This window comes from Aspergillus vadensis (assembly GCF_003184925.1).
Source record: "Aspergillus vadensis CBS 113365 unplaced genomic scaffold BO88scaffold_11, whole genome shotgun sequence".
Taxonomy (NCBI): Eukaryota; Fungi; Ascomycota; class Eurotiomycetes; order Eurotiales; family Aspergillaceae; genus Aspergillus; species Aspergillus vadensis.
The window spans coordinates 1-131,212 of record NW_020292049.1 but is presented as its reverse complement, the minus strand read 5'-3'; the positions used below and the strand labels follow the sequence as shown (position 1 = coordinate 131,212).

The 131,212-nt window shown below is 49.2% G+C and overlaps 41 protein-coding genes and 1 non-coding gene across 42 annotated transcripts in view; 25 read left to right on the top strand and 17 right to left on the bottom strand.

Annotated features, from left to right (window-relative positions):
• Positions 1 to 362, bottom strand: part of BO88DRAFT_388201 (uncharacterized protein) — a 1,421-nt gene extending 1,059 nt beyond the window's left edge. The window contains exon 1 of the mRNA XM_025704849.1: positions 1 to 362. This exon is cut by the window's left edge and continues 1,059 nt beyond it. Within this exon, the coding sequence (XP_025562855.1) occupies positions 1 to 255 (255 nt within the window). The 5' untranslated portion in view covers positions 256 to 362.
• Positions 363 to 1,174: 812 nt separating this feature from the next.
• On the top strand, positions 1,175 to 3,375 carry BO88DRAFT_443738 (Hsp70 family protein). The gene is made up of 7 exons (XM_025710046.1): positions 1,175 to 1,258; positions 1,350 to 1,882; positions 1,948 to 1,992; positions 2,093 to 2,628; positions 2,681 to 2,843; positions 2,905 to 3,010; positions 3,067 to 3,375. The coding sequence occupies exons 1-7, from the start codon at positions 1,204 to 1,206 to the stop codon at positions 3,297 to 3,299; spliced, it is 1,671 nt and encodes a 556-aa protein (XP_025562854.1). The 5' UTR covers positions 1,175 to 1,203; the 3' UTR covers positions 3,300 to 3,375.
• A 1,287-nt stretch (positions 3,376 to 4,662) lies between these two features.
• Positions 4,663 to 5,394, bottom strand: BO88DRAFT_414990 (uncharacterized protein; the record flags this gene model as incomplete). Its single annotated transcript, XM_025708193.1, has 1 exon — positions 4,663 to 5,394. The coding sequence occupies one exon, from the start codon at positions 5,392 to 5,394 to the stop codon at positions 4,663 to 4,665; it is 732 nt and encodes a 243-aa protein (XP_025562853.1).
• Positions 5,395 to 10,105: 4,711 nt separating this feature from the next.
• BO88DRAFT_388194 (fungal specific transcription factor domain-containing protein) lies at positions 10,106 to 12,942 on the top strand (the record flags this gene model as incomplete). The annotated part of the gene is made up of 7 exons (XM_025704848.1): positions 10,106 to 10,180; positions 10,242 to 10,350; positions 10,420 to 10,479; positions 10,546 to 10,673; positions 10,790 to 11,334; positions 11,401 to 11,511; positions 11,577 to 12,942. The coding sequence occupies 7 exons, from the start codon at positions 10,106 to 10,108 to the stop codon at positions 12,940 to 12,942; spliced, it is 2,394 nt and encodes a 797-aa protein (XP_025562852.1).
• Positions 12,943 to 13,147: 205 nt separating this feature from the next.
• BO88DRAFT_462371 (terpenoid synthase) lies at positions 13,148 to 14,177 on the bottom strand (the record flags this gene model as incomplete). The annotated part of the gene is made up of 1 exon (XM_025711211.1): positions 13,148 to 14,177. One exon carries the CDS (start codon positions 14,175 to 14,177, stop codon positions 13,221 to 13,223), a length of 957 nt encoding a protein of 318 aa, XP_025562851.1. The 3' UTR covers positions 13,148 to 13,220.
• Positions 14,178 to 15,330: 1,153 nt separating this feature from the next.
• On the top strand, positions 15,331 to 16,949 carry BO88DRAFT_340654 (cytochrome P450; the record flags this gene model as incomplete). Its single annotated transcript, XM_025703066.1, has 3 exons — positions 15,331 to 15,381; positions 15,458 to 16,725; positions 16,778 to 16,949. 3 exons carry the CDS (start codon positions 15,331 to 15,333, stop codon positions 16,947 to 16,949), a joined length of 1,491 nt encoding a protein of 496 aa, XP_025562850.1.
• Positions 16,950 to 18,545: 1,596 nt separating this feature from the next.
• On the top strand, positions 18,546 to 19,172 carry BO88DRAFT_453508 (uncharacterized protein; the record flags this gene model as incomplete). Its single annotated transcript, XM_025710750.1, has 3 exons — positions 18,546 to 18,810; positions 18,870 to 18,990; positions 19,073 to 19,172. 3 exons carry the CDS (start codon positions 18,546 to 18,548, stop codon positions 19,170 to 19,172), a joined length of 486 nt encoding a protein of 161 aa, XP_025562849.1.
• Positions 19,173 to 20,915: 1,743 nt separating this feature from the next.
• On the top strand, positions 20,916 to 29,020 carry BO88DRAFT_487858 (nonribosomal peptide synthase; the record flags this gene model as incomplete). The annotated part of the gene is made up of 2 exons (XM_025712575.1): positions 20,916 to 28,715; positions 28,763 to 29,020. The coding sequence occupies 2 exons, from the start codon at positions 20,916 to 20,918 to the stop codon at positions 29,018 to 29,020; spliced, it is 8,058 nt and encodes a 2,685-aa protein (XP_025562848.1).
• A 2,577-nt stretch (positions 29,021 to 31,597) lies between these two features.
• On the top strand, positions 31,598 to 32,353 carry BO88DRAFT_487857 (uncharacterized protein; the record flags this gene model as incomplete). The annotated part of the gene is made up of 2 exons (XM_025712574.1): positions 31,598 to 31,689; positions 32,017 to 32,353. The coding sequence occupies 2 exons, from the start codon at positions 31,598 to 31,600 to the stop codon at positions 32,351 to 32,353; spliced, it is 429 nt and encodes a 142-aa protein (XP_025562847.1).
• Positions 32,354 to 33,450: 1,097 nt separating this feature from the next.
• On the top strand, positions 33,451 to 35,058 carry BO88DRAFT_388191 (cytochrome P450). Its single transcript, XM_025704847.1, has 5 exons — positions 33,451 to 33,589; positions 33,640 to 33,724; positions 33,795 to 33,872; positions 33,931 to 34,569; positions 34,630 to 35,058. The coding sequence occupies exons 2-5, from the start codon at positions 33,646 to 33,648 to the stop codon at positions 35,046 to 35,048; spliced, it is 1,215 nt and encodes a 404-aa protein (XP_025562846.1). The 5' UTR covers positions 33,451 to 33,589; positions 33,640 to 33,645; the 3' UTR covers positions 35,049 to 35,058.
• Positions 35,059 to 37,601: 2,543 nt separating this feature from the next.
• On the bottom strand, positions 37,602 to 37,673 carry BO88DRAFT_t147. The gene has a single exon. It is a non-coding gene; the product is annotated as a tRNA-Arg (tRNA).
• Positions 37,674 to 37,827: 154 nt separating this feature from the next.
• Positions 37,828 to 40,190, bottom strand: BO88DRAFT_388189 (putative flavin containing polyamine oxidase; the record flags this gene model as incomplete). Its single annotated transcript, XM_025704846.1, has 5 exons — positions 39,628 to 40,190; positions 39,538 to 39,568; positions 39,338 to 39,475; positions 38,984 to 39,284; positions 37,828 to 38,870 (listed from the first exon to the last, which is right to left on the bottom strand). Exons 1-5 carry the CDS (start codon positions 39,756 to 39,758, stop codon positions 37,828 to 37,830), a joined length of 1,644 nt encoding a protein of 547 aa, XP_025562845.1. The 5' UTR covers positions 39,759 to 40,190.
• Positions 40,191 to 40,256: 66 nt separating this feature from the next.
• On the top strand, positions 40,257 to 43,316 carry BO88DRAFT_404767 (amino acid permease). The gene is made up of 20 exons (XM_025706708.1): positions 40,257 to 40,741; positions 40,808 to 40,841; positions 40,906 to 40,975; positions 41,031 to 41,103; positions 41,165 to 41,193; positions 41,217 to 41,219; positions 41,298 to 41,362; positions 41,406 to 41,477; positions 41,533 to 41,647; positions 41,698 to 41,776; positions 41,832 to 41,866; positions 41,925 to 41,953; positions 42,002 to 42,034; positions 42,082 to 42,106; positions 42,160 to 42,361; positions 42,414 to 42,491; positions 42,561 to 42,689; positions 42,756 to 42,903; positions 42,958 to 43,036; positions 43,115 to 43,316. Exons 1-20 carry the CDS (start codon positions 40,644 to 40,646, stop codon positions 43,216 to 43,218), a joined length of 1,500 nt encoding a protein of 499 aa, XP_025562844.1. The 5' UTR covers positions 40,257 to 40,643; the 3' UTR covers positions 43,219 to 43,316.
• Positions 43,317 to 43,773: 457 nt separating this feature from the next.
• BO88DRAFT_340363 (LCCL domain-containing protein) lies at positions 43,774 to 45,819 on the bottom strand (the record flags this gene model as incomplete). The annotated part of the gene is made up of 1 exon (XM_025703055.1): positions 43,774 to 45,819. One exon carries the CDS (start codon positions 45,817 to 45,819, stop codon positions 43,774 to 43,776), a length of 2,046 nt encoding a protein of 681 aa, XP_025562843.1.
• Positions 45,820 to 46,687: 868 nt separating this feature from the next.
• On the top strand, positions 46,688 to 48,398 carry BO88DRAFT_404765 (uncharacterized protein). Its single transcript, XM_025706707.1, has 2 exons — positions 46,688 to 46,807; positions 46,872 to 48,398. Exons 1-2 carry the CDS (start codon positions 46,777 to 46,779, stop codon positions 48,224 to 48,226), a joined length of 1,386 nt encoding a protein of 461 aa, XP_025562842.1. The 5' UTR covers positions 46,688 to 46,776; the 3' UTR covers positions 48,227 to 48,398.
• Positions 48,399 to 50,379: 1,981 nt separating this feature from the next.
• Positions 50,380 to 51,182, top strand: BO88DRAFT_462348 (uncharacterized protein; the record flags this gene model as incomplete). Its single annotated transcript, XM_025711210.1, has 1 exon — positions 50,380 to 51,182. The coding sequence occupies exon 1, from the start codon at positions 50,409 to 50,411 to the stop codon at positions 51,180 to 51,182; it is 774 nt and encodes a 257-aa protein (XP_025562841.1). The 5' UTR covers positions 50,380 to 50,408.
• Positions 51,183 to 51,348: 166 nt separating this feature from the next.
• On the bottom strand, positions 51,349 to 52,346 carry BO88DRAFT_404764 (Mpv17/PMP22 family protein). Its single transcript, XM_025706706.1, has 5 exons — positions 52,274 to 52,346; positions 52,144 to 52,198; positions 51,971 to 52,076; positions 51,597 to 51,902; positions 51,349 to 51,526 (listed from the first exon to the last, which is right to left on the bottom strand). Exons 1-5 carry the CDS (start codon positions 52,282 to 52,284, stop codon positions 51,459 to 51,461), a joined length of 546 nt encoding a protein of 181 aa, XP_025562840.1. The 5' UTR covers positions 52,285 to 52,346; the 3' UTR covers positions 51,349 to 51,458.
• A 2,204-nt stretch (positions 52,347 to 54,550) lies between these two features.
• BO88DRAFT_388179 (putative MFS multidrug transporter) lies at positions 54,551 to 56,062 on the top strand (the record flags this gene model as incomplete). The annotated part of the gene is made up of 1 exon (XM_025704845.1): positions 54,551 to 56,062. The coding sequence occupies one exon, from the start codon at positions 54,551 to 54,553 to the stop codon at positions 56,060 to 56,062; it is 1,512 nt and encodes a 503-aa protein (XP_025562839.1).
• A 2,320-nt stretch (positions 56,063 to 58,382) lies between these two features.
• On the top strand, positions 58,383 to 59,818 carry BO88DRAFT_388174 (RraA family protein). Its single transcript, XM_025704844.1, has one exon. It carries the CDS (start codon positions 58,435 to 58,437, stop codon positions 59,809 to 59,811), a length of 1,377 nt encoding a protein of 458 aa, XP_025562838.1. The 5' UTR covers positions 58,383 to 58,434; the 3' UTR covers positions 59,812 to 59,818.
• A 1,735-nt stretch (positions 59,819 to 61,553) lies between these two features.
• BO88DRAFT_453495 (HpcH/HpaI aldolase family protein) lies at positions 61,554 to 62,507 on the bottom strand (the record flags this gene model as incomplete). Its single annotated transcript, XM_025710749.1, has 4 exons — positions 61,554 to 61,816; positions 61,874 to 62,109; positions 62,172 to 62,323; positions 62,376 to 62,507. The coding sequence occupies 4 exons, from the start codon at positions 62,505 to 62,507 to the stop codon at positions 61,554 to 61,556; spliced, it is 783 nt and encodes a 260-aa protein (XP_025562837.1).
• Positions 62,508 to 63,030: 523 nt separating this feature from the next.
• BO88DRAFT_404762 (alpha/beta hydrolase) lies at positions 63,031 to 63,900 on the top strand. The gene has a single exon (XM_025706705.1). It carries the CDS (start codon positions 63,058 to 63,060, stop codon positions 63,862 to 63,864), a length of 807 nt encoding a protein of 268 aa, XP_025562836.1. The 5' UTR covers positions 63,031 to 63,057; the 3' UTR covers positions 63,865 to 63,900.
• A 648-nt stretch (positions 63,901 to 64,548) lies between these two features.
• BO88DRAFT_435271 (uncharacterized protein) lies at positions 64,549 to 65,338 on the bottom strand. The gene is made up of 3 exons (XM_025709513.1): positions 65,019 to 65,338; positions 64,849 to 64,946; positions 64,549 to 64,793 (listed from the first exon to the last, which is right to left on the bottom strand). The coding sequence occupies exons 1-3, from the start codon at positions 65,227 to 65,229 to the stop codon at positions 64,737 to 64,739; spliced, it is 366 nt and encodes a 121-aa protein (XP_025562835.1). The 5' UTR covers positions 65,230 to 65,338; the 3' UTR covers positions 64,549 to 64,736.
• Positions 65,339 to 67,146: 1,808 nt separating this feature from the next.
• Positions 67,147 to 69,180, bottom strand: BO88DRAFT_41003 (acyltransferase family protein). Its single transcript, XM_025707986.1, has one exon. The coding sequence runs from the start codon at positions 68,921 to 68,923 to the stop codon at positions 67,292 to 67,294; it is 1,632 nt and encodes a 543-aa protein (XP_025562834.1). The 5' UTR covers positions 68,924 to 69,180; the 3' UTR covers positions 67,147 to 67,291.
• Positions 69,181 to 70,424: 1,244 nt separating this feature from the next.
• Positions 70,425 to 71,728, top strand: BO88DRAFT_462341 (aspartate aminotransferase; the record flags this gene model as incomplete). The annotated part of the gene is made up of 2 exons (XM_025711209.1): positions 70,425 to 70,586; positions 70,649 to 71,728. 2 exons carry the CDS (start codon positions 70,425 to 70,427, stop codon positions 71,726 to 71,728), a joined length of 1,242 nt encoding a protein of 413 aa, XP_025562833.1.
• A 457-nt stretch (positions 71,729 to 72,185) lies between these two features.
• On the top strand, positions 72,186 to 73,250 carry BO88DRAFT_40992 (2OG-Fe(II) oxygenase family oxidoreductase). Its single transcript, XM_025707981.1, has one exon. It carries the CDS (start codon positions 72,230 to 72,232, stop codon positions 72,914 to 72,916), a length of 687 nt encoding a protein of 228 aa, XP_025562832.1. The 5' UTR covers positions 72,186 to 72,229; the 3' UTR covers positions 72,917 to 73,250.
• A 2,178-nt stretch (positions 73,251 to 75,428) lies between these two features.
• On the bottom strand, positions 75,429 to 76,088 carry BO88DRAFT_414969 (uncharacterized protein; the record flags this gene model as incomplete). Its single annotated transcript, XM_025708192.1, has 1 exon — positions 75,429 to 76,088. The coding sequence occupies one exon, from the start codon at positions 76,086 to 76,088 to the stop codon at positions 75,429 to 75,431; it is 660 nt and encodes a 219-aa protein (XP_025562831.1).
• A 776-nt stretch (positions 76,089 to 76,864) lies between these two features.
• BO88DRAFT_414968 (oxidase ustYa family protein) lies at positions 76,865 to 77,873 on the bottom strand (the record flags this gene model as incomplete). The annotated part of the gene is made up of 3 exons (XM_025708191.1): positions 76,865 to 76,953; positions 77,007 to 77,468; positions 77,582 to 77,873. The coding sequence occupies 3 exons, from the start codon at positions 77,871 to 77,873 to the stop codon at positions 76,865 to 76,867; spliced, it is 843 nt and encodes a 280-aa protein (XP_025562830.1).
• A 511-nt stretch (positions 77,874 to 78,384) lies between these two features.
• BO88DRAFT_414967 (uncharacterized protein) lies at positions 78,385 to 78,781 on the top strand (the record flags this gene model as incomplete). The annotated part of the gene is made up of 2 exons (XM_025708190.1): positions 78,385 to 78,624; positions 78,677 to 78,781. 2 exons carry the CDS (start codon positions 78,385 to 78,387, stop codon positions 78,779 to 78,781), a joined length of 345 nt encoding a protein of 114 aa, XP_025562829.1.
• A 567-nt stretch (positions 78,782 to 79,348) lies between these two features.
• BO88DRAFT_453487 (uncharacterized protein) lies at positions 79,349 to 80,174 on the top strand (the record flags this gene model as incomplete). The annotated part of the gene is made up of 3 exons (XM_025710748.1): positions 79,349 to 79,598; positions 79,688 to 79,947; positions 80,013 to 80,174. The coding sequence occupies 3 exons, from the start codon at positions 79,349 to 79,351 to the stop codon at positions 80,172 to 80,174; spliced, it is 672 nt and encodes a 223-aa protein (XP_025562828.1).
• Positions 80,175 to 83,430: 3,256 nt separating this feature from the next.
• On the bottom strand, positions 83,431 to 85,346 carry BO88DRAFT_435267 (alpha/beta-hydrolase; the record flags this gene model as incomplete). The annotated part of the gene is made up of 5 exons (XM_025709512.1): positions 83,431 to 83,569; positions 83,625 to 84,531; positions 84,582 to 84,926; positions 84,973 to 85,113; positions 85,169 to 85,346. The coding sequence occupies 5 exons, from the start codon at positions 85,344 to 85,346 to the stop codon at positions 83,431 to 83,433; spliced, it is 1,710 nt and encodes a 569-aa protein (XP_025562827.1).
• A 1,570-nt stretch (positions 85,347 to 86,916) lies between these two features.
• Positions 86,917 to 87,273, top strand: BO88DRAFT_453485 (uncharacterized protein; the record flags this gene model as incomplete). Its single annotated transcript, XM_025710747.1, has 1 exon — positions 86,917 to 87,273. The coding sequence occupies one exon, from the start codon at positions 86,917 to 86,919 to the stop codon at positions 87,271 to 87,273; it is 357 nt and encodes a 118-aa protein (XP_025562826.1).
• Positions 87,274 to 90,697: 3,424 nt separating this feature from the next.
• On the top strand, positions 90,698 to 94,504 carry chsF (chitin synthase CHS3; the record flags this gene model as incomplete). The annotated part of the gene is made up of 2 exons (XM_025711208.1): positions 90,698 to 93,411; positions 93,458 to 94,504. The coding sequence occupies 2 exons, from the start codon at positions 90,698 to 90,700 to the stop codon at positions 94,311 to 94,313; spliced, it is 3,570 nt and encodes a 1,189-aa protein (XP_025562825.1). The 3' UTR covers positions 94,314 to 94,504.
• Positions 94,505 to 94,791: 287 nt separating this feature from the next.
• On the bottom strand, positions 94,792 to 96,810 carry BO88DRAFT_388158 (putative extracellular lipase; the record flags this gene model as incomplete). The annotated part of the gene is made up of 5 exons (XM_025704843.1): positions 94,792 to 95,856; positions 95,925 to 96,096; positions 96,152 to 96,224; positions 96,276 to 96,421; positions 96,473 to 96,810. The coding sequence occupies 5 exons, from the start codon at positions 96,808 to 96,810 to the stop codon at positions 94,792 to 94,794; spliced, it is 1,794 nt and encodes a 597-aa protein (XP_025562824.1).
• Positions 96,811 to 97,738: 928 nt separating this feature from the next.
• Positions 97,739 to 99,617, top strand: BO88DRAFT_404756 (WD repeat protein). Its single transcript, XM_025706704.1, has 7 exons — positions 97,739 to 97,867; positions 97,932 to 98,290; positions 98,377 to 98,476; positions 98,584 to 98,650; positions 98,748 to 99,085; positions 99,161 to 99,287; positions 99,356 to 99,617. The coding sequence occupies exons 2-7, from the start codon at positions 97,984 to 97,986 to the stop codon at positions 99,500 to 99,502; spliced, it is 1,086 nt and encodes a 361-aa protein (XP_025562823.1). The 5' UTR covers positions 97,739 to 97,867; positions 97,932 to 97,983; the 3' UTR covers positions 99,503 to 99,617.
• Positions 99,618 to 99,640: 23 nt separating this feature from the next.
• On the bottom strand, positions 99,641 to 102,153 carry BO88DRAFT_388151 (flavin-containing monooxygenase; the record flags this gene model as incomplete). Its single annotated transcript, XM_025704842.1, has 9 exons — positions 101,314 to 102,153; positions 101,124 to 101,248; positions 100,893 to 101,075; positions 100,749 to 100,845; positions 100,632 to 100,703; positions 100,530 to 100,580; positions 100,241 to 100,470; positions 99,940 to 100,168; positions 99,641 to 99,777 (listed from the first exon to the last, which is right to left on the bottom strand). The coding sequence occupies exons 1-9, from the start codon at positions 101,972 to 101,974 to the stop codon at positions 99,641 to 99,643; spliced, it is 1,785 nt and encodes a 594-aa protein (XP_025562822.1). The 5' UTR covers positions 101,975 to 102,153.
• A 190-nt stretch (positions 102,154 to 102,343) lies between these two features.
• On the bottom strand, positions 102,344 to 106,505 carry BO88DRAFT_365245 (DEAD/DEAH box helicase). The gene has a single exon (XM_025704005.1). It carries the CDS (start codon positions 106,352 to 106,354, stop codon positions 102,713 to 102,715), a length of 3,642 nt encoding a protein of 1,213 aa, XP_025562821.1. The 5' UTR covers positions 106,355 to 106,505; the 3' UTR covers positions 102,344 to 102,712.
• A 612-nt stretch (positions 106,506 to 107,117) lies between these two features.
• Positions 107,118 to 109,387, top strand: BO88DRAFT_40814 (beta-N-acetylhexosaminidase). The gene has a single exon (XM_025707631.1). The coding sequence runs from the start codon at positions 107,414 to 107,416 to the stop codon at positions 109,220 to 109,222; it is 1,809 nt and encodes a 602-aa protein (XP_025562820.1). The 5' UTR covers positions 107,118 to 107,413; the 3' UTR covers positions 109,223 to 109,387.
• A 164-nt stretch (positions 109,388 to 109,551) lies between these two features.
• On the top strand, positions 109,552 to 113,052 carry BO88DRAFT_340325 (putative DNA damage repair protein Mus42; the record flags this gene model as incomplete). The annotated part of the gene is made up of 1 exon (XM_025703053.1): positions 109,552 to 113,052. One exon carries the CDS (start codon positions 109,552 to 109,554, stop codon positions 113,050 to 113,052), a length of 3,501 nt encoding a protein of 1,166 aa, XP_025562819.1.
• Positions 113,053 to 115,446: 2,394 nt separating this feature from the next.
• BO88DRAFT_425405 (Aldo/keto reductase) lies at positions 115,447 to 116,647 on the bottom strand (the record flags this gene model as incomplete). Its single annotated transcript, XM_025708830.1, has 4 exons — positions 115,447 to 115,887; positions 115,927 to 115,974; positions 116,050 to 116,265; positions 116,618 to 116,647. 4 exons carry the CDS (start codon positions 116,645 to 116,647, stop codon positions 115,447 to 115,449), a joined length of 735 nt encoding a protein of 244 aa, XP_025562818.1.
• Positions 116,648 to 117,265: 618 nt separating this feature from the next.
• BO88DRAFT_425404 (uncharacterized protein) lies at positions 117,266 to 118,491 on the top strand (the record flags this gene model as incomplete). Its single annotated transcript, XM_025708829.1, has 5 exons — positions 117,266 to 117,681; positions 117,762 to 117,820; positions 117,851 to 118,005; positions 118,073 to 118,273; positions 118,336 to 118,491. The coding sequence occupies 5 exons, from the start codon at positions 117,266 to 117,268 to the stop codon at positions 118,489 to 118,491; spliced, it is 987 nt and encodes a 328-aa protein (XP_025562817.1).
• Positions 118,492 to 119,207: 716 nt separating this feature from the next.
• BO88DRAFT_414953 (uncharacterized protein) lies at positions 119,208 to 120,368 on the top strand (the record flags this gene model as incomplete). Its single annotated transcript, XM_025708189.1, has 3 exons — positions 119,208 to 119,406; positions 119,493 to 120,063; positions 120,125 to 120,368. 3 exons carry the CDS (start codon positions 119,208 to 119,210, stop codon positions 120,366 to 120,368), a joined length of 1,014 nt encoding a protein of 337 aa, XP_025562816.1.
• A 3,688-nt stretch (positions 120,369 to 124,056) lies between these two features.
• Positions 124,057 to 125,370, top strand: BO88DRAFT_404750 (uncharacterized protein). Its single transcript, XM_025706703.1, has 3 exons — positions 124,057 to 124,888; positions 124,943 to 125,017; positions 125,070 to 125,370. The coding sequence occupies exons 1-3, from the start codon at positions 124,208 to 124,210 to the stop codon at positions 125,271 to 125,273; spliced, it is 960 nt and encodes a 319-aa protein (XP_025562815.1). The 5' UTR covers positions 124,057 to 124,207; the 3' UTR covers positions 125,274 to 125,370.
• Positions 125,371 to 131,212: the final 5,842 nt, after the last annotated feature.

Genomic DNA, 131,212 nt, shown 5'->3' with positions numbered 1-131,212 from the left:
TGCGTGAGTCCATGTGCGAATGGTGCAGTCCAGATGGTTGAACCGTGCACTGACGAGATCGAGGATGCATCGCTGGGAGCATGCATTCTCCTCCATCAAATTGCATTGTGCCAGCACATCGTAGTATTCTTCCCGTGATAAGAAGTAGTTACCGGGGCCGTAGACACGATTTTGGGTTTCAGACTTGTCATCCTGAAAGGGCGTTCGCTCTTCACTCTTTCGCTCAGGCTGTCGGGCCTGTTTCGTCCTGCCCATGTTTGCTAGGTAGATGACCGGTGAAGGAGAACAATTATGAGACAGGAAATCAAGTTGTAGGGGTAAGTAGAGAAGAATATTGGCTTGACTTGCACGTAACAGACAAGGTGATAGGGAGAGAGGATTGAAGTAAAGAGAGGTCAAAAGACAGATCAGGAACGCCTGCCTTCCGCTCAGTTAAGGTTTCGTATATTGAGCATTCTTTATTGGGAGGTTATTTCTTTCTTCAATTTCTTACCCACTTCTGCGTTCTTTGTGAGGCCAGTTATTTCAAATTTACCGTTTTTTATCCCCCCCCCCCCCCCTTTTTTTTCTTTTCTTTTTTTTGGTCTGGCGTTTTCCTTTTCTCGTGTTACCTCTTACATCTCCTTTCAGCAACATATTGTCTTATTATCGTTTGAGTCGTTATGATCATCAACCACTCGTGATTTTAATATCACCGTATTTCCCTTTTTGGTTTTCCATTTATTTTTCATTTTATTTTTTCCTTTGAAGTTTCTTTGCATTCTATCTATTCTGTGCTTTCAACATCCTCCTAGTCATACCTGAAAAACCTTCTCTGTACGGGGAGTACTCCTCCAGGAAGTTTGTGGGTCACAGGACACGAGGTAGAGTTCTACACACCGAGACAAGTACAGACGCACACGACCACACAGAGGAGATCGAGGGGCGGGGCGGGCAAAAGCGGGAGATTCAGAGACACGATAGACGATCTAGATCAGGCTTATAGTAAATAATAGGTAGTCTGCTGGCATAGGAGAACCTGAAGAGACCAAGGTTATAAAAAGGGCAGAGCCTACTCTTTGCAGTCACTGGCTCCAGACAATCCATGTCAGATCATAGCAATTATCACTTCCAATCTTGCCCTAATTCTTTCCTCCTTTATTTCTCCATGCAGTCTATCATCTTTGTCCCTACTGTTTCTGAACTTGTGATTCCTTGCGCACAATGGCTGATCAGCGACGCCTTGTTGCAGGAGTTGATTTTGGCGTGACGAAGTGTGGTGAGTGATTTAAAAGTTTTTTCCCCTTTGTCCCTCTGCCGCCGCGCGCTGGCCTTATCCACCCCGGTGCTGGACTGAAGGCTCTTCTTAGTCGTGACATATCATTACGGGAACAACCGGAGTATCAAGGAGTGGCGTCCAAATGGCCGCGACTCTATCATCCCGACTTGGGTCTCTTATTATCCTGGAACCAATAATCTGCGTGCGTGGGGTTGCGAAGTAGGTCGACAAGATAGCCATCTGGTCCTGCTAAAGTTACAAGTTGCTGGGGTCCCTTCAGCGGAGTCAATGGACTTGGACATATTTGGAAATGCCAAGGTGCCCGGAATCGGCAGAAACCCCATTCAACCCCAGGATGCTATTAAGGACTTTCTGGAAGCCCTGCGTAAGGCATTCATCGCCGATATAACTGTCACTCAAGAAATTGGGCTCGACCGACTCCCCCCAATTGACTGGTACTTTGCAATGCCTGACTGCTGGACGGTAGAGGGCGAGATAATGATGCAAAGTGCGATTCGGGAGGCTGGTTTCGAGAATGGCGACGACCAGGTTTCTTATACTTCAGAAGCGAAAGCAGCCGCTATACGGGTGGCTAACCAACTCGAGGAGGAAGGCCTTGCTCAGGTAAGCAGTAGCATCATGACCGCATAAATGGCCACCGAAATACTGGCTGATCTTCCTTGTGCCAGGTTGGAGACCGTGTGTTGGTATGTGATTTAGGTGGTGTGACCTGCGTAAGTGCACCATTGTCTTTTATCAACCCACCCTCCCTCTTTTTAGCCCTTTCTCTCGGCGAGACTTTAACTATCAATGACCTGAACTGACCAAGATCAGGATTACACTGCATTTCGCGTATCCGCAACGGCAAACGAGGCGCACCACTTACTCTTTCATCCGCTAAGTGAGCAAAGTACGATGAAGCATGGCAGTCATTTGGTAGAGACATCGCTCATGGGTCACATCCGCGAGGAACTTGGTCTGCCATGCGCAAAGGGCCAGGTGGCTTCCATGGCTTGGAAGGCGGCCATTGACGCCAAGCATGGCTTCTCTGGCAACGAGGATATGATTGTTTACCTCCCACTTTCCCAGCAGTACAAGACCAGATGGAAGTACAATCCATCAGAGCAATTTGACGAGCAAACCAATCAGTTCACTCTCACCAGGGCTTCACTCGTCAAAGCATTCGATCCTATTGTGAGACCAATCCTGAAAGCCATTTTGCGCCACATATCTGTGTGGAATGTGACCAACGTCGTCCTCGTGGGTGGTTTCAGTCAGTCAGTCTACCTGAGGAACGAAATCGAACGCCGCCTGCAGGATATTGATGAGGACGAACGACCGTCTCTGCGCCATCTACAGGGCAGCGATGCGTAGGTTTTTTCCTCTTTGCCGGATTTCGCGGTGCTAACCTATTCATGGCAGTGTCACTGCCGTATCCTACGGGTTGACGCTCCGTGGCAGTACAGTCTCTGAATACGTGCAGTACCAGAGCATCTGGGGTTACGAATTGGCTGCACCCGTCATCGAAATGCTTGCAACAGGGCTTGAACCCCCAAGGAAACATGCTTTTCGTGTGATTGACTCGGTACGCATCGTTCGGATCCCATGTCAGGGTCTGCTCTTTCTGATTGTCTCTCTTCCTGCAGGGCCGCGCATTAAGTAATGAGGGGGGCGTGCACTTGTGGCTCGCTGTGGAGGCTGGGCAAAGTGTACAATCAGTCCTTATCCGTCGTTTCACGCAAATGCCGAACCGTCAGTCGCACCTCTCTGGCCCCAGATACATGGATCTTCGAACTAATGCCATTCAGGTGTCCAGGTAATAGGTGAGCTCAAGCTCAATCCTCCCGGTGAAGCCCGTCGCGGCGTGTATTACCCCCCAGGTGCCGAAAAAATCTTTTGGTATGAGTGCTTGGCATCGTGGACGGTTTACAAAGATGTCCGTGAGCGTATGAGGTGGAAGTTGAGCATCCGAACGGACAAAGAGTGGGTGGAGGTAGGCACCGCGGACCATATGGTAACGGATATGTCGCCATGGCATTGAAAGGGTCTAGAACATACTCTTGACAAAACTGTTTTCCTTGCTTATATCGGTTCATACACCAAGATGCGCTCTTTTTCTGTCGTTATATCTGTATTCTCCTTCCCCCCCCCCTCATTTTTCTTTTATTTTTATTTTTTTATTTTTCCTTTTTCCTTTTTTTACTTTTTTTCTTTATTTTTTTTATTTTTTCAATCTCTATTTCTAATGTATAATGTATACTTTCCCCTTTCAGGAGCGTTTTCATTATCATCTATGTATCCAGAATGAAGTAATTTCCTATAACTAGAAGCAATAGCATGCACTGTATGATCTTGGACTACCATGAAGCACCCACTATTTGTGTAATTCTCTTCTGTCGCCCCATACGCCCTTCTTTTGCAGCATGGACCTTAACTTAATCCCAGTGCCGGTAAATCCATGGTAAACCCCGAACCATTCTGGAGTTATTCTAAAGTCACCTCTCTCACGCAGTTGTTTCATATCTGTGCACAGCTGACCAAGCCCGGGCCTTCAACAAATAGAGACCATCAACCATTTTTAAGCATCTTCAGCTACGCCGGCTCACTCAAAACACCACGACAACACCCAAGGCTTGGCCGAACCCTATGATTCTTCTTTGTATCATACCACGTTCATTCTTCTTGTAGCATGTCAGCTTGATATGGCTGTTATCATTGCTAGTGCAGCTGCTGAAGATTGATAGTGACCGGGAAATGGCGTACTCGTCTTTTATCAAGTGCCTTTGGTATAAGGAGGTAGTTACCCAGGGGCGGACTGTACTCTGTAGGTTTGTTACAAGACATCTCAGCAATCGATGTGTCAACATAAATAACTACATGGGTATCACGCAACAGGATAGGTAATTGAACAAATTCAACTTGAAACGGGAGAGTATAAGGAAAGAAGAAAAGAAAGGTACAAGAATTTCCCACCACCCACCCTGAGAAAGCCAGCATGTGGCTCTTCCAACTGAGGTAGTAATATAAAAATGAGAGAAATTGGAGAAAGAGGAATATGGTACAAAAGTTCCCACCACCCGCCCTGAGAGAGTCCATATTTGGCTCTCCCAACTGAGGTAGTAACAAAATGAAGAAGGAAAGGAGGAGAAAAGAAATGAAAGGAAGGAAAGAAAAGGACAAATGAAGACAGAGACAGGTAATAAGAAGGTTCTTACCACCCGCCCTGAGATAGCCAGTATTTGGCTCGCTCAACTGCGGTAGTAATAGAAAGAATAAGAGAGGAAGAGATAAATAAAGGAGGAAGGGTTGGGTCTTAAGATGCATAGAAAGAGAGAGTGGCTCCGTTGGAAGGTAGAGGTATAGCGGGAAAAGCAGTAGAGGAAGAGAAGTTGGGAATGAAGGATTTAGTAGTTCACGTAATTAACTTCTCTCAACTTGCCAGCCCATCTGATTTCTTTCAGAGACTTTTCAAGCCTTATAACTTCTCTCCTTACCCCTACCCAGCCAGTCTGGCGAGGGAATATCCAATCTGCACGTTCAATCATCTCTATATCAACTAGTTGATTTAGACGGTTTATTAGCGTCTTGCATGTCTCGTAGTTTGAGACATAGGCAGATTCCAGCTGGAGAATGATGTTGTGTCGGTGTTCGGAAGTTGGGCTCGTGGAGGCAGTAAAGATAATCTCTGCATCTGTGAGAAGGATCTCATGATCCCAAATGAGATAGCCGATATAGTTGTCAAGATGACGCAAGAGGGAGGTATAGATTGGAATAGTGTTGACTTTGTGGTTCTGGGTGTAGGTCGATAGAGTGTCGAGGGCAGAAGCAAGAAGTGGAAGAAGAGTAGAGCTGTCGGACGTGCTGGTAGTTCTGGTAGAGGAGAGTGTGTGGAGAAGGGTATCGAGGGCTGGATCTTGGTCTTCGACCAGAATTTGAGAAGTAGGCTCCGTGATGTGAGAGATAGGCAATTCTTCATTTTCATCCTCTTCAGTGTTGGCGAATAGTCGTGTTAGGGCTGATGATAAGTCGTGCTGGGCTCTGGTTTTGCCCTTATCTTTGCCCTTGCGAGGGTGGATGATGCGAGCCAAGGACTTGAATGGGTGGCGGAAATTGTTGTATAAAAGGATAGGAGCCATCTTGTTGTTTAATCTAAGATGGATACTGATGTTTAGTTGAGTAGGTGGAGGGAGGGTAGAGTTTCCTGTACAAAGGAGCTATTTAGGGAATTCAGCGTCTGAGATGTTTCGGGCGGGAATTTAGTAGTGTTGTATAGTCTCCAGTGGAGTATCTGATGATATGGATGGTTGTGTGGTTGTAGTATGAAGCAATAAACTTGCTAGTATAGTAGATAAATAGGTCGAAGCGTTCAGATGATGAATATTGAATAGAATGTTGAAACTTGTAGGAGGTATACTCGGCAATCAGAACAATAGAAACTTAGAACAGACGTTATGATTTTTCAACTCACAGATTTTGCCTTCCATCCAGGGGTCATTATGATTCACAGGCTTAAGATAGATTTTGACGACATACTGACTCGGCAACTAGTTTGGCCACTTCGGTTTCTGCGAGGGACTATAAGCGTAGTGATATCGTCACCGGCAGCAGTAGGAGTCATTTGGCTAGATATGCCACATAGAGGAATAGCAACAGTGGCTGTACAAAGCCGGTATACTTCTCCTGAGATCGCTCACTCCGTCCTTATGTTGCCGGAAGCTACCAGTATGGAGAATGCATCTTTTCCGGTGCTCTTCTATGAAAGGAGCTTCATAAGAGCATTGAGATCATGGCCATTAGGACTTGCGACTGGCTAGACATTTCAAGCTGGCTCCTGTGGTGCCTTGTCTGAATGAAAGCTATATCAGCTTTTCCTATGGTCGTCGAAGAAGGGAGGAAGCTGTAAGCATTTTGACATGATACATCCTCATTTGCTCTCGTCCCCATACCAAAGTCCCGTATCAGGATCTATAGCCATCTGTAGCAGTACAAGGGATTTCACGATGCGCTGTCAGACTTTTCCTTGATCTTGAGAGATCTCTAACCTGGGGATCACAGTATTGATGTAACCTGCATTCTTATAGCCACATCATGTTAGATCAAACTATCTCTTTTCCACACAATACCCCATATGGGTGCTTCTGATCTTTAGTGGCTCTAATTACTGCGACACGTGTGCGTATTTTCTAGATACTCTTGGGTTTTCCGCCCATTCAATCTGTGTCATTATGCAGATAGGTGATGGCGATGACCGGTATAGCAGACACAGGAGTCAACCAGTAACAGTTTGTCCAGTCCAAATCTATCACGGCAAACACAACACTCTGGAAGGATTTGTCAACTGTAGAAAGTCAACTTTGAATGTCCACAATGCAGGATGCTAGTCTGATGGCATTGCGTTGATAATGCAGCCTTCGGTGTTGAGCATACAAATATTCTCATATGGCTAAAATCCACATCAGATTATCAATCCCTAGTGCTAAGAATTGTTAATGCGGTAAAGGTTCAAAGATGAAGGAATGGTCTGAATAATGCCCATTCCATTTCATTGTCTTATAGCTGGTAAGATCCATTACTCCGGTAATAACCATGCAGGCCCTTGGACATCTTAAGAAGCCGAACGCCGTTTATCTTCATAAACTCGCCAAAGAAATCATACAGGATGATGCTAAGCCATGCTTATGGGATTAAACCGGTCGCTCGGACAAGTCGTAGATTTCCCCTCCGTGGCAGCGAGGTAAAATGTCTTCTGTGTCTATCTATTTTATCTCAGCGAGGCTGCTGGTAACAAAGTTTGTCCAACCAATTTCAAGTATGGCGTGTCAATTCACATGTCGATACTATGTGATGACGCGTGAGGAATCTTCAAGGAAGACTCAGCTGAGATTGCCCCGCAACGAGATATATGGAACTGTTCTTGCCAAAGGGAAACGTGTTCGGAGCCATTGTTGTGGGCGTGAGCGAAGACTCCATAGCACAAGCAGCTCTTGCCTGGCGCAATCCATTCAGAGAAGACGTACTTGGAACGTCAGTCATGAACGTTCGCTATCATTCTACTTTGCAATGATCTTCTGAAAACGAGGATCCATTTTATCGTCAGTGACAGTGCTTTATTTCTTGGCGTGCAACTGGAAAAAACAATCACCCAAGCTTATCGCGCTGCAACGCACGCGCAGTGACAGCAGCCCGGGTCTGATTTCAGGCTTTCACTGTTCAGACTTGTGCCATCTCTGACGGCATGCCAAAAAATATTCACCACTGTAGTCCAAATTGAGTTGAGATGTATCGTCCCAGAGTGGATGAGGATCACGAGTATTCAGCGGCCCACGCACGCATTTCAAGGCCGGAGGTGCTTGGAAAGGAACTGATGAAGCCCCTGCTCAAGCCCTGAAGTTAAGGCACGCCTGGGGAATTCTTTAGGCGCACTCTTGATAATCTCAGGGACCTTTTATACCATCATGAGTGCATAGCTTGCTCCTAGAACCCCCTTCGTCAGACAGGAAATAAGATCTTGTTAAGGTGGCATCAAGCAAGGAATTTGCGATGTTTGGATGCCGCTGAATTTGGGCAGCTTGGATGCGAACTTTTTCTTTACGTACAGTATTATATTTGTCTCACCCTCCTACAATGACGTACTATGTTCTGGATGAGTAAATCGATATATTATGTTAACAGGATGGTCTATATCATGCACGTTGTTTGTTGGGTTGTGATGATACAATGTACCTGTCCACGAATTTGGTATATAGAATAATGCTTGTCTGGTTCAACTTTTTTCATCAGTATCACCTCAGATGACGCATTATGTACTTGTAAGTGTGTTCGGCGACATCGCCCAGGTATTGATCAAACAAATCATGTAAGAGTGGGCTTATAAATTGATGATAAGCCATGAATAAGACTCCAGAACAGGAGCCTTGAAACCAGCCCTTGTACCGTGGACCAGACATATTGCACTAGGTAACATACTTTCCATGGAAAGTGGCATGATAATGTAGCATCTGACTAGGTAAATGTGGAGGGTGACAATCAACAAAGAAATACTTTAATTTTAAGGTGGGAGTGTAACGTAAAGTCAGAAGATTTCATACTATAGAGCATTTTACTCAAGACTGTGCACAGTCGATGAAGTTTCCTTATGGCTGACAGGCCACGATGATGGACTAACAGGCTGTTCCGTGAAGCGATCGAGATGCTATGGCAATATCACAGGTCACGATTTGACGGATAGTGTATCTCCCGCCTGATTTTCACTGTAATACTGCTCATTATATGTAGCTGCCTGGAAAGCGAGTATAGGGGTGGGTGCGCATTGTATGAGTGTCTGTCTGTTGTTCCGGCCCGTTTCCGCATACAATGGTACAATTCTCAAGATCATTTCTTCTTTTCTCTACTACTCCCACACAGTCATTAGCCGCTGAATATGTATTTCAAATTATGATCTATGTGCTCGGGTATTAGTTATCACCTAATATACATCTCGTGATAGATATGGAGGGCTACAGGTCATGAACGATAGGTGATGACAAAGCTTACCTCATTTCGAGGGGTATTCCTTCTGTGGAAACATCTAAAATATCTGTTTTTCTGATATTGATGCATTGACTATGATCTTATTTTTCGAATGGAGTCGCCACTTTTCATCCATAGTTAAGAGATATCTTCGTGGTGTGTACGCGGGTATTCTTGGACCATTTTACTACCATCCTACGCCGCTGCATGTAACTGGCCTAGGAGAGAATGAACCGGATACAGGAGTATTTTCGGCAGATCGGGTCCGAATAAGAACCTTGATAGACTAGGGATTGTAGTATGTTACACATCCGTGGAGTGGAAGATACATTTTGTATGCGTATTAGTTGCGCAGGGGAAAGTAAAATCCTCTGGGACACTGAGTTTGGCCAAACCGGCTAGCACACAACGGAGAAACTCTGAGAACGTTACATGCTGTACAGACCCTAATGATGTCGACCGTGGTTCTCTGAAGGAGCTGATCAAGGTGAGCACATTGTTCTATTGTTTATTGGTCCAATGAAGATGGCGAAACCATCCTCGTTGGCCCATCTCCCACTCCCAACGCGACTGTTGACAGCCTGATTACAACGATGAACTGTTCCCTATTCGATCTTGGCTCAACCCGTCAAGTTCTACTACATATCACTACCATCTCGCCAGTTGAATAGCGTTTTGCGGTTACAACTGAAGCAAGCAATACCCATTGAGAAACTAGCTATTAATGGAGAATACGCTGTCTGCATCTGCCGGTTTTCGAGGCTGGCAGGGCTCTACCCTTCACTTGATTATAACGAACAGATACTGATTTATGTTCTTCCAAATACGCATCATTGCGTGTTGCGGGACTATTAGAGTTCCCGCTTGTCCGGTCAATATTTGGCACCAAACATCTAGACCATACGGGTCGATCCTCGGCTGGTGGATAAAAGCAAGAGACGAGAAAGGTAGCCACGACTGCGGGTTCCTACCTGCGCTCCCTGTTAGTGAAATTCTGTTGAGAGAGAAACTGATTGAGGGTTTGGTTTTTCTTGAACCATTAGACATTACCCCTCCGACAACTAGCTTCACTATCTTTCAGACTAAGTTACATCTCTATACTTTGGTTGAAGAACTCAGTCTTAAACTATATATTCACCCTCAGCTCAGCTACTCTTTTCCGTGAACATTATCTACTTCACTTGAATTCTTCTGGCGTACCATCCTTCGATTGTTTAGCCCTCTAAGGTATCAGCAATGGGTGACATCAAGATGAGCTCCTTAGGGTTCTACTACAGAATAGCTACTAATGATTGCCTGGACAGGATTGTGACTTCATTCCTAAACCTCCACCACACAATGCAGTATCCACCTTGGCCAGAACAAGCAACTTTCAGGATATCCTCGACCGATTCACACAACTACAGCGATGTGGTGAGGACCATCCGACTACCCTCTTTATCTTCAATTCCGGAATTTAACCGAGGATCTCAAGGGCAATGCTTCTCATGCGGTGTCCGCCCACCGAGCGGAGCATATTTCGACTAGCAGGAAAATGGCAATTCCTAGGCTAGCAGAAGGCTTGGAAACATTCTCAACCCCTGGTAGATTCCATCGTCGCCACGTGAGCCGAGCATGCGAATCCTGCAGACAGAGAAAGACAAAGTGCACAGGGGATAAGTCCGGTTGTCGCAACTGCCGTGAGGCTGGCATCATCTGCTGCTACACAGATGGTAAAAGGGAGAAATCCAAGAGGTGTGTTTTCATCTGACTAGCGAGATCCTCAACTGATTCTAGAGAAATTGGTACACCAAGGCAATTGGCTAGTTTGGAGGCCAAAATACGGACCTACGAAGACGCTTTGAGGAATCTGAGCAACAGATTTGGGCTTACGAATGAGCAGCTGATGAACCTGGCATTGACAGTGGTATAGACACAAACTCCTCGCATCTCTTTAGTCTTAGCCATATCTCTTGTTCCGATCGAGCCCGCTATGTCCACTTCGCTCTGTCTGCTCCAAGCTTTTATACTGACTGGAAGTAGGAGGACTCCTCCAGTCCTACCTTGTCCGCTGATGGGCAAACACCCTTCCTCGGAAATCAAAGACCTCTTTCAACGCCCAACTCCCAGTTGCAACCATTCGTTGACTCCAGCCACTGCGTTGATTGTATCAGTGAAGACTTTAATAAGGACGAAGTTTCCCAGGCCACGGGTTACATTGGCCAAAGCTCCGAAATTGCATGGATACATTCATTAGGCCGAGATATCAACGGTGGGACTGGATATGAGACTCCCAAAGAACCTATATCACTGCAATACGCTGATGGTAGTCTTATATCCGCTTCGAATTACCATATTGATGATCAAGAGCTACCAAGTATCGAGCGACAAGAGCCTTATGCACTGCCGTCAAAGGATATAGCTTCAAAGCTCTACAACTGCTATTTGGACTGGGTGCATCCCTCTTTTCCAATTATTGGGACCACACCATTCGGAGCACAGTTCCGTGCATTCTTCAACAATGCCAATCTACGCCCAGGAAACAAGTGGCTCGCAGTCTTGAACGTAGTCTTTGCAATCGCTGCTAGGTATGCTTATATCTCTGAAGCAGAATGGCAATTGAACAAGAATAATCACTGGTTGTATTTCTCAAGAGCAACGGTCTTGAGTATGGATAACGGGAGTTTTCACCATCCTGACCTACAGCAATTACAAGTGGAAGGGCTAACAGCGTTGTATATGCTTTCTTTGGGGCATATTAACCGGTACGTACATCTATGTCCGTATGTACAAGTTACCTATGCATGTCAGTGCTTACAAATGATTCAAGTGCTTGGAGGATTTGTGGGGGTGCTGTTCGTGGAGCCCTTGGTCTTGGGTTGCATCTGCGCAACATGAGCAAGTCGGCTTCGGATACTTCTAGGGAGATCCGATATCGCGTATGGTGGTCCCTTTACATGCTTGATCACCGACTTAGCATGGTCACCGGACGGCCGTCTTTCATAGATGATACTATACATACGATACCCCTGCCTGTTCCAGTTGACGAAGAGAACTTCGAAAGGGATGAAGTGATAAACTGCCTCCGTCTGTCACACGGGACTGAAGGCAACGGTTTAACTTTTGATCTGAAGGCCAAACACTCGATAGCTACCCCAAAGGCTACAGGCGCAACTGCCAGTCCTCCTTGTGGATCATTGCATTTCCTCCATGTCATTCTGCTCACGCTGATATCAAAGAAAATGACAATCAAGCTCTACAGTCCCGGAGCAGCGCGCACATCTTGGATAGGGACGGAGTTTGCCATACAAGGTCTCACCTCTGACATCGAATCTTGGCTTTTGAGTCTTCCTAAAGATTATGATTTTACATCAACACAGTCCTCACAGGTCACTCATTCAATATCTACCCACCGGATGAGCCTGGCATTTTTATTCTATAGCACCAAAATTGGCATAACACGGCCATGCCTTCGCCGTCCTAATCCTGCGGAGCAGGAAGGCAAGGTTTCAGATGAGAAAATGCAGGATTTCTGTCACAGAACAGCAGCTGAGTGCGTTGAATCGGCTTGCCATATGCTGAGGCTATTTCCCGAAGGACTAGATGCTGTTGCACTGTACAGAATGTCACCGTGGTGGTGTATACTGCATTTCCTTGTTCAAGCAACCACAGTCCTTCTAATAGAGCTGTCTTTTGGTGTTTGTCACGTTCCAGAGAAAGCTTCAATGGTTTCTAAGGCGACTGAAAGAGCCCTTGAATGGCTTGCTATACTAGCAAAGACCAACGCAGCCTCAGAGAAAGCTCGCTTACTATGCCAATGCCTTCTCCGCCGTATCGAGCAATATGCAGGAGTGAATTTGCCTTTTCACCCTATCCCAAGTGATGTCGGCATTTCTGTTCAGTCTGGACCTAGACCGACCGGACCTTCGTCTACACCAGACCCGCCGTCCAGTGAATTTGGAAGCGGTCCTTCACCGTTTTTGAATCCGTCAAACTCTCTGGAAGCCCATGTAAAGTGCCAACCTTCTCCAGAAATTCCTGGTCTGATGCAAACGGACAAGGATACCAACGCTCAGGATACTTATGATGAGGGCCTTCCTTATGATCCAAGCACAGGGCAGATTATAGGGTCATTCTTCCCACCTAATCTAAATCTCGGCTTGGAAATAAGTGAATATTTCTTGGAGGAAGTGTGACACTTGCCTACACCTCGTGATCAGGAATGGAATCAAAGGGCTGCCATCTATCAGGCCTCTTAGACGGTATCCTAGTCTTGCTGTGAAAGTATGAGTATCGCGGCCCTGTCCCTCTCACGCTGCCTTAGTATACAGAGTCGTGTGTGCACCCAGATTGCAATGAATATCTCTCCTCATGGTGCTGACATAAGTGTACTATTATTAGGATTGAAGTCTTTGAATTAGTTCCACCACCATCACATTCGATAGATCCTAGATGCTCTGGTCTATCGAGTGCTCTAATTTCCACCAACGGCTTTCTCATTCAGCCAGCCGTCATAACTGCCAAACTGATCCAGCTTATACCTCCCCGCGTTAAGATGGAATAGAGGATACCCATTGATAAACTCATTGGCTGTCTTTAACAGTCTCCGATTTCCCTCACATGCAGCACGCAGTCTCCGGATACTACCCAAGCACTGATCCACCCTCTCCTGGAAAGCCTCATACTCAGAAATCCCCCTGCAAACAGAAGTCTGCTTAATCCACGTCCCGGGTTCGTTTCCCAAAACAGACTCCTTATAAAACGACAACACATCATTCAACTGCTCAATAATTCCCGCTATATCAGGGATCAACGTAAAATAATCCCCCAACTTCCAGTCACTCTCAGGGAAGTAGAAAAACGCATAAGCTTCCCCAATACCACTTTTCCCTCGCAAGAAGTCCGGAAACAACTTGGTAGAAGGAGAGACCACAAAATCACCCGTCCGCTCTGCCTCTACGATATTGATGCTCACAAAGTCCATGGTTGATTTGATGATCATGTCGCCAGCATACCATTCATAGTGACTAACTATATCGTGAAGGGTGTTGTATAGGCCCTTGATGTATTGGAGGTTGGTGATGGATTGGCCAAGAAAGACGGAGCGGTAGGGTTTAAGCTGCTCGCAGAATTCGGGGTCTGCGCATTGGTCGTCGATCGAGAAGACGTATGTTGTTAGGACACCTATCGATATCTGTAAATCTCGGGGGAGGCTGGGGTAGAAGCATCGTGTTAGGACTTCTCCTGTGTCGACGAAGTGGGGGATGGTGTCCTCCGGGAGGCCGGAGGCAGCTGCGAATTTGTTGAAGACTTCTTTTTTGAAGGCTTCGTCGGGCGCGAAGGGTGGGAGGTTGGGGCAGATTTCGTTCAAGAAGGGTGTGATGATTTTAAGAAATTCATCTGGTGATACTGGGGGTTGGGCTTTTGTCATTGTTGCGGTGCTGTGCTGATAACCATGGAGTTGTGGGATGTACTAATAGGTGTTGGGAAGCTATCTAAATGTAGTCCAGTATGTCTGCCTTTCCTAAGTCGGTACTAATGGAGTCTTTCGCAAGGAGGATTTCCCTACGTCATGAGGTTGTCATATCGGATTGATTGCGCATTCTGTGAGACCATAATGGTGTCTGTCGCTTCGAAGAAATTCAATATTGCCATGTTCTTTGATGCAATTAGCATTGGGGTGAGCCCAGGGATATGTACGCAGCTGTGTTACACTGACGTGGTGCGAGTAATACTGTCATAGAATGTAGACATGCAGAAAAGGCTATGCTGTGTAAGATGATGTAGAGGAAACGATTGGGCTATTATATAGAGTTCATGCGATGGTTGTAAGATATAGTAAATGCATAGCATACAGAGAACAGAGAAAGATCAGCAAGTGTTGGGTCATGGCTATCTATAGATATGCATTCTCTCAACATGGTAATCTTTGCGGTCGATGGAGGCTCTTTCTTAAAGTCTCCGAGCCACAAAGATTTTCCCTGATATAATGTGCTTCCTATCTACAATGATTCCCAACTTCCCACGCTTGATTATGAATATCGAGAGAATCATGTATTAGATATGATTCTCTTGATAACGACGATTATTGTGGTTCGACCAGCATGGCTCTTGAGGTCGGATTAAGCAAGGGGGGTTGCGATTGACCTCACTGGTATACAGAGCCTTGTATGACAGAGCTGCATCCATACTATTTGAGCACTGTGATTAAATGGTCGGCATACAGCCCTGGACTGTGGTATGGTCCGGGTATCTCTTGTGGTCACAGCGGTAGTAGTTTCTGCAAGGAGTATAGAGAGTGATTTGTTTGGTTGCGCAACCTCACACCAGTATCTCTTCATATCCCTGGTTCGTCCTGTTATAAAGTTGTCATTGGTATATTAGATATTGATAACATCCAATGTCTTATCAAGGTACAGTTATTCAGGCTCAAGCATATCTGGTCAACCTCTCCTCTTCCACGGAGCAGTCAATTCACTGTCCTGCAATAATCACTCTGTCTGTCCTCTACCTCGCTCAACTTTTCACATAGCTTCTTCATGGACTTGTTAAGAGAATCTGCGCATGTTATACTCAGAGCTAAGATGGCGGAAGACAACGCGATTAACATTATTGTGGCAACAGTAATACTCTTGGTATGTTGCCAAAGGCTGTTATCTCCGAGAAACTGCATAAGCGATCGACAGAGCTAAGTTGGAGATTGGCCTATAGTACTTGTCGGTGGTTACTTATAACCTGTTTATTCATCCACTGAAAGACTTTCCCGGCCCGCGAACGCTAGCCGCCAGCAGGATCCCCGTAACCTATGCCTCTCTAAAAGGTATTCAAACACAGTGGCTCCATAACCTTCATCTGAAGTATGGACCTGTCGTACGTGTGGCTCCTAATGAGATGAGCTTTATCGACGAACAAGCCTGGAAAGATATATATAGCAGTTCACCCACGGTGCCACAAAGTATGAAGAGAGGGTCTGATTTCTTCAGATATCTCGAAGATGATGACAATCGGCCCTCTATCCTAGCAGCCGATGAGACTGATCACCCAAGGATCCGGAGAGCCTACGCGCCAGCATTTTCACGGCGAGCCTTAGCTCGCCAGGAACCAATCCTAGCCAAGTATGGCGACGCTCTCATTGAAACCCTTTCCGGAATGGAAGGGCAAGTCACAAATATACGCGATATGTTCCATTATACACTTTTTGAAATTGTTGGGCATTTTCAGTACGGTGAGGAAATGGGCGTCTTGCGAACAGGGGCACGTAAATCGTGGGTACACAGCCAGCCCGAATTATTAAAAGCGTCGACTCTACTATCAGCTCTCGCTGACTTCACCTGGATCAACCTTTTGCTCCGGTGGAGCATACCCTGGATGTCCAAATGGCTCCGCAAGGCTTACTTCAAGCCTTCGAATGACCTCATAGACCATCGACTTCAGATCCAAAGCGACGAGCCTGACCTTGTCGGTCTTACATTTCGCAACAGTCGCAGCTCAGCTTTGACTGAAAAGGACATTCGTGCCAATGCTCACATCATGATGCTTGGAGGAGCAGAAACAACCCTGGGCCTCATGACATTTTTGACTGCGTGCCTCCTCCAGCACCCCGAGTGCTTTGCGCGTCTCAAAAACGAGATTCGCACAAGTTACCACGATAAGAAGGAGGTCTCTCTGGAATCGGTATCGAAGCTTGCTTACTTGGATGCTTGTATCAAGGAGGCTTTAAGAATGTACCCCCCGATCCCTGGGGCTATACATCGTGTTACCCCTGCAGGTGGGGCATCCATAGCTGGTCACTGGGTCGCAGGAAACACACGGGTCTATATTCCAATTTATGCAGCCACACATTCACCAACCCACTTCTGGAACCCTGACAGATTTATTCCTGATCGATGGCTAGAGGGTGCAGAAGGCCCGTACCAGAAAGATATCAAAGCGGCATGTCATCCCTTTTCGACAGGACCGCGGGGTTGTATTGGCCAAGAGTGAGTTGACTTATTACCTATCATACATGAACATTGATTGACATGTAAATAGCATGGCATATGGCATGACAAAGGTGGTGTTCTGCAAATTTGCAACAGAGTTCAACTGCGAACTCGCGTCTAATGATACCAGCCCCTGGCTCACAGGTCTTCGTTCATGGGGAACATGGGATGTGCCGCCACTCATGTTGCGGGTATCTAGAGTAGAAAAGGCCAGCATCTGACTATGATATGATGCCGTTATAATGACGCTTATGAGAAGTGGCTAGTCATGATGACAGTGATAATGTATCGATGACATTCGGTTTTGACAAATTGATGTAACTTAGGTGTGTAGATTGGCATTCAGGAAGATTTTAAACAGCTCCACCTCCGCGGCCTATTTTACAGTCGGATCCAATCCGGCGGTGCACAGCCCAACCGTCAGTTGGCTATCTACACTCACTGTATCCCCGGGAGAGCAGGTGCGATAGACGGACACTGTTTGACTTATTTCGGGATAACTATCAGACTGTCCAACGGATTTTACAAACTACAAAATATGTATATCTTCGGGTTCCCTTTCCGAGGTACCCTCGGGTTCTACTGAAGCGTCGGATTCCCCAAGAATTGTGCAGTGAATGTCATCGACCCCTAAGCGGGCAGCATGTGTAAATTTTACTCCGAATCTCCGATCTTTCACCAGAAAGATTCTGTCTTAGGTCCTCATCCTTGTCATATATTAGGGGGACACACTGTTGCGATTTTACCCCGGTATTCTATGTGTAAGATGGTGTTCTAGTCGTATTATCTCAATAGACTAAGTCTAACATTCCATGTGAGGAATTTGCTTCTTTTTTTCCTCAATATCAATCGTCGGTCTTCCGTAAGTCCCTAAAGCTTTCAAGGAAGTTCCAGGACCGAATCAATTAACGATGCATGTCGGACAGTCACTGTAGCCTGCCATTTTACCAGACCATGTACCGATTTTCTGTAAGTCCGTCGCTTAATCGGCGCACATTACGCACCTTGCTCTCTATCACCAGTATCGCCCGCATCTTGATGATTATCTACAAAGTAGCTACAGATCATGTACCTCTTCAGTCATCGACACTATATATTATCAGATGATCGGCGAGCTTTTGCATTCACAGACTTGAGCATGATGGGTATTGGGCTATGTAGTACCACTAGGTCTACTGACCAACCCCAGATAGTGCAGGGCATTCAATGTCAACATCTGGTCTGTTAGACCCGATCTCGGTTCAACGTTGCCGATGAATACTATGTCCACGGCGGCTAATCAGCTCGCAGATCCGAAGCCAAGCGAATCACTGCAAACTTGCATCGCTCCGCCTTCCCCATAGGGCTCCGCTACCCAAGCCAATACTATAAGGAACTACTAATAGTTAGCTATTCCCAAACAGGGTACTATTTTGAGAAGCAAAATGTTTTACCGAGTTTAGGATATGTTGTCGATAGTATATATGTATATAAGTATTGATATATGGGTATGGGTATGGGCATGTATGTTGGTAGTGATAATGATGATGAGTATTCATGGATTTTTATTCTATGGTGTATGGTGTTTGGTATGTCTCTGACTAAGTTTTATGTCACTATACGTACCTGTATTTCTACATTATCGTAAATCTCCTGTTGTAGACATCGCCGCTTTACTGAGGGCGCTCAGGCTTGCTCAGTGAGTAATTCACATCACGACTCACCGAAATTGAAGCGCGGGTCACTGGACAATCTGTTGCGCAGATTATATTGCTGCCATTGCAAAGATCGACCAAAAATGTCAATTCGAAGCCGCATGTCAGCTTCTCCAAACCCACATGCAGCATCAGAGCATAGCAGATCTTTACTTTGCTTCCTGCGACCTAATCAATCCTCTCCAGACCCGGATCAAGGTGTATTTTGCTGAGGTAGAAGTCACTTTTACAAAGATAACCGAAAACTGGACTCTGAGTGGTATGGTTACCAACCAAAAGACTCTGGAGGGGTTGCAGATGCTCCGCGAGCTGTGGAAAGACTTATGCATCGTTGAAGGCAAGCGGTCTCTCTCCGACAGACCGACTCAGCCTGGAGATCCAGAAACACGTATGTCATGTCTGCTAAACTATGAGATGAGTCCGGGGAAACCTCACCCCAAGCCGAAGTTAAACTACCCTCTCACCGGGATCCGGAAATGAGAATCGCCAACGCGTTGACTGCCTTCTTTCAGCGTCATCGTATGCAAAATCAGTCTGCTGCCTACACCAATAACCTCAAGTCCTACTAGTAAGTAATGTTGCGGCTTGCTACATTTCCTCTTTCCCCTGTTTCTCGTCCTTCGGTACCCTTCGGCTGACCTATAGCCCAGTCCTGGCAAGGATTTGGACGTTGCCACGGACCATCAGGCCTGGCTTTCATTTTCTTATACGAAGAAAAAGGGACCGTATCTCACCATTTATTACCATTAGGACTTGCCAGAGGAGGCGGAGGACTCGTAATCCTCAAGACTGTGTGTCTGAGGAGCTTGTTGATCGGTTACGATGACTGTCACCGCACCACAGCAAGGATTGGCCGTGTACGTTGTTGTCGGTGCCCGCATGTACATACAGAAACCCCCGGGGACGTAAGGGACTCGGCCGGAAGCCCAGTGTCTTGTGAATCCAACAGTTTCCTTTGTATTCTGCCGCCCCTCCCCCGGACCTCTTCCTTCGCGCAAGTGAGCAAAGGGGCAAATATATCACTGCAATTTGGGTCCCCGTTCGATGTTCGCTGGGACTACAGAACATTGTGAATCAGGTCCGATAGAACGGCTGTTCCGTAGGCACTGTCCAGGATGGTGGAAGTATGGTTTGCAGGATCCGGCGACGCCTGCAAGGTCGATAATCTTTCTTGCAAGGAGGACGAAAATATTTCCCGTAGCTTAGTTTGCGGAAATTATAGTCCGTCTTGATGAAGATCTGAAATGTGGCCTTCGCGAGTCATGAAGTTTATTCTTTGCGGACAGGAAACCGTGAACATAGGTGAAAAAGGACCCTACAATCCGATGACACGTATAGCTTATCTTTCTTTCTGAGTTCCGTTTGTCTATTAGTACTTGATACAAAGTATGGGGATCTTAAAACCCCAAGGTTGTCACTCTATATAGTGGGATACCATTACGTCCCTTACGCTTATCTAAAGCACAGCTCCCTGTGCCCTGTACACCACCAGTCCGCACTGAACCGTATGACATGGCTACAACTGAAACTTACCATAAATTATGCTTAGGCAGCCTCACCGTACATGATTCATCTCACCGCAAGGGAGCTAGTCTAGTACTTTACCTTGCATCGTGCTCACACAACCTCGCTGTACATGGGACATGTCATGTCGCTACAAGGGAGCTGAACCACGTGCAATGAATGTAACCGAGACTTACCCTGCATCGTGCTTGAAACATCTCACCATACACGAGAGATTTTATTCCGCCGAAAAGCGTCCACATTCCATGAGGCAAAGGCCATGTGAGCTTGTATCCACGGGCAGGCCAAGCGGTCCCCTTCCCGAATGTGAGAACGTCAAAATGTGGGTTACACACGCACACTCAACATCCCCATAGCAGAGGAGGAGTAAAAAAACATCGCACCAAGCCTGTTAACCTTGGTCGAGTGGGCGTAGAAGATGCTTATGCATATTTGACTCAAAGAATGTGGGAAGGAACCATCAGGAGTTTCTTCAAGCAGGGAGCCATGCAGTACGCAAGGGATTCTATTACAGAAACATGAGTATCCGATTGGACAACATGTACTAAGATATTAGAGAAAGTGCCCCTACAAGCTGCACTATCCAAACCAGGAATGATCACGCTTGGGCAGCATGTATATCGCGTCATTAATGATGATCACAATTCCAAATAGACACAATCCTGTACGGAGAGCTGCAGCCAGAGTTGTGAAAATGACCAACAAGCAAGGACTAGGCAGGCTGAACTCATATTATTTCCAAGTACGGACGCCACATGAGCTAGCCCCGTAGGGACATATTCAATTGATTTTATGTAATTTATGCCCGGGAGGGATTCTTTGGTTTCCACAGTGAGGCGCCTACAACCGGCAACATTAAAAAAATGTCTTGTACCGGGTACATATACCTGTTTAGTGCTCCGAGTATAAGCTTAAAAAGCCCTGTCACACCATGGCCCGATGAATATTGAACTTACAGCTACTGAGAAAATGTCTATTAACGAGTTAAGGCCGGGTCACGGTGCTAAGTCCAACAAAATATCCCATCAAAGGGAGACGGACCAGCCATCAGATACCGCAATCCCGGATACTACATCTCAGAATGGCGAATATGAAGATTCTCACAAACAGGTAAAACCCTCCCCGGATTCGGATTGGCAGTCGAGGCATTGCCCTAGGAGGTCAATGGCAAGAGGAGATATTAGCGATGAGGACATCCGACTTCTGTACGAATGGAACAGTCAGATCAAGATACCAGGAGTCCATACATGTATCCATACTCTCATTCAGCAACAATGCGCTAAACGGCCCGCATCCGAAGCAGTCTGTGCGTGGGACGGTACTTTGTCTTACTACGAGTTGAACCAACTATCCAATGGGTTGGCGAAAGAACTCCAGACCGCGGGAATCCAGCCAGAGATGGTGGTGCCGGTCTGTTACGAGAAATCCCGATGGACGATCGTCGCTATTCTGGCAGTACTGAAAGCCGGCGGAGCGTTTGTACTTTTGGATCCATCCTATCCTGAAGCGCGTCTGGCCGACATCTATGCTGACGTCGAGGCCCAAATCATCATCTCCTCGCCTTCAAACCAGAACCTCAGCACACGACTGGGCCAGAACGCACATACCTTGGTCGTTACAGACAGCAAGATCTCTTCCCTTTGTTCGACGGACTTCATTGTCGCCGGTCCATCTATCCCGGAGAACGCAGCATACATCGCATACACTTCTGGGTCTACAGGCAAACCCAAGGGAATCGTGGTAGAGCACCGATCCTTCTTAGCAAGCGTCCTGGCGCACAGCGAGGCCCAGAAATTCAACGCCGATAGTCGCGTGATGCAATTCGCCTCGTACGGATTTGACATCAGTATCCAAGAGATGCTGGCTCCCCTGATTGTGGGCGGCTGTGTGTGCGTGCCATCGGAATCACAGCGCCTCGATCATCTTGCCCCCGCCATCCGACAGCTGAGGGCGAATTGGCTGGAGTTGACCCCTTCAGTGGCTAAATCGCTCGCGCCAGAGGCCATCCCGAATGTGAAGACTCTCGTTCTTGGTGGAGAATCCCTGCATCTGGATGATGTGTCCACGTGGGCCCAGCATGTTCAGCTGCTCGTCGCATATGGGCCGGCCGAATGCAGTATCGTGAGTACGGTGCAGTCTCGTGTGGAAGGATCGGATCCATACAATATCGGTCGATCATACGGAGGCCAATGCTGGGTCGTCAATCCGGAAAATCACGACCGGCTGCAGCCTCTCGGTGAAACAGGGGAGCTTGTAGTCAGCGGCCCTATCGTCGCGCGAGGGTATAGGAATCGGCCGGAAGAGCAGGCGTTCATTGAGCGTCCCCCGTGGGCCTCGCTGTTTGGGCTATCCTCTGATGCACGGTTTTACAAAACCGGAGACCTGGTCAAATACAAGGTGGAGGATGGCACACTACGCTTTGTCGGCCGCAAAGATCTGCAAGTGAAGGTGAATGGGCAGCGTATCGAATTACAGGAGATAGAGCACTGCGCCCGAGAGCTGCGTGCGGATACCAGTGCCATAGCTGATGTTCTTCCGACGAAGAATACCAAAATCCTCACACTTTTCGTGCAGGTGGGAGAGGATACAAGCTCTTATCCTTCCATGTCCGATTTCCAGGCCTGGTTGTCCGAGCGGTTGCCCCCATTCATGGTTCCCACCTTGTATCTCCCCTGGAAGCGATTTCCACTCGGGCCCACAGGGAAGGTCGACCGCCGACTGTTATTGAGTCAGGCGTTGCAAGAATTGGCCGAAGCTCCCTCCAGGCCTTACGGAGAGGAACTAGCAGACCAAGAAGACACTGAGCCATTGGCGACAATATGCAGCCTCTTCAAGGAAGTTCTGGGACTACGCCAGGAGAGACCTGTCAGCCATAGCCCCTTTTTTGCCCTTGGGGGCACCTCCATTCTGGCCATTGCGTTGGCAGCCAAGGCTCGAGAACGAGGCCTGTCTCTTTCAGCGGCTGAGGTCCTGCTCCATCAGACTCCCATACAGCTGGCATTGGTTGTTCGCAAGTATGAAGTTATGGTGGATCCCACCCCATTCGCGCTGATCAGCGACGTGAATAGCACGGTAGAGGCAGCATCGTGCCAATGCCAGGTGCCCAGGGAGCATATCGAAGACATCTACCCCTGTACGCCCCTGCAGGAGGGCCTCGTTTCACTATCGAGCAAGAGCCCTGACTCCTTTGTGGGAAGGTTTGTGTTCCGTCTGTCGAAGTCCGTGGATCTAGAGCGGTTCAGATCCGTCTGTGAAGCTATTGTAGCGGTTAATCCTATTTATCGGACACGCATCGTCCAGCTCGAAGACGGCCGTCTTCTTCAGGTGGTCGTCAAAGGTCCGGCTGGGTGGACAGCCGATTGTCGATCTATGTCTACAAACGTTCTGGGTTCTCCTCTCTGTTCTTTTCAGGTAGCGGACGATGAACAGAGCAGCGTGCCACTCTTCATTCTCACCCTTCATCACGCAGTGTTCGATGGCTGGTCATATTCGCAGCTGCTCGGCGATATCGACGACGGATACAAATCCGTTTCTGTTCCCCCACGCGCATCATTGAGTCGCTTTGTCAAATATATCTCGGAAATAAACAAGTCATCATCCATGGAATTCTGGTCGAGGGAGTTTCGGGATCTGGAAGCGCCAGTATTTCCGGCTTGCCCGCCCGGATGGGTGAGGCCGGGCGCGACCGCCTCCATAACCCGCCAGGTGCGCCTTCATGGGCACCCGGATGCACATGGAAGTACATTAGCCAACAAGATCAAGCTCTCCTGGGCAATTGTGATGTCATCACGGACCAACTCCAACGATGTGGTCTTTGGCACAACTGTTTCCGGGCGCACCGCCCCCGTCGACGGAGTCGAGAGAATGGCCGGCCCGGCCATTGCGTCTTACCCTCTGCGCGTCCGTCTGCAGCCGAGTGCATCCGTTCAAGAGACGTTAGATGACATCCAGGCGCTCGACTCTCGGACTGTTTTGTTTGAGCAGACCGGTTTACAGCATATCCGCCGTGTGAGTTCGGAGGCAAGTTTGGCCTGTTCTTTCCAAAGCATGCTCGTTATTCAACCCAAATCCTTACAAGTCGAAGGGACACTCCTCCATGACACCCCGGGAAACCAGGAGGAGCAGCTAAAGTTCAATTCGCACGTACTCACTGTCATTCCCCAGTTGGGGCCGGGGGCGGTCGACATTATGGCTGTCTACGATGAAGCCGTACTTCCCTCGCGTGAGATTGAGAGCTTACTGGAACAGCTTGAGACCGTGCTTCGCCAAGTTGTATCCAATCAAACCACCCGTCTGGATGCCCTGCAAACCCACAGCCAGTCGGACCGTCAGCAGTTGCAGATATGGAACCACAGAACGCCGGTCGACATCGATGCTCTTCTCCCGATCCATGAGCGTATCGCCATATTCGCCCGCAAACATCCGTACGCAAACGCTATCTGTTCCTGGGACGGCTCATTTATGTACCACGAGCTGTATGAGCGCTCGAGGTCTCTGGCAGGCTTCCTGCAGACCATACATGGAACGGGCCCGGGCATGGTGGTTGGAGTCTTCATGGAGAAAACCAAATGGTTCCCTGTTGCCGTATTGGGAATTATGATGTCGGGCGCCGCATTCGTCCTTCTGGACATTCTATTTCCATCCGAGCGACTGCAGTATATGATGCAAGTCAGCGACGCAAAAATCGTGATATGTTCCCCTTCCACGGAGGCCAGATGCTCCAAAATCACCGACCAGCTTGTGGTGCTCGAGGAGGGAGGCTGTACGACAGGAGATAAATACGATAACTACAATCGACCCCTGGTTTCAGGCCACGACACTATGTATGTGCAATTCACATCGGGATCAACTGGTACGCCGAAGGGCGTGGCTATTGAACATGGCATGGCCCACTCGACGCTCAGCGCTCACAAGGAGCTCTCGTCAATGGGGCCCGCCACCCGGACCTTGTGGTTTTCATCTCCTGCCTGGGATGCCACTGTTTGGGAAGTGGTTTTCATTTTGGCCGCAGGAGGTTGTATATGTATTCCCTCGGATGAGCAGCGCCTGAACGATCTGGAAGGAGCCATTGCAGTCATGGAAGTGAACTCGGCGACCTTGACTCCATCGGTGGCACGAACACTGTCACCGCCGGCAATTCCAACTCTTCGCACTCTCATTCTCGCAGGGGAGGCAACGTCTCCATCCGATCTGCAAAAATGGTTCCCACGAGTTGAACTCCACGTTGCATATGGCCCGGCGGAATGCACGATAGCCACAACTATCCATCGAGTGACTCAGCTGGCCACCGATTCGACTATTATCGGTCGTCCTCCTGCTGCAACGTGCTGGATTGTCCGTCCCGACAATCACAATCAGCTGCAGCCTGTGGGAGTAGTTGGGGAACTTGTGGTTGGAGGTCCCACCGTGGCGAGAGGCTATCTGCACCGACCAAAGGAGACGGCATTGGCCTTTGTTCGTAATGTATCGTGGGCCTCGGAGTTCTGCCTAGGCGAGGGCACGCTATACAAGACAGGCGATCTGGCGCGCTTCAATCCCGATGGCTCGCTTTCTTTCGTCGGTCGAAAGGACAACCAAGTGAAGGTCCGCGGGCAACGCCTCGAGCTGGGAGAGATTGAGCATTGCGCGCAGCAATTCATGCCCAACATCGAGGTTGCCGCGGATCTTGTGTCATTTCAGCACAGCCTAGGGTCTAAGGTCGTGCTGTACGTCTGTTTCAGACAAGTTGACGCCAAACCCTCGCTTGGTGATAACGAGGCCAGTCTTTTGTTTCATCCCTCTGACTCCAACAAGGCGGAAATGGCGCGTTTGCGCGAGCATCTGCATCATTCCTTGCCACCCTACATGGTTCCCTGGATCTTGGTTCCTACTCGCTACATTCCACTCAGTCCTTCTGGCAAGACGGATCGAAGGCCCCTGAAGAAGCAAATCTGCGAATTGAAGCGTAAGGACCTCGAAACCTATCTCGGAGCCAATTATTCGAAGCGTGCACCCTCGACTGAGCTCGAAGCCCGCCTGCAGAAGCTCTATGCCCGGGTGCTTTCGCTGCCAGAGACCGCTATTGGGGTTGATGATAGCTTCTTCACGCTGGGTGGTGACTCGATCTCCGCCATGCAGCTGCTCTCACTTGCGAGGAAGGCGGATATTCCACTGTCTATGCAGGAGTTTCTGACCCACAACACGATTGCTCAATTTTGTGAGAACGCTCAATTACCTCGAGGGGATACACTTCTTAACAATCTGGATGCCGTCGATGAGGAGATTCCGTTCAAGTTGAGTCCAATCCAGTCACTAATTTTTCCATCGGCGAGCATGGCAGAAAAGCGATTCAACCAGACCTTCTTGGTCAAGGTCAACCGGCAAGTCAACATGGATGACTGGAACCGAGTGCTGCACCAGATCGTCCATCATCATGCAATGCTTCGGACCCGGCTCGTCGTCGGGGAATCGGGTGACCTACGGTTAACGTATCAGTCGGCGGCACATCATTCGCTACGGATACGAGAACATCACGTAGCACGGATTGAACAGGCTCGTGTACTTGCAGAAGAGTCCCATAACTGCTTGGACTTGCGGACGGGCCCAGTATTGTCCTTAGACCTCATCCATACTCCGAAAGATGGTGACTACGCACTCTTCGTCGGTCACCATATGGTCGTGGATCTGGTGTCCTGGCGCATTATCCTAGACGACATAGAGGAGTTCTTGGAAGGTCATGACCCTTCCATGAAGGAACCTGTCTCTTTTGCGAAATGGGTACAATTTCTGGAGACCGAATGTCGGGTTTACTCAACGCCACAGGAGGTCCTTCCCTTCGAAGTGCGTCCGGCCAACTATGATTACTGGGGACTGTCTCCGAAACACAACACATACGGGGATGCTGAGTGTCATGAATTCACTGTCGATGAAGCTACCACCCATAAGTTACTGGGTCCGGCGAACGTGACATGGAATTCCCAGCCACAAGAGATCTTCCAAGCAGCTCTGCTGCACTCCTGGGCTCGCACCTTCAAGGACCGAGAGACGCCAACAATCTTCAGTGAGGGACATGGCAGAGAGGCTGGTCGTCAGGGGATCGACCTCTCCCGGACTGTGGGCTGGTTTACGATCGTCCGGCCTTGCACGGTGGAGGACAGCACAGCCTCACTCGGCCTTCGTGAGCTGGTCCGTCGTGTCAAGGATGTCTCTCGGAGTCTGCCGAACAATGGGCTAGCTTATTTCAGCTCACGGTACCTCAAACCGGAGTTTCGCTCAGCATTCGCTGGCCATGATCGCATGGAGATCCTGTTCAACTACAGTGGGCGGTACCAACAGCTGGAACGACCGGGCGCACTCTTTTCGCACACCCCCCTGCAGCTGGATGAGCGATTGGACGTCGGAGCCGATATGCCACGCCAGACTCTGTTCGACGTAGCTGTAGACGTCCGCAACGGCTGCCTTCGTGTCCAGGTCTGGTACAGCGGGCACACGCACCGTAAGCCCGAGATTGGCCGCTGGATCAGCGCATACCAGCAATCTCTGCATGAGGCGGCAGTGGAATTGATAGATAAGGACAGCCAGCTGACGCTGAGTGACATTCCCTTGGCACCGCTTCGCTACAGCGAACTCGATCTGTTGCAAGAGAAGATCAAAACGGCGCTACGCATCTCCTCCGTCTCCTCGATCGAGAGTATCTACCCGTGCTCTGATGCCCACTGTGGACTCGTCACTGGTATTACAGGAACCGCATCTCGCCATCGCGTGCAGAGTATACTTGAGATCACTGTATCAGATCAAGGGGTGATTGAGCCTGCCCGGGTTGCGAAGGCCTGGCGGGAGCTCAGCCGACGTCATGCTACTTTGCGAACCGTCCTTGTTGAACATCCTGGCAGGCAAGGAAAGTTTCTCAGCGTTGTACTGAAGCTACCATCCCTAGATGTGACTGTCCTGCCCTCTTGTTATTCCTTTTCAGATACTCTACAGCAATTAAGAGAGCTGCCGCCCCGGTATTCGTGGGACATCTCTCCTTCCCAGCAGATGGCTGTGGGCAAAACCTCGGACGATCGGACCCTCTGTAAGCTCTCGTTCGGAAAAGGCTTCATTGATGCTACTTCCATGGACGTTTTGTTGAGCGAGCTGGCTTCCATATTGAGAGAAGAAGATCTATCTCCGAAGATCGCTCCCTCTTACGGCGCATACATATCGCACTTGCAAGCCCAAGACCGTGCAAATCAGATGCAGCATTGGATCGACCTCCTGGCTGCTTGTCAGCCATGTTTACTTCCCGGGGACCGGAAGCATAACCGTAGTCACGGTCAGTTGCGCTCAAAGAAAATCATGGTTCCCAACCGTAGCGGGCTAGATCGATTCCTGAAATCGCATCAGCTCACTCTGACCAACGTCTTCCAAGTCGCCTGGGCCTTGGTCTTGCGGCACTATACCGACAGAAACGAGGTCTGTTTTGCTACACTGCTTTCCGGCCGTGACCTTCCACTGCCAGAAATCCAGAAACTGGTGGGCTCCTGTTTCAATGTCTTGCCGTGCTTTCTGCGTTTAAGCCAGTCTCGCACACTGCTAGATGTTCTACGAGAAAACCAAAGGGAGATGAATCGACGCATGGCAAATCAGCACTGTTCTTTACCAGAAATTCTTTCCCGGGCAGGACACGATCCAAAGGGGTTCTTTAACACCTGCTTGACGGTCCAATCTGCCCATCAAGCCTGCAATGCCGACCAGCACAGCCAAGACGGGATCAAGGTAAAGGTGCTGGAGGTTCATGACCCGACAGAGGTAAGCGTTCCCTCTTGCCGCTCCCTTCCACGCTAATGCCTTGTCAGTATGATATCTGCATTGCAGTGATGGTGTCACCATCGCATATCGAGATCGATTTCCGTTATTGGACTTCATTCTGCAGTGGAGAGCGAGCAACAGAGATTCTGACACTGCTCTCTAGCTATGCGACTCGGATGGCTCTCCACGGAGATGATAAAATCGAACCACTTGAGATGAAGGCAATCCGGCTTGCGGATGGATGCAATGGCTCGGCCGGTCATGTTGCAGCTGAGACAGGGTCGGTCACGCTGCTCAGTCAATAACGTCCTCCAGGAGAAGCGGGTCAGACGTTATATCTGTCGACACAAGGAGCCGCCGATTTGACTCAGCGCCTCGCTGCCTGGAGCTTCTCTGCATATAATTTGCATGGAGCCTGGCTTCTCTTGAGAACAATAATGTAATCTCCCGTTCGGTTCGTCTGCTCGAAGCCGTCGTCGCTTGCCGAGAACGGGCCATGATAGGATTATATATCTTCGATCAGTCGCATTGGACTTTACTCGGTATACATGAATAGAAACTTGTATGAGTTACGATATAAAATATACCATAGAGTGTGCGAAACAGGGCTTGCCGTCCGCTCAGCCGTACTTTAGCCACACGCCTGAATGCCATCTCTCTGTATCCATGGTCTATGGGGTGAGAGCCATCCGCGAGCTGATCGAATTTGATAAATTGGCTCATCTCTGCCAACACGATCCGGTCGCCATCTGCACGACGCTGGGCGGCAAGGTAACTAATTTATGGATACGAGAATAGACCATCGGGTACTTACTCAAGTTTTCTTGTATATCACCACTGCGCAGGCTGGGAGTTATCCGGGACGCGCTTCTCGTTGAATGACTTCGAGAAAACTTGACGGAAGAGAGCCGACAGGCTTGTTGATGTGACGAATAGAGGGTGGGCTTTGTATTGCTTTGGCAAATGAGCGACTGTGTGAGTTTGCTCAATGTACCAGCATCGGGAAATTTGGCGAAGTAGTCGTCGTTGACAGTCACTTTCGGCTGCTTGAGGTAGAACTGGCTTGAGAAGCACCATGCTATTGGTGGTTTAGAGGTACCTAAGCCATGCTCTCGGATTTTAGATCCAGGCTTTCTGAAAACTCGGCCGCCCTTAAGGTCCGTTTGACAGAACTTGACAAGAAACTGCGTGCCTATGGAGGACAAAAACCCGAATGGACTGGTGGGAAGAACATCAACCTGGAACATTCAAGAGTGTTATGAATTGAGGCTCGATCAAGACACAGTAGAGCTTCGTATACGGAATTTAGTCCGTATGACTCAAATCTAATTCCAATCAATTTGATACTCATCTTGTATATAAACCCTCATGTTTTCAGATATGAAGAACAACAATTGATCTTCCTCAAAAAACCACAACAAAAATGGCCGAGAGGCTAACCCCCACTGTTGTGTGTAATGATCATCAGGAAAGTAAGTTATAGACCGTAAACACTGATGAAGCAGGCACAACAGCTGATTGAGCCTGTAAAGATTCCCTGGCACAACCAGAAGTGTCTATCTAGAACGGTATCAATGAGAGAACAAGTCATGGGTAAACCGAGTGGATTCAGTCCTCAAAGTAAGGAAGGAAGGTACAGTAATCCTCTACAGGGTCTTATAATTTCGGAACTCCTGCAACCCAACTTGACTCCTGGACCAGGCTTCACTCTCCACAGTACCAGGGGGAACTGGGAAGAAAATCGAAACTTGAATTGGAGGTCCTGATGTGTCCACAGCTGGCCGCAGTGAATGTATCAATGGACCCTCTGCAAGGCACGCAGCAATATGCTCGATGAGAGTTGTTGTTGTATTATGATCCCTTCGTTCAACCGCTCCAAGTCGTGCTGATATGAAGGCCCCCGTAATGAGGAGAGGGTCCAGATTAGTCGGGCATCTGCGCTCGCGACTAATGTAGGTCGAAATACTTTGAAGATCTTCCCGACTAGGATGCAATCCCCCACCATAAGGTCTCTGTACGAGGTCGCTGTCAGAGCGGTACCTTCTGATGGTGGCATGATGGTCACTCTCTGGGGGATGAGGCCTCCCCTTACGAGCTGTACAAGATGATCCCAAGAGTTTCCCTTGTTACTTCGTAAATTCCTCAAAGAGGCCCTCGAAGATGGGGACCGGATGTGGTTTCCTGACACCCTATTATGCTTCGCCATAGAGTATGCTTTCCAATCTCGCACTCTCCTTTCGATAGCCGCGAAGGCCTCACTCGTAGGAGGCTGGCTCATGCCAATCTCTTCACATGCCGAGTCGGTGTTCAACACTTCAGTAGAATGGTGTAATTTGCGTCCATCGTCAAGACATGCCTTGATACTAATGTAGACTTCAGGCGATCCGATATTCAACGTCAGCTGTATCAATTGGCTGGTTCTCCGAACCCCAAGAGTAGTGGCACTGAGCTAAACGAATTTATCCTTTACCCTTGTTCCAAACCCGTGTCGGATACCAAATGCCAGCCAAAAGCCTTCGTAGTCTGACGGCGGGGCCATCTGTACTAACGTAACCATGCCAGGGCAACTTGTAGTGAACTCCGCACCGAGCAAGAGGGAACGTGTGTGAGCCGCTTCTATGTCAGTGAGTATATAGTAGAGGATGGTCGATCGGTAATCCGACGGCATTGGGGCCAACTCCTTACACCCTCGGCGAAGCTGTAGATACCATAGGAGCGACAAATATGGATCACCGGGCGAATGCGGCACTGCTTTCGCAAAACTCTTCCAAGTTGGAGAGGGCATTCCATCTAATCAGAGGCTGATTCATCAAGGCCGCAACATCCCCGCAACATGTACAACTGTCATCGTGAATAAGCGGGCGCAAAAGTGATCGACTATAATGGATGATCGTGGCCTCGTGCCGTCGCTCTTCTATCAAAGACCAATCCGCGTCATCGTCAACAACCAGAGCACGGGTCTGAACGTGATTCAGTGAGCCCAAGTCCTGTCGCCTGAGTATCGAAAGTTGAGATGACGGGGATAAGTGGGCCAATTTCGCTACGTAACAATTGACCAGTTCAGTGTCGGTATTCAACGAAGGCATAATAAGTTGTTTTAGAAGCTGCCGTATTACTGTCCCCTCAACAGTGATCCATGCAAATCGAAAAACTGTAGTTGTGGGAATGGCATCAGTTAACCACTTCATAAGAAACATTCTGACTCAGCAGTGCCGCGTCGATCACTTCAACGAGAACGTCAGGGTCCATAGAGACTTTGCTAACCGGACTTTTGGCGGCAAGAGCACTACGATATTGGCAGCGACCAGGAATCTTTTCATCATAATCATTGGGTCGACGAAAAGGCCCTGCCCGGATTCCGGGAATTCATGAAGAATTCTCTTCAAAAGTTGGAGCAGCTGCACAGAGCCGTCCTGGACGCTCTGCTCTTGGGGCTGGAAGTGGACCCCAGCGAGGCCGACTACTTCCGCTCTCTTCACGCCGGGCCCCAGAGTAAAATACGACTACTGCACTATCCAGCACTCCTCGAGTCGACCACCGATCGTCAGGCGACCACTTGGTGTTCCTCGCACACAGACTTTACGACCTTCACATTTCTCATCCAGGATCAGAATCAGGAACTGGAGGTCGAAGACTGAAGCCAGCCCCGGACGTTCCTTCCAGCCCCACGACCGAGATTGAAGACCGCATCTGGTTCACCATGGGGAGCTTTGGAGAAATATGGAGTAATGGCTACCTGCCTGCGTCTAAACATCGCGTGATGATTCTTGCCCGCCACCAGGCGTGAGTACGAGTACGAGTACGGAGAGATTCTCCATCCCGTATGTCGTGTAAATCCGAGAAGCGACGATGTGTTGGTGCCTCAGACTGTAGGGAAGCCTGCTGAGATGCCTGACGGGGAACATGAGCGGGCTACTGTCCACCAGCCCATGGGGTTTAGAATGAAGTACCAGTATGCATGGTGTAAGTCACGAGGAAAGGGACATTCATGAAACCTTAAATTTTGTTATTAGCAGTTACTCTCTTCTATTGACTATAGTCTTATATGACGGGGTCTTGTTTAATTGTGTCAATCTAGGCAAACGTGAAAAGCAAAACAGGCGCGGGGGAGTCAGTAAGAGCTCCCTTAATTTTGATTTTCAGTGTGAATACAAACAGGCAATAAAATGAATCTGGACTATGCATGCCTGTTGTCTCACCGACATGATACAGTACCTATCCACCTTCATGCGGTGAACTTGGAGAAGAGAACGCGCCTGACGAGCTCATTTGCACTCGCGCTGCAAGGGGGAGCTAGCGGCATGTTATTCAATAAGGCAGAAGGGCAAAAAGGGATTAATCGCGCAAACTCGGAGGGGGAGCAATATAATTTCCTCCTCCCTTCCCCCCCCCCCCAGTACAGATGCGTAGTACAGTCTCAATAATAGCTACATTGTTTTCAGGTCTCCCATGGATTTCCTTCCAAACTGGGATCCTGTAAAGGCATCTGTGCTGGCTGTGCTCGCGAGTGCGCTTACTGTCTGCCTCGCCATCGTTGTGGACGACTATCTCTATGGAAGGAGCATCCGAAAGCAATTGGGAGATATTCCCATAGTCGGTGTGAAGAGTGACGTTTGCTCTTTGCTGCGATGGAGGTCAACCGAGCACGATCTAGTTAACGAGACTGCTCACGCGTACCAACAGGTGAGAGTTTATGTATCTGTTGTCTCCATTCGGAACTACAATTACTCATTCGACAGTATACCAAAAATGGCTTACCTTGGGCTATAAGTACTCTTAACCGGTTCTACGGGATATGCCTCCCACCACAGTCGGCCAGGGAATGGAGCTTCCTTCCACAAGATCATCTCAGCTTCATCAAATTAGTCGAAAAGGTAAGCCCACCCCCAAGAAGCCGAGAAAGTCAGGCTAGTGACCCCTTCAGGAAAATATGTACCACCTCCACTCGGACGTGGCATCGCAGACAGTGACCAATGCCCTCATCAAATGCAATAAGAAGCCTTATCTGGGTGAGTTTCGAGGATCCTTGGGATGCGAAAATAGGGAATTCAGGGAGAGGAGTGCTAATACTTGTCTCAGATGCATTCTCCGACAAGGTCGCCAGTCAGGTCGATCAGATCATACCGTCCGCGTTTTCCGTGAGCCCCGGCGAAAAAGGTGAGTGGATGCGAGTGCAGAGGAGAGAAACCCGGACAAGTGACCAACTCAACCGCAGGATGGCAGGTGATCAATGTCTTGGAAAGAATAAGCTATATCAACTCGCGGATTATGATTGCGTGCATCATGGGCCCTGAGTTTGCATTGGACCAAAAGCTCCTTGAGCTTTACATGTCCTACCACTCTTCGATAATGTCCCATACAAGCATGTGCGTCAGATTCCCAAGAGCCGTGCATTCCCTAATCTCACGGTTTGCTCCGGCAAATCGGAAAATGAGGACAATCATGAACGAGCTCAAGAGCAGACTCATCCCTGAGATTCGCTGTCAGGTGCGTCGATTACGCTCCGAAAAGTCTGAAGATAGGTCCTGTTCGCTACTGGATGCCGTGGTCGAGGAGTGTATGGCTGAAAACACAATTGGTCGTGAGACCAGGTACTACGATGAGGAAAAGCAAATCAGCCGGATAGCTGACAAGATCATGTTCCTTCACTTTGAAACTGCTCTACCAATCACAGTGATCCTGTCTGCAATGATATACCGCATCATGGTAAATCCAGAGTGCATCGCACCTCTCCGTGAGGAGCTACAGGCAGCCCTGCCCGCGGGACAATGTACCTGTCCTGACGTGATGAACCAATGCCCCAAGCTGGAGAGCTTTATGCGTGAAACCCTGCGTCTTCACAGCTCCAGTCTATGTGCGCAATCTCCCCGCCACCCGTTCTAGCGAGACACTAACAAGCAACCAAACCTACCAGACTCCTCGAGTCGTCTTGTGATAAAACCGGTTCACATCCCTTCCCTTGGCCGCACTTTTCCCCCGGGGTCGATCCTCACGCTGCCATGGTACTGGATGGCCCGAGATCAGGATCTGTATCCAAGCCCGGAGAGGTTTGACAGCCACCGCTTTTACGATGCGTCCTCGGGGTCCTGTACTGCCCGTGTTACGACCACATCCGACAAATTTCTAGCCTTCGGATACGGCACCAGCACCTGTCCAGGTCGCTTCATGGCGAGCAGAGTCATCCAACCCGTCTTCGCCAAAATCCTCCTCGACTTCGATGTCACTTGCATGCCTGGCGGACAGGAAATTCCTTTCAATATCTTTACGAGTGCGTATTTCTTTCAAAATAGTGAAATTGAGGCGCGAATCCGGCCTCGTGCCGCGAAGATGTAGCCCTCGCCGGCCTGGCAAAGTGGACATAGCGGAACATCCTTAGTCCTGCTAGAAGCCAATCTTAGCTGATAGTCTCATTGATCTATTCTGAGGTGCTCTGAGGGGGTGTCCCTTTTTCAGCAGCACCGTACATTTGTATGTTACATGTATCAGGTAGACCGACGTAGTCCTTTAATATGGGTCTACCGAGTCTGTGGCTGATAGCCATCAAGATATCATTTCCCTTGTCCCATCCAATCTTGTGAACAGCCAATATTTTCAGCGTCGGTGAAGCTGCTCCCCAAGTAGTAGAGGTTTTAGCAAAAATTACGCCAGAATACTCTAGACAGTCCCTGGGTGGCCCAGGTAACCAATCCCCTCGGCGTATCAGAGCCCAATACAGTACAAAGGGGGTCGTGGTTGTCGCCTCTCTGAATTGCAGTTCCCTTACGCCAGTTGCCCGTGGGGACTCCGACTAACTCGTGGTCAGTTGAGACATGCATGTACTTTTTTCTAGCTGATCGCCATTAGTGCGAATAACCACTCAAGTCTCCATTGGAATGCGTCAAGGGATGGAGCAGGGGATGAAGGCAAGAATGCATATCGTTCAGTGGAACCCAGCAAATTGTATCTATCTTGCCTGGAAGGAGGGACAGCGACAGTCAGTTAGTGGCCCCTCCCCCCCTATGAATGCAAGGGGTTCCTCTTCCACGATGCGCCGTCTCAGTTGCGTGCTCCGGCCTGGTTGTCTTCGAGTATGGTCTTTGCTTATGGGTAAAAGTAAAAGCCTTTGGCCAATTTTTCTTATTCCCCTCTCTGAACATGAATCTAGTCGTCCCCGCTTCACATTGTCTCTATAAAACCATGACCATAGAAAAGGGCCTCTGCGCGGACATCGCCTGCCACTCCGAGTATCGGAGCTGGCGGTCGCTGGAGTCAAGCCTACCATGGCCCGGGAACGTTGCCAATGACCCTCAGAGCGGCCAGGCGCTTCTGGCCCTCAGTTGGATAGTCCTGCAACAGTACTACCAGCAGAGCATGTCTGGTCCCGTGGGTGTGCTCGACCTCTTGACATCCCGCAAGATGGACTACCGCTCCGCCCTCCGTGTGTTGGACATCGCTCTTGACCAGGACCGCTTCGTTTGCGAGGAATTGAAATCGATTCAGAAGCAGATCTCAGATTCCTCAATCACGGACGGTCAACCAGCGACAAATCTCCCGGCCATCCTTTCGTGTGGCTAGTATACACAATCAACTCTTCTGGCCTGGATGGAACCCAGACAGACGATGGGACAAGGCCACCCTCTCCAAAGTTGCACAGCAATGCAGAGAAGCTCGGTGTGAACGGAATACCACGGGCGGGTAGACACAGGAGCCCTCTACATCATATCATGCAAGGCCACTTTTGACAGGACATGTGATATGTCCTTGCGAATGCAATGGTCTCATGAGTAAGTGTCCGTCTTTTCCCCGTCTCCTGACTTGTTGGATATGGCCATCATGAAGACAGTATGGCCGAAGATTCAGACGCGCGGCAGGCTCGGGCAAAACGGGCTGTGCTAGCAAATTCATTGTTGTATATTGCTTTCCAGAACGTTGGTGGGCTGTGATGATGAGCCAACCTTAAAAGAGTGTCGGCTTCCGTGTATTGCGATTGTGTCTGGCGAGTTGAAAATGGGAATCATCCGTTGCTGCATTCTATCTTGCATCCAGCTTTTGGCAATGTCGCTGGCGTTGTGGCTGTGATTCTCACATGCCATGAAATCTGCTATAGTCTGGAGATATGTTTTCTTGTTCACATCCAATTGCAGTTAGTAAAAGCAAATCTCGGCATGCTGGCGGCGGCAAATATCAGGGCGCAAGGACAGGGTATATCACCATTCAGGCCAATGCAGGTGTCGCGGTATAAAGGATTAACCCAGAACGGAGAATAGTCTGTGAAACACTGATATTTCGCCATACGGCATGTACCGGGTGATGGGGTATCAGTGGGCGAGTACGCTACTTGCTTTTATATGCTTGGTACTGTCGCTTCTTCCTACATTGATGTTTGTCTGGGGGGAGGTGCGTGCGTGGAGTGCTTTCATGATTAAGATGGCTAATGATGCAAGGAGAAAACGGTCGGAGATGGTTTGAGGTAGCTATAGCGGAGAACACAATTGAACGATTGATGCAACAGTGAATAGGGTACTAAATGAATTTGCGACAATGAAGCTCGTTCTGGGGGGAGAACCACGAGTGTAGCAGATAAGTAGGAATAGCCCGAAAAATATATAAAATTTGATCGAATTGAAATGAGATTGAACTACACTAGCTAGTACTAGCGCCATACAAAAAGCCTACAAGAATAGGACCTATACTGGGACAAGTCTAGGAATGCCAATTTACTTGACATAACCAGGGTGGTACCATAGCTGAACATAAGTGAAGCCACAAAGAGACACCTGTACGGAGTACTAGACTTGATAGTTCTCCCCGGCGATGGATCTTGGACGGAAGGCGCCCCACCAGACCACAACACGGCATGAAATAGTAGCAACGCGACCAAGCAAAAAAGGAAAAGGGAAAAAAATCTGACCTACGCAGGATTCGAACCTGCAATCTCTTGATCCGTAGTCAAGCGCCTTACCATTGGGCCAGCAGGCCAATTGATACATATACCCAGACTATTAGGCTACATAATCCAAATAAAGTTAAGATCCTAACTTAAGTCAAGTCCCACCCCAACGCCATCCATCCTACCAAGCTAACCAACGACACAATGAAGCAGACGCTACAAGAATCAACCGTACTACTACTACTAGTAACTCACCGCCGGCCACCCATTTAAACGACTATACGCATCCAACGGCGTAGTCCCATTTAACTGCTCATAAAACACCCTCTCCCCACACACTTCCTCCTCTTCCTCCCCATTAGTGCTACTAGTACCAGCAGTACGAGTGACATCCTCCGCACATCTTCCCTGCAACAGCGCGGCAACATTATCCCCTGCCTCACGCCCCTCATACCACGCCCCATGCAAGAACCCGAAATAGGGGGCACTAGTCGCCTCCCCTGCGAACCAGAGTCTTTCCGTATTCGCCCGCAGATTCTGATGCATCTCGAGGGTCGTTCCCGCCGGCCAGTTGGAGTAGCTGCCGTAGACCCAGGGTTCGTTCGTCCAGCGGGGGTAAGTAAACGCTGTAGGCTCGGGTATGTCCTTGTCGGGAAACATCTCTCTCAGGACATCGAGGATTTGGTCTTTCGTTTGGGTCAGGGATTGGCGTTCGACACGGTAGGCTTGTTCGTCGACGACGGTGGCGAAGAGGATGTTTGATTCGGGGAGGAAGTTCTCCGTCGAGAGGGATTGAAAGACGGGATAGTAGCCTCTTGTTGTTGGGGAGGCGTAGAGGAAGAATTGTGTGTCTGTGGGCCAGAAGGTCTCCGGGAATTGCATGAATATCTTGGTGTAGGTACCCATGTTGAATTTTTCGATGGCGGTTTGTTTCCAGGAAGGCAGGGGTGGGTCGAAGGTCACGGCTTTGTTCTGGAGGACGCCCAGGGAGAAGGTGCAGATTGCGTAGGCGGCTCGGATGCAGGTGTTGCTGTTTTTGTTGTCCTTGGTGTGGATTGTTACGCCCCTTGGGGAGTATTCGATGCGGATGACACGGGTGTTGAGACGTAGACGGCTATCGGAGGGGTTGGCTAGGAAGGTGGCCGCTTCGTTTTCGATGATCGTGCTGTATCCGCGCGGGTCGAGGACGAGGTGGTTGGCTTTGCCGAATTGGTTGAAGGTGAGGTTTTCGCCGGCGATACCGAAGACCAGCGAGCTGGTTTCGGGCGTGTGTGCGTCTTCCCAGTCTAATTGAGGGGATATGCGTTAGTCCGGAGTAGGAGATGGGATAGGGTTGGTGTTATCCGGATGGGTGTAAAAAGGGTTGGGTGTCCCCCCTCTTAACGGTCATTGTTCATACCCCAGCTCCACCATTCCACGGCTTGTGCGGCCATGTCATTCTTGCGTGGTCTCCAGCCAGCGAGGGCGAGCCCAGTGCGTGCGGTTTGATCTTGTAGGTTCTGCGTCAGGATGCGGCCGGCATCGCGGGCAGCAGTGTGGTAGGCCTGGGCGTAGTCGTCGAGTAAATAGCGGTAGTCAGTGTAGCCGGTCTCGTTATATGTTCGGATGGAGCTGTAGTTGGAGTAAGTGTTTTTCAGATTGTACTTCTTGGCTAGTGCCCAGATTGGATTCTCGATGGCTTCGGAGCCGAGTCCTTGGAGCTGTTTTTTATGGTGAGGCGAATGTTGATCTGACAGAGTGTAGGTTATCATACCCAGTTGGCTCCTAGCTCAATCACATATGGTTTGCCCTGCTTATCCTTCCCGAAGTCGGTATGCCAGACACGACCACCTAAGGTATGGCGATATTCGAGGATAATGAAGTCGTCGATAGAAGCGTTGGACAAGGCTTGCTAGTGGTCTGGGTGAGCATTGCCGGTCGGAGTTTAGGGTAGGGGGCCTGAGGGTCACCTACTGCAGCTGCAATGCCGGCCATCCCTCCACCCCTGCCAACGTTAGACGCTAAGCTCCAGCGCGATGTTAAGTATCAGTGGGGAGCTCCTACAAGATGGCCACCGTTGTTTCGGTGCACTTGTCATCGCTAAGCGGCGCCTGTGCAACATAAGCGGAGCAGGAGAACAGAAAGGTCGTCGCTAAGAAGGCGTATAAAGAAACGGTGATGGGAATCGTATGCATGGCAGGTGAGTGACGTCTACGGAGAGCGGAAGTGGATGGTAATAGTAGTAGTATGGTATATATTCACTCAGTTCTGCATTTGACTGATTGCTTGCTATGCACTGGTAGTAGTAAGTAGAATGGCCGTGGTGAGAACGGCAACTGCTACACCAGGGAGGATAAGGGGGAGGTCAAATCAAGCCTGTAAGGACCTGGCATGGTGGGCTGGTCAGCCGGACAAGGGCCAGCTCAAATAGTAGTTAATCAGGCGTGAACCCAAAGAGGGAGGAAGCAAAAGCAAAAGCATCAAATCAATAGTGTGTCTGCACGGAAGGGCAAGGATGATCGGTGAAGGGCTGGTGGGAGCGCCTTGTGATCGGGACAGGCATCTTGGCGGGCAGCCAAGGCAAGAGGGCGTACCACGTGAGACATTCCTCGACAAGCTTCTGGAAGGCGATTCATTCAGCAATCATCAAGGGATGAAAGCCGCGCAGCAGAATAAGCCGGTGGTTTTTGCACCAGACAGGAATGTCCAGGCGGGTGAGGCGGTCCTCCCTCCTGATTGGCTGGCAACGCCTGATAAGGCAGCGATAAGGAGATAAGGCATCCCCACCTCGAAATGGACCGATGGGTGCCTGGGGCCGCCGTTCCGGATAGATCCTGATCTGCCCTTTCTGGTTGACAGTACTAGTGCCGCGCAAAGAGGATTGGGCGATGCTTGACCAGCCGCGGGTAGATTAAGCTTCCCCGCATGAGGTTGGACATACCCCTTTGATCCATAGCTCCTATTAGCCCAACATTACCCCTCTCAGTGCGATTTAAGCTGCCAGTAACCTCATGTCGCACTTCAACTCCATCATCCGCCAAAATCGCCCGTCAACAATCCCCTTGGACTGACCCTCGGCCATGGAAAAATCGAAAGTCGCCCACGATGGGCCCGAGGATGATGTTCAATTGGCCGAAATGGGGCATAAACCCGAGCTGCAACGGAACTTTTCGACCTTGTGTGTACCATTGATTGCCTGGTCCTGGATGCCCCGATGGAAGAAACCCTATTGACCCGAGATTAGGTCTATGCTTGGTTTGGCCTTTGCGGTGCTTAATGTATGTCCTCTGCAGTGCCAACTGCCCACGGGTCGATCACACGTGCTGATAATCTGCCGATTAGTCTTGGACGGCTCTATCCGCGAGCTTATCCCTCAGCTTACCCTCAGGGGGGAGCACTAGTGTCGTCTGGGGTGGGCTGCCAATGGAATTAGTTTCCTATTTGCGTTTGCTGACCCCCAGTCATAGGTTTGGTCACGGCGGGGCTCTGCAACCTCTGTATTGCAGTGTCGCTAGCTGAATTCTTGTCCGCATATCCAACGTGAGTTCTATCAAACCAGCTGGGGTTGCTAAAAACTTAGTCACTAACAAGAATGTATCAGGGCCGGAGGACAGTATCATTGGGTAGCCGGTATGTTTTCCCGCAGCAACCAGTCAGGATGCCATACTAATTTTGACTTGCAGTCAGTACGTAGGATTATCCCTACCTCGTTAGTATCCTCTAACGTCTCTCAGTATCCTGGCCAAAATGGGTTCCTATCCTATCCTGGGTAACCGGATGGATTAATGTGGCGGGATGGGTATGTCTCCGCAGAAATGGCCTGATCATCGCTGACCAGCTAGGTTGCCCTCGTCGCCACCAATGCCCTTCTGTCCTGCGAATTGATTGCAGGAATTGTGTCATCTGTGTACCCGGTAAGACTTCTAGTGTCTCTGGCCAATCATCTGGATGTTTATACCATGCTGGTAGGACTTTGTTTGGCAGCGCTGGCAAGAGTTCCTGATCTACGTGGGATACACACTGCTTGCATTCGTCATCAACGCCTTCATGAATTCAATCTTGCCTATCATCTACCGTGGAGCATGTAAGCTACCCTGCGGAAAATGTATCAGAGCGGGTTATTAACTGGAACAGTCACCTGGTCCATCGGTGGTTTTGTTCTGATCTGCATCACGGTGCTGGCTTGTGCATCCCCGGACTACAACTCTGCCTAGTATGTATTCCCGTCATCGTGTCTTGGCCGCACACCATGCTGACCATGCATATAGCTTTGTGTTCTGCGACTTTGTCAATCAAACTGGCTGTAGGTTTACTGAAGGAGAGGTCCTGTGAATATTGCAAGCCAAGCTAACGAGCGATAGGGCCTGATGGAGTGGCTTGGTTACTGGGGGTTAGCCACATCTCTTATACTAGTCTACCACGACGCTAACAGACGCAGCTTCTTCAAGGGGGGCTGGGAGTGACCGCATTTGTAAGTATCCCACTCACCAGTGCTGATGCCAATCTAACATGAACTAGGACGCGGTGGCTCATATGATCGAAGGTATCACTTCCAATATGCATCCTAAATAACCTATTAATAACACTCGAACACAGAGATCCCCAACCCCTCAATCAAAGGACCAAAGATCATGGTAGTCTGCGTCGGCATTGGTACCTTTACCGGGGCGGTATTCCTCATTGTCCTCCTGTTCGTCGCGGGCAACATGGACGAAGTAGTCAATTCCAGCGCAGGGCCTCTACTAGAAATCCTCATCCATGCCACCAACAACCGGGTGGGCGGCATCTGCCTCCTCATGTATATTCCACTCCCTTTATTTCATGCAACCGGCACTAAAGTCGGACTACAGGCTCCCTCTCGTCTGTCTATTATTCGCAACACTCAGCGTCATGACAACAAGCAGCCGAATGATCTTTGCATTCGCCAGGCACGTCGTCACTCCTTCCTCGCTCCCCGCTCCCTGAAGCACATGGACACGAAGATTAACACGAAACAGAGACGGCGGCCTCCCCGCCTCCAAATTCTTCGCGCGTGTGCACCCCAGACTCGGTCTTCCCCTGAACGCACTAATGTTAACCGCCTTTGTGGTGATTATCTTCGGGTGCATTTACCTCGGATCAAGCAGGTACCTCCCTCTCCGACATCATTTTACCCATAAGAGAATAGAAAACACATACTGAGATAAACACAGTGCCTTCAACGCAATTATCTCCGCTTCTGTCGTCGCACTAGATCTCTCCTACGCCATGCCAATCGCAGTGAATTGTTTACGCGGACGGAGAACCCTCCCTGATCGCAAGTGGAAAGTTCCTAATGCAATTGGCTGGGTGATCGATACTGTATGTCCAGTTACAGATATCTTCGTATAGTGGCAGATGTGCTAACTTGACTAGATCTCGCTATCGTATATTGCACTTACTACTGTGCTGTTCCTATTCCCGCCTGATCGGCCGGTTACGGGGAGTAGTATGAGTAAGTTTTTCCTTTTTCTTTTTTCTATTTTTTTCTTGATAGTCTGGGGCTGTGTTCTGTGCTGATATGTCCTGCTAGATTACTGCATTGTTGCATTTGCCATTATTGTCATCGTCTCGGTGGTACAGTGGGTTGTGGACGGGAGGAAGAATTTCACGGGGCCGAGGGTGGACTTGTCTTGATATATACCCCGGTAGAAGTTTCTCGTGGAGGCAGTTAGAGTTGAAGAGATAGGTGAGATAGTAGCAAGGGGATAGCTATATAATTCTAGTTAGGATACGTGCGTCTACAAATACATCCTTAATATAGTGGAACCATACTTTGTCGGGAGTGGACTGTTATTTTTTGAATTTCGTTTTTCCGCCCTTATGTCCTGGGGCGCGGATTCGCCTGATCAAGACGTTTCGGTCTACCAATGTCTTGTTTGTTGATGGCTTGAGAGTCACTAAAAGCTGCTGCAAGCGAGTACTTCACCGTGCTCATATACGTGCGGAAGGTCAGTGTAATCACGGCGAGGCGGCGACATAACCAACCACTTATAGCGCATTACCGCCAACCCTGAATTGGTGATATAAAAGCGCAGGAGGCAGGTTTGAGAGTAGGTGTTTCAAGGCATAAGAATGTAAAAAGGTTTGTTTTTGGATCTGCAGCATGGATCACGTTTATTCGTACCAGATTAGGAGACAAACGAACGAATCAACAATTTAGCAGGCTCAGAAAAGTCACCAAATCTATGTTTACGACTTCGGCGGAGGCGGCGAAATCCATCTTCCATCCCGTAGCCAAACCCCGGCTCCACCGTATTTGCCGGCTTCCGCTCCCTTGAGGAAGGCGAACCGAAAGAAAAGGTCTTCCGGCTCAGAGTCATCATCCTGCACAGTGACGTCCAGCTGGTCACTCTCGATGGTGGGTCGGTGTTGCAATTCCAGCCCTCTGTGTCCATGTCGGTGCCATATAAACTCACCCCGCTTGTCTTCGTCCAGATAGCCGCGCCAGCGCTCGACGTCGTTCACCAATACAGAAATACCATCTACGCCCATCTTGTCCATACGTTGCCGTTCCCAGAGATTGAATGTGATATTTCCATTTCCGTGATGTCTTTCGGGAGACCCAGGACCAGGAAGGGAGACTAAAACCGAGGAATCACTAACGTTGGGGTAGGTCCCGCCCCACCATCCGTGCGAACCCCCAGGGCCCGGGGCTTGCTCGCCCAAGGCGGCGGGGGTTTCGATGATCGACGCGAATCCCCAGCGAGCGATGCCGTTGATGAAGAGACCCAATAGCAATCCCTGATAGATCAACGAGGGGCGCGTAGGTAGGGCCGTTCCTGGCATGAGAAGGATGGCAAGAATGTAATGATGGATTCTCAAGCGCAAACCTGGCAGTGGAAGTAAGATCAGCAGGATGAGACCCATAGTGCAATAGATCTTGAGGTAGCGAGGCATTAAGCCTCCCATGCGAATTTGCCAGGCTTGACTCAAGATGATGCAGACCACAGTGGGGATCACCAGGGCCAGTGCAACCTTGGCTCCGGGCTGCTTCTGGATATCATGAGGAGTCAAACGCTCGAGCGGAATCAGCCTGGCGAAAGTGTAATTATTCAGACCACCAATAAAGGCAGGTGGCAGGTAGAGGAACATTTTAGTCAGCTGGTACATTGGCTCGGAAAGCGGGGTCAGAAGCGGCCGTGCGCAATACTTATACAGGACGAAGGCCACAAACGACGCCGGCAAGAGTCGCGAGAACATGGTTGAGAAAAGGTCGGCAAACTGAGATATCGATGGCGGATCAGAAACCAATCCTACCTGGCAAAACAGCATGACGAACGTGCTGAAGAACAAAACAGGTGGGGAGACACAGAACAGCCAGAGAAGACTTAGTGCGCCAATGGTAATGCCTAGCAATGGCCAGCGAGGATCTTGAGGGCAGGTTGCCTGTGCTGAGGACAGCTCGACAAAGCTGAACGATTTGGGGAAGGTCGACGGAAATTCAACCGAGCGAATTCCATGTCGCTTTGACGCATGGAAGGAATGGGCGGCACCATCCAGCTTCAATACACCACAACCACCAACCGCATTAGTGATCACGCCCGCATGAATGGCCGCCTGACACACGAAACTATCTGCTCGATACACGGCAGGCTCATCGGATTCTGATGGAGGACCTCCCACTACCAGGCCCTGGTAGCTGTAGGTCTGGTTGCCGATCGTATGCGGCTGGAGCAATTTTGAGTCGCGGCAGTTTGCAGGACACCGGAAGGCCATGGTTGATGCAGAGAAGGGGCGACAGTCGTTGCCGTTGAGGCCACAGTCATTGCCAGACTGCCATAGACTCGTGGAGCAAGCGAGTGTCTTCGGTCGTCCATAGCCCTCGATGTAACCGCCCTGTCGCGAATGCAGCAAGACAATGGTCCAGGGCAGAAACCAGACAAAATACAGCAGTGCCAGCAATGCGATCTTGTGCTTGCGTTTGGGAAAGAAGCGTTCGAGTAACCGAACCGGCAATTCTTGATAGCGAGGGAACAGCGGCTTCAGTAGCAGGGATTGCGGAGGTTTCGGGCCCTTGACCCAGTCGGCTATCGCCCAGCCTGCTTTGCGTAGCGGCAATGGAACCCATCCCCAGCGAATGGATTTGGATGACTCCCGTAGCCAGACGGGTAAGTATGGGAGACCGGTCTCTTCATGCTGAGGGAGGTCGGGGGTATCGTCAGCGGGACGGTTTTCCGTTTCCCACAGTGGTGGGACATGAGGACGAGAGCCGTCCTCGGGTCCTTCTCCAAGCATGCTGCAAGGACGTCGACGCGAGCAATTGTGGGAGATTATGGTGAGGTATATCAGAACCCTGAGAAGACCAAGGAACGGACGCAGGCAACTGTGGGGACGAACGGTGGAGGGGCGCTAGGACTCGGGGGATTCTAGACCGCGACCAGAGAGACCCTTCCAGCCCGTGGAAGGAGGGGATCGGAGCGCTCAATGATAGAGCACTGGAAGGGAGAGAAAGACGAACGGGAAATCAGGTGAGAATAAGAATAAAGATAAGGGAAAGAATGAGGCGCGTCGGGACTAGTTACATGGATGCATATCCAGAGGCGACAGAGCGACAGAGCGACAGACAGACGGACAGTCGGTGACTAGTTAGTTTAGTCGGGCTTCCGTGAGTTTCCGGTATTTCGCCTCTCTTGGCGCCCGATGTCACGGCACGTGAGGATAGTGGGCATGTGATCTGCTCATCACATGACTGATGGCCCCCGAAACCGGATTTGCCTTTATTCTGATCAGGATTCAAAAGAATGCAATAAGTAACAAACTAATACCTCAGGGCTGAGTGTAGCTTGGAACCTTGGCCTGCATACACTACTTCCACTCACATGGATTCCAGATCCCGAGTGGGCTAAGTAAATATTAGAAACGAAGTAATAGTACTACGACAAATCTCCTAACCAATACCAGATAAGAATACTTTTGCAGTACCCCTTTCTGTTGAAATAGAGGAGTGGAGGAATCGACCATAATATCAGTCGGGGTGGTATTGATGTCTGCCTTGTATGCCGTCGCAAGGTTGTCCGAAAGAGGAAGTTTTAACGCGGAAAATATACAGGGGCGGCGCGACCCGTTGATTTCCCCCGGTGGATTGGCCTTGAATGGGCAAGTTATTGTTCTTCGGGGCCTTCCATTGTACTTCTTTTTTCTCCCCCGTGTTTCATCGCGCCCAGAGTCTTAGCATGCGACATCCTGGCAACAATGAATGATTTTGAAAGACTACGTCCAGTTGGTGAGTGAGAAGTGCCTGGCTTGAGAAGCCGGGGCCAACAGGGACTTGAATTGACAGCTGTCAGGCCCCCTGGAGAAATACTCCACCACGCGCCATTCTCTCGGACTATATTTCAACGTCGCGGTGTCGGCAACCTACATCTTGCCGGATACTTTCACTCTGCCGTTGAAAGACTATGTATACAAGGCTTGTGAAACACTGATCGGCCAGCATCCCGTCTTGTCCGCTATCCCCATCAATGAAGATACCGAAGATACCTGGTTCGTGCGCCTCCCGGAGATTGATCTGAGCCAGTCGGTGGCATTCCAGAGGCGCACCCGCGACTTTCCCAACAGCAATGAACCAGATGTAGAGTTGTGCGAATTGCTGCAAGTTCAACATAGCACAGGGTTTGCTGCCCCTTTGCCGTACTGGAGACTATTTATCCTGACAGACGAGGCGAATGACCTGCGCTTTACGGCGGTCTATGTGTTCCACCATGCGATTGGGGACGGGACTTCAGGGAAGGTATTTCATCAGACGTTCTTGGATGCATTGCACGCTGCTACTTTCTTGACCCCAGGCGAGGTTAAGCAAGTCATTCAGTCGCCCACATCACCTCTGCTGCCAAACCTGGAAGCGCTCCATCCATGTCCTACGACCATACCTTTTCTTCTTAATGCTCTTTTCAGAGCGAAAGTATGGTCTCATCGCGATCCACGCCTCTGGACAGGCGCCAAAATATCTGCTCCAGTCAAGACCGAGTTACGCCAAATCATCATTCCCGCAGCTGTGTCTGCAGCATTCAGAAAGAACTGTCGTCAAAATAATGCAACTGTCACCGCTGCTCTGCAAGCAGCAGTTGCCCGCGCTCTTCTCACCCACTTGCCAGCGAAGTATACCAAAGTACAAATGAACGGCGCCATCTCATGTCGAAGGTGGCTGAAGGGAGGAGAAATCACAGATCAGTCTATGGGCGTTTGGGTCATGGACTTTGCGGAAAGCTTCTATCGGAACGAGGTGAATCAACATCCCGACACCTTCCCATGGGGTCAAGCCAGGAAGTCTCGTGCGACGATCGAACAGGCACTGGGTCGCGAAGGGAAAAATGCTGGCACATGCTTGCTTAAATATATAGATAACTTTCAGGACCTCTTCCGGGGAAAGATTGGCAAAGACCGCGATGAAAGCTTTGAAGTATCAAATGTGGGTGTCTTGCACTCCAAACAGGAAGAAGACCCGTCGCGGCCGCAGATCACACGGGCGATGTTCTCCCAGACACCCAGTGCTTTAGGTGCAGCTCTGGAGGTCTCGTCAATCACCGGTGGTGATGGCTGTCTGGTTTTGGGAATCACATGGCAAACAGGCGTCGCGGAGCCAGACCTGGTCAATGCTGTTATTGACACCCTAGTCAAGGAGCTACACAATGCTGCACTTTGATTTGCACAATCACCCCTCCCCACAGCTTCGTCTCTCTCACCATGTGTCCGGAGATCCCAGACGTCTCATTTAAATACGAACATGATTATCCTCTGACCTCTTCCATGTTTGATATCTATAATTTTAGTATCTTTGGCTATATGATAGATCTTATATATATAAGAAATTTCACGCCCTGTTGTAGCACTTTGGCTCTTCAATAACAGGCTTACGGAACTACTGCTTGGGAGTAGAGAGATAACTTTCCGGCTGCAAGGACCGTAAATATCGAGAACTGCCTATCATTGGATGGAAGTATGTAGATCTGGGACAGAGACCTGAGGCTCTTTAGACTCGAAGTGTCCACCGACATACCATTAGCGTTTTACGCCTCTTAGTAGCGAAGTGTGAGTGGTGCACACACTCGCTTTATTAGCGCTTGAGCCTCGTTTGCTCGAAGGCTACACCAGTATGCGGCGGGAAACTTTTTCGCGGCTCTCTCCCTTCATCCTGGGTTAGCTTCGGCCTCTCCGCTGCGTATAGACTTCGGTATTTGCCCAGGTACTGCCCGCATCGAACATACATCAGCCACAATGGTCGATGGTTTACTCAATTACCGAAGCACAAATCCGTGGGTTCAGCTTTCCTCGAGGGAGGGACCCTGGTCAGAAGTAGAATGCATGAATCCTTCATATGCATGAATCACCAATATTGAAGCCATCTAGGCTCAGAATAGCCCCCAAACAAAGGAGTCTTCCGTATGACTGTCACTCCAGTGCATAGCAGCAGGGATGTCTGGGTCGGAAATAGCCATATAATAGTCGAAGAAATGGATATATCCTTATCACTATTGCTTATGGCCTTCTCACGAGCTGTACTTGGGCCGTTTACACGTTTGAGATCAAAGAACTAAATATCGCAGATAGTGTCGCATTTATCTGGTCGTCAATCACTTTACAGCTTCAGAAGCCGAGTCCGAAGCCACGAAGATTCATAATCTCCAAATACTTCACATTTTCGTATACTAGTCCCACAAGGCTTCTCGATATCTGATATTACTAATCTCCCAAGGTAAGCAAACCACCACCAAGCAAACAACGTAGGTTGAAATTGACGCTGTACGCAGATGAGCATTCTAGTGCCAGTTGTGATCACCAATTCCTGCCACTGGTCTTCGTTGTGTGAGGGTACACCAAGTAAAACCTGGGATTGTATGAGAATTGACTGCGAAGATTCGATTGCATACCGGCCTAAGAAATAGAGACTGAATACGGTATGGCTTTTTGCCCACAAGAAGAGGAGAAAGGGGTTTTTGCAGACGGATGATGCTGGGGGATAAATCATTAGAAAGTCATTCTTTTACGCTGACATTGGAATATCAAAGAGAATCAGTCCCTTATCACTCCAAACAGACCAGTGGCAATTAAAGCCTTAATGCTACATTATACATTCTTTCCTTACTTGCTAAATCTGAGTTTTTTTTATCACTGAAGACCTAGATATTAGCTTCCACGTAGAAGTGTCAGGGGTTGGGGCGAGATTGATATTGTGGTTTGCTTGCTGCGGATCCGAGCATAGTTTGTCTTCGGCATGCGAGCGCTGTCAGAAACCAGAGATGGAACATTTGAGAATTTGTAACTACTATCTCCAACGCTTTCTGACGAGTAGTAATGTATAGATACAGTATTAGCTGAGATGTGGACCACTACAGTAAACCTGGGTATACGCAACACCTCCAGCTGGTATAAAGAATAATTGAATAACTAGTCTCATATGACTGCACAAATAGGATTGCATGGAATCCATCAACTACTGAAAGACCTTCAGGTTTCAGGTGTTGTCATGTATCAATTATCTTAATTTGTGGATTTGAATGAGTAGTCATTCTATGAAGAAATGTACTAACTGCTATGACGACTTGTCCGGTGCAATTCGTGAAACCTGAGTCAGCTCGTTTATAGGGAATTCCCACCTGTACACAGTTCGAATGGTGGTCTAAATTAATCGATACATCTGTGTGTTGTTGTAATAGCAGATCAACTAGGAAAACATTGTCGGAAGCAACCGTACTCGCACGAAGTCACGCGTCCCACCCCTTATGATCAGATTTATAAGACCAGCTCACAACCTACTTTTGCTATCTCGCTTTGTTCATATCCCACTCAGTTCCCCAGGTCCCTCATAACTGATACACCGCGATATTATGGAAATTGTACAAAAAAATGAGGCCTTTAGAAAGATCGAAGGGAAGATGAAATTTGCCTATGTCGAGTGTTTCGTCCGGCAAGACGGCATACTATATTCTGGAAAATGGACGAATCGATTTGAATCGCCGAAAACACTTCACGACCTTGATGAGGTCAAGCAGATTCCAACAGTGGATAGGGGCCCAGAGGTGAAAGCCACCTGGTCAGCAGTCTACGTGAAAACCCCAAGTCTACTGGCGTATGTCAATGGAGATCTCGAAAAGCAAATTACCCGCGAAGTCGAAGCATGCGAAATTCTTCGCAAGCATCCCCATCCAAATATTGCGACCTATTATGGATTCATGGAGACTAACAGCCGAGTTTCTGGGCTTTGCTTCGAGCGATATACGTCCACGCTACTTGAAGCGGTCAACCCTCAGCGACTCAACAAGGTCGCTTTCCTTTCGAGTGCTCGTGAGCTGGTGGGAGAGAAGATGAAGGAAGGTCTAGAAGGGATTATGTCTGCCATCAAACATATTCATTCGTTCGGACTTGTCCATAATGACATCAACCCGGCGAACATTATGATTGATGAAAAGGGTACGCTTGTTCTGATTGATTTTGATAGTTGTCGGTTCATCGGGGAGTCGTTGGGAGACACCGAAGCGAAAAGAACACATCAGTGGCATGACCCTTCGGTCAATGTTGCGTTGGAGAAGAATGACCTTGACGCGTTCAGAGACTTACGTATTTGGCTGGCTGGATCTGCGGATGAAGACTTTCTATTTTGAACGAAGCGCTTTCTAATACCAATATTCCCTGATAACCCGCTTACCTAGTGCCGTTGCTGAAATCATGTTGTAAATAACAGACGAATACGTAGTGGACGAGTGGGTTCGAAGAGGGATATCTGGCAAAAATCATTTCGGACAAGGGGACACCAGAAATCGAAATCTATTCTTCTAAGCCATGAAAATTCCGCCATCTATCCGACACAATCAATACCGTACGTAGTAAACAGCCAGCCCAAACACAATAGATACAGGAAAGCCAGAGAGCGAAACCTATCAAACTCCCGGTGCAACCTCATCCCCATGGGGGACGCTATTGACCAAGCTCAGGAAGCAATTCCATCCTATACAACCATCAGCTTTACCCAGCAAGCAAAGCAAATCTATAAAAACAAAGTATTCAAAGATACATACCAATATTAACCACGTTAACCGTCAACACACGATACTGCAACGGCACCAAAGCAAGGTTAAGGGTCTGAACCGCCGGCCAAAGCATCCAATTGGCGCGCAGGGCATCCCAGTACGTCCTACTGAGCTTGTCCTGAGGATCAACGCCCTCCATGACCGACATACTGGTAAGAAAGACACCAATCATAGTAGGAGCGCAGACGAGCTGGTCAGCACTAACGCGCGCAGCAAGAGTCTTGGTTGGTGTTGAAAGCTGGATGCGATTCTGGAGGAATTGGAACCATTTTGTGGCGACCGGGCCGAAAACAGCTATATTTTTGCTTTTGTTTAGAGGGAATGAAGGGGGGATGAGAGAACAGGGGCTGGGCCGGACTTACCACCCCCGTACAAAGCCATTCGTCCAGTTCGGGTTACATCATGATTGTGCAGGCCTTTCTTCTCGACGGCTTGCTGGGCAAGCCCGTCACCTACTGCGAAGAGGGTCTGGTAGATTTCTTGTTCAGCTTTGTTGATTGTTGAGAGAGTGTGATGAGGGCAGATTGAAGCTTACTGCTGTGGTGAGGCTCTGCGTCAAGAGAGGACGCTGGATAAGACATCTCTGGTACCTGGGAAATTGGTATCGTTAATGCGGGGGGTGGAGATGGCAGTGATGGTGATTGGGTGGGTGTTGTTCAACTCACCACGCGAGCATATTGAAGCGAAGTCAATTGGTTCTTTTCCTTGAGTCTAGTCAATGGATCAATGGGATGAAAATGAAGATGAGATGATGAAATTGGAAGTCTGTTTTGGTTCAATAGGGAGGAATGTCGGTCGCGTGGCGGATGCGCCCAACTAGGAAATCGGCCCGCAGTGATGTAATCCGACTACTTGCAGGGATCCGGGGGCACTATTGGACAGATCAGCCTGAATGGCAAAGTTAATGCAAAGTTTATGTGAAAATTGTGACCGATTTATAGACAGAAACTTTCATCCATCTGTCATCATATCCTCATTCTTTCCTCTAAAACTCCCCTTTCATTCAGGTCCTCAGTATTTCTATTTGACAACTAGGGGATTCCGGAGTATGTCATGCTGATGTTACGAGTTAGCTCTTTCGGGATCAGATACACAACAGTAGATCTAAGCTAGAATTGCAACTGACACACCGATGATGCGTCTCCTACACCGGCATTCGCTCATGCTTACAGTTTTGCCAACACAAACCTGTATGCCGTTCCTCGTACCAGTTAACATCAACCATGGGACCGGTCAACTTCCGCTCTGGGTTTAGTAGTATTTAGTGGCAAAGCTTAGTGCCTGAGGATAGGAATTCGTACCTGAGGCACCAGATGTTGAGGACTAGACAGATCTCCCCATGCAGCGTGGCGTCTAAGAACCCTTCTACGATGTCCTTAGTACAGTCCACTATAGGACCCTCTTAGCTATCCTCTACAACAGGCGCTATGAATGATTACTATAAGGCTGTCGCACTATTTTCCCACATTCGCTCTAAACCTCTAGCTTTGTTGCAAGGACGGGATCGTAATCTCCTGCGCATTAACTTACCGCCTCCAAACTGAGGTAGAAAAACATACATCATGTGGCTAGCAGAACCTGACTGAAAAGTCAGTGAAGTACTAGGTAGCTAGCTGGTGGACGCTACCAATAACGACTCGAAACGGAGGATAAATTGATTCACACATAGAGAGCCCTCTGGAACCCGCCTTTTGAGGGCTTTTGTGCCCTTCATGATGCGCAGGGCGTGGCTGTCGCGGCTCCATGTGATAGTACAAGTATTATAATCCCCGAAGACATATCATAGTGTCTATGATCTACTCCGTAGTGTACCCAAGCTCCTGCGGAACACGTTGAACATGACAGGGCCCATCGGTGTAACATTGCTAGCCAGCCAATCGGAGGCCGGTGAAATCCGTAGAACGGGGTAGTATATCTATTTGCAAATCTAATGAGTCACGCAGGGAAGCCAAAAAGGTCTGCTCAGGCATTGATTTGATTCATCACCCGGGCATCCAACCCATCGCATAATTCCGTTTTGTAAGCGGTGGTGAAAATCCCCTTCACGTGAACCGCACACTAATCCCAAACAGGCTGCTCGACGGAGAAAGCTCAGCGGTAGCCACCGAAATTTCTGGGTCGCTAACGGATACTGAGTGAGCTTGAGGTGCCTGGTTAGGGACAGACAGACGAAAGTTACCGGTGGGGAGGTGCTGGAAATGCAAATAATCTACCAAAGATGAAGGTCCTGACGATTCACTGGTTGTGAGCAAGTGTGATGGCCCCGGTTCTCACAAGACATCGGCCTCGACTCAGGGTTCACCTTGTATCTACAAATGATCTATCTACTAGCTAGATACAACTTGATGAATCGTTCTAGAACTTACAAATCTTGTGAGAGATATAGGGCTGCGCTAAACACTCGGGGACCCATATATAATTCAGCGGCATTTTCAAACTCCACTTCTCTCTTTCGAAACCCTTAATCGCACCCAAGCTTTATTAGCATCGTGCCTCCCCTCCCCACCAGCCTTCATATCCATCCTTTGAAAGGAAAGTTCCACTCCTCAGCTCTCTCTGATGGAGCCATTGCCTAACCATTTTTGGTAAACCGGATGCAATTTTCCCGCCAGAGGTGGATGTCTTGTGTATAAGTTGTTGCGAAATTCCTGCAAGGAGACTACGAACTGCTTGGAATGTCCCACCCTGGTCTGACACCAAAGACGATTGCCGCGTGGATGATTATATACATATAAATCCCTCTGCTTGTCTTAATATTGCCCCATAGACTATAAGCTTCGAGGTTCCCGGGAAATTATTCGCACAGACAGGTTTTCCACGCAGCCGATACTTTCCTGTGTGTCCTCGCGAACCCGCAAACATGGTGGCAGTCGAGGATGAGGAGAAGCCCTCGAGTAGGTTTCCTACTTCATCTCTTGTCTTCTAGAACTAGGATTCTAACCATGGACACAGCCCCTTGCAGTGATTGCTCTAATGCAACGGTCGTGGATTGGGATGGTCCCAAGGACCCCCAGAATCCATTCAACTGGCCCACTTCCAGGAAATGGCTAATGACCATCACTGCTCTGACCACCACCTTCGTGGCCCTCATGAATGGCACTATCATTACGGTCGCCCATGAAGCAATAAACGAAGAATTCAATGTCAGCGATGCCACTTTCCCAAACTCATACTGGCCCGTCGCCTCCTGGACGATGGGAGGCGTCTTCTTCTGTCTCCTCATTCTGCCTCTCATGGAAGACTTCGGCACCCGCATCACATTTCTCCTCACCAACTTCGTCTTCTTAATTTTCGTAATTCCCCAAGCCGTCGCCCAGAATTTCGCCACTCTTATAATTGTCCGCTTCTTCGCCGGTGGCTGCGTGGCCGTCCTTGGCAACGGCTCCGCAAGCATCATCGGCAACCTCTTCGAAACAGAAATGGCGCGCACGAAACCCGTCGCTCTCTGGATTGTCGCCTACCTCGGTGGAAGTAGTGCCGGGCCTTTAGTCGGTGCACCTATCTTCGCTCACCTGTCCTGGAGATGGATCTCCTACCTACAACTCATCTGGGTCGGCGCATTGCTACTCGTGAACATTCTCATCCTTAAGGAAACCAGAGGATCTGTGATCCTGCAACGCCGAGCTCGGAAACTGCGCGAAAAAGGCGAGAACGCATACACGCAGCACGAACTCCAAGCCGAGCCGCTCCGCCAGGTCCTGCTCACCAGCATTCGCCGACCATTCAAGCTGCTCTTCACCGAATACGTCGTCTTTTTCTCCACACTGTGGTCGGCCTTCACCGTCGGCACATTATACCTGTTCACGCAATCCGTCGAGCAGGTCTTCGTGGGACTGTATAACTGGACGCCTGTGGAGGCAGGGTATGTCCAGGCGGCGGTATTCATCGGCGAAGTGTGTGGGTGGTTTTTCTCGCTGATATCCGCACGACTGTACTTCAACTCTTCGAAACGCAATAAGGAAATCCCCGGGACGCCTATTCCAGAGGCTAGACTCTATCTTTCCGTCGGAGGGGGTGTCTTCGGCATTGCGGGGGGAATGTTCGTGTACGCATGGACATCTTACCCCTCCATGCCGTGGATCGCTCCGGCCGTGGGACTCTGGATGGTGGGCATGGGTAGTGTGGTTGTGGTCAGTGGCATTGCGGATTACGTGGTAGACGCGTATTGCAAATATGCTGGGAGCGCGATGGCTTGTTTCGTGGTCGGTGAGAACACCGTCTCTGCGTTCTTGCCGCTGGCTACTTCCAGTATGTATGATACGTTGGGATTCCAGTGGGCGAGTACGTTGTTGGCGTTTATTAGTTTGTTGCTGACGCTGGCGCCGTTGTCGTTCATTGTGTGGGGGAAAAGTATCCGTGAGAGGAGTCCGTTTATGGCGGAGGCGATGTTGGATAAAAGGGCGGATCTGATGCGGGAGCCTAGTAATGGCCCCGCGAGGGAGATTAGGGAGTAGATTTTGCGATGCGTGTATATTTGATGAGTGCATGATGTGAGCGTGGCCTGGTGCCATTAGCATAATGAAAGACTATGTATGTAATGGGCTTATTTGTTGTATGTAAATTGAGCGTTGATACTGTGACTGGTCAGCAGGATGAATGTTGAGCAGATCTTTAATTAGTGGACTGTCATGCACTTACCATTACCACTTAGTAGCTGCCTGGTACACATTAGGCTTTGTCTCTCGTTGGTGCAATGCAAGGGTGTCTAGTGGTGGATCTAGATTCTTCACTCTCAATCGTGCATTGGTAGGTCCATCAAGTCCGGGCAGAAATGCATTAAAGCATTGCTCGGTCTCAGCCACGAAATGCTCTTTCGGACTAGTCTGCTGTAAACTGGCGAAGTCCGTAACTTGCTCCGAGGTGCGAGGACTTGACTGCCCTAAAGCTATCAATCCCTTCGTGTCAAGACAAGGACTAACCTCTCAAGAGGCACAGCCTCCCGTCAAGACTTTTGGGTAGAAGCTTGAGGCCTGTTTTACTTTGAGCTGTGGGTGGCAAATCATGCTGGATGAGCAACAAACACTATAGCTTCGTTCGTATGTGGTCAGTAAAGTCAATCATAAAGCGCCCTAGCCGGTTCCGGCTTCTACGAGATTTCGGAAATGTTTGATTTGAGCGACCAGAGTAATCCTGGTTTTAGCTGCAGTGACTCAAGACGGTACTGTCTCTCCTATTGGAGGTAGTATATTGAGGGGGCCTTCCGGTATGTGCGGAGTGCTTTCGCATTGCGCAAGCGGATGGATGTTGATAATGTGAGGCTACGTAGACCAAAGTGAGGGACGAGGTGTCAAATCAGGGCATCAAAATATTCGGGCTAACCAAGACAAGTAGAGGCCCGTCTGGATGTATGCAGGAGATGGTCATGGAAGCAAGGGGGATTCAGGTGATGTCTGCCCATACTATAGCTAATCACCCAGTCTTCGAGTTCGGCTTCTGCATCATGAAATATATCTTGTAGAACAGCAAAGCATGATAAGGATATGGCAAGGTCCTGCCATACTGTGCATAGCCGGCCAATGGCGCACATACTATTGTAAGCTTTCCAAGGGAGCTTCAATCTGATTGGGGAAGTTCAGGCTGGGAAATATTAAGATCGGGACTTTCTAGTCGGTTCGGCCACAACCGCATCCCAACAGCTTGCATAAATACCCAGAATACACTAGATTTATCTCCTGCAGTGGGGTTTTATGTTTGGTGTTGAATCTTATACTAATGATCTTTTTCCTTGGGAAGAAAGAAGTCGCATCGGGAACTAGGGGATGAAGATACTGAGGGCATAAGATAGACAGTTGTGGTACCTAGAACGAAAAGGGTTGTATTAGATAGGTTGCTAGTTGGAAAGTGGTGGTTATTAGGTAGAGTTTACAGGAGATTCGAGCAGTGTTCCTGAGCTGTTTGGACTTTAGCTTCACTTGCTCTGGTGATCGGGGCGGAAACAGCGCGAGACTGGCTGAAGCAGCGTTCTTATGATCGCTGCAACTGGCGGCGAGATATGCTGCATCAACATGGTGATTGCTGGAGTGTAGAAGTTCTTGGACAGAGACTATGAAGCATTCCCGGAATGAGCACTGAATCCTTTGCCAAAGCGGTGGATTCTGGCATTACTTTGCAGATGTCACGTGCTTGTCAGTACCATCATGTCCGTGTGGGGACTAGCGCCGGATCTCGCTCCGGTCAACAACATCAAGAGTGAAGATAGTCTCTGGTCGGACGGCCAAGTGACTGGTGTAATGCCCCTCAAAGACTGAAGCTCTCTTCTATAATGGTAGAAAGTGGAGAGACCCAGCTGGCTTGTCCGTCCAGGTCGAACTGCAACACTCGATCCAGTTAGAAACCACATGTATGTTATTTATTTATGTGTCTTATTAGACACGAGGTTGTCTACTGCATATGGTGCAGAGTGCTCGACCTGCATCAGGAACATATCTTGGATTTACAGTCTTGCTACAGCAATAGCGAACACCATGGGGCCACAGATAGGACTCCGACGGAGCTGGCAGGACCGAGTCGTTTCGATCTTCAGCGGGGTCGGGCAAAGGTAATTGTGCCGACGATTAGTGCAGCCACACCAGCGGGAAATGGACCTCCGCCACTCGAACGGCGTGTTTCCTCAGCGCCGAGAAATCCTCCGCATATCGGTTAAGTTGCCGAACTATAGAGCACAGTGCTGATGAATATAAATGCAGTCCCTTACCTACTAGTAGACAGCTGTGATCCCCTTGTCATCTACTTGTTATAATCCTTGTGCCTCAATCAAGTGATACGGTCCAATATCCAATATTTTATCTCCATACTATTTGAACGCTTGACACCGATAATTTTCACAATGAGTGAATCCACCATATTAAACCGACTCTCTGCCCTAGACACCAACACAGTGTCCGATGCTCTAGATTTCTTAGACCTCAAGGGCGCCACCTATGGACTACGACCACTCTGGGACTGCCCAAAGATAGTAGGACGAGCCAGCACAGTTAAAGTTGGTCCCAAGACCGACGCTGCTCCCACAACTCATCTCCTCACTCCGGTCATCGATGCCGTCACGACGGATGATCGCATTCTGGTTATCTCGGGCGGCACCGAGGGAATTTCATGTTGGGGCGACATCATCGCCAATGCCTCGAAGAAAAAAGGCATTTGCGGGACCATCATTGATGGCATGAGTCGTGACATTGACGGCAGCAAAGACGTCAGCTATCCCGTCTACGGCCGCGGTGTGACCATGATCAGCGCGCGTAACCGACTAGTGCAGCTCGAGTCCGGTACACCATTGCAGGTTCGCGGTGTCACCGTCAACCAAGATGACTACGTGATTGCCGATATCTGTGGAACGGTATTTGTGCCGGCTGCGCGCATCGAGGAGGTTCTGGACTTGGGTGAACGTATCGATCGTCGCCAAAACCGTATGGTGCAGGCTGTAAGAGCTGGAAACCCTGTCTCGGAGGTCATGCATGATAAGCAATTCGAGGCTATCCGCTCTAGTGAAGAGTCTGCTCCGTCTGGTCCATCGTCGTCATCATCAAACCCTAAGAAAGCAAGCCCCGAAGATGCAGAGTTGGCTGCCCTCTTTGCCGAATCAGACACACCTGGCATCTCGGATGCGCTTGATAAGCTTGGTATCCCTGGCCAGGCGCTCGGAATCATGCCTTTGACCAACTACGAGAAGGTAACAGTGGGACCGGCCTTTACTGTGCGCTACGTCCCTGCCAGCGACCCCCCGGGCAGTGTTGGTGACTTCATCGACGATGTCGCTGAGGGTGACTTTGTGGTTATCGACAACAGCGGTCGTACGGATTGCACCGTTTGGGGGGATATTATGACACAATATGCTGGCTTGCGAGGCATTGCTGGCACTGTCATTGACGGTGTCTGCCGAGATGTAAACCGCGCAATCAAGGACGAGTATCCCCTTTTCACAGCTGGTCGCTGGATGCGGACTGGCAAAGACCGTGTCCAGGTAGGAGGCGTCAATGAGTCTGTGGGTATTGGCAAAGTGCGTGTCAACCCTCGTGATATCGTTGTTGCTGATGCCAACGGTGTTGTCATTGTTCCTCGGCATCGGGCAAGGGAAGTAGCGGAAGTTGCGCAGAAGATCGAGAAGAGCGAGGAGGGCATTCGTGAAATGATCGTGGGAGGAGCAAGCATTGGGGAGGCACGGAAGAAGCTTGGATATCACACACTGCAGCGTAATGAGAAAAATTGAGGAAGAGGTTATAGGCCTGTATCATGAAGAGTTTGTCTATGCTTTCAAACGAAGTGGGCTAGATTTATATTAGAGATTGTAAACAATGATAAATGAGTTCCAACATTGCTCCCTGATTAAGACCCTCACGATGAATTCGCATTATGTATATGTGCCACAGCCCAGGTTACGTAGAAACAGCTCGAATGACTATTACAATCCTATTAATAATAGATATCTTTTACTTGGGCGTAATTCACCAAATCTATTGCTTCAGTGAAAGTGCAAGTCTGTAACATAGCCCCAATTTCTCCACACAAATTCTGGTTCCAGAACCCCGAAGCATCAAGTCTAATCAGAAACAACTTGGAGACCGATCTCAACACAGTCGCTCGAAAGAGTGACAGCAGATTGGCTGGCAAAGATCATGTAAGTCGGGTTCCGCAGCGTACAAGGATTGGTGGTGGCAGGCATAGAAGTTGCCCTGGGCCCACTCAGAAATGTTGTCAGAGCCCGTTGTGAAGCCCAGGGCCAAGCCGCCGAAATGGATACCGTTGGTGCTCTTGAAGTCGTCGGTGCTGGAGCTGCTGTGACAAGCATGCTCAAGGCGAGAGCAGACAGGGTAATAGTGGTCATTATTGTTATCCGGGGTCGTTCGTTGAAATGTATGAAGATTGTAGGAGCAGAGGGATAGTGCTGATTCTGTGTGGTAATGAAGTATTAATCAGGGAAACCATTTGTCCTTACATTAATGAAATTTGTGAGAAATTGAACACCTTGATTACTATTCATAATGCAATCGCGGCGTTTAGAGATCTACCTTCGGTACCAAATTCACGGATTAATACATCAATCTTCATGCTGACAGCCAAGCTTTCTTGTTTTAGCTTGCTTCGCCTATTAAGGCCAATGAAGGGTCTGTTTGCTCTTCAGGGTCCTAGTTGCTAAGTCACCAATAACCCTGACCTGCTTCTGTGCTAAATGCACTTCGCTCACGATGAACAGATAGTAGTTGTCATAGCACATCTGGTCAGTGAAATGGCCTTTCCACCAATACACAAAGATGAGAAAAATCATTTTTTATTCGTGCCAATACGGAGATCATGCATCACATCTATTTCCACGATAAGATCGATTTTCACATAGGCACTGCTACTGTCTCCCCTTCGGCCATCAAGGCTGCTATGTTCTCTCGGTTATCCTGCAAGTCGATATTGCGAGCATGCCCAACCACCTCTGTTCCCTTACCATCAAAGGTCTCACTAATCTCAATGTTGACAGTTGCGAGCAACATCAATAAAATACTATACTACACCGATTGTTGGCTGTCAGTATTATGCAAATGGTATTGCTCGAGTGCCATACCACTCTGCCCTCACAATGCCTCGGTTCCGCTAAGAGAAGGGTGAAAACATTTGTGTCTTTCGATTCACTGCTTATCGATTCCCAAGGTTCCCACAAAGCTAACATGAAATGTTAATATCTCTCAAAGTGATACGGGCTTCATATCGCTATATCATAGTTCCAAGACCCTGTATCTCTAACTGCCTTTCGTATACTCGACTTTGACATTTGTTCCTCGGCATGATGACGCTTCATTTACAAAGGCACCACTATTTAGTAACGCCTGCATTATAAACTCCCAATGAACAGATAATAGACTGGTATTGGTTTAGCAGGGTAAGTATACGAGTACAAGCCTTTCAGCGACCGTCAATGGTATTCACAAACCGAGGAGTGATGTCCCAAACCACCCAAACGCATCACGACCGCGCCACCTGCAACTCACTAGTATACCAATTTTGCATAGCACGGATATCATAGCTCAGCGCCACTGTATCAAAGACCTTCAAGTGCTCCCTGCCCAACGTCCCGTTATTCGACAGCCGACCAACCCACTTCCCATGTTTCCTGGCCCCAGCCACAATCTTCTCAATAGCTTGTACAAACTCAGGCTCGTCACCTCTCGCGGGAACATACCCTAATATTGACAGAGCCAGATCGTTTGGACCTATAAAAATCATATCTGCCTAAAGTTAGCCGGATTGGAATAGCTAGAGAAACGAGTATGGGCGCAGCTCACCAACACCAGGTACCGCACAAATTTCCTCGACATTCTCGACTCCCTGTTTAGTTTCGATTTGAATACACGTAATCAAGGTTTCATTCGCTGTCTTGATGTACGTCGAGAGGTCGATACTATGTGTAAATGCCGGAAATGCCGATCCTTGTCCGCGAAGCCCTTGTGGAGGAAACTTGGAATAAGAGACTACTGTCTGGGCTTCTTCTGCGGTGTTGATTTGTGGGACGACAATTCCGCTTGTAGGTTGATCAGTCTGGGCACATCCTGAAGAATGGTAAGTGGACCGTGTGCTACTCACTGCGCGCCGGCATCCAGGGCCCGTTTAATCAAGTCCGAGTGAGTCATTCGTAGACGCACAAGCGGTGATACTCCTAGAGAAGCTATAGCTGCTGTTGCACTGTGCATTGAGTCGTCGCTTATGTGACCATGCTCGCAGTCGATGATGATGCCCTTCTCAATTATTAGCTTAGCGGGAAGGTGAGTGGTAGGATTGGGCGCTAACGTCAAGGCCGGTCTGGGCTACTATTTGAGCTGTGCGAAAAGAGGGAAGGCCCAAGAAGGTCATTATGGGCTTTGCATTTGCTCGGAGCGCATTGAGGAGTCGCAGCTGCGGATTTAAAGTTGCGATTGTCATGGCTAGGTTTCTCTATTGGGATATGCTAGAAGGGTGTTAAGTGATAGAGTAGAACTCCAGAACACTAGTTGATATATAGATAAAATATGGTTTGCGATAAAGGGCAGCCAAGCTGGAAATAAACAACTACATGTGCCGGAAAGCAGTCACAATAAAAACAATATAATAATAAGCATCGGGAGGGTCAGCTAGAGTCCGAACGGTAAAGTCGGAGTTCAACCGATAATCAATCATCTGCCTTGGCCTATACAAACAATTATATTTCCTAATACCATATCTATACCCTAAATTAATCGGTCAAAGGGCACTCTCCCCAGCAGCACTCCATGCCGAACCCAAAGGGATCTATCTATATCCGGCCCCTCCCGCAACGGCGCGGGACCGGCAAAAGAACATTTCGCCGACACCTATCAACCTATGAATTGACGTCAGGTTGCATATATAGCCTCACCAATCATCGAATCACTATCGAAGTACCTCTGCAAGAGCCATCCTCGTCTAGTCAAAATACTACCCGACCTTCGGGCCAAAGCACATACCCCTCACCATCATGCCGCTCACATACTCAACCATCCCGCTCAGAGTCAATGGCGTGCGACTCGAAATCTCCACCATCCACAACAACAAGCTCGACTCCAACCCACCAATCGTCTTCCTGCACGGCTTCGGCTCCTGTAAAGAAGACCTAGCCGACATAAGCGTGCATCCTTCGTTCCAGGAATATGCCTATCTGGCCTTCGACGCTCCGGGATGCGGACATTCACATACCGACGACCTCTCCGTCGTTGACATCCCCTTCCTAGTCGCCACCGCGGAAGCGGTCCTCGCGCATTTCGACATTGATCGGTTTCACCTCATGGGCCATTCCATGGGCGGACTTACTGCCCTCTTACTGGCACATCAGCACCCCGATCGTGTGCTAAGCTTCGTCGACATTAAAGGGAATCTTGCCCCCGAGGACTGCTTCCTTAGTCGTCAGATTTTCCAGTTCCCGGCTGATGATCCTGAGGCGTTTATGGATGCTTTCATTGCTCGTACGGCGACGGCAGAGTCGTATGCTAGTCCGTTGTATGCGAGTACGCTGCGCGCGAGGGTCCGGTCGGGTGCTGTGAGGCCGATCTTTGAGTCGATGGTTAGGTTGTCAGATGAGGAGGATCTGATGGGCATGTTTTTGAGGCTGCCGTGCAGGAAGATGTTTATGTTCGGGGAGGAGAATCAGGGGTTGTCGTATTTGCCGAGGTTGGAAGGAGAGGGAGTGGACTTGGCGATGATCGTCGAGAGTGGGCATTTTCCCATGTATTCGAATCCGGTCGAGATGTATCGCAAGATTGCTACTTTTTTGGGGAGTAGGGTATGAGGTGTTGTTAGATTGGTGTGGTAGATTATATGTAGATTGGATAGATTATACGATTGATAGACTGATATCAGATAGAAGGATATGTACTATAGATATTATCATATTGATTAACCACCTTAGCGATGATTGGTTGACCTTGTGGAGCAGCTAATGAAAATTATAGCTCTTCTGACTAGCATTCACATTTATGGTGGCACAGCTTGAGTTCGAGTGAAGAACGATCTGTAAAAGAGTACAGTTCGCTCATACCCAACGAATTCCCTCACGCGAGGTTTCGATGGCACCGGAGGCAGTGGTACATCATGGTTAAGCCACTATGAGACATTAGGAGATACTTGTACTGGCGGTGTGAGCAAAGTTACATCTCCTTCAGTTTCTTCGAATACCTCACATTGAATTAAACTTCTACTGTCACTGCAGTTAACTTAATCTCCTGTTAGATTTATGATGAGCAACATATTCCCTAACATTCTCGTCGCAATTAAACCTAATCTTTATTCCTAGCAATCAAGCTCCGTCCGTTATCTACTTGGGGCAAGTCAACGCAGCACCCCTTCCTCCCGCACCAGTCATGCTATGTAAGGGATAGCAAGGGCCTGGAACAGCCGAACTTCAAGAATGGTGTCTTGGAAATGTTTCCTGTTTACTTCAATACATGTCGGTTTCGTCAAAGGTAAAATCCGTCTCGAGATCGACAATGCTCCATGACGGAGATATGCGATGAAGCCTTTTCATTTCGTCTATCTATCTATTCGTACCACGATGCATCATTTCCTCATTGAACCTCATTAGACTCTCTCCAACAATCAACATTTCGTCGTTCAGCACATTCCACATTCCGTCACTCGTCGTTGACAAATTGTATAGTCCATCTAGTAGTGGCACTGGCCGTGGGCATCACGGGGGGTTGAGGTACCGTTGATAGTCAACTACAGGTTGCATTAGCATTGAACCATCCACATACATACGTGTTATGATACTCACGGTCCAGGGAGCGTGCTTCTTGCACCAGATGGCAGTCAGATCCTCGGGGCAGTCAGTGCGGTTGCCGCCAGCGAAGCCAGTGGGGAAAGCAGTCTGGCCTGTATTGCACAATCCAGTTAATTACAAATACCATCAAAAATTTCCTCGTCCAGCACTCGGTCTTCACTTACATTCACCCGCAATAGCCTCGCCCAGATCCCAGGCACCACCGCCGTCACTCTCGAAGGCGCTGGTCACCTGCTGGATGACCTCGTCGTCAGCCTCGGAGACGTAGTCGTGGGTGGTGCAGCAAAGCGGGATACCATCGCTGTAGTCGAGGACAGTGTTCTGCGCGGCCACGGCAGAGGCGAGGAAGAGAACGGCGGGAAGGATAAACTTCATTTTGGATTTGGGAGTCGTTTTGACTTGGCTTGGCTTTTGGTAGGATCTCAATAAGATATCCTGTGGATGATGGATGATTGGAGAACAAGCTATGATCCGGGGATCAATGGGCGGTATTTATGTCCCTTCTAAATCGGGGGACCGACCTCACTTTCACAGCATTGTATTGGAGGCAGCTGAGGTACCTCGACCCCTCACGTTGATAGATAACATGCTATTTGTCAATGCTGAGACTCCTGCAGTGACAGCGGCCCTTGCATGTAACTAGCTAGCTCAATGGTTTGTTAGCTGAGTGATACCTAGCAAGGGATAATTAGAAGAGACGAGAAGCTAGTTATACAACACACGGCACAGAGGGATGGATGTTTTGGCTTGAGTTTAGGGAACTCAAGCTGGGCATTGTTGGGGAACTGGCAGGCAGGGTTGAAACAAGGGCTGGGCAAGACATTCCAACATGCGCAGGCGGGCTAAGACAGATATCCGGCGGTGAGATAGGTGTCCACTGGGGATGACAGACAACGAGAGCTGCCGGTTGGAAGGGAGGGTTTGTATATCATTACTCCCCAGGGAAAACAAAGCCCTTTCTTCTTGCCACGCTTCAGATCTCGGGATTGTCGGCTAGCCTCTTTACAACCGATGACAACTCTCGTAGGGACCAGGCTCCCAAACTCCAGGAAGCGATAGCCTGATGTGCGAGGGCAGAAGCTAGACTGAGTACACCGTGCGACAATATGCGGAGGCAGCATCGATCTGCATCATGCAGGCCACCAACGGATTACCCGAATGAAGCATAGTGCTTGGTTTCGTTCAATCACTGAAAGCTTTTTGTCTTCCGTGCCCTGTTGATCTTTGCCGGGATCTTCAACTATCTTCGGAGTGGCTAGAGTCTAATCAAACCTTCTGATCCTGTTTCGCAGTAAATTCGCCTGGATCGCCTTCGATTACCTGATTGGCAGTGAATTGGTGGCAGGATTATCTCACCGATTCCTCCATCGTCATTTCCCTATTTGAGGAGTTGGCTACATAAGCATATGAGATAATGCAGATGTGAAACACGCGGGTTCGAAGCGCACTCGGTAGGATCAAAGTAGCAGTCAACGAGTAAAGCCTCCGCGGTAGCAGAAAGTATCTCCTGGTAGGACGGAGGACGCTTGATACATACAGATGCTGATATATAGAAGTATAGCGAAGAGGTATTGCAGGGAGGAAATGGTGATCAATTGCAGCAACACCTCGCTACATGTAAGCAGCTAGCAAACAATCTCACTAACAGAGAAAGCGATCTTATTCCCGTCACTACTAACTGACTCAGATCATTCAAGAGTGACTGGAAGCTCAGTCAAGTGCACGAATGCAAGAAGGAATGTATGCACAGGTGTCCCTGTTGAATGAGACAACTCCTGACCATTCCACAGAGCTCCGCGGGGGCGCGGAGAACAGGGGGTCAACAGGAGAAACAAAGTGAAAGTCGAGTAACATCTTTATTTTGAACACAAGTCCTGTATCTAAGTGACTATCATGGTTTCATTCCTTGCTCCGTTTCGGCGCCTTGCGGGCCATGCCGGAGGTGCTGGTAGCTGGCGGCCGGCGCCGAGCCACATGACCGTCTACCGACTTCTCAGCCAGATGGACGGCAATTCTATATACAACACTTCGAGATATACAAAGTGGCTGCGTCGGTGTATTTACAGCTGCCTCTGCCGTTTCACGTCCCCACTTGATCCACACTGAGCACTCACTTGCGACCCATCTAACCCCATATTTGCACCTCATACGCCGTTATCGACCATGTCAGGGTCGCTCTGTGGTAGGGCATTGATCCGTGGTCGCTATATGCCATTTGTTTCACCACATGCGAGGAGGTCCCAGAAATCAATTCCTCACTTGACGGCAGGTGCCTGCCCATTAGCTTGAAGAAGAGGCCATTGCGAGCGCGCTTCGCGGGTTGGAATAACCGGGAGATGATGGATGGCTAGAGCCTACAACAAAGTTGGGGGGGCGGGTGGCGGGGGAACTTCGCAGTACTATGCTATGACCAAACACCTCGTCTGAATACACTCAGCTATTGCCGGTGTGAGTTAGTGCCCGAAATTTCTGGCTTGGTAGTCTTCACGATAAGCTTGTCTTCCAGCCAACGGGCGAACTTCACGCTAGGAATGTCCACCGCACGCCAGAAGACATCACCAGCCCAAAGGGAGATAGGAAGGCAGATGAGCCAGCCGATCAAGAAACCCAGGCAGTACTGGAAGTTGGTCTCCTTACCGACGACGGCCCAGATGTTAGGCATGAGAGAGTAGCCCAGCGAGTGGAGAATGGGTCCGTGGACGATGTAGAAGGCAAATGAAATCTTGCCCAAATACTGTGAAAGAGGGTGGGTGAAAAGTTTCTGGAGATCCTTGGAGTGGTTGATGCTGAACACAATGAGCACAGCGCCCAGGGTCTGGGGAAACCGATGCGGCTCCGGGTAGGTTCTGGGAGTGATCTCCCAGGTCCAACAGTAGAAGGGAGTCCACTTGTAGCCAGTGTTCGGGGCCGAACCGAAGTACAGACCGAGTACAAAAAGGCCGATCCAAAGGTTGCGGGTAGAGAGACGGAAGGGAAGAAGTTGTCTAAGGGCATTTTGCTGCTTGGGAAGGAAATGACGATGCCCAGTTCTTGGCTTCGACTCGCTCTCATTCACAGGTCGCTCCCAGGTGCCATTTATGAGATCCGCCTCCGCCATGAGCATGCCAAAGAGGAAGAGCACGATATCCCAACGGCCCCAGCGCATACAGAACCAGACTAGGCCGCTAACGAGCGAGATACGGACGGCAGTTGTCAGACGAGAAGTGCCCAGAATGGTGAGGAAGAGCACAATAGAGCTGCGGAACTCAACAGGGATGGTCCACAGATGCGGGTTGTAGTAGTTGTAGTAAAGCGCCCAGTTAAAAGGATCCATCAGATGAACGATTGCCAGGTACCAGTCCCAGTACTGCTTGTAGAAAGACCGCATGATCGGGGGATGCTGTTCGTTCGTGCCGAGGATGGTGTGGCCCTCCACGAGAACTTTATGTGAGTAGTTGTACACGCCCAGCCGGACCGCGATAAAGACCAATAAGATGCCAACGATAGATGGGATGTAGAGGCGGAGTGCGCGACGAAAGGTAGATGAGGCTAGGGTAGTGAAGGTCTGTTCCCAAGAGCGACTGCGGATCAACTTCAGTGGCTTGTAGGAGAGCACATAACCGGATATGACGAAGAAGATAGCCACCATGATATGGCCAGAGACCAGCATGTGTATGATAGGGAGCTGCAGCACGCTGAAATTCTCATTGTTGAATCCCCAGCCCACGGCAACTTTCCAGGTATAAGTGAAGAGGAAGTGGAAATTGAAGACTAGCAGGCAGGCCCAGCCGCGCAGACCATCCAACGCAGCGATCGCATGTTGTCTAGACGGGGGCTGCGACTTGCCGCCAACATGATGTTGCAAGTAACTCGGGGTTATGAAGATGGCGACTTTGGTGAAGAAGTCGTCCAGACGGTCGATGCCGTTATCCATGTGGTGCTTGACATGAGGAGCGAGAGCCGAGGGGTCGGTCAGATCGGACCAACTGGGAGCGGGGAAACGGCGAGAATGATTGGATTCCAGGTCATTCAGAGGAATATTATGGACTGGCGGTGGGGATAGGAGGCCATTGTCGGAGGACGACGACATTGTGGCGCTCAAGAGACGTCCGGTCGGTCGGAGGAAAGGCAGGAGGAGATGCGTCTACCGCGCGGAACGGGAGAGGTTGAACCAGCAACCAGCGATGGATTCGAACGGTCGAGGATTCAGTCGGGATGGGAGAAGGGAGAGGGGTCACTCGAATACCGAGTAGGGTAGAGGAGGACTTGTTCAGATGAGGATAGAATCATGGATGATCTAGAACGCGCTCAAGAGAGCAGACCAGGTGGAGGCGAGCAGGGTCGATAATTAGTCTACTAGTCTTCCAGGGACAGGGGACCATCTCCACCGCCTGCAACTTTGAGGATTCTGCACTTAAACTCCTTTGGGACTAGCCCCATACAGGTCACTGACTGACTGACTGAGTTCTTACCGCTATACTCAAGTAGGCAACCTCGTCTCTTGATGGGAAAAAAAGTATGGAGTCTCTTTCTTAACGTTCCATTAATCTTATATATCAGTAAGAATTATACCAGTGAGAGTATTGGGCCAGTATCGCCGAATCTAACCCTCTGTCCAGGCTGGTTGTGGATTACGTGGCAATTTGTCCCGTGTCCTGGGGATCGACCAGCGCATCATATATAATCCTGCTCACGCCATAGAGAAACTTGGTTGGTCTTGAATGAAGTATTATAAGCACCAACGTCTCGTTATAAGGCTATCATCACCGCAAAACTGTGGTCGGGCAGTTCGAGAACAATCGACTGATGCCTCATGTAATGCTATTGATTGCTGTTATTCTCGATAAAAAAAAAAAGGTTCTTTTTCATCTTCAACTAGTCGAGACCATTTGCATTAACAAAATTACGAGCATCTGAATTTCGTACCGGAGTAGTAGAGCAACATTAATATAAGTATAGCCAGCATAGTACAGGGAAACAAGCTTTCAAGTGTAGCATACTACGTCGCTAAGATTGGCTCAAACGCTCACGGAAGCGGCAAGTAGCTGTAAGTACTTAGGATTAAATCAGCTATGGCGGGTTGACCACTGCCTGAATTCAAGCAATTCCGGTCAGCAAACTCATTATACCATGGATCCTAGATCCATATCAATGTCCCGAAACTATCTCAGCGAGGCTGTACTAAAGTTACCCGCCCGCCCTGTCGACCCTGTAGCACTGAGACTGTTTGCTTTGAGTTCAGGCAAAGCAGAAGTAACATGTTTCATCGTGAGGAATATTTTCGGCTCTATTAGTATACGGTGTCTGTAGATGTGAGTTCGGCGATATCAAGTACAATCGGCACAGAGGGTTCCGAACCATCGGGAAGAATACCTTGGGCCGACCAACAGCATTGGCAACTGGCCTGGGAGACCGGTGAACATGTTACCGGACCGAGAGTATACTAATGCCGAAGATCATTCAGTTGACATATTAGCATATTATCGAGCAGTTCACTTTCTTCTTTATATCTCAATCATCCTCTTCATCGTTTACTAGTGTGTACCATTCACCAGCGACACAGGAAACATCAACCTCACAAGATTCCAAGCATGACCGAACAGTACCTTGGCCTACCTATTGCGCCGGCAGATACAGCCTTTGGGCTGATGGCAGGGTATGATGCCGACCAGCACCCAAACAAGGTGTCCCTAATAGCAGGGGCATACCGCGACGAGAATGGCCAACCTTGGGTACTCCCAAGTGTGGAAGAGGTTGGTAGCACTTATGTCTGAATAGTTCCTGGTGTTAACTAAGCTGCCCTTCTCCATTTCAGGCCAAAGCACGCCTCGCCCAGGACCAGAACCATGAATACTTAGGCATTGCAGGCTCGCCAGTCCTTATCAATCTAGCTCAGTCCCTTACCTTTGGATCCGATATGGCCAAGAATCTAGACAAGAGCATCGCTTCTATCCAAACAGTCTCAGGAACAGGCGCAAATCATATGGCCGCACACTTCCTAGCACAACATCTTCGTCCAAAGCGGGTGTACATCCCCTCGCCAACATGGATCAACCACCAGACGATTTGGGCTGGTGTTGGGGTCCACATCGAAGAGTACCCATACTACTCTGCAGAAACAAGAGGCGTTGACCTAGAAGGAATGCTATCAGTGTTCGAGACTACCGTCAAAGAGAGAGATGTCGTGGTTCTGCAAGCCTGTGCGCACAACCCGACAGGTGTGGACCTCACTCACGAGCAATGGGCACGAGTTGCGGAAGTGATGAAACGCAAGAAGTTATATGTTCTCTTTGACAGCGCTTATCAGGGCTTTGCTACAGGCGATATCAACGGTGATGCCTGGTCTATTCGGTATTTCGTGGAGCAACTGATTATGAATGGGGAACCCGATCATCCAGGCCTCTGTGTGGCACAATCTTTTTCTAAAAATTTTGGACTCTACGGCGAGCGTGTAGGTGCCCTCCATCTTGTCGTGCCTCGGCACCTCGCCGCCCAGGGTGCCCGGTCGGAACTGCTTGGTCTCGCTCGTGCGGAGTACTCAAATCCGCCTCGCTATGGGGCGAGTATTGTCGAAACTGTCCTAAGAAATGAAGAGTTAAAAGGGCAGTGGCTAAGGGACTTGGATACTATGAGTTCGAGAATTAAGAGCATGCGGCGTGAGCTTCGCAGGAGGCTGGAAAGCAAAGGGACGCCGGGGGATTGGTCGGTTTTGGAGAGCCAGATTGGTATGTTTAGCTATACGGCGCTGAGTCAGGAACAAGTTACTCGCTTGCGAGAGGAATTTCATATCTATCTCTTGCCATCGGGGAGAGTGAGCATCTGTGGTCTGAATGAGGGAAATGTTGAGTATGTGGCAAGTGCGTTTAGGGAGGTGATTGGATTCAATTCCAGTTAAATCCATGCAAGATAGCTTTAAGTCAATGAAATGGCATAATCAGTTGTCTGAAAGTAAGTTAGAATGCTATATGAACTTACTACATGCTCATAAGTGGTATTTACAACCGAACACTGTCAGTAGTTGCCTAGGAATGCCACCATGACTCGCTTTGCTATTTTTAATCAGGGCTAATTTCTCAGGTAAGACAACACACAATCTTACGAATCTTTAACAGAGCTTCGACAAAGGCATCTGGCCTATTATATCAGATTTATTCTGGAATGAATGGTGAATCAATTGACAACAGCATAGGTTATTCAATATCTAGAAACTAGATAGTAGTACGTAGGTCTGATAGCCATAATCTGATTGGCTTCCGGCTGCCATCCCCTACTACCGTAAGCGGTTAGTTCCACCCCGCGGGGCATGGCCGGGAAAATTCTTCCCAAATGAGAATTGTCCGATAGAGTATAAACCATCTATAACCAGCATACACCCCAGCAGACCAAACAGCACAGCATGGGCATGGAAGAGCTGCCCATCACCCCTCGTGGAATCTTCTGGCAAGAAGACTTTATCACGCCCGAACACGAGCAGCAACTAATCTCCATCTTCCGGCATGAACTAAAGTGGCCCGACCGCAGCGGGCGCACATCTCTCCACTACGGCTACACATTCGATTATAAGACTTTCGGAGTAGACCCTGAGATACCTTATAAGGAGTTCCCAGACTGGCTGAAGCCTCTGATTCCCACAACGGAGTCCCGACCCCCAGATCAGGTCTGTCTGCAGTATTATCCTCCGGGAAGTGGCATCCCACCTCATGTAGATGCGCACCTGGCGTGGGATCAGCTGTATGCGCTGTCGCTGGGTGCGCCGGTCCTGATGCAGTTCCGGAAGGGCAAGACGGAGGAGCGTATTGATGTGGATTTGACCCCGCGGACGATGATGGCGATGGTTGGGGATGCGAGGCTTCATTGGACGCATGGGATCAAGAAGCGGAAGACGGATACCTTACCCGATGGCTCGGTGAGGCTGAGGGAAGATAGGTGGAGTCTTACGTATCGGTGGCTTCGGAATGGGGAATGTGAGTGTGGGAATGTTGAACTCTGTGATGTTGCCCAGAGACGGAATGGTATTGAGAAGGAGAAGAGGTCGTTGAAGCAGTTAGCTGAGGAAAGTGCCAGGCAGACTGCTTCTGAATGATCGGTGTTTGGCTGATGGAGCGACTAAGATGAGTCGATGGCTGCATATCTTCATATACAGCCTGTGGCTTTTGGCGGTGTCGTCACGAGTCACCCAAGGCTATTCGCTCAGACAAACTGCCTACTTTCCTGCATATGGCAGGATGAAAGAAGCGCCCTATGGGAGAAGGGAACGGCAATGATCACGGCACAGCCCAAGCAGGCGGACATTAGGACTCCAACGGATACTGAAGGGAGAATATTGCCGCTCGAAAGCTCCCGATACTCCAAGGTCTTCATTCTTGGCTGCATGAAAAGCCTACATTTGACAGCCAGCACAACTTGCTGTAGGTGCAACCCTTTGAGACACCAGCCATATCCCTGGGTTGAATTCTTTCCTAGGTTGAGATCCGAAACCACATAGCGCACATCCAAGCTGATTCCTAGCTTTTCCTCAAACACAAAGTTACCGTGTATAATATTACTTAAATGCATATACCGGTTTTCAGTTTTGCATCATATACAATTTTGACTCAGCAAGAAGAAATGAGCTCAATGACATTTTCAATATAAGTGTGAGAATCACTGATAAGTTCTGTCCACCAGATGAGCCAAACCGCCACACCATGCGTTGAGAGGTCTCTCTCACTTGGTGTTAAGAACTATAGCTGACACAGAGCAAAGCAACAAATGCCTTCGACCTTGGGATTGTGTTTCGCCCTTACACTTTGTCTTATGAAGAAGTCACCTTTAGTCGCTAATTTATGGAAGCTACCGAGCAAATCTTCCACGTTCAGAGTAGCATTTGGAGAATATTGCCTTTCCAAGGCTCGCGATACTTCAAGTTCTTTATTGGTGGTTGCATGGAAGGCCTACATTCGACAGTCAGCACGATTGCAGCTAAAGCATCCGACAGGGACATAGCTATAACTGGGTGGCAATCTTTTCTGACTTGGAGGGGCACATAATGCACATTATCCACTGCCTGGCATTTCCTCACGGAAAGCTTTATGTATAATTAATGACAAAGTGTATATACTGCTCTCCCTTTCAACTCTTATACCGTATTGCTACAAACATCACGATTGATGGAGATTATAATCCATCCGGATTGATGTATGTGACAAGATCTCATGCTTGGTAGAAAACGTAGGTCAGTAATCATACCGACATCTTCTCGACCGAGCTTCCATTGTAATATAAACTTCCGACTCCGAAAATCTCATATTACACTGACTAGGTGTAGGTAGCTAGAACCCCACTACTTGCGTACAGTCGATTGGTCTCCCTTAGTCTGTAGAGTTCTTCCGATGACCGACAATAACGTATATCTCCATATCCATTGATAAATGTCTGCCCGGTACCATTGGGGTAGTAACCGGGACGCTCAAGCGTCCCATCTGCACTGCAAAGAACAGCCTACTACGTATCAGATGTTTGCACCGAAATGTAAGGAGGGATAGGAATACTTCTCTCAGAAAATGCATACAATGCGGCCAGTGTGTGTTGGCTGTATGGTCTATACCAATATCCTGTCCATTGCTAGCTTCTTGCAAAGCCTTCCGTAATGATGCGAGGCAATGGAGCTGATGGAACCTGAAGAGAGGTGAGTACTAATCCCTTTTGGTAATCATCAACGTCTTGAGCTGACATCGTTATTTGGACGACACTTCCTTGATCATCAAATATCAGCGCTGACTGCCCTGTCTCGTTCCACAAAGAGTCGTATCTAGGATCCAAGGACATATATGAAGTGTCCCGTTTCCATCTCTTTTCAATCAGATTAGGACCCTCTAAGAGGGGTTCGCTTGTACAAGCTGAAAGCATGGACCAGAGAAACATAATGAGGATAGCTTGAAGCGTCAGAAGTATCGTGATCAGAGAAGGAAATACTATGCGAAGGGGGGATGTCTTTCCACTCTGACTTTCCTCTTCTAAGGCGTAATGAGGTAACTGTAAGCTAGAACAACCCGTAACAGCCATAACAAAGTAATCCCTAGAAATACCAGTATCCAACGGAGGTGATGAAATATAGAAGACTAGAAACTGGATCCAAAAATCCAAAAGCGACTCAGAGACCCTGGGGTAAATTGCTTTGAGGGAAATGACCGAGGAGCGCCCCCGACCCCCGGGTGAGATATTTGCGATGCTACATTGTAGGAGGGAAGTGAGATCACGAACCTAAGCTTGCACACAGAATATGCAGAAGCCGTAATCAGTGTCTGTTTCCTTGCTAGTCAACAAAGTAGGACTTGGAAGAACAGTGGAAATAATCAAAGTGAGTCAGGGTTTCACCACAATGGCTATGGTCTGCGTGCACAAATCAATTTGCGAAATATGAAGAGCTCAGTATTTTCAAATAGCATGGGAAGCTTATGATCTGATATCTTGTACTAGGATAGGTAACATGTGGCAAACGAGATATTCGCAACAATTCCTTTTTAGATATAAGTTAAGCCTATGTGTAGGCTTAATATAAGACATTGTTCGAACCACATGCCTTTCACCCACTACTCCCAGTACGACCAGAATACTCACCAGAATGGCAATCCACGCTGGCTCGGTATTGTTTGGCAATGCAGGTATTCCATTGTAAACCGCGCCCGGTAGCTATGGTCGACGTCGACCAAGTAGTACGAGCAATGGTCGTAATGCTCTGGGCTCAAAGTCTTGTTGTCGCTAAGAAGATATCCCTGTAACACCGCCCGTTGCAATATCTTCCAAGCATATGTGCAATGTGTTCGGTGATATCGTCCGGATGTATATACCTGCTTGTTAATGCCCTTTCTCAACTCCTCCACGGGAATCTTGTCAGGTTTCTCTTGGTGGTAGAAGAATTCAAAAGCCTCATAAACATTATAGGTGCGGCTCAAATCGGCGTCGAAACAGGGCTTAGGCACCCACGCGAAAGACAGCATGTCAAATTGGCAGTCCCTTTCTACTGCCTCTTCTGGTGAAGCCCCGCAGCTGTATACCGTCCCATTCTTGCTTTCAAAAAGCCGGTATCCGATGATCATAAGAGTTATTAAAGCAAATAGAGCACCGGCTACCCTGAGAATCGGCCAGGAGTATGGGGCAGTAAGGTTTTGACGTAGATTGCGGTTCATTTTTTCAGAAGCATGACCATGTTCGCAAAGGGGCTCCTGAGAGTCATCCTTGGGGTGTTCTGGCGGATGGGCAAAAAAAGGCCACATTCTGAATACCTCGTCTGAATTGTGCAGTCCAAGCGAGGCAGAAGAAGATTGATCAGAAGACGAAACAACCGACTTAAAGCAGTGGACGTAATGCTAATCTCTCAAGGTCTCGAGATCTAGAAAGATGGACTCTGCAGAATCGCCGAGAGCTGGGAATTGGGGGAAAGGGAACCGGATATCCCAGGACAAGGATTGCCAACATGGCACTGGGGCGCCAGGCCAAGAAGCATTACGCTACTCGCAGCAAGTGAGTATAACCAATTATTCGGCGCTTTTCCATCCTGCAGCCTCTATGCAAACGTGTCATCCTCCACAGAAACTGTTTGGTAATGTTCCCTTGATATCATTCGTATCTCCCACCCTTACTACAATAGTAACCATAATTAAACTCAGTGTTACGAAGAGCATACTCATGGTGCAACGATATAGATTGTGTGCAAATGACTCACACTTATGTGGACCGAGCATCTGCCTACGTTAAGTTTGTCCTGACTACTCAGATTAAACCATTGGATTCAAGAAGACTTTTACCCGAAGGTCTAGCATTCTGAAAGGTCTGGCGGAAAGCAACCGGACAACTCGATAGCATATGCCATTTTTGCACATACCAACACAGGTAAACCATACATGCGCTGAGTTACTATTTGTGAACTTTGTTTCCTGTTGGGCATCACTTACACTATGGATAAGAATAGAGTCCAAGAGTGTTTCCAAAGATGTAGTCTTTCGTCATTCCCCGCACACCATATGGGTCATTCGATTGCTCGTGGCAGGGTTCAAGGAATGGTACTGGGCTTAACGGTCTCATCCCAGTCACCAATGTCATGTTCTGGTTGCATTGCCCACTCTAGAAGTGCATCATAATCTAGCACATGGTTAGCATTGCATATTATGACGGTAGAGTGAGCTTGGTAGTACCTCTACAGGTGTGCAGTACACCCAGAGAACCCAAGGCCTTCCCCCTAGACTCCACCCATTGATAAGGGATGGGCGAGATGTCAGCGTTGCACATAATGGTCTGTCGCAGTGAGTCAAAACAATGGTCAATATGACCGGGCGCGAGGATTGCTTTGTTGATCACTGGGTCTTCACTGAACCTCTCAACGTGACCATAATAGAGATGGCGGATGGAATCTAGACAATGAAGCTCATGGAAAACGCTGATGAGAACGGGGAATTGGTCCTCGCTACCTGCAATGGGGATCGTCTTATTTACCAGCTGGTCTGCCGAGGCCTTTGGGATACGCAGTACCGTTCTAGGGTAGAGTTCGTACCAGGCTTTGTCTGCGGCCGTAGAGTTGCCCATATATTTTGTTCGTTCGTTACCGAAGCCGCTGGAGAAAAGGACCTCCTTGTAACGGAGTGCCTCTTGAATGGGAGCTAGGGTACCCAAAGGTCAATTAGGAATCTATTAACAACGCCCAGAGCTCTCAAGCGGAGATCAATATTTTGGTGTTGAAATCCCAGTGCAATATGGAAGATAGAATACCTACAATAGATTGACTGGGGAAAAATAGGGTTTGATGCCCCCCGCTGTGAGTATTGTTGGCCGATGAACATCAACAGCAAAATATTTAAAAAACCGGACAGGGCAAGTAACATAGTCGAAAGCTTCATCATTTTTCGCGGGGTAGAAGAGAGTGGAATATGTAATTCATCCACAAGGAATGCATCTCGTTCGTCATTGAGCAAGCTGTCTTCCCAATTAACTTTCTTCTCGTAACCGCAGTCGCTGAGTTGAAGAGCCATTGTATCACTGGTGCGGCCTTCTGCTTCAAGAAACATTGTGAGAAAATATTAATGAATGGAGAGAAAAGTGCTGTGAAGTTGGTTGATGGAAATGAAGAGAAAGTAAGGAAGAATTTGGGGAGGTCAGTGAGAAAATGAGCATCAGTAATGATGTTCCATTAAGGCCCCGGGTTATTCCTCCCATGTAACATATCCTGGGCCAGCGCATGCCTTCTATGCACCGTTTTGTTTGCTTTTCTCATTATATGCATCTTACAGTAATCATTAATAATGGATTGACGACGAGGGAATGCAGTATGCAGCTGACACCTAATACCTTCTACGCCGGCTTCCCCCCACCCTTTATGCCTGGATTAGATTGAGATATCAGCAGGTGATATCGCGTTTGACAAGAACGAATAGCTTAGCATTTAAATCTGTTCTTCTCCATATGGATGTCGATTCCTGATTCTCAACATTTCGCAGAGCCCTCCAGAACGAAAAGCTTACAACATTTACGCGTTACTGCTGTCAATTGTTTGTAATTCTATTTCATATCAATTCTTATATGGCTTTCGTTACTAAACGAAATGGTCTAGCAAGCATGAAGATCTCAATTTACGTTATGGCGGCGGTGAGTTTGACCACATCAGTTGTAGCCGCCCCCATGCCATCCACTCCTGTCAAAGGTCGTGCCCCAGTTGGCTCATTCATATGGACCTGGTACGGTGACGACCAGGAGGAGACTCAGCCTTCCGTCGGCCCCACACCGGAGATCATGTCAATGAAGAGGTCCACTGATCTCAAGGTACGGTGTCCCTCTTTTGGCATCGAGATTAATCGCCGACATATATGCATAGACTCGCAAGCCTATCGGCTCTTTCATCTGGACTTGGTATGGGGATGACCAGGATGAGTCTGAGCCTCCCGTTAAGGTTGTTGAAAGGGGATACATCTGTTGTTGAGTAATCAAGATTATAAGCTACAATAGGCATTTATTAGTACAGTCTGCATTTCGGAGGAACTATTGAGTTATTCCAGGCTTCTAGCATCCAATCCCTTAGATCCCGGACGCCAAGAATGGAGCTTCTCGGATCTGCTTGAACACACAGGGCCTTCCCCGTGACCTTCTATAATTATGTGTTATGTCACCCCTTGATGCAGGCTTACAGTTACTGTGTCGCCGATCACAGAGGTTGGCTAGGCCACGGTAGAGCCAAGCTGGAGCATGGAATTGTCAAGGCAATTTGACTGTCCGAAATTGTTTTGCAGCATAGCACACCATTCCGGACAGCTTGGCGCTGTATTACCCTGAGCCCCATGGGGAAGGAACCGGAAGTTATATTAGCGCCTTGGATAAGCCACCTCCAGCTGGCTTCTACATGATATAATTGATCTCAAGAAGCAGTAGGCAAATACATCAAGTGCAAGATTCTACTCGGCACTCATCGTGTGAAATACATGCCTGTAACTGCTTCTATTGACTGCCGATGCACAGCATCTTATGTCATTCTGGTTATAGTGTATTCAGAATGTGGTATTGGTGGCGCAGGCCTGAGGCCCTCAAGCTGGAAGAGGCGGAGGAAGAGCTTCTACAAAGCGATGTGATCAGCAATTCCTTAGGTTCAAAACCGATCCTCACAGACAAGGGCCATACACTTCGCGTCTCGTGGAGCTGGACTCTCCAGTCGGTGATGCTGGTGTGTTCCTTTGCATTTTTCATATCAGGCCGTTATGATGAGCCAACAGAAGCTGCATGTACCCGGAAGATGTTTCCGTACTGTAGGTCAGCAGGTTCATGAGTTGCGTTGGGAAAAGGAGCACCCTGAAACTACATTATAAACGCTAACGATCTGTTAACGCCTTCACAGCACCTGCCTTGGAAGCCGTCGAATATCATGATGAGACTATAAAGGGTGAATTCATGCAGCCATCGCCTTTCCGCGGGACGCCGACGCCTGAGATTGACGCCCGCTGGGAGGAAATTGCAGATGGAAACGCATTTAATGTTGCCTCTGATAAGATTCACCTTCTGAACAAATCCATCTCCCGGCCGTGGCATCACACAGATCCTATATATGGTGGAGGAATCGCAGCCCAATCTTGGGGTAGCCATCAGTTGCACTGCCTTGTACGAGAAATCCGAAGCATCAAACGATGATATTGCAGAATTCAAGACTTATGCAAATAACACAGAACATTCTTCGTCAAGCGACGTTTGAGGACGCTTACAGAAAAGCCGATCGATTGCCCGAGATTCTCCGTGTCACCAATGAAGTGCGCCGCAACCACCTTGGTAAGAGCCATTTTGCCGCCATCTCGGTGTTCTACAACCACAAAGTATGGCCAAGAGTCTAACAGACATAGATCACTGCATTGAAGTTATTCGTTTGGACATGATGTGCCAAGCTGACGTAACGCCGTACTTCATCATGGATCCTGCTCCAGGCCATGCGTCCGATGCGCTTCGCACGGATTTTTCTGTGTTTAGGAGGTGCCGTGACTGGGGAAAAATCAGAACTTGGATGAAAGGTCATGTGGCTATTCAAAGCATCAGGGACACAATTCTATTTGAACCTGGGCATAGTGAGCACAACTAGCAGACCAATCTATGCAAGGTTACGGAATAGACCTTCTTACAATCAACGGGATCTAGGTCAGAGTAACAGTGAACAGAGACTTATGCGATATGACCAGATGGACTGTTATAGCCTGAGTAAGACATCAATTGTCATCGTTCTACTTTCAATCCAATTCAACTCTCTTCGTATGTGGTCTAACATAAATTTTCTTGTTGCATGGAGTCATGATGATTCTTCTGATCCACATTATGAGCGCAACGACCTCCAATAAATTCATGAGCTAAAAAAGACCCTCCAAAATTGGGGTGACGAGTGCTGGTTGTGTCTTAATTCATCGTGTTGTCCAGAGCAATGGACCCATGCTTTTCAAGGCAGACTTTGATATTCTGCCATTCGAGTATCCTGCCCGTTACTGATAAAATTGAAATTACAGTACTGCTTCATGACATTAAACTCTGGCCGGTCAGCGTTTAAGGTCATGCACCCGGGTTGTCATAACCTGGACATCTGCATAGCAGAGAGCCGACTGGTACAGGTAGCGGAAGCAGTGATCTAAGTGCTTTCTCATTATTTGCTACGCGATCATGTGTTTCATCGAGACAGATCTTTCGAAGATAACTCTGGAGATAGTGGACTCGATAATCAGAACCCTAATATACATGGATGGCGTTCGGTTTAGCTTGCCAAACAGTGCAACTGATAGAACATCTCTTTTGAGACTGCATAGCCACCTTGTGGTCCATATTCTCAGGCACTATCACAACCCCCAGGAAGCCTCTGTTTCGTTGATATAGTTTAATGTCGTTCAAGATTGGATCAACCGAAACCGAGTCAATTTCGGGATTGTCCATCGTATATGGGTCAGTGTTATTGGAATTTATGTGTAAAGGACGTGCCTGTAATCATTTTAGTCTCAACAATTATTGATTTTCTAATTCTTTACATGATTGAACACGGGCCCCCTATTCCGTTCTAGATACTTACTTTCCTTCCAGAGAATGGGTGCGCCAATGAAAGATTCTATTTTAGGCTTGAATTCGTAACGTGGGCAACCATAATGCTTACCATTGAAGCAGGGTGAACACGTGTTTTTCTATATTGTGTGACATATATTATGACGTCATAGGCCGTGTACCATGGCAGGCCGTTGGTCTTGAACACGATGCATTTTCTCTTGTACCAGGGTGGGCTCGGTAACTCGTCGACAAGTCCAACTTCGCTGTACCGCTTTGGAACTGCATCACACATTGCTTAGTTTGTTGGACGTTATCGAACATGTAAAAGGGTCAAATCCTCTGGGAACCTATCATCCATGTAATCAGGCGGTTTTAATGTGTGATACTTTTCCTTGCACTCGGAGGCCTTGGCTGCGTAGGAGAAATGCAGTGTAGCGCTCTATCGCACTCAAGATTTTGAAATATGCCGCTCCAGACTACCATATCTGCTAAACCTTAATTGATGTTGCACTTCATATTTTCGCCTCATATCAAGATCGCCGGCCTCCGTATGCAAGCAAATAAGCGGCGATCTTGCTATGTGACGCAGTATCGCTCATCACAGCTGGGTCACCTTGCAGGAAGGCCGGTCGGGTTAGGATCGATACAGTCATCAGGGTTACATGATTAGCGTAATCGACAGGACAAATCCAAAAATTTGCATTGGAATTGCCCAAGGGTGACCTTCCGCACTGAATGCAGTTTCGAGGGATTTAGGCCTCATTGTAGTCGAGTCAATGCATGTCGCAGTAAGCGCCAAGGCTCATGTTAGTCGATACTGTACAAGTGCGGGGCGGTGGCAGTCAGAAAGCGTCGCTGAGATCAGGTGGTGGAGATTTCCAAGCGGGCATTTGTTTTGGTGTACGTACTCGGGGCCATTATTCAGGCGGATTGACTGATTGAGACGCGCTGGCGTACTTGGGTTGTGGGCCTTACCCGAGAGTCTTGTCAAATACAGATAGGCGGAATGTTTTCTTGATGTGTGATCAGCAAGATATGAACGGACAGCCTCCCGCTAAAAGTACCTCTTCTTAACGGCGGTACTAGTGCCAGACCTCACCAGCCTGCGATTCTCTATAGATTTCTCAGGTTAAACTTATATAACTAGATTTACAAATGTCTGGCACCTACACATGTCGCTATTCTGCTGTCACTTGTGCAGAGAATTCTGAGAAACAATTCCAGTACTCTTTGAAGAGTAGGTTGTTTCAGTCAGTTGCTCTGGTAGCTGCGCTTTTTGTGGCAGGAAGTCTTGGTGTTTTGGCTGGTCAAAGCTCTCTCCGCGTCCACGATAACGAGGAATTTTATTGTGAGTTTTCGGAACACATGGTATCCACACTTCAGGGGTGACAAATCAAAAGTGCACAATCTATCGATCATCTTCAGCCGCAATGAAACATTTTCGACAAATTCAAAGGAAGCTGCAGAAGCGTGGCATGATCTTATTCCCCGCCATGGTGGATTTTTCAAGCATCCTAATATTGCGCCAGAGGAATCTGTTTTCGCAGTTTTCCATCAATTGCATTGTCTTGTATGTCCCCAGTATACGGCATCAAAACGAAGTACTGACATAGATGCTCAAAGAATGGAATTAGGGAGGCATATTGGATCTTATATGACGCGATGAATGAGCAAAGGATAATCAAAGACGATACGATGCCCCAAATGGCCGACCCTCGTCATTTCGGGCATTGTATAGACCTCATCCGGCAGGCCTTAATGTGCCAACCAGATCTAACCGTCGAAGTCAAGAATGAAACCATCAGGGGGGTAAAGGGTTTCGGAACCGCACATCAGTGTAAGAACTGGGAAGAACTCATGAATTTCACGAAGACATGGGTGGCACGAACCTATTTGGAACTTTAATCTCTCGAGAAAATTAGTTAGACCCAACCCCAAATATAGAGCCATGCCCCATAAGCTACTTTCCCTTTTACGGCCACTGCGGTTGTTATGGAAGTAAATGATTATGATATGGTTGTTCACTATATTATAGTGGTTTCCTGAGCTGTGTGTCATCGTTTAGAGCCAAGGGCCCTACATTTGGTATCTAACCGAGAAGATGTCGTTTGCTGCCAGTGCATGAAGACTTCTGAGTAAATCCTCATCTTTCACACTTAGTGTAGACACCGCAGACCCCCCGGCAGAGGGGAAATACTCGGTATCAATGCCACACCTGTTACTGGGCTAGTACGAAATTGCCAAGTAAGGAAAGGGTAGTGATAACCTACGTTGCTCCGACTTCGGGGAGTATCCCCTCATTGAAATAGTGCCTCAGATAGCTCACAGTACACAGGGAAGGCATGCTAAGGCTACAGTGGCCGTACGATAGCTGCTCCACGAGACGAGCTCCTTCGAAGCTATTATGAGCTTTCTTTGCAGATATCAATGGACACACAGGGTCCCACGTAGTCGACAATATTAGTATTGGCTCTGCTGTTCTGATCCGTGGATATTCGGGGTAGTACTGAGGACGAAAGTTGTGCGTTGTTGGGATCGACCACGATGCTCGATCGTAGATATCAGATCCTTGATAACGCGATACCAAGAATGACAACTCCGGTCTGGATATAGTATGGTTGTAGACTGGCTTAACACCATGAACTGGGGCATCTTGTCCAGTCTTTCGATTATCATTTAATCCAATGAAGATAGTTGAGTCATCCACGAGATACTTGAGAAGCCATGATTCAGAGTATGCGTTATAAGCAGGTGTGGTGTTGCCGTTGAGCAGCTCAGCCAAATTCTTTGCAAGTAGAGGCCAAGACTTTGGCTTGTATAGGGCCATGAGTATTCCATTGCTAACTATAGTTCGACGGGTGATGGCTCCGTAATCCGTGCTGTTTAAGTAAACGGGAACTGGTTCGTCTTCGAGTTCCCGTAAGAAGCCATCGAAATAGGACTGGAGCTGGCCAGCCGACTTGAAATGTTCTCCCTTGATTGATTGCAGCGGACAATCTTCTTTGGCTTCGAAACATTCCTTGAGAAAGCCGGTGTAGATTTTGTCTGTGTCGGTCAACGACTCTTCCAGAAAGAAAGAATTGTACCACTGATCTAAGTTGCTAACTCCATCAAGTACCATTCGAGAGATTCGCTCTGGAAACATCTGCGCATATGTTTGACCGAGTGTAGTTCCATCTGTTCTCCTGTTAGTGAATCACCTCGCTAGCTGAATTGAGTGAATATACAACTAAGTCCCCAGTAGTACATATTTTTCTGTCCAATCGCATCGAGAATTGAATTCATATCGTATGCGGTTTGGGGGGTGTTAATGTATTCCCCGTGCTCACCCATCATATCTCGACAGGCCTTTGCTTTATTCTCCGCCCTAGTGTACATCTCACCAGCTTGGTACTTAAGATTCCAAGGGTTGCTTGCAAACGCGGTAGTCCGTTCGCCACTGTTTGGGTAGCAAACAGCTTTCGGTATCGATCCACTGATACCACGAGGGTCGAAACTCAGTAAGTGGAAGCCTTCCCCAACGAGTTTGTTCAAATCGGATGCAGATCCGCGCAAGAACCCCATTCCGCTAGCTTAAGCACGTCAGAAAGCTCCATTCCATTTAAAGCCTTAACATACCTCCAGGTCCCCCGGGGTTTAAGAAAATATGCCTATCTCCAGTAGCGGATGCATTTTTCGCTAGCATTCTTATGATCGGTAACGAGAAAGTCTTGTCGGACGATTGGCTGAGATGGTTCACGGGCACTTCCAGTCGGGAACCTCCGCGTCGCGTCAACGCGGCTCAAGAAATGCCACAAAACATATGCATACTTACATTGAAGTGTATGGTTGTTAGCTTCGCCACAGCTCTCCCATTCCAAGACTGAGTTTTTATGAGATTCAAGGGGCTCCTGAAACCCGTTCGCAAAACATAATCCCACAATCGCAGAACTTGTATAAGTCGTCACCAGCGCACACCAAACAAGGCTATTCCAGCCTTTGGTGCCAAACATAATGAGCGGTGGTATCTTCAGGTAAAGCCTGACGTGTTTTAATTAATACTGCCACGGTCTGATTAATGTGTTCTTCCTGAAGTGGGCTGGTAGCTAAGAATCTGAATGTATGTCGGAGAGTTGATCATGTATGTCCGAAGTAAAAGAGTCGATGTACCAGTAACGACTTGAAGTCATAAATTATCAGAACTGAGTTGGTATGCGCTGGCTGTCGTGCTCCAGCAAGTGGGTTGTCTTCTTGTTGGTTCACGCAACCCTCCAGGTCCATTACGTTCGCTTACTCTTTCCTTTGTGTAACTCACTGTGAGTTTCTGCCGCGCACAACCGCTCACTGGCATAACTGGCTACCGGTACTCAACTTAATTATTTGGTTGGTGGTGAGATCCATATATGATATTCAGTATGTGGATGGGGATGGCAGAGATGAGTATGGGCTCCAAAGTAATGAAAAGAAAAAAGTATTTATAGCTCTTGATACTGACATATGGCAGCAGTCAGACCAGGATCAAGTATCATACAATGGCCAGGAGTATTGCAACGCGTTCATGACATCGCCCATCCAATGCCTGCAGCGGTATGGCACAATCTGGACGAGCATAGCTCGATATCGAAGCGGGTTTTGCGCAATATAGCCCTGAGACCAGTAGAGTATTGCACTACTTCAGTGAAAACAGCAACTTCAAGGAGCAGGATAAAATTCTGGACTATGAGTAAAACCTCTGAGACCCCCGAACGATTCCAGAGTTAAAACATTTGACATACACCATGCTTCGTAAATCAGATAGTTGATCAGACTTGCATGATGAAAATATGATCATGCTAGGAGATCCCTTATCTCATACCTTAGGGAATAACAGATCTATGGACAGAGTAAGGCAGAACGATACTCCATCCTACACGAACGGGCCTATCTATAAGCTTTAGAAATTATAATTCAGGTTACTGACACGAGTTGCAGGAAAGGGTACTAGTATACCAAGTCCAGTAGCCAAAATAAATAACCCATAGCTCCAAAGACGAGGAACTTCCCTGGCCAGAAGCAGATAAGATGACGATTAGAAAACCTCATATATGTGGAAGCAGCCGAATAAGTAAAATGATGCACTCAAAACTATTATTCTATTCAAAATACCAGACATGACAAACAATTCTTAGGTGCTGCATGGTGCATATACAGTTTGTCGAGATTGCTAGCCAGTGGATTATTCCTGCAGTACCAGTAACCTCTGCATGATAATATCCTTGATTCCTGTTCGAAGTTCTCCAGTAGATTGAAGTATCTGTATCAACGTCTCCGAGAATCACACTATGTTTGGGGCCATCTCCTGTATTTGATTATTTTTTCAAAAGACCCAACTGTCAATCCTATTTTGAGCACCATCAGAAAGCCGGATCCATCCTCAAAGCCCAATCCACAAAAGCATTCCACCTCGACAGGATTCTTTATATATACCACTATTGCACTCCTTCCAAAGATTGCTCCACCGTCACTTCAATCCTCACTGTTACTGTTTCATTTACAGCTAAACCCTCAGCCCACTATTTACCACCCCCAGAAACAATCAGCACCATGTCCATTCCCTACCTCAACGGCCTCGTCAACGGCCACGGCGACAACGACAACCGCGGCGTCCCCATGTCCTACGCCGACCTCAACGCACCCGATTGGAACGGCGACTGGGACTTAGCTCCTGCTTGTGCTGAGGCCCAATGGCGGGTGGAGCTCGAGGCCAACCCTGACCTGCCCGCGGACCGCTTGGGGGGCGTGGTCGTGTTTCGAGGACTGGACATGCGCCTGTTTCCCATCGTGAACGGTCAGGCGCTGGAGCCATTCGAGTACGAACGCGAGGTGGAGAGGGTGTCAGAAAGTAACGAGTTCGAAGAGGCGTTTTATGCGTTTTGTGAATTGCTGGCGCAGGAAAACTGAGGTTCGTTGTAGGGTAGATCGATAACGTTTGGTCTGTTTTTGCTCGTTGAACCATAACGGGAAGGAAGCAGAAAATGGACAAAGAAGGAAAAAGCAATCAAAGCATATTCTTGCACGAAATCTACAGCAGTAAGCCTTCAGTGGGACAACTCCAGACCCCCACCTTCTCATATCTTTTTGAATGTAGTTACCATGTACCCTGAATATTTCGAGTAGCAGTCATCAGTTAAGTGGTTAGTGTGTAAGCTACAGACACTGATCAAGCCTGTTAGTGGGGGCCAAACTATAGTACTTCAAAGTAACACCCGTAGTAGCAGGCCGTGTTACAGTGTGTATAATTGTATATCCTATTGGTCAATCAATATGGTATTTTCCATGAACCATTTCTGTAGAAACTGTAATTGAAGTCTCAGATTCGCAGTCCGTATGAAACTGAATCTTTCCGTGGATGTATTTGTGGTGGACCGTTGCTGACGGTTACGAATGATCGAATGCTGTAGGTGAAGAGGTATTAACAGTGGAAATTATTACCGAGGAAAGATATGATGGTACATCAGTGCGAGGGGAAGCATGCGACGATTCTGGGGGCAAGGTATGTTAATGGGTTGCAGTTGGTGTGGAGGCGGGTGTTGGGAGAGGGAGGTTTAGACTGTATAATGATATGATATAACTGCGCTGTTGTTGCAATATGAGGTCAGTAGCTTAGTTGCGCATAGATTGAGGGCTGAGCCAGAAAATGTTATGGAGTTACTATCCAGATTGTGTCAGCATTGGATGATGTTATCCTGCTTCTTGTGTCCTCTATTGAACTACACAGAGGGTTAGAAGTCATGTATTGTGGGAATAATCACACGGAGAGGCTAATATGGCGATGATGATGACTATGATGGTAGAGAATGAGAGGAGGATGAAGGAGGAGGAGGAGGAGGAGGAGGAGGGGTATATACGCTAGCTGCATGATGGTTCAACCATACTAGGTAGGAAGGTGCGAATGGTTGGGTTGCCGTCACAGGGCTGGACTTATACCATATTCACCGGCATGCCTTGCGTTGTTGACCAGTTATGGGGCTAAACTTTTACGCCCATTACATATATTTGAGTCTTCAGGCGTGGAACATAGATTTTTTGTGAGCTATATTCATGAAGGCATAGTATTCATCATGAAGGTCTGTCGACGCACTAACCACTCGACCAAAATCAGTATATCACGTCTAGTAGTTAGCCAGGCGACGGAAAGATATGTGTCCCAACGTTAAAGATGCATAGTAAATAACATTAACACCGCTTGAGCCTCATCGTAGGTACCTAAATAGAAAACAAAAGAAATAACAACCACCATATGGGTCATCCCTCCTACGTCCAAAGCCTCATAATTGCTGGAGACTGACAGGCAGAGCTTTCATTTGTAGAACATTGCACTTACTCACCATCAGCATTAAGCTATACTAATTAAGCCTGTGTCCGTGACGTATTCATAGTGGAATCATTAGATAAAGTTCGTAATGCCTGTCGTTTAGACTGTGATATATCCTGTTTGAAATTATCTAAACCGCTTTTGTAAATTATCACTTGTACCTATACAGGTACTCTGGATAGTTGCAGCGTATTACCGTTATGGGCTTTTGTGGCTTACTACGTATGGTTCATGATAAAGTATAGGTTTATTATGTTAATACTTCACGGCGGTTACCTGCACGATGCCGATAACAACGGTCCACCGACAATCGCGGGGCGCAAAAATGATTCACCGAGCTGGAGGGTCAGCCATTTAGAACCTAGCAAGTCAGGAACCGAGGCTTACAGCACACCTTGGAACATTTTGAGTTATTTTCAGGTCACATTGGGCTGCAAGTGCAAAAGTTACAACAACATCACATACTGCTATTAATAGATATCTGATTTTTGAAGACATAAACACTATTCCCATATTCTGCTAATTGCTTTTTAGTAGAGGGATATATATGCAACCTATATCTGTAACCCTCGAGCTTTTATTTATATGAACTGCAAGATAACCCCGGAGTAGTGAGAGCTATTTGATCGGAGTAAGAAAGAAAGAAAGAAAGTGAAATGATTGCATCATGTGGAGAGGAGAATTAGGGGAATTTTCCTACGTAGGCAATAGGCAAATAGGCATGTCTCGGAGTCCGGACTGGCACTAACCCCAAAGCAGCTAGTCAGGGTCCGGGCCAGACCAGTCTGCACTCTGACTAGTAGTCTAGTGAGTTGACTAACAAGCTGATTGCCCCTAGCGACGCTGTCCCGTGGGCGGGCAATTATTTGTGTACACGCCCGAGCCCCCTCGTCATTTACCCCAGGCTTTCTTCTGCGTGATTGCTTCCAAGCAGTGAAGGGTACGGAATACATTCTTGGTCACACTATGTACTAGATTGCCATCATCTAGATCACTTCATGCACTCACTGACAGCACGATTCAGTTTCACATACCGATCGGACTCTGCATTCCTGCCTCCCCCGGACATAGACTAACACTTGCTGGGGTCTTGGCGACGATAAGCAGCCACACCCCGTGATAGTCCCAGTTTCAGCATCGGTTCCCCCCTCATCATCTGTCCAGCATTGACTCTTTCTTCTTTTTCTCTTCTGTCTCTTTCCAGTCCGCTTTCCAACCCATTGCCCGGCCTAGCACCACGACTTCCTCCCCCTCCCCCCCCCTTGACCCTCTAGTTCCGGTGCAGATCCTCGAACTGGAGAGCCCCCGTTGATCAGCCATCGTCGCATCCACGCCTATTCCTATCTAGTCATCGAAAGAACTTCCCCGGCTCCGACTAATCAAGTTAAGGTGGCATTACTATTGGGTGTTAGAGACGCTTAGTGCACCTTCGAACCATCCCAGGCCGGGTCCGGGTCCATCTCCGCCGCTCGACTAGTATTAGTATCCTCTCTTTGACCACTCGCGCCCGCACTATTTCCCCTTCCTTTCCTATCTCATCCATCGCACCCTCATTTATCCTTTGTGCGCTACTAAAACCATCCACATCACGCCTTGGCAGGGGGGTTGGTAGCTAGCGCTTCTTCGCATCTTGCTCATCTACCGCACTGGGATCTCCCTGTTCGCATTCGCTTCTTCTCTGCGGTTGTGGGAGCGTTTTCAGGAACCGGCCACTCAGCTGCGCGCAATTATACGAGGCTGTTCAACCGTTATTCTCACCCTTCACTCTACCACCGTCAATCGTTCAGTCGCTTGAATCACAGCGTTCTAGTCCACTCACTGCCCGATCATTCCGCCCACCCCCTACTTGCCTATGCGATAGAAAAAGGTGAGTCGCCTCACCTTAGTGCGATCGTCTATACATCGGTTGCATCGAGCATTTCATGAGATGGATTACCGAGTCTAGAAAATACAACTATTGCCTGCGCAAAGACACCATTGCTAACTTGAGACAACCCCGTCCTGCAGGCTATGTCTCTACCTCAGCGTCCGGGGAAAGCCTCCCCGCGACGAGAAGATACCTACTCCTCTTTTCGGGAGTCCTCCCGCCGACGGCATCGCACTCACGAGAGCGGCCGCTACCATGATTCATCAGCCGAATCCCCAGCAGGGCACCGACACCATCGCCATCACCGCTCACGCAGCTCCCGAAGACGCGACGACGTGGACGAAGAGAGAGGAGAAGTAGGTGCGGAATCCAGGCACAAGAAGACTCTATCGAAGCCGGAACGCAGTCGGGTCGACCAAAACCATCCGCACTATCATTATCGCCAGAAATCTCAGAATATGCCCACGCAGCCATCGACGACCGGAGATGAGCCCCTAATGGGAGCAGACGGGGAGGCGGAAACAAACAGCTCGCAGAGCATGGACTACAAAGGAAAGGATAGGGTGTATGTGACGGAGGGGAATATCAACCAGCCTCTAGAACGACTTCCAAAACGACGTCGCATAAAGAAACGGCGATCATCACGCAAGATTACCCGGAGAGCAGCGGCAGCGGAGAGGAAGCGCCAGGAGGCCTTGGAGCAAGTGCGGCCACCCAGCCCGTGGACAACATACTGCGCGATTATTACCTTTTGGGCTCCCGACTTCATCTTGAAGTGCTTTGGAATGCCTAAAAAAGCTCAGCGGAGTGCCTGGCGCGAGAAGATTGGCCTCATCAGCCTCATCCTACTCGTCGGAGCATTCGTCGGTTTTCTGACGTTCGGATTCACAGCGACCGTGTGCGGAACCCCTCCCACACGCCTGAGGATTAATGAAGTCAGTAGCAACTACATGATCTTCCACGGCAAGGCATACGATCTATCCCACTCCACCCACCTGGCCGCCGCTGGCATCCCTGCCGGTTCCAATGTCCTCTGGGACCTGCCCCACAAGTACGGAGGACAGGACGGAAGTTTCTTCTTTCAAGAAGTCAATGGGGCGTGCAAGAATCTAATCACCCTTGCCGATGGATCGGATGTGCCTACCAATTCAGCCGGCGACCTCGCCTGGTACTTTCCCTGTCACGCTTTCAATCAAGATGGGTCGTCCAAACCGAACAAGACGGTGGATTACTACCTTGGCTGGGCCTGTCATACTTCAGGGACGGCTCGAAAAGCCTTTTATAACTTGAAGAGCGCCGGAGACGTGTACTTCACGTGGGATGACACCAAAAATACGAGCCGAAACCTTGCCGTTTACGATGGCGACGTGCTCGATCTGGATCTTTTAGAATGGTTTAACGCATCTCAGGTGAACTGGCCGTCGAAATTCGACGAGCTCCGCGAGAATTCCAAGGTTCGTGGGGTCGACCTCACGTACTATCTGCAAACGGGCCAGGAAAAGAGGATCGGCCAGTGTCTGTCGCAGATCATTAAGGTCGGCAGTATCGACACTGATACGGTTGGATGTATCGCCTCGAAGGTTGTCCTATACGTCTCGTTGATTTTCATATTGTCCATTGTTGTGGTAAAGTTCATTTTCGCTCTGCTCTTCCAGTGGTTTATCTCCGCTCGCTACGCTGCTCCCAGGACGAGTATGGGCTCCGACTCCAAGACACGGAACCAGCAAATCGAGGACTGGGCCAACGATATTTATCGGCCTGGTCCGCGCATGACGGATCACAGTATGGTGGAAAGAGGCACCAAACGGGCAAGCTTCCTGCCGACTACCTCTCGCTTCTCCAGTCCGTACACCGTGAGCAACGGAGGCAAGCAGAAATACCAGTACGTCACGATGGCGAGCCAAAATTCAACGACACGTCTAGTGCCAGGTGCCACCAATTCGATGTACAAGCAAAGCCACAACAGCAGCGGGGGGAGTATCGGTCCCGATGGCTCACGCCACAATGGATCAGCCAGTCGATCAAGTCTGGCCCTTCCCGGACAGGACTCACGTTACTCAACTGCCATGCTCGAATCAGAAGCTCCAGGGATGGGCGGGTACGTCCACGAGGGTGTGATCCCGCAGCCACCGCCGGAATGGCAACCCTACGGGTTTCCTCTCGCCCACTCACTCTGCCTGGTTACCTGTTACTCGGAAGGTGAAGAGGGCATTCGCACTACATTGGACTCTATCGCCATGACCGATTATCCGAACAGCCATAAGACTATCCTCGTGATCTGCGATGGAATGATCAAAGGAAAGGGCGAGGAGTTTTCCACCCCAGAGATTGTCCTAGGAATGATGAAAGATCCCATTATCCCCAAGGACGAAGTGAAATCATTCTCTTATGTTGCCGTTGCCACCGGATCGAAGCGTCACAACATGGCAAAGGTGTATGCCGGATTTTATGATTACGGCGTGGACTCTGTTATCCCAGAGGAAAAACAGCAGCGCGTCCCGATGATGGTAATTGTAAAAAGCGGCACTCCATCTGAAGCGAACAAGTCGAAGCCGGGAAATCGGGGCAAGCGAGACAGTCAGATCATTCTGATGTCCTTCCTCCAAAAGGTCATGTTCGACGAACGGATGACAGAACTTGAATACGAAATGTTCAACGGCTTATGGCAGGTTACCGGCATCTCTCCTGATTTCTATGAAGTTATTCTCATGGTCGATGCCGACACCAAGGTGTTCCCCGACAGTTTGACCCATATGATTGCCGCGATGGTCAAGGATCCGGAGGTAATGGGACTATGTGGTGAAACGAAGATTGCCAATAAGACAGACAGCTGGGTGACGATGATCCAAGTATTTGAGTATGTATCCTCCATCTTTGTCTTGCGGCAGTACTAATGCATGCAGGTATTTCATCTCGCATCACCAAGCCAAGGCGTTTGAATCGGTGTTTGGTGGTGTTACCTGTCTTCCCGGGTGCTTCTCAATGTATCGGATCAAAGCACCAAAGGGTGGTCAGAACTATTGGGTTCCGATTCTGGCGAGTCCTGATGTGGTGGAGCATTACTCGGAAAATGTTGTCGATACGCTGCACAAGAAGAATCTGCTTCTGCTGGGTGAAGATCGGTATTTATCGACACTGATGCTACGTACCTTTCCTAAGCGGAAGCAGATTTTTGTGCCTCAGGCTGTCTGCAAGACGCAGGTGCCGGACAAATTCATGGTTCTACTTTCACAACGACGACGCTGGATCAACAGTACCGTGCACAACTTGATGGAGCTGGTCCTAGTACGAGACTTGTGCGGGACGTTTTGCTTCAGTATGCAGTTCTGCATCTTCATTGAGTTGATTGGCACGCTCGTGCTTCCGGCAGCCATTGCATTTACCTTTTACGTGGTCATAAACTCGATCGTGCACAAGCCAGTACAAGTGATTCCACTGGTACTGCTTGCTCTGATCCTGGGATTGCCAGGAGTGTTGATTGTTGTGACGGCGCACAAGTTTGTGTATGTGCTGTGGATGCTTATATATTTGCTATCCTTGCCAGTATGGAACTTTGTACTACCGACGTACTCGTACTGGAAGTTCGACGACTTCAGCTGGGGCGACACGCGGCAGACGTCCGAAGGGAAGGACAAGGGGCACGAAGCAGGGGAGGGAGAGTTTGACAGCAGCAAGATTACAATGAAGCGGTGGCGAGACTTTGAAAAGGGTGAGTCAACTCCAATGTGCATGATGACCAGAACTAACAGCTTGATATAGATCGCCGACTGCGCATGCAGATGTCGGGCTGGGGCCAGGCTCCGGGGCCGGGAGGGTATTCCACCTATCAAGACATGTATGGGGGGCATTAACCATCGTGGTTGATTATATTCAATGTATATTTCGGATGTTTGATGAGTTACGACGGATTGTACTATGGTAATTTTCTGTTTCTTTGCCGCCAGCTGGGGCAAGCGGGATTGTGCCTGTCATTCGAGCTGAATGACCGTACGCTCCGGCTGGCTTTTTTGAGTATGGCTTCATAATATCGTTGAATGCGTTTGAATTCAGCATGCGCTACAACAGCGATTGTGATATAGCAGATACGAGTAACGATCTCGACGAATTGAATAATATGTATGCTTTCAGTGGTATCTTCAGAGGGTTCAGTGTACATATACGAGTACACCGATCCTCTATTTCAAATTACTCCTACATTCTCATCTACATCACGTCGTGGCTATAATTAAATAAGCCCTCACTCCGAAATCCCACTCCTCGCGGCCCAAAACGCACACTCCCTCACTCCCCACTCATCCCTCCTCAGCCCCGCCGCAACCCCAACCCCATCCCCGCCAGCCCGCTCATCATTCCCTTCCCCAAATACCATCACCTTCCCAACCCCTAGGCCCTCCCCGGAATCCGCACTATACCTCTCCCACACCTCCCTCCCCTCATACCTGCCCCCCAGAACGTTCGGATCCCCGTACACCACAAATGAAGTCAAATATGCGTGGAACAAACCCGCCACCTCCCTCTGAGCCTCCGATATTCCCCGCACCCCCGGATTAAACGTTTCATACTCCATCTGATCCCCGTGGTTCGCGCCCCCAATGACGGTTTTATTCAATGCCCAGCGATACAAAAACACCGGCTGATTAGCAGTAGTATCAGCAGAAGCGAACCCCGCCGTCTGCCGGACAGGACACGCGTACGCGTAATGTCCATACGCCGCTTCGAGGCGCTTGTATTGCCTTCCTAGCTCCGCGATCGGTCTCGTCTCTAGATATGGCGATGCCGAGGCGTAGATATTTGGATCGGGGTATATCTCATCGATGAGTTGTATGTCACTCTCGGGGTATGCGGGGAGAAGGGTTCGGAAGAATGAGGTGAAGTCCTCCGAGAGGGATAGATTACGAGGGACGTAGTAGGTTCCTTCGTTTGTGTTGAATCCTGTCAGGATCGGCATTCTGTTCCACTGGCCTGAGCGCCATGCGTCGATGGGCCGGCGGTGGATGATCTCGTGGTCGATGACGGGCTGGAAGGCCCACCGGATAGACGGGTTGTATTTGTCGAAGACAGCGATGGAGGCGGATGTTATGGTTTTGGATGGAAGGGCGCGGAGACAGGGAAGGATTTCTGTGTCGTTGGGGAGGTTGGTGCAGCCGGTTGAGGTGAGGAAGTCGGCGAATTGGATTTCGTGGAGGGAGGCATTGTACGGGTGCACGGCGCGGGAGGTGGCAGCGCCAGATTCAATGATGGCGCGGTGGAAGAGAGGGGTGGTATTTTGGTTGGGGGTGTGGTTCATGATGTGGTGGGCAATCTGGGAGGTAAGGTATTAGTTAGGGAGAGGTTGTGGAGGGCTGATGGAAGGGGGGATGGGTGTTTTACGGAGTGGGCGCCGGCGGAGAGGCCAATTAGAGTGACTTGGGTTGGGTCGCCGTTGAAATGCGCGATGTTGTCTTGGACCCATTGGAGTAGAAGGATCTGGTCGTGCAGGCCTAGGTTGAGGATGCCTTCTTTGGCGGTTAGGGTCGAGGGAAGAAAGCCGAGGGCGCCGATGCTGATAGTTTGTTAGTTGTGGTCGGTTTGGATTGGGGAACGGTTTATATACGTACCGGTAGTTGAAGCTGACTGCAATAAAGGGCTCGTCAGACCAGCCGACCATCGAGGCCGTGTTGTGTCCGGAGGCTGGGTATTTAGCGATGCATTAAGGAGGTTTTTGAAGGAATTTGCACTTACCAGTACCGCGGTTGTAGGCGCCTCCGTGCACGTATACAGCAACTGGGAGCTTTCCCTGGGCACCATGAGGCCGGAACACGTTGACTGTGAGACAGTCCTCATCGCCACCTATGTCTTTCGGATTCAAGAGTTGCTTCCCGGGGCACCTAGAAGCGATTAAACAGGATGTTGGTATAGTATACAAAGGGGAAGCCTACCTCGGGCCGAAATCAGTAGCATTGATGATGTCGTCCGACGCATTGACAGCCACCGCGCGGCGGAACCGTCTATCCCCAATTGGAGGCAATGCATACGGAATTCCCCGAAAAGCGTCCACCGGGGTTCTAAGCGTGTCTGTCAAGGTGGTACCGACCACAGTGCCCTGTGCAATGATGACGCGAGGTCGACTGAAGAGCACGACATCTTGTAGTGCTGTTGGGACCAACGGAGCGAGGATAGCTTGAATCTGCTCGGTTGGGTGGGAGGCGAGTTGCTGGGCAAAAAGCAGGAGAAGAACTGGCAGTAAGGCCAGAACAATAGAGCGTGCACCTGGCATGTTGGAGTGTGGTTTAACTGGAGAAGGGCAGGGGACCTTCTCACTATTTATCATCGGGTCTACTTCTGGCGCCGAGGATATCTCTCGCATCTCCATTTGCCAATCTTATCTCCGCTTCCTTATCGCTATCTCGGATACTTCTCCGGAATCGGGGTCGGCAGATGCAGCAGGGCTGTTGTTGCATGACTGAGGGTGCGGGGTGATCAAAGCGGAAGGTCCGATCATGGTGTTGTGGACGTGTCTTTTACTTTGTATTCTATTTCTGTCCGAAAATCTCGATGTGTGGTAAAAGTGTCACTGAACCGTACACATATTGCGAAGGTGCTATAGTCCATCAATGTTAGTTTGTGCCACGCTGTGCCTCGCAAAGGGCCAAAAACGATTTCATATAGGGGTTTACTGCTGGATTGGGTACTTAGAGTAGTACTCTACATATTGTCTTCGAAACGATGTCCTTAGCGAATGATTTGATTCCGTTTTGAGGTGAAACATGAAGTGGTAATGAAATCATAAAGAAATGATCTAAAAATATATCCAAGGTTACCGAATGCAAACTGAATGCTATATTGTACAACCATGAGAACAGAATGTGTGTCTGAATGCATAGTTATTACTATCCTTATAGCAAAGATAAATATTCGGGGCATGAGATCCGGATCTCTAGCTATAGTCCATTGCCAGCCATGAGAGCACATCCTAATTCATACCCTGCCACGACACCCCGCATTGCAGAAACGGGAAGTAAAGTATGGACAGCCAATAGAAAGCCTGAAATGAATGTTCTCCATTAGACCAATCAAAAGTGAGTATTGGGAAATTTTTGGGTTCCACTCCGTGCGGTAAGGGAGTTGATGCCCGCTAGGTAAGGCATTAATCGCTTTTGCGCAAAAATTTCGGCGGGAATCCCTTCTTGGCTTGGCAGCGACAAGTCCATCAGATTCAGCCACCGGGGACACGGCAATATCCAAGGTTGGGTCATCCACGTACTCTGATCATTGGATTCACTCTGCCAATAAAAGTTTTCATTCTTAGTAAAGGCCAATATAGATATCCTGTTGTCAGTAGAACCCCTTTTGAGACAGGTCTATCGATGATATACTAGAGGCTAAATTACCCCCCAGGAAGCGCCATTGAGACAGTATCCTCTATCAAGAAGTCTTTGTCTTCATAACTATGCATACGCTCAAAGCCACTGCATCTTCCTCCCTCTCCCTGGCGGAGGGCCATTACATCTATGCGATCACGCCTGCTTCGCCGGAATCATTCGCAGTGATCTCATCGGATGATTCGCTTCGTGTATTCGACGCTAACAGGCTCGACCATGCATCTGTCATCGCGGCGAGCGCTCATGAGGGCGTCACATCTCTGAAGACATATGATGCTAACCAGCAGGTGCTGGCGACGGCTGGAAGAGACAGCAAAGTAAAGCTGTGGGATCTGCGCAGCGGCAAGAAGGCTGCTGTTGTAGAGATGGAGACATGTAAGTTGTCCCCCACCCCGTAATCTTCAATCAGCTATTCACTACATCCATCTTTTATGTGAACCGCAGCTAATCTTCCCTAACAGCCAAACAAGCACCCATACTATCCGTCGCCTGCTGCCCCGAAGTCAATGGAGTCGCAGCTGGAACCGAGCTGGTTTCATCCCAAGCCATAGTCGCTTTCTGGTGAGTCAATCACCGACCTTTCACTGCATAGGCCCTTAAGGCTGTTCACCAACAAGGGCACAGCCACCCACAACTTAAAATTCACGAGCTGCTAACTGACGCGCCAGGGACACAAGATCCCCTGGCCAAACAAGTCTCCAATACGTCGAGAGCCACAATGACGACGTAACAGAGGTATTCATACCCCTCCCACCTTCTCATCAAGCACCCCATCCCATCCCACCCCATCTTATCCCATCGTTTCACTCAAATATCTGACAACCCAACCCAGCTCCAATACCACCCCACACGCCCCACCCTCTTCCTCTCTGGAAGCACCGATGGTCTCGTCAACATCTACAACACGACCATCACCGACGAGGACGAGGCTCTGGTACAAGTAATTAACCACGGTTCCGTGCACCACGCCGGCTTCCTCAGCAACAACACCATCTACGCACTCAGCCACGACGAGGTATTCTCCGTGCACCCAGCGACTGATCCCGACGATCCTACCCAGGAGCCGAGCCCTATTCAATTCGGCGATCTGCGGCAGCCGTTAGGGTGTGAGTATATTGCGCAGCTGTGTGTGGGCGGTCAAGGGGCGTATATGGCTGCGGGAAATAAGGAGTATGTTTCTCCCCCTTCACAGACAATTTGCGTTTCCCTTACCTGCTTGGAAAGATGTATTAAGTTATCTTACAGGGAAAACCGTCTCGACCTTGTTCCCCTCATTTCGGAGCCGTCTTGGAGATTCGATCAGGAGGGGGTGTGGAGGTTGCCCGGGGCGCATGGGGAGGAGGTTGTGCGGTCTGTTTTTGTTGATGAGAAGGTATGTATCTTCTTTCGGATTCTAGGTGTATGGGATTGGGTGGATGGGCTGACGAATAACGACTACAGTCGCACTCTGTGTTCACTTGCGGTGAGGATGGGTTCGTTCGTGCGTGGAAGCCTGAAGGAGAGGGGGCTGCCCAGGCAGAAGAGGCTGCAAAGGGTTCTCGCAAGGAGAAGAAGAACAGGGAGAAGGGGAGATTTAAACCTTACTAGGTAGTGTTGTTGGGAGAGGGCGGAAATACCTAGGTTTTTCAGAGTAGAGGTACTACTATTGTTGAAGTCAACGATCTATTTGATCCTCAAACCTGCCTAGATGTATTGTGCAACACCGTTACTTCCCACGTCTGACTTCTACTCATCTGCATCAGGTATGCCCCGATACACCTCGATGGGTACTCCCATGATATCTGCCTTAATCAGCAGCGCAATGAACCGGGAAAAGTACCGCGAATGCGTCGTAGTCCCGGAAATGAACCAGATATGGCCATCTGCATCGTCACCTCGTTAACTTGATAAACCCAACAGAAACGAAGCGAATGAAAGGGAAGAAAAAGACAAAAAAAGGTGGGGGAGGGGAGGGAAGGGAAGGGGGAAGAAAGAAAGAAAGAATGAGTGAATGAAAAACAAAGAAAAGGGGAGGCACCACATACGTGGACTAGGCTTGAATGCCCCTCTAACCTCACCCTCCTTATCAAGTCCCCAGTAATCCTCAACTCGATCATGCACCTCCTTTCCGAAAAGCTCCCCGACCGTATCTCTCGCATTCCACTTATACCCTGTCGCAAACACTACCACGTCGGCAGGGATATGGGTATTATCTTCGAAAAGAAGTCCCGTGGAAGTGAATCTGACGAGAGGACTATCAGATTTGACTTTTACCTACATTCCAAGAAATCCTATCAGCAATCCAAACTTTATCAGCAGAATGTAACTTGGTGTAATGTGACAAACCAATCCCTTGGCAATATTAGCACAATTCCCAACGTCCATGTAATGTCCTCCGTAGCGTTCATGAACGTGCGCAACGACTTCGGCGCCCCGATCGACCTTGAAGCCCGCTCGTTCGAGAGCGTCGAATCGCTCTGGGTTTTGAGCGATTTTTGATCGCAGTGTGAGGGTGCTCATGAGACGGCTTACGGCTAGGGGAGTGGAGAGTTGTTGTTTGTCCGCAGCGAGGGTACCTGCGTTGTGGATATGGGTTAAAAACGCGTCTGATTCTGTGGTTGGCAGCTATTTTTACCTTGGGCTCGTTGCGGCATGAACTCTTTTGGGATAATGCCTGAAGCAATACCTGATGAGACAAGCAATGAAACTTTAGAGGTGTGAGTGACGGGTTCCTTACATGTCCGACTGCGCTGGACCATAGTTATCGAGGCCATTCCTGTCCCAACCATGTCTGCTGCCGTGTCGTGTGCTGTTTTGTCAGATTGGACTTATTCTACGTGGTACGCAGACATACCAGAGTTAGCGGACCCAATGATGACTCCATGCTTACCCTGCCATGGGCGAGGGCTTTTGTATTGAGCGGTGTGTATGATTTCCCCTTGGAATATGTCCTGAACTCTCGTTAACTTGGACGATGCCCAATGGAGGGTTAACTTACCTCCCCTGGATAAGTGGGTCGGACGGGCTCCTGCCCTCCAGCGCCGATGGCCATTACGACATGAGAACAGGTAATGGTTCTGGTGGTCACTTGCTCGTTTTGTTTCAGGCGCAGATGGAGAGTCCATTTACGTTGATTGTCATCCCAGGCCCCTGAGGTGAGCTCCGTTGAGAATGAAATGTTCTAGACTTATTAGCCGGACGTATTGAGTGGTTGAACGAGGCTGCATACGACGCAGTAACGCTCAGCCCAGGCTTGATATCCGCGGGCCAGATCCTCCCTGCTCATAAATTCGGGATAATCCTCGGTGAAGGTGCGGTCAAACGGGAGCTGGGCGGCATCTCGAACGGAATGTACTGCTTCTGTCAGTATAAGAGAGAATAAAGCGGTTTGAGGAAGTATTTATTCCGTAAGGGAGTACATTTCATTGATTCATATCGCTGAAGCCAGGAGTCACCCACGCGAGGTGCCTTGTCCACCACCAGGTAAGACGCCCCCAGTGCCTGCAGTCGACCAGCTACACTCAACCCCGATTGTCCACAGCCAATAACCACACATTCGTAGGCTGCTCCCTCATGAAGAGGGTGTCTTGTAGGTGCGGGCCCAGGCTTCAACTCATCCACATTGGGCAGATTCTGGAACTGGTCCAGGATCGTCCTCAGGAGCCAAATTTTCCAGCTACCGTTTTCATTCGGAACCAGCGAGACGAAGCCCGAGCAAGTGGTTGCCGGTATAGCTGCAGTCCCAAAGGTGAATGGGACCTCAATCCAGCCTATTCCTGGTGCCGGGCATACTGCCCGTGCGGCATCAGGGTTCAGCCGAAAACCTTTTGCCTGGCGAGCAAGGCATCGTTGATCCCATGCCTTGATAACAGTAACAGCAGAATAGAGCGTTCGCAATGTCCCAGTCAAGGCAAAGGTATCTCTCCACAAGGCATCTGGGGTAAATTGTTCGAGCGACAAGCTACTCAGCGGGATGCTAAGGCCCTTCGCGATACCAACAGCATCAAAATCACTGGTCAGGTCGGCCTTTGGTAGAGCACATGGAAGGGTCGGAAGGATTCCTTGGGGCAGATTGGCCATGTTGTGGAACTGGCATGCACCTTACAAGAAGGATTAGAAGGAGAATGCTCGACTGCCCGACACCGGGTTCTTAACTCGGGTGCTGCCGGTGCCGTAAGCAAGGCACATCCCTTGGGCCAACTCAGCGGTTAAGGGGCCACGACTGATATCATGCAGGCCCAATGTAGTGGTTGGCAGAGATGGGAGAACAAATACATTCAATGTTACGGCGGAGCGTGTGAGATACAGCATACGCAGTAAACTATGTATTGAATTGACTCTTATAGTGTTGAAGGCTTCCATCCTCGTCCATAGGGCTATAGTATTCAGTTCACGCTACACGATAGAGGCGGTGAACCGACACCAATTATTTTATCTGTTCAATGCCCTCTAAACCTTGCTTCCGCTCGTAATATCTGGATGGTCAGCCTTCACTGGAAGTAATTACCGCATGCATGGCTGCCCCTGACTTGGAGCAACTCATTCCTGTCAGCCCAGCAGTGATCTCTTCTACGAATCGCTATGACAGCAACGGCAGTCAATACTGCATACTACTTAGTACTGCTAGAGCTTCAGTCCAAAGCGGGAGGGCAACACTTCAATAATATCATATAATTCCCAACGTGAATGTCATCTCGGCCATTATGTGAGCCAGCGATATAAACCTGGTCAGCTATACGTATCATCCGAAATATATCTCTAAATTGGTATCATAACATGTGCGCCAAATGGCCCCATCCCTATCTCTCAAAATGGAAACTATTCGAACAACAACCTCAATTCTTCAATTCTTTCCTTCTTCTTATCATCCTCAGAGCCGTCCCCACCAACCCTCAGTCCTAACGATCCTGCAATGTTCATCTTCCGTTCCTGGACCCTCAACATCCGTCCCTCGATAGAGTCCTTCACCACGAACCGGGTCACTTGTACATCCCGTGTCTGACCCATGCGATGAACCCGATCGATGGCCTGAGCCTCGATGGCAAAACTCCACCAAGGATCCATCATGAAGACGTTGCTAGCTGCCGTGAGATTCAGGCCCACACCTCCAGCGCGGAGACTGATAAGAAGAACCGTGGGAGGGGCTGGGGCGGTCGCGTGTCTATGCTTTGCCTTGGAGAGAGGAAGCTGGGCTGAATCGTTGGCTTCGACATCGTTGTCAATTTCGGTTTGGTCGGCAAAGGTTTCAGCTCGGTTGAATTGGGCCAGGGTTTCGGCGCGGGCTTTGTGTGGCATGGTACCGTCCAGACGGACGTGATGGATGCCCGCACGCGTGAGTTGCGGTGAAATGAGGTCAAGGAAGCTGGTGAATTGGGAAAAGACGACAGATTTGGTATTGGCCGGGACACGTGTAAGGTGAGCGAGAAGGGCATGCACTTTGGCAGATGTATGGGCAGACGGCGAAAGCGGGTGAATGCGGCGGAGTGTGATTCGGGGAGGTGCTTGAGAGGGGATAGGAGTACTGCTATATATATCGTCCTCCGGGGTGGCGTTCGGGGTTTCATGACGAACCACTTCGAAGATGTCTCGCGACGTGGTGGGTGCTCGGCATGAAAAACACCGAGGGTCCATGCCCTTGTCGGTTTGATGGCGGATGTAGTTCTCCAGACATTTCTTACATGCACTGTGCCAGCAGGCTGTGACTGCAGGGTCAATCATGGGCTCCTCCGAGCAAATGGGACATTCGCCGCTGGCATCGTTTTGGATTTGTTTCAATGCATGGGTGGTAAATTTGGCAGATGAATCCTGAGGCTCGTTGGATTCAGCTGCTTCGGTAGATGCCTTGAAGCGGTCAATGAGTTCTTGGAGATCCATGTCGTCCTTGAGGTCGTTGGTTGCGTCAGCAGCGGCTGCTGCATCTTCCTCGTCTGCAACTATCGCTTTGTTACGAGTGAGGATAGGGTGACAGCAAGTCTGGCGAAGACGGAGAATCTGTGCGAAGATCGTTGAATAGGACTTCAACAAAGTGCCAGCTTCGACATTGTGATTGAACGTCTGCTTTGCCCGGGTATAGATAAGATCATAAATCTGCCGTTCCTGGTCTGGAAGTTCGACTTCTTCTATTGTAATGGTGCGACGCGGTAGAGGCACTAAAGGTTCACCCTCAGGTGTTTTCATTGTCTTGGTACGTCGGAGAACCAAAGGCTCTAGCACGGTTTGCACGACATTCAGAGCTCGAACATAATCCTTGGATTCGAAAGGAACTGTTATGAACGTCTTCCAGAACGAAAAGTTGTTCCATGGCTCAACCTTGAGGAATCTCACAAGGCTGAACAAGTCCTCCAGTCGATTGACAATAGGAGTTCCTGTGAGTACCCATCGATGGGTTGCTTTGAGCTCATAACACGCTTTGGCTGTCTTTGACAGACGATTCTTGATCACGTGAGCTTCATCGACGATGACTCGGAAGAAGTCTACGGAAAATAGGCCACCAGAGCTCATAGACGAGAGCAGCGCGGACATGTACTGACGATATTCCGAGAGAACAACGCCATAGCTAGTTATAATCAAAGTAGGGGCAGCGGCATTGCCAGAAGCGCAGAGATCCCTGAGGTTTATTTTTGTATCTGCCCCGTAATACATGAGGACGTTCATTGTTCCCGGCTGCGAAGCCTTTAGCGCCTCACTTTCCCACTGCGAGAGGAGGGATGTGGGTGCAATCACAAGTGTGGTATATGGTGCAGGTACGACCCCGGAAGCCGACTGGGGCAACCTCACAAGATTACTGGGCTTCTGGGGCGTAATGCGATGCGAGTGGACCAGACTGAGCATCTCAATTGTCTTACCCAAACCCATCTCGTCTGCGAGGATACCCCCGAGGCAATGCTGTTCTTGAACAGGAAAGTCAAGGCTAAGCTCGCCAGAGTAAGGGTTGACGTAGAAGTGATCAATGCCATCCACAGCCGGGAGTTCTTTGTCGTCGACATCTCTGGACGGCCAGCTGTACTCCTCCCATAAGGGATGGAGCGACGTCTCCCTTGCAGACTTATTATCCTTTTCCTTTGCTAGCATCCAATACAGTGCCTGCCTCTGATACTTTCGAAGATGCATGGTAAATGACGAGGCAGGCTCTGCTTCAGGCATGCTAAAATCGAACGACTGAGCTTTCTTATACAGGGTATCAAGCTGGTCCTCTTCAAGCTCTGGGCTATCCTCCTCCGAGGAGTCGTCGTTTGCTTGGTTCTCTTTCTTTACTCGCTCATGTTGTTCTGCCATCTCCGCCGCACGAAGCAATCCCTCTTTCTTGTGGTTCCTCGTCATATCATTGGTGGACGTCGGTTGGAGATGGATTTCATCAAATAGCTTCACCAGGGCCACCTGGCGGAGCCGCAGCGCCTTTTCATCCGCACTTTCTTTCTCTTCGAAATATGCAACGGACCTATTGTCGTCCATCGATTGACTGAAGATCCGTGGCTGGAAGGCCTCGATGCGCAAGTAGCATCGCAGCTGCAGATAGATGGTGTCATTCACCCGGACCCGGTCCGGCACGTATACGCATACACCTTCAAAAGTACACACCCTTTGGTCCAGCAGGGTCGAGACCCATTCAGCTATTTCCCGGGGCAATCTTCCTATTTCCTGGCCCGATTTAGTGGTAAAACGGGTGAGAAAATCACTTTTCTGGTTTGAAACGAGCTTCCCGGCGCGGTTCCGCTTCGAGAGCGGCTGAGACCGTGTGCGCTCAATATTTACAAGATCCCCATGTCTGAGAAATCCAGATCCACTCCTTGTAGCCCAGGCTCCAACACCAAATGCACCTATGTATCTTAATGGAGGCTGAGCCGCAGGGCGAGTTGTGGCCATGTCAGGCGTGGGAGTCTGGGTGCGTGGGTGAGAGGATGCCGATAGGGGTGTAGAGGTCATAAGGGGCTGTGCAGAAAGCGGGCGTTGGCGAGCCGTGAGAGTGGTTTGGTTCTGAGCACGAGGAGCTGGGGATTTCTTCCAAGAGCCATCGAAATAGATGTTGACCGCCCGTTCAAGGTCGTCGCCAGCCGCATTTCGAATATTCTGTATCGAATCCGTCGAGAGACATTCCCCTATAATACTGGTAAATGTTGAAATGTCGAACCCATCATGGTCCACCCGTAGTAAGGCATCCTCTGTCCTCCTCGGAATCGCATTGTGTTCCCCCTGCACAGCCTCTTGCTCGACCTGCGGCACGGTATGACCCTCGACCCGCGAGGAACTATCCGGCAAGGGCACCTCTATAAGTTCCGGGTCGTTTTCAGATCGTGTAGGCTGTAGCTGGGCCCCATGATCGGTCAGGGACGAGGAAGCGGACGTGTGGAGACTTGCTGTGACAGAATCAGTGGATGGCTGGGGGGTGAGGAGATCTTCATCATCCGCAAAAAAGCGCCTCTTCTTCAACGGGCGGTCATCATCATCATGATGAATGTTCATCGTGGATGGGATTGTTCCCCCGTCTGCGTGGCTGTCCAAGCCAATGCAAAGAACTCGGGGTTAATTATGGAGTAATATTGCCAGAGAGGAAGACGCGCCGAGACGCGGTGGACAGTCGGGCCGACGTCATTTCGCGCCCGTCATGTGACTCCCAGCCATTATGAATCTACACACACTACATAGGACACAGGACACAGGACACCCAGAGTAACTAGTACTACTTTAGTACTCCTTCCCATTGGCAAAGATCACAGTGTCGTCTCGAATAGGACAGCTTCGGCGCCCGGCTTCACCCTGGTCTTGGGTTACACTCTACTGCAAATGTGGCGCTGCCCATGTCTCTCCAGTTGCGGTCTGTGCCTGGTCTGCTGACGGACTCGCAAACAGGCTACTCTTTGGCTTCTCTCAAGTCGCGCTTCTCATTGGCAAAGATGATGTGGAGTTCAACTACTACATGCCATACTAGTTAGACTAATCGTCTACCATCTCAGAAGTTGGGATGACTGATTCGGCTGTGGGACAGCACGGCCCTGGCCCCAAGCATTCATACTGACTGACGCCCACGGCAGATAACTGGGGGCAAATTCCTGGCAACGCACAACAAACAGGAGGTTCTGCTGTTCATGAGAATTGCACTCACTACTCTTTAGTAAAAATTCGGTTGAAGTCACTTCTCTACCCGAACTAACCGATTAAGCGATGTAGATCGATCATTCTTGCCGACCCTTCACTGTCTAGTCAAACTAGCTATCTCACTAGTGAATCCTGTCAGATAACAAGCATGCGACCGGTCCAATAACTCTACGGATAGGACTTCACCGCGGGGACACGCTTATCGAGGATCGAAATCATTAACTAACTGCGGAATGCCAACTGAAACTAGCTTTGATCCATTCCCAATGCATGGCCCCTCCTGGCCCCCTCTCCCTCTGTTGGACCCCTTTGTGTGCCCCTCCAGCCACCGCTGATCCTTATTCCTATTTGCTTCTTTAACCCCAGTCTCCCCTCCATGCTTTCCTCCACACTTCATCGGCTCTCCTTCTGATTGTTAATCTCATCATGCTCCTTGCTCGTCTCTGGCCGGCGTGCCTCACGCTGCTCGTGGCCGGGGCCGCCGCCGTCAAGGTCAATCCCTTGCCAGCTCCACGCAATATCACTTGGGCTTCCTCGTCAGGTCCCAAGCAGCTGGCCAGCTTCGTCAGTCTCCGCATCTCTCAAGATACTCCCGACTTCATTCTCGCCAATGGATGGAATCGTGCTTGGGACACTATTGTCTCCCTGCAATGGGTGCCCGCAGCGACTGAAGGCCCCTTTCCATCCTTCCAACCCTTTCCCACCGCTGCGGCCGGAGTTAAACGGTCCTCGCAGGCACTGCAAACGCTACAGTTTGTCGATGTGAACATCTCTGATGTTGACGCGGACCTGCAGCATGGCGTGGATGAGTCTTACACACTGGAGGTCTCCGAGAGCGCTACTTCAGTAGTCATTGAAGCACCCACTGTCTGGGGAGCACTTCACGCCTTTACTACTCTCCAACAATTGATTATCTCTGATGGACAGGGCGGCTTGATCATTGAGAAGCCAGTCAAGATCCAGGATACACCTCTCTATCCTTATAGAGGCATCATGCTTGATACCGGCCGAAACTTCATCTCAGTTAACAAGATCTATGAACAGCTAGACGGCATGTCGCTTTCTAAGCTCAATGTTCTGCATTGGCATATGGAGGACACGCAATCATGGCCTGTACAGATTGATGCCTATCCAGAGATGATCCACGATGCATACTCCTCGCGCGAGGTGTATTCGCACGCGGACATGCGCAATATTGTAGCGTATGCTCGAGCACGCGGCGTACGGGTCATCCCTGAGATTGATATGCCCAGCCACTCCGCTTCTGGTTGGAAGCAGGTTGATCCCCAGATGGTGACCTGCGTGGATTCTTGGTGGTCTAATGATGATTATGCCCTGCATACTGCAGTTGAACCACCACCGGGACAGATGGACATCATCTACAACGGCACATATGATGTGGTCCGAGAAGTATATAATGAGCTCTCAAGTATCTTCCCTGACAATTGGTTCCACGTGGGAGCAGATGAGATTCAGCCTAACTGCTTCAACTTCAGCAGCTATGTTACTCAGTGGTTCGCGGAGGATCCGACACGTACATATAATGATCTAGCCCAGTACTGGGTAGATCATGCCGTGCCGATCTTCCAGAATTATAGTAGCTCACGGCAATTGGTTATGTGGGAAGATATTGTATTATCAACAGAGCATGCGCATAATGTTCCTACGGATATTGTGATGCAGACCTGGAATAACGGACTGGATTATATTAACCAGCTGACGGCCAAGGGTTATGATGTGATTGTATCATCATCAGACTTCATGTATCTGGATTGTGGAATGGGTGGCTTTGTGACAAATGATCCCCGCTACGATGTCATGAGTAATCCGGATCCAAACACACCCAATTTCAATTATGGCGGAAATGGGGGCTCATGGTGTGCACCATACAAGACATGGCAGCGTATCTACGACTATGACTTTACGCAGAATCTGACTGACGCCCAGGCGCAGCATATTGTGGGTGCAGTGGCGCCGCTCTGGTCAGAACAAGTAGATGACGTGACTGTCTCCAGCCAGTTCTGGCCGCGCGCCGCTGCCCTGGCGGAACTGGTATGGTCTGGGAATCGGGACGAGCATGGGCAGAAGCGCACGACGCTAATGACGCAGCGAATCCTAAACTTCCGTGAATACTTGGTCGCTAATGGGGTGCAGGCGAAGGCCTTGGTTCCCAAGTACTGTGTGCAGCGACCACATACCTGCGACTTGTATCGCAACCAGAGTGTGATTCAGTAGGGTTGGATGGGTTGGAGACTAATCGGTAACGCAGCAATATATGTGGGCTATGATAATAAATTTACACAGTATCTGAATCACACATTAATCTAGTGCCAATTTCCACCCATGAGTTTGGTCTGCGTTCATTATCCAGTCAGTAGAATCTATCTAGAATGCCGAGGCTGTTAGGCACATGACCAGAATGTCCGAGAAAACGCATCACGTGCTCACGTGTGGCGTTCCTGTCACGTCCGGGACTCACCGCCTACAAAAGAGCAACCGAATTCCCCCGACAATCTATCCAACGCCCCCACAGCCTGTTGGACTAGCCCGTTATCGCGCCCAGCATGGGCTCGCGCCTGCACGAAAACTCCAGCGCGGTGCGCAAGCGCATCCAGAACCATCACTTCGACAATGAGGCCGGCGAGGAGTACGAGGCATCCGCCTTTGGTGGGTTCAGCGATTACATGCGCCGCAAGAAGATCAAACTCCAGAATCGCGATGCCGAGATCCGCTCCTCTGCGGCAAACTGTCCGCCTATCTTCCGCGGTGTGGTGGCGCACGTCAATGGCTACACTCAACCCTCGCTACAAGACCTGCATCGCCTTATCGTGAGCCATGGCGGGGGGTTCCTACAGTATCTAAACGGCAAAACAGATGCTACCCACATCATTGCCAGTGCCTTGACCCCCAAGAAGCGCGAAGAGTTTCGCCGCTATCGCATCGTCAAGCCGGCATGGGTCGTCGAAAGTGTCAAGGCAGGTCGCATGCTGCCATGGGACTCGTTTCGGGTCGTTGATGAGGGTCAGTCCCAGAAGGTGCTCAGGTTCGATGATGGCCGTATGGTCAGTCAGATGAATAGTCCGCGATCTGGCTATCGCGAGCAAACTGATACCAGTTGGTATACAAACCAACTTCATGAGGCTGCATTGTCTGTTGAGAACGCAGATGTACAACGGTCACCACCTACACGCTCAGAGATACTTAACAGAGAGGATCCATCGCCCAATAACGGGTCCCAGTCGGACTACAGCCAGTTTCCAAGTTTTGCCTCTTTGGATGAAGTAAGCAGGACTCCCAACATTTCGTCTCCGCGGGAAGAAGTTCGAGCGGAGACGCCGGATAAACAATCACCAGTGGAGAATGAGGATGTCAATACTCATTCAAACAAACAAGAAAATGACCAAACTGAGGCACCTCCAGCAGCACTGGCGCTGTTGCGCGAATCCTTCCCAGCTAAACCAGCAATGACTTCCGAGGAATACAATGCGCAGTTACTGTCGGATCCACACATGAGGAATTCCAGTGTTGCAAATCCTCAATTCATCCAACAGTTTTACAGCGAATCTCGTCTACATCATTTGTCAACATGGAAGGCCGATCTCAAAGCCCAGTTGCAGTCTGCAGCCAAAGAAAAATTGCTGTCACAGGTGAAACGCAAGAAGCCAGCCCCCGGGGCCCGGAGGTATATCATGCATGTAGATTTCGATTGCTTTTTTGCCGCCGTGTCGACCTTGAAGCGCCCGGAGCTGCAGGGAAAGCCCGTCGCAGTGGCGCACGGCACTGGCTCGGGCTCGGAGATAGCGAGTTGCAACTACGAAGCCCGAGCACATGGCATCAAGAACGGCATGTGGATGAAGGGAGCGCTGCAAACCTGCCCAGAGCTAAAGGTGGTACCTTATGATTTTCCAGCATATGAAGAGGCCAGTCGGAAGTTCTACGGTGCCATTCTTTCGGTGGATGGTATCGTGCAGAGTGTCAGCATTGACGAGGCCCTGGTGGACATCACTACGCAATGTCTGGAGGCTGGTGGCTCGGATGGTAGGGGCATCTCGGAGGGCTCACTCTATAGGGAACAGGCAAGGGCGGATGAAATAGCCGACGACTTACGAGCCACTGTAAAGAAAGAGACGGGCTGCGCTGTTTCCGTGGGTATTGGAGGCAACATTCTTTTGGCTAAGGTTGCCCTACGGAAAGCGAAGCCGGCAGGTCAATTTCAGCTCAAACCCGATGCGGTTCTTGATTACATCGGTAAATTGACAGTTCAAGATCTACCCGGAGTGGGATATAGCCTGGGTGCAAAGTTAGAGGAATTGGGAGTCAAAATTGTCAAAGATGTTCGAGAACTCACCCGCGATAGACTCACGACGAGCCTTGGACCTAAAACCGGAGTCAAGATCTGGGAATATGCCCGCGGTATCGATCGAACTGAAGTCGGAAACGAAGTTCTTAGGAAGTCAGTATCTGCCGAAGTCAATTGGGGGATTCGCTTCGTGAATCAGACCCAAGCTGAGGACTTCGTGCGGTCTTTGTGCCAGGAACTGCATCGCAGACTGGTCGAAAATCTTGTAAAAGGCCAACAATTAACTCTCAAGGTCATGCGCAGAGCACTCGACGCGCCGTTAGAACCAGTGAAACATCTGGGCCATGGCAAGTGCGATGTGTTCAACAAAAGTGTCGCCCTCGGCGTTGCCACGGATGCAGCCGATATTCTGGGCAAAGAGGCAGTTGCCATGCTACGAAGCATGAATCTATCACCCGGCGACTTGAGAGGGCTGGGTGTTCAGATGACCAAACTCCAGCATCTCCAGGCGGGCTCTCCATCAAAATCTGGACAACGACAACTCAATTTCAAAGCATCTCCGGTCCGCAAAAGCATTGAACGTCACGATCCTGATATTCTAGACAGTCCTCGGAAAGGGGAGACCGAGTCGGTGAAGCCCGTTCCTTTATTCAGTGAGAGTAGCCGGCTGCTCAATGTTTCGGGAACTCAGTTCATTTTGCCCTCACAGACTGACCCCAAAGTCGTTGCTGAGCTGCCGAATGATATCCGTTCTCGCCTCATCGCTCAGGGTAGACCTCGAGAGGAGTCACGCTCCGAGTCCCCATGCCCTACAAGTCGCACATGGGCGCCCGCCCCTGCAGAACTTCCTCCCCAGTCAGAGCTCGACCCAGAGGCCTTGGCTGCCTTGCCAGAGGATGTGCGCGCCGAGATATTAGGCTACTACAGCCGGCCATCCGTAAGTCCCGGCCCGCAACCCACACCATCTCCAGCTGCTCCCTTGCTGCCGTCTCGGCCCTCCTCTGCCGGCAGTCTTATGATGCGGAAGCCCACCAGTCCTCCGAAAAAACGACGAGGGCGGCCTAGCACCAAGTCAGTCGGCAATCCGGCCTTCACACAGGCTCGGTTCGTCATTCCTAGAGCCACGGCTTTATCGTCAGCTCCCGCCGAACGTCACTCACCTCCACCCGAGCAGACGGATGCCTCGGCTGACTTTCTCGCCGCGCTCCCAGAGGACATACGCCGCGAGGTGCTCCAGGAGCAACAACGAACAAAGAACCTACAGCGACCAGCCGTCAACCCCGCCTCGGCGCCGCGAGCTGCTTCACCAATAACCTCAGATTCGACTACAGTTGCGGCTACAGATCCGCCTGCAACGCCAGAGAAACGGCTCGTCCTACCCCCATTACCAGACCGACCCACTTTTACCTCACAGAGGCTCACGAGTTTATCTGACCTGCGGGATGCGATTAGCTCGTGGCACGAGGCGTTCAGCAGCGATGGTCCTTTTGAAGAAGACGTGCTCTCGGTTGGAAGGTATCTTAAGTGTGTCATTGTTGATGAGAAGGATTTGGACAAGGCGACGTCTGTTCTTTCCTGGCTAGCGTGGCTGATCGATGACGAGCAGAACGCGAAGGAGTCGGATGCATTTAAGACGCCAGACCCAAGTGGCCGAACGGGTAACAGTTCACAGACTGCAATGACGTGGGAAGCTGCGATAAGAAGTCTGCGGGCGACTGTTGACGAGGGGTGTGCGGAGCGAGGGTTACCTTCTGTAGAACTATGACTTGCAATTCAATTCAATTCGTATTCTTATACCCGATCGAGCCGCCTTCGTTAGATGCCAGCTATGCAGGTGCTTCACCGTCTGAAGAATATGGCCCCGAGCACCTTCGGAGCCCTCAAACTCGCATCAAACACATAAATCAACGCAATCTACGACGTAGGAATCTCGTTGCCATAGCCAGACACAACTAAACACCAAAAGTCCATAGCAAAAGCATAGTCACACAAGGTCAATAAACTGAAAAGAGTGTCGCAGCCGGCCGGCTGCCTGCAAGCTCATCCTCCCCGTTCTTCGTCCATTATCTTGCTCCCAACATGCCTGTTCATTCTGCATGCTTGACCTTCCCCGCTGACTCAAACAGGGCCTATTCAGTCCTTTCTACCCAGCGTCTATCCCCATGGCCCTGAGGCTACGTGTTCACTGGCTTGGTCGGGGTCAGGGTTAGGTAAACTGCCCCAGCAAGCCTGTTTGCAGCATGAATTCGGCAACGTAGCGGATCGCCTGCGGGTCTGGTATGAGCGAATCATAGTGAGTAGTAGCCCCCAGATCCGTGCGAGCGGCGATCTTATCAGACATCTAATTGCGTAGACTTACAAATCGGGAACACGGCAGCAGAACTTGCTTGGGGGGAGCGGGATTCCTCCCTGCAGCTGCAGCGGTCACCTTTTGCGCCTTGATCTTTTTATAGAGAGTGGGCTATGCCGATTCTCAGAGTGTGGGCATCTTCATAATCACATACGCATGTGCCTTTGGGAGTGTGACTCTGACACGCCAAGAAACTACTAACTTGACTAAGGAAAGTTGGTACTATTTCACTAAGACTTTCGTATTAGAAGAAGAAAAGGGAAACTATCTACGACTAATACGTCGAGGAATCGCGCCATTATATATATTTCAGTAGCTAACTACCAGCTCAGTAAGCCGCTTCTCTCTCTCCTATATCTCCCGCTAACTTCCTCCTCTTAGTTTGGTTCCTCCCGTACGCCCCCAGCATCTTTCTTGTGACCTTTCTGGCAAGTTCCATACCTTGAATATCCTCCGGCCGTTGCCATACGCAGTGCTCGGCGCCTGATGGATCACGTGGCATTGGCGGGAGACTCACGTGATATGGCTTGGGATGAACGAGGTCTCACAGTAGGCCCTCGTAGAGCGCGAGGATCTTCTTAGAGGTAGCTGTGGAAGCAATTTGATAATATTGTGTGTGTGTGTGTGTGTGTGTGTGTGTGTGTGTGTGTGTGTGTGTGTGTGTGTGTGTGTGTGTGTGTGTGTGTGTATAGACTAACTAGCTAACTACGCGAGGAGGTGACTGGGTGGCTAGGTGACTAGGTCCGAGATCACGTGATCTCCTTTCACAACCCTGTTCGGTATCCCGAGGTTCAGCGCGGAGTTGCGCAACACGGGGTTGCTCACCGCGGTGTTGCTCACCTCCTGGCTGAGCCTGGGAGCTTTCGCGGTCCTTGCTGCGGCGGCTCTTGCTTCGAGCCGCCGTGGCCTTCTTCTTGGTCTCTGAGTGGGATCGCTCTGCGTGGCGTGATTGGCTGAGTCCTCGGCCATGCGAGGTAGTAGCAGTGTCCTGCGCGTCGGTCATGGCAGTGTCGGACGGCTCACTGGGAGGCTCCTTCCCGTACGTGATGCCTGACCAGGGGGCCAATGGGAAGTCCGGCAGCATGGTTTGGCGTCGCTGACGGATCACCTCCAGGCGTGCCTTTCTATGTTCGCAGGTGCGGTCAAAGGCGTAGTGCTTTTGCTGCAAAGGGCGCAGCGTGCGTGACTCTTGTCGGTGCTGTCCTTGTAGGGACAGTCAGTGCTTTTATGGCCTTCCGCGCAAAGCAGGCCGGGTGCTTGCGGCAGTGTTGACGTATGTGTCCATAGTTTTGACATTTGGAATACTGAAGGATGCGCTGGTTTCGGTCGTAGATCATGGCGTCGAAGTTTTTGCCGTCGAGCAAGACCCTGGTACGGATGGCCCGGCTGGCGGCGCGGTCGTTGTCAAATTCCATTACTAGCATGGAAGGACGGCCCTTCTGGACGACCCTCTTCCAGGGCCTCGCCCAGCCGACGTACGTGATGTCCGTCGGCGTGGCGGCCCAGCGGTGGGTGTTAGCAGCGAGTAGGCGCTCGGCCAGCTCGCGTTGACGCTTCAGGGAGTTGCTCCTCCCGATCACGTCGACGTCCACGTTGATGAGGGCCACGACGTACCCGCGGCACTTGAGCACCGCGTCCGCACCCAAGGCTTTGACCCAGGGGGCGTTCGTACGCGCGAGGCGTTCCACGTCCTCCATGTTGTGTAGTTCACAATCAAGGAGTCGCGCATATTCTGCGCTATTCTTCCCGAAGAGCTGCTGGCCACGGAGTGGATGAAGAATTCCGGTTCCTTGGCTGTTAACGTCAGGGCTATGGCCACTCTGTCCACGGATCTGACACATCTCGTAGCAGATTCGATTCCTCTCCCGCTGATTCAATTCTCTCCATACTATTCAACCCAACAATCGGACACGCGTCCTTCTTCAACAACCACGTAATAGCAACAGCACTCATACTGCACCCTTTCATCTTTGCCAACTGCTCTACCCGTGAAACAATAACCTTATTCTGCTCCCCAGAGAACCACTTAACTGTCTTTTTATCCTGACTAGACCGATATGTCTGCGCGTTCCAGGGCCTAGCCAATAATCCACGAGCCAACTGACTCCAAGGAATCAGCCCATTCCCCTCAGTTTTATAGAACGGATTGACCTCCCGCTCCTTCTCCCTGTAAAGCAAGTTCCAGAGTCCCCGCATACTCGTAAACGTCGTCCAATTGTTCATCTTCGCTGTGTACTGCAACCGCGCCAACTGCTAATAGTAAATGCTCGACGCACCCAGATAATGAACTTTGCCCATCCGGACAAGATCATGCAGTGCACCCATGATTTCCTCTGGCTCAGTATCGTCCAGTCAATGTAGCTGTAATATATCAATATATGTCGTGTTCAGGCGCGCAAGTGACCCTTCCACCGTGTCGAAGATATATTTTTTTCGACTCAGGCCCATCTGATTCACCAACTCACCGTTGTTTATGGCGGGATTGGGTCGCGATGGAGAATCCGGGTCGAAGACTGGACAGTATAGCTTGGTCATGATCACGATCCTGTTTTGTGGGATGTTATATTCTGCTGAGGCTTTAGTGATTAGGATCTCTGATGTCCTGTTTGAATGGGAGTTCACTGTGTTCTAAGTATTGATTCCGCTGTTGTAGGCTTTCTTGAGTAATAGAGGGCTTTGTTTTCTGGAAGTACCCAGGGACTGCCTTCCTAGGCGGGATTGCCAATGGTCATGCATCCGAGGATGATTTCAGAGGTTTTGAGGCTGCTTTTATCAAGGTATTGGTATTCCATTTTGTTGTTATATAAATGTTACTGCTACGAATTATTGTAGTTATGAGCTGTGTGCAATGGTAGTAGCTGTGTCTTTGATCCATGATATTTGAATTGTTTTAGCCTTGATCATTATAAATGTCAGGGAGAGACTGGGGAAGATTTATTCAGAAGTCGGAAAGATTCCCGGTGGGCGGGGTAATCCGTACTACTTTCGGGGTTTTCTCTGTAATAGACATTTTGGCTTAGAAGTTTCTACTATTCCAGTCAGATCCGTTATTTCAACCATCAATGCTTATTAATAGATTAATTTAGAAGGGTGATTCCACAGTACCTTCTGTGGCAAAAATTAACACATGGTTGATAAACTTTATTCACAAATGCTCTTCGTGTTCTTGGAACGATGGGCTTCCCAAAGTCCTCACACATTGGCTTATCATGTTAAAATGGAGCAAGTCCAGTGACAGAACAATGGGTTATTCCACGATTCATTTTCTCTTCAAATTTGTATTTAATGAGATGGGAGGCCCGGTGAAGAGATTCAAATCGGCCACAATGGACTCTTTTTCGGATTTGTGGCAGCATATTTAGTTGTTGTACTAGTTAGTCTCTATTCACAGTGACTGATACTTCCCACCCCGAGCCCACCTTTGGGTAACACTAATGCGTTGTTTCACAATGTGCTTATTCTCTGACGGTGAGCATTCAATTGTGACTCCTGAACCTCCCAGCCCCTCATTCTTAGAGCAATACTCTTATTATTTCTTCACTTCACAAATCCCTCTTAAACCCATTGTCCAAGCTAATATATCTTTCCATCAGCCAAAGACTGTTCTGACAGAATCCATCACGACAAAATGGAACAAGTGCGCACCAGAGTGATAGAAAAAATCAGTGACACCTTCAACGCAGTTGCAAAGCATCAAGCCGCGTGGATTGAGCCTGATATCCAGAAAGATCTCGGTCTTATATGTGAGGATCTGCACATCTCAAAAGCTGGAACTCATCAGGATAAGCTCTCACCAGTCTTCTTTGATCCTCTCGGAACGCACAATGTCCCCTCCCCTCATCCTACCGATGATCAGGGGCAAAAGTTTGTCAAAGAGATCTTCGACAATTGGGACAAACCCAGCCCGCGGCCACCAACGGTGACCGATCAAGTTTATAAGTTAGTGGACCGGATACGAGACATTTTCCGAAGCAGCCGTCGCGATTTTATATCAGAGTCTGGATGGCCGACTCAGCTGCGGACTTACGCAAACTGGACTGAATGGTGAGCACCTCCTCCCCTGGGAATTATGAGTGTGTGTACAACTAGAAGGATTGATCCGGAGCTGATAAACTTATTGGAAGTGGGAATATTACACCGGACCTCATTGCTGAAGAATTTGATGGCCTTTTTTGGCTGTCGCGTGACTCGATGATGGAGTACGCTTATATAGCTAGGGATCAACTCAACAGGCCCCACACTCTGCTCGCAACTTTTATGAAGTCTGAGGCCAATGAAACGCTTTCCAAATATGAGACTATGGTCATGTTGGCGGTCATGTTGACCCGGTTACAAAGTGATGATTGTCCCAACCACAGCGTCATTCCTGTAAGTGAGATCTTCGTGTCAGCTTCAGACGTTGTTTGGAAAGTTCCTCTGACTGACTCAAACCTAGATCATGATCATCAGCGTCTTTCCCGGTCTTAAGCTCAGAATCTTAGAGACCCACTATGACTATAGAGGTCTCGTCATTCGAAAATCTGACTTCCTTAGCTTCGCGAACAAAGATTCGGCGATCTCGAGCATGGACATTCTGATGAGTTTTATGTGTTCCAAAATGACCGGGAACACGACTGACATGAATATCATGATCGATGTGAGTTCTCATATACTATGGAAGCGGTTTATTTTACGTGACAAACTAACAGTCATTCACAGCCAGTAGCTGAAGTCCCTCCACCCCCATCCGATAACTCGAGTCAGGAATCTAGAAACGGAGAAGTGAAGTCATGGAGTAGGGGATCTTTGTGGCGAAATGTCAGTCATAGTATCAAGACTTACATTTTGAAGATCAAAAATGCCCTTAACACCTGATAGGACAGAGCGCTCGCGTGCGGAGAATGTCTGGCTAGGTAGCACCTATCGCGCGTCTGGCTCGTCGTCAACTTCCTGGGTTTATCTTAGCGCACATAACTGGGCACATGATGCCCATGAGTTGAGAAATTGTATGTAGAAAGAACTGAATAAGAAGGATTTAGGTAATCGCACGGCCTTTTAATACCAAATAGTTTTCTGACTACTGTGTTGACTCTTCTACAAGGTCACCCTACCGTCCATAGGCAAGAGATAATATGACTGATCCCCCTTGGTTGCGAGGCTAAGGTATCGGCCTGGTAGCAGTGATTGTTTGCTCAAGTCAAGAAACAGCCAATCTGCTCTGCATGCGGTGTAAAGGCAGTTTATATTAAAACCTGTAATTTCTTGCAGAAGGGGACTAGTTCTCACGCCTCTCCATATCTTGCAAATTCAAATAACCCTCACTGTCAGCCTAGCACAGCTTCTAGCGTTATGCTTTCCTATGGATTTTTCATCGTAAAGTATTATGTGTCTGGCGTGTCTGTACGACATAAGATGAAGAACTGCAAACAGACAGGATTCGGTTGGTGGGGTTTCAGATAGCACAAAACTGTCACACTTGGACGATTTTTCCTGCTCCTAATACTTTCGCAACATCAGCTCCTTGTAAGGTCTCTTCTCGTGCGGTCGCTTGTTCACATCTGGTGCGCTTGTTATATCTCCGAAGTGTGATTATGAAGCCTCACCCGCACAAGAAGAGGAAGCATTCAATGCAAGCCAATCCTCCCGAACAAGAGAAAGAGAAATCTGAAAAGCTCTCTGCAAAGGAACTCGGAAAGGTTGAGGGCTTCCGAATACCCAATAATTCTACAGAATGGCAGGAATTTGTGCGGAGCGCAAAATTGCAAACATTGACCATCAAGACCTTGCCGAGTGAGATGTTCGGCTCAGCTTCACAGCGTCTGATAAACAATATCTGATGCTACGCTGCTATTCGCCTAAAACCGTACGCCCTACAGAATTCGGCAACCACATGAGCAAGTTCGGATTCAGTAAGAACATGTTGAGGGCGGCAACAACGCTACTTGATCAATCCCGAGACTGGGCCGGATACATTCGGACTCTTCAAGAACACATCTCTATCTGGGAATTGAGGGAATCACATGGTGAGCTTTGGCCGGGATCATTTATGGCTGCTAAGCGGCTACATAAGCAGACAGCCACGGTACAAGAAACGCACGATCTATACAGTCACGCCAACAATCAGAAGTCCGAAAAGTGCCGAGATGCGGAGGATGAAGCAACGCCAAATGCGGCACTTATTGTTCTGCTTCAGGAAATTACGCACATAGTAGAACGAACAGACTTTGTGTGGGTGCCAAACAGAGCTGGCTTTCTTGCCGATTTTAGCGATGGGCGACGATATCGCGCCTTCACAGATGGAGTGCTGCGTTCTACGAGTGATTTTAAAGTCTTCTCTATCACTGAAGCTAAAAAGGGGTTTCGGTCGCACCATGTCATTATTCAAGAAGCTTGCGAAATAGCAGCTTTGATGATGACGTCTCCGGAGTCAGCGGTTTTCGAAGGCCAGTAAGTTAACTTCCAGGTGCAAGCTCTCTAAACAAGCAACTAACTGTTGATTCTCATGCAGCTTTTTGCTTGTATCTCAAGACCGGCACCAGATTTTCTTGACCTTTGTTAAATATGAAAAGGAACTTGAGAATTATTACAGGAATAATGCAGCCTGTGATAAGTTTCTCATTCTGGAAACATTTGGCCCATATGATGCTGAAGATCCCGGTTGCGTTGTCGATCTTGCAAAAGTCATCATTGCTGCAATCTGGATAATAAAAAGAAGCCTTTCGAGTGGGGCGGTTTTACAGAATCAGGCATGATCTGTGACCCTTGAGTACATGCGACGCTCTCGTGGGTGCCCACAAGGCATCTATAAGAGGTCGGCTACGAGCGTTCTGATTGGTCTGTTGGAGTTGGGGATCGCTTCATGTTTAAATTACGGTATTTGAGCGATACCGTAAGATTACGAGGAATTGGAATAGAGTGGAATAGGGTCCTGTATAGCTAGAGTTCGCAGCTCGGGGGCTGGTTCCGGCCGCAGGCGCTCTCCAAGAGCGCCCTGGCCGCGCTAGTATTAGGGTAATCCGGACATACATACATACATACATACATACATCAAAGTTTTGGCCATTTTATTCCAAGTTGAAGTTACCTATCGCAGATTGGAGCGCTAAATCGCAAAAAACAGGTCCTGGGCCTACCAGGCTAGATTGTATTTACCAAAATGCATTGAATGAAATTGCGCACACGACGGTTAGTGAATGACTTCTTTAGTCTGCTACTTCCCACCTTTTGGAAACATAGAACGGAGGCAAACCTCCTTTGTCATGTTTATCATCACTTCCATGAGTTTTGTTTTAGCCAAGTATTCTTGTTGCAAACTGCTGTTTGTTTGTTTGTTTGTTGCATTCCTTACTCCGTTTCGGTGCCTTGCGGGCCACGCCGGAGGTCCTAGCTAGGTTATGTGACCCCACCCGACTTCTTCAGCCGTAGCAGTAACCATCTTGATCCCTTCCATGCAAACAAGCTATACAGGCAGCAGCGGCGTGTAGCTGCCACAGCTTCTTTATTTTATCTAATATACACATTTGTAAAGGCTCCAGATGTCCACCTGATCTCGCTGTTATTGTTGTATGTCTCTTGTAGCCGTCTATCCAGTGTTCCGTTCAGGGTCATCTTGCTAACTCAGTGCCGTGCTGCTGACTAACTAGTAACTATTGCCCCGCGTCGCGTTCCGCGTGACCTCGCGTTCGAATCCCGTGTTGAAAGCCTTCGTTGAGTCCCTCTGTTGATCTTCAGCTGGTCAAAGAGAGTAATATCAAATACAAAGAGACATGACCAAAAGGCGGTGATACCCATGACGAGCGTGGTACGAGGTCCTCAAGTAGCGCAACTCAAAATGCGCCGCTGGGATATTATGCGCGACGAACCCATAGTATGTACCTGTGCGTATTCCGGAAGTATTCCTTTACATCCGAGGTTTCTCCGGATCAAGTCCGTGGGTGTAAATTCCGTCTGTCCTGGCCGCCGGACAAGGTGCGGGGCTATCTACCAGTCACTGATCTCTCTTCCTTCTCCTGAGGCTATGCAAAATTACTGAGGCAGCCATAATAATTACAAAGCAACCCTTCAGCTCAACATCCTGATGTCTGTTCGCGATTAATCTTCATTACTACTGGGCCCCCTGAAACCCGAAAAGGCTTAAAGTTAAATATAAGGAAAAGGGTTACTTGACTACTCTGTATACTATGTAAAGAAGATCCGTAGCCGAATCTTGATGCATTATTAAAATTGTACACTGACATTGTGAGCGCTAGAGAGCAGAGCGCAGAGGACCATTTTTGACATGCTGGATCCGTCTCGAAGCGTTATAATCATCAGGTAACAAAACAATCGATACTGCCTCTCTGTTCGCAGGGATCAAACAGCCTGGCTGACACTCCGATTAGCATTTGATATAGTTGTTGTTGACTGACCGTGGTCGAGATATTTGCGACATACACACGCGAGAGTAGCCGAGAGATTTGCCTAGTCAGACATTTTTTACCTTGCACAGCCAAAAAAATCAGTCAACCAGTAGTTCAACACAATTGCTTTTTCATGTTGAGAACAATCAACACCTAATGATTTTATTTCTTGTAGCAGCAGATTGGGACTGTTGTAAGCTATTTTTGATTGCTCGGATACTAATGTTGTTGTAAGGGACAAGCGCTTTTATCTATTAGCATTCCACACATGACCCTTCAACATACGGAGTTGGGAACATCTACTGACGATAGATAGGATGGAGTATGATGACACGGTTGGAGTCATTGTTAGCTGCCGGAATGAGCACCTGTGCGGGGCTTCTAGGTTCAGCTGCGGCTGATAATGTGGGTCATCCGTGGTCTGTGTGCTTGTAATGACATGGTACCCTATCTTACCGCATCCATGTAAAGCAATTCTGTCAATGTTTGAGTGCTCCTGCTTCTGCAATTCGCACTTCAAGAAATTAGACTTACGCTGTAGCTAATCTGCATTCCACAGTTGTGACTGTCTGGTGATGGTGTGCCACATGGGTTACTGCTCCCCAGGCCTGAAAACTTAACATGTTTGCAGTAACATAACTTCACATGCAACCTGGTCAGGCTGTGAGAAGCATGACTGTCATCTTCATATTCGTCTTACAAACAGAGACCAGATGGACTTCTAGAAGCAATCATCCCAGGCAACCCAAGTGACTGTCAACAGGTTAATAGATTTATTTCAGCCCTGGTCTCATTTATTTCTTGTCATGACCAGGTACAGAGCTGAAAGTTAATATTAGGCTTCGCGCAGACAGCCAGCCAATTATAATCTAGGTTGGGACGTGTGGCAGGTTACTACTGGATCGGCTGGACAGTTTCAAAGTTAATCAGAATTTAAGCAACCAATAGCCGGTCACAATACCAAGAATCATCATGGTCTTGATAAGCTTCCGACCGATGCTCGAGCATCGCCTTCATGTAAGGGAAATGTGTGATCAGAGTGCGGGCAGCCATAGCCGCAGTACAGAGGCAAGCCAGGTATTAGCGGACTGTTTTTCAGTGGATGGGAGCTCTTCGGTCAACCCAAGTACGCTCGAGCATAGCTACCAAGATTACCCAACATTCAATAAAAATGGCAAGCGAGACCTATCGGCATGACTGCAAACTGACAGCAAGGTGAACTATAGATCCAGATTTTTTGTCCACTTGACGCGACGCAAAAACTTTCTAGTATGTATATCGCTAGCTATGTATTGTAAGGCAGACTCCAAGAATAGGCCAATCAGCAGGCGGCAAATTGCATCGTCTGCTGCTTTCCGCCTTCCCACCAGTCCCACATTGCCACGTTACCACCCACTTCCCCTCGTTCTTCAAAGTAGGTGGTGTTTTGCAGGTGTGGGTGGTGGAGGCAGGATGGTTGGAAATCAAGTGGTTGCAATGTGACATCATCAGCTAAATTGCTCTCGAATTTTCAGGCGATATGAGGACGAGCAGTCAATCTAATTGGTTTAGGGCACTTGCTCGGAGATGCAACAGTCATCACATCGGAGACCGTGGTGTCAGGAAGTACTCCACATGTTTATTTCACTTACCGTAACCATCGACTTGCTGCAAAATATCCTGGACTTACCCCACTTGGACAGTCTGATGGCGAGCTGAATCTGGATCCGTGATCTCCACCAATCTCTCGAAGCGAACTCATTTTCATCATCTCGCTTGATCCACTGTAGATACAGGTACAGCGCAGATACAAACCTCTTTCCTTCGCTTGCGGGAGAGAAAATGCGGTAATCTGAGGTTACATAGTCAAGCTAGATTCCTGCCCTCTCAAAATACAGCTCCAGTGGATTTTTCTTACCGTCTGATCTGCAAGAACCCTATGCGTTGTAACTTAGTTCCCCACTATCTAAGAGAAGATCTTTACCTAATGTTTGTTGACGCTTAGATCATGTTGATCCTTTCCATGTTTTCGATGGTGTTTTCGGGTCTTCCTTGATTTCCCTCTCTGACTCCCCAGGATTTAAGTCGCCGGATCTCGCCTGGTCGTGCGTTACGGGTGGTCAGTCACTGAGAAAAACTGAGTCACTGAGAAAAACTGAATTTCTCTTCGCACTTATAATCATAGTCAATAAATTCTTGCGATATCCTCCACCATGTCCGGCCAAAGCAAAGAGTACGCCGACATCATGGGCCGAGAAACCTCCTTCGGGACCTTCCTCTTCATCCCCCAATGGTTCTCTACCCTGCGACTTGGCTCAGTCGGCTACTTCGACCGCACAGGCGAATGGAACGAAATCACTAACCTGCTCGAGAAAGGGCAGGCCGAAAAGGACGGATTCAAGCCATTTAGCCACGACCTGAAACTGCGCGACGTCCGTGAGACCCATTGGCAGGCAGGATCCGCCGAGACCGAGACAGGCCGGAGTTCCCGCCTCACCACTGAAGCCAGCGGTGCTATAGCTGCTGCGCCCGTTGAGGCGTCCGTCCAGGTTAAAACGAGCTCGTCGACGACGGGCAGTGCGGCGCTCATCACGTCGTCTGTGGTGCGGAACTATAGGTTTCAAGGGGATTTTAAGGGGCCGATTAAAGATTGGGTGGAGGATAACGCCAAGGCACTTGTTGAAAGAAGAAGTGATATCGAGACGCAGGGACTGTGGGCAGTTATGGGAGCATGGGTGACAGACGAGTGCGCCATCAAGATGACAAGCGGGAAGGATCAGGAAATTGACGTGTCGTTCGACCTGGGTGCTACGGGTATTGGAAAGCTGGGTGCGGGCGCCGGGGCCTTTGACAAGCTTAAGCGGGAGGGGTGGTGGACATATCCCAAGAACGAGGTATTTGCAGGTTGCTCCTCTACCATCCCACTGTTGGATACTGATGGCATGCAGAAAAGCCAGGGCTACGTTGTTTCGTTTGCGGGAGTTGAGTACTCACTTCGGTCTCTCCACAAGCTGAGAAGCACAGTAAGCATTGATTTTCTTGTACCCTCAATGGCTATTGACTGATCCAAACTAGCCACTCAAGGTGTATAATGAGACAATCAGCCTAGCCCCTAAACGAGACCAACCTGGGTCCGCGGAAAATGAGCATCGAATGGCGCTGTTATTGAAGTTAGCCCAAATTCACCAAATTGAACATAAGGAGGAGAAGGAGGCGGAGCTGAAAAGACTGGCGGAAGAGTATCCCGAGATACACGATCTTCGTTCGAAGTCTCAGTGAGGGGGCTTGTGAAAGGAGATCACGTGATCTCGGACCTACCCAGTCACCTCCTCGCGTAGTTAGCTAGTAGTTAGTCTACACACACACACGATATCATCATATTGCTTCCACAGGTTATGAGACCTCGTGGCAACAAATCATCAAAATACTCGTATCCCCTGTCCTTTTCATCATTTATACGCGTCATAGACTATTATCTAAATAGTCAAGGCTTCTTACGCCTCAAATCGGCGCGCTACACGCCTCCGTGGCGATCTAGCCGGCTTGGCACCCAGGCTTGGCATCTAGGCTTAGCATCCACTGACCAACCAAACCTCCCACCACGCGAGCGGCGTGGCCGAACCCTTACAATGACGCCGCCCAAAGACCCGTTCGATATCGACGTCTCTAAGGCCGTTCCTAAGCTCAAAGGCCAGGCGAACTGGTTAACATGGCAAAGGAACCTACGAAACTACCTACGCTTTATGGGATCTGCTCCAGGGCAAATATACTCTTCCAGAAGAACCAGTTCTTTATCCGGAAGACGAAAATGAGAACATGAGAATACTGGCTGTTCGTGCTGGTGATGGTGGCGCTTTACCTACTCAACAAGAGCTGCAACGCAGTATTGAGCAGGCTAGACAACGCAAGCGGACCTTCCTTACCACATACAATTCCGACTGTAAAAAATAGAAACAGCTGAACTACTCTATACTTGTGGTTCTCGGTACTACATGCGAGGCCAGTCCTGCATCGCGTTTCCAGAACTGCGATTCCGCACTTGAGGCATATGTCCTTCTCCAGGAAGCATACGAGACCTTTAACTTCGCTACGGTCGTTCGTTTGCACAATAACTGGGCATCTATTCGCTATAATAGTACAAGCAGTCAAGAGACCTTTCTTACACGCTATGCGGACGCTCTCAACGAGCTACGCGGCACCAAGATCATCGACAATCATACTGAACCCCTGCAGTTCTTCACAGCGATTCAGGACGTTCCCGCCTTGCAGCCGTATATTACAAATCAGTACATGACACTGACAGAAGACGCAATCGCGTCGTCGGTATACGCACAATTCACGCTGTTTGAATATACGCGTAAAAACCACTTGTCTCAACTAACCACTCATTCAGTTGATAACAAGCCTCAGGGTATTACCAGCAACAACAACAATACAAATGCTCAAGAAAATGATCGTGGTGGTCGTGGTCGCGGACGCGGCGAACCCCCCGGTCAGGGTTAGAGGTCAAACAAATACCTCTACTCAGTATGGACGAGAACAACTAGATGCCGCTGATAAGAATACTATATGGTGCACTTTCCATGAGCGTTACGGAAACCACTTTCCAAGCAAGTGTTCTTTGAATCCGAACAAGAAAACAACTACAGATACTCAAGCTAACTCGGTTACTGCACCAAATCCCCCACATCACCGTCCGAAACACCCTCTGCTAATGTAGTCAATATTGACTTCGACTCTCTTAACACCTTCGCTGTATCAGTTCGCTGTAATGCTGCGACTGTGGCTCAAGAGGACCAACACCCAAGCCACTCACATGATTGGATGCTTGACTCTGGGACAGTTGAAACAATGACTTATTCCAAGCATCACTCCACGTCCTTCACCCCCTGCATACATACAGCCAAGTCTGCTACTGACGAGGCCTTCCAAACCGTCGGCTACGGCACCGTTTCGATCGATCTGGCAGATAAGGAGAACAAACCTTGTGGGCTCTAGAAATTAAACACGCTTGGTACGCGCCGGCCCTGTCACATATTCTTATCTCGTTTAAACAGCTGGCGCGCCAGGGTGTTCGCACACATATCAAGACTGAAGAGACTACTGTTCTTATACAGGATGGCAAGCAGATTGGCTTTGCAACCGCTAAGGATGCTCAATACTTTTTACATACAACAGGTATCACAAGCCGCAAGGCAATTCAGAGCCTCTATCTCTGCGGTGCCCTGACACGCTCACCATCCGCTGACCTCACTGCCAATGCCGTCAAAAAGGTGGTTCCTCCGCCGATCTCGATCCACCTCGCGCACCGTCGTACGGCCCATGCCTCCGAGCGGAAGATCCGTGACTCCATTCAGCATGTTGTTGGATTTGATATCAAAAAAGGCACCCTGCCAACGCCCTGTGATCCCTGCCTCCGTGGAAAGGGTCACGCACTACCTGTTGCCCACAAAGAACCTCGTGATCTTGGTCTACGTGTTGGAGATCTTATCCATACAGATGTTTGCGGACCACTACCTACACGCGGCCAGACTGGAGCGTACTACTTTGTTACCTTCACGGACCATGCCTCCCGATACTGCTGGGTTTTCTTGCTCAAGGAACGCAGCGAGGTACGTGATAAGTTTATTACTTTGCAGAACTACCTCAAACGCGTCCATGGTGATAATGCACCTGAACATCAACCACTTGCATCTTACTGTCAAGAACAGGGCATTGTCTGGGACCCCGCGCCTCGCTACCGCTCGAAACTTAATCCAATCGCTGAAATGAAAAAACCGCCATCTGGTTGAACCCTGTATCTCAATTATGGCTGATAATCAACTACCCCGCTTTCTGTGGGATCACATCATTCTCGCGGTTAACTACATACAGAACAGACTTGTACACAGCGCTATTGGGAAGACACCCTACGAAGCCTTGTACGGCGTGCAACCCGATATCTCGCGATGGAAGGCTCTTGGCTGCCGCTGCTGGCACCTGACTCCCAAAAAGACTCGTAACAAGCTCGAGGATCACATGCAGGAAGGCCGTTTTGTTGGCTATTCTGAGTCAGTCTACAAGATCTACGATATCCGAACTCGTCAGATTGTGTACGCTCGTGATGTTATCTTCAACGAAGAACCTGTCTCACAAATACCATCCGCGACGTCTACATACGACCTTAATTCTACACGCCACGGCGAGACTGACACAGAGGCTCCGGTCCAGGAAGACCCTCGTCGCTGGTCACCATTTGATATACTTTCTGAACATCAGCAACCCGTTCCTGTCTCTTTTCCTAGTTATCCCACCGCAGACGAGCAGGAGGACAACGAGGAACCGGACTGGTTACTGGAATATAAACGGACCGGTGTACTCCCACCTTTGCCTGCAATCAATGACACTATCCGCAACACTACGCCTGAACCGGCAGTTACTGTCGAAGACAATGAGCCTGAAGACCAGCCAGTTGTTGTAGACTCTTCTATTACTAATACCTCCCGCAAAGAACCCGCCAATCCCAGTATCGAACCTGCACCGCTGCCTGAACAGCCACTACGTCGTTCTACACGCATTCGCAGGCCCTCACGCACGCTTCTCGAGTCCCTAGAGTCGCACACTATCAGTGTAAATGATGACCCGGACCTGAATACTGACACCTTTTATTAATCACTTATTGATAACCATCTTGCTCATGCTCTGTCCTTGGAAACTGCAGCCACACAATCTCAACCCGGCGGCCTGCAGACTGGGGGGACCAGCTCCACCAAAGAACTAACATCTCAAGATACCGGCTATACCCCTACCTCGTACGCCGACGCTATGGCCTGCGCCGAGGCATCCAAATGGCGTGAAGCAGTGCATCGTGAGATGCGGGAACAGATTAAGCAAGGCACCTTCCGTGTGGTTCCACGTCCCCGCAATACGCGTCTTCTTCCGCTCAAATGGGTGTTTAAGATAAAGCATGATGGTACTAACAAGGCCCGCCTTGTTGTCAAAGGCTTCCGACAGCGTGCCGGCAAAGACCATCAGATCGGAGAAATATACGCGGCCGTTGCTAAAAGTGTCAGCTTCAAGACCTTTATTGCTCTGGCTGCTAAGCTACATTGGATCTTACATCACCTTGATGTTATCACAACATTTCTTAATGCTGAACTACGTGAACCAATACACATTGAGCTACCGGACGGCTTCCAGGAAAGCGGCATGTGCGGCGAACTTGTCAAGTCGCTATGTGGTTTAAAACAGGCGCCACGCGAGTGGTATAATATGCTTCATGACATCCTAGTGGCTAACGGCTTTAAGTGCTTACATGCAGATCACTCCGTGTTCGCGGGAAAGAGCCTCTTCATACTTGTTTATGTCGACGATATGCTTCTACTCGCGCCGGACAACACTGTGGTTGACACCTTTAAAACGCTGCTTGCTAAGCTTGTCAAGTTTACTGATAACGGTCCCTGCACCCGCTTCCTAGGTGTTCAATTCAATTCAATTCAATTCATATTCTTATACCCGATCGAGCCGGCGTAGTTAGATGCTAGCTATGCAGGTGCTTCACCGTCTGAAGCAAAGAATATGGCCCCGAACGCCTTCAATGCCCTCAAACTCGCAATAAACACATAAACAATGTAAACAACGCTTGCCACGGCGTAGGAAGGTCGTCGCCGTAGCTAAACACAACTAAACAACAAAAGCAAAAGCAAATGTAGATGTAGATGTAAATGAGTGTTGCAGCTGTAGCTGCCTGCGAGCCACCATCCTCTTCGTTCTTCGTTCATTATCTTGCTCCCAACATATCTGTTCCTTTTGCTTGTATGGCCTTCCCTGCTGACTCAAACAGGGCGTGTGTTGTTCCTTCTACCCAGCGTCTTCAGCGCCTATCCTCATGGCCGTGAGGCCTACGTGTTCCCGGCTCTGGTCGGGCATTGCCTGTTCAGGGTCAGGATCGAGTTCAACCTGGCTGAACTGCCCGAGCAAGCCTGTTTGCAGCATGAATTCGGCGACGTAGCGGATCGCCCTTCCTAGGTGTTGATATCATACGAACAGATGAAGGCATCTATCTCTCGCAAAGGTCCTACATACAAGACCGTCTAAAACGCTTCGGTCTTTCTACCTGCAAGACCTCACCCGTACCCTACAACTCCAAGAATCCTTTGTCAAAACACGACGGAGTGGCAGATCCTGATGATATTAAGGCATATCAGGAGCGTAATGGCGCGCTTATCTGGATCATGGTTAACACTCGTCTGGATATTGCATTTGCAACAAGCAAGCTATCCTCTTTTGCTAGTAACCCAGCCAAACCACACCTTCAAGCAATGAATCTTGTCTGGCATTATCTTGCTGGCTCACTTGACCGCTGTCCCTTCTATCGTCGTGGTGGACCTGGACTTATCGGCTTCTGTGACGCTGATTGGGCCAGCCCCCTTTCCCTTAACGCGATGTGGACCTCTGGCTATGTGTTCCAATTTGCTGGGGGGCCCATCTCATGAAGTTCAAAGAAACAGACCGCTATTGCGCTCTTCTCAACCGAGAGTGAGTATATCGCTCAAGCGGTAGCGACGCAAGAGCTACTCTGGCTTCAATTACTGTTTACTGAGCTGGATATTGAACTCTTCAACGCTACACCCGTCTTAATGACTCGTCCCACTGTTATTGGTGCTGACAACCAGTCCGCTATCGCCCTGGCCAAGAACCCCGAGTTCCACGCTCGTACGAAGCACGTCTCCATCAAATGGCATTTCATACGTCGAGAAGTACGTGCTGAGACCGTTGAATTTGTCTATATCAATACAACTGAAGAAGCGGCCGACGGCCTCACCAAGCCACTCGAGGAAGTGTTGCAAGTGTCAGCGTATATCGAGGGCTTCGGGGCCTGGTGGAGGCGTCGTTTGGTGTAGGTATCCCTTGTCGGGCCCCTTTGTTGCTGCATTTGTGTATCTGTTTCATTGCTTACAAGGATTTCAGGCCCCGATTTAGGCCGTCTCTTCAAGCGAGGGAAAGGAGGTTTAGAAAGGCATGCTGAATCCTGGCAAACAAAGGGAGGTTGTCGGATTAAGGTTGTATATATGGGTCTTCTTCACTAGCCCCGCTAGACCCACCAACTCTATTCCCATGACCACTCTGCACCGTGACTTGGTAAACCAGGACTTTTACTGTGAAAAAATTAGAGTGTTCAAAGCAGGCCTTTGCTCGAATACATTAGCATGGAATAATAGAATAGGACGTGCGGTTCT

Excerpts from the sequence above, each read along its gene's own strand:
- BO88DRAFT_404756 (XM_025706704.1), top strand. The coding sequence starts at position 97,984 with ATGCATACGCTCAAAGCCACTGCATCTTCCTCCCTCTCCCTGGCGGAG. Across the intron at positions 98,651-98,747 it reads ACAATGACGACGTAACAGAG|CTCCAATACCACCCCACACG; the intron begins GTATTCATACCC and ends AACCCAACCCAG. Across the intron at positions 99,288-99,355 it reads CTGTTTTTGTTGATGAGAAG|TCGCACTCTGTGTTCACTTG; the intron begins GTATGTATCTTC and ends TAACGACTACAG.
- BO88DRAFT_40992 (XM_025707981.1), top strand. The coding sequence starts at position 72,230 with ATGGGCATGGAAGAGCTGCCCATCACCCCTCGTGGAATCTTCTGGCAA.
- BO88DRAFT_435271 (XM_025709513.1), bottom strand. The coding sequence starts at position 65,229 with ATGAAGTTTATCCTTCCCGCCGTTCTCTTCCTCGCCTCTGCCGTGGCC. Across the intron at positions 64,947-65,018 it reads CGAGGCTATTGCGGGTGAAT|GCCAGACTGCTTTCCCCACT; the intron begins GTAAGTGAAGAC and ends TGTGCAATACAG. Across the intron at positions 64,794-64,848 it reads AGAAGCACGCTCCCTGGACC|TTGACTATCAACGGTACCTC; the intron begins GTGAGTATCATA and ends TGCAACCTGTAG.
- BO88DRAFT_404762 (XM_025706705.1), top strand. The coding sequence starts at position 63,058 with ATGCCGCTCACATACTCAACCATCCCGCTCAGAGTCAATGGCGTGCGA.
- BO88DRAFT_404764 (XM_025706706.1), bottom strand. Across the intron at positions 52,077-52,143 it reads CGCAGAGCCTCACCACAGCA|ACCCTCTTCGCAGTAGGTGA; the intron begins GTAAGCTTCAAT and ends GAAATCTACCAG. Across the intron at positions 51,527-51,596 it reads GGTTAACGTGGTTAATATTG|GATGGAATTGCTTCCTGAGC; the intron begins GTATGTATCTTT and ends ATGGTTGTATAG.
- BO88DRAFT_443738 (XM_025710046.1), top strand. The coding sequence starts at position 1,204 with ATGGCTGATCAGCGACGCCTTGTTGCAGGAGTTGATTTTGGCGTGACG. Across the intron at positions 2,844-2,904 it reads CTTTTCGTGTGATTGACTCG|GGCCGCGCATTAAGTAATGA; the intron begins GTACGCATCGTT and ends CTCTTCCTGCAG. Across the intron at positions 3,011-3,066 it reads TTTCACGCAAATGCCGAACC|GTGTCCAGGTAATAGGTGAG; the intron begins GTCAGTCGCACC and ends AATGCCATTCAG.
- BO88DRAFT_388174 (XM_025704844.1), top strand. The coding sequence starts at position 58,435 with ATGAGTGAATCCACCATATTAAACCGACTCTCTGCCCTAGACACCAAC.
- BO88DRAFT_40814 (XM_025707631.1), top strand. The coding sequence starts at position 107,414 with ATGCTCCTTGCTCGTCTCTGGCCGGCGTGCCTCACGCTGCTCGTGGCC.
- BO88DRAFT_404767 (XM_025706708.1), top strand. The coding sequence starts at position 40,644 with ATGGAAAAATCGAAAGTCGCCCACGATGGGCCCGAGGATGATGTTCAA. Across the intron at positions 41,648-41,697 it reads TATCATCTACCGTGGAGCAT|TCACCTGGTCCATCGGTGGT; the intron begins GTAAGCTACCCT and ends TAACTGGAACAG. Across the intron at positions 42,362-42,413 it reads GGCGGCATCTGCCTCCTCAT|GCTCCCTCTCGTCTGTCTAT; the intron begins GTATATTCCACT and ends GTCGGACTACAG.
- BO88DRAFT_404765 (XM_025706707.1), top strand. The coding sequence starts at position 46,777 with ATGAATGATTTTGAAAGACTACGTCCAGTTG. Across the intron at positions 46,808-46,871 it reads TGAAAGACTACGTCCAGTTG|GCCCCCTGGAGAAATACTCC; the intron begins GTGAGTGAGAAG and ends GACAGCTGTCAG.
- BO88DRAFT_388191 (XM_025704847.1), top strand. The coding sequence starts at position 33,646 with ATGTACCACCTCCACTCGGACGTGGCATCGCAGACAGTGACCAATGCC. Across the intron at positions 33,873-33,930 it reads CGTGAGCCCCGGCGAAAAAG|GATGGCAGGTGATCAATGTC; the intron begins GTGAGTGGATGC and ends ACTCAACCGCAG. Across the intron at positions 34,570-34,629 it reads TCTTCACAGCTCCAGTCTAT|ACTCCTCGAGTCGTCTTGTG; the intron begins GTGCGCAATCTC and ends CAAACCTACCAG.
- BO88DRAFT_41003 (XM_025707986.1), bottom strand. The coding sequence starts at position 68,923 with ATGTCGTCGTCCTCCGACAATGGCCTCCTATCCCCACCGCCAGTCCAT.
- BO88DRAFT_404750 (XM_025706703.1), top strand. The coding sequence starts at position 124,208 with ATGTCCGGCCAAAGCAAAGAGTACGCCGACATCATGGGCCGAGAAACC. Across the intron at positions 124,889-124,942 it reads GGACATATCCCAAGAACGAG|AAAAGCCAGGGCTACGTTGT; the intron begins GTATTTGCAGGT and ends GATGGCATGCAG. Across the intron at positions 125,018-125,069 it reads TCCACAAGCTGAGAAGCACA|CCACTCAAGGTGTATAATGA; the intron begins GTAAGCATTGAT and ends GATCCAAACTAG.
- BO88DRAFT_365245 (XM_025704005.1), bottom strand. The coding sequence starts at position 106,354 with ATGAACATTCATCATGATGATGATGACCGCCCGTTGAAGAAGAGGCGC.